Source organism: Hylobates moloch, unplaced genomic scaffold (assembly GCF_009828535.3).
Source record: "Hylobates moloch isolate HMO894 unplaced genomic scaffold, HMol_V3 SCAFFOLD_18, whole genome shotgun sequence".
NCBI lineage: Eukaryota > Metazoa > Chordata > Mammalia > Primates > Hylobatidae > Hylobates > Hylobates moloch.
The window spans coordinates 6,484,775-6,628,953 of NW_026652293.1; the positions used below are offsets into that span (position 1 = coordinate 6,484,775).

General features: G+C 38.4%; 1 protein-coding gene and 1 long non-coding RNA gene across 9 annotated transcripts; one reads left to right on the forward strand and one right to left on the reverse strand.

Moving 5' to 3' along the window:
* The first annotated feature begins 20,092 nt into the window (after positions 1–20,092).
* On the forward strand, positions 20,093–63,036 carry LOC131381836 (uncharacterized). The gene is made up of 3 exons (XR_009210805.1): positions 20,093–20,269; positions 59,065–59,187; positions 62,643–63,036. It is a non-coding gene; the product is annotated as an uncharacterized LOC131381836 (long non-coding RNA).
* Positions 57,360–115,002, reverse strand: CD55 (CD55 molecule (Cromer blood group)). 8 transcript variants are annotated; one of them, XR_009210802.1, is made up of 13 exons: positions 114,921–115,002; positions 105,790–105,975; positions 103,693–103,884; positions 102,728–102,827; positions 101,363–101,448; positions 96,926–97,114; positions 91,081–91,194; positions 90,490–90,570; positions 88,448–88,468; positions 87,357–87,474; positions 67,959–68,055; positions 64,833–64,960; positions 57,360–58,638 (listed from the first exon to the last, which is right to left on the reverse strand). XR_009210802.1 is itself a non-coding variant. In XM_032137083.2 (12 exons), the coding sequence occupies exons 1-12, from the start codon at positions 106,584–106,586 to the stop codon at positions 64,919–64,921; spliced, it is 1,326 nt and encodes a 441-aa protein (XP_031992974.2). In that variant the 5' UTR covers positions 106,587–106,971; the 3' UTR covers positions 63,351–64,918. The 8 variants fall into 8 exon arrangements, 4 of the variants coding, with proteins under 4 accessions (XP_031992974.2, XP_058286698.1, XP_058286697.1 ...); XR_009210801.1 differs by lacking the exon at positions 114,921–115,002 and adding an exon at positions 106,487–106,971; XR_009210803.1 differs by lacking the exon at positions 114,921–115,002 and adding an exon at positions 106,068–106,192.
* Positions 115,003–144,179: the final 29,177 nt, after the last annotated feature.

Genomic DNA, 144,179 nt, shown 5'->3' on the forward strand with positions numbered 1-144,179 from the left:
CACTTTTTAATGGGATTTTTTTCTTCTTGTAAATTTGCTTAAGTTCCTTATAAATTCTGGATATTATACCTTTATCAGATGCACGGTTTGCAAAAATTTTCTCCCATTCCGTCTGTTCACTTTGTTGATAGTTTATTTTGCTGTGCAGCAGCTCTTTAGTTTGATTAAATCCCATTTGTCAGGTTTTGCTTTTGTTGCAATTGTTTTGGCATCTTCATCTTGACATCTTTGCTCATTCCTGTGTCCAGAACGGTATTGCCTAGATTGTCTTCCAGGGTTTTTATAGTTTTGTGTTTTACACTTAAGTCTTTAATCCATCTTGAGTTGATTTTTGTATAAGGTGTAAGGAAGGGGTCCAGTTTCAATCTTCTTCTGTATATGGGTAGCCAGTTATCCCAGCACCAAGCAACCCTAAGCAAAAATGATAAAGCTGAAGGCATCATACTACCTGACTTAAAACTATACTACAGGAACACAGTAACCAAAAACAGCATGGTACTGGCACAAAAATAGACATACAGACCAATGGAACAGAATAGAGAACCCAGAAATAAGCCCACACACTTACAACTGTCTGATCTTTAACAAAGCTGACAAAAACAAGCAATGGGTAAAGGACTTCCTATTCAAAAACTTCTATCTGAGCATTTACTGTGATAGGATTCTGAGAAGACAAGGAAAGAAGACTTCTCTCAGCAAAACTGAACATGTACATGTGTGAATTTCTTTCCTTGTGATTTCGATCACCTGACTTTGGAAGTTGCCATTTATCTCATACAAAACCAATATTCTACATCTTGTCACTTTTCTCAGCCTTTCCAAACTAATTTGGAGTTCGGGAGTCTACTTTTGTTTTCCCAGTCAAGTGCTCTCTGATCTTTTTTCTATACTTTAAAGAAGTTTCACTAAAAAATTTCCACAGTTCCTTCACTTTTAATAAGCCCCTTACACAATTACAGTGTATATTTTTCTTATGTGTTTCCTATTGATAAACCATCATTCTTTGTAAATATTTTATGGTATAGTAAAATCATATTTTATTCATTAAGTTCCTTCTACCAAGCCTTTGAAGTTTACCTTATATATGGGTTCTCAATTTTAGCCAAGAATCTGATTTAACCATATTTTTAATGCTCATTATTTGAACTACTTTATAAAAATTTAGGCCCATAAGCCACTCTTCGTAAAACAACAGCTACATGTATTCTGTGACCTTAATCTTGATTATTTGATTCTTAATCTTTATCCCAATGAAAAAATAAATTTTCTGTATATTGTGTCGTATAAATACACTTTATCATTTAAAATTACTTCCATATCAATTATCAAAATAACCCTATGATACATGTTTTTTTCACTTATCTTAGGTCATAAATGTTCTTTAATGTATTTCCAGAATCTTCATATGTATCACTTTAATAATCACATAATATTCTACTGAACAAAATTCACTTAATCATTTACCCAGCTTAACTATGATTCCAGACTCCTATTAGAAAAAATTGAATCACAACTAGTCAAATTTTAGCTTTATATCCCTTCCATAAAGTCCTATTTTTCAAGACTTTGTTCTTTTCCAATTTGATCGGGAGACCAAAGTCCCGATTCCCTTCTTATGTGTGCCATAATATTTCCTCCCAGACACGAGTTCATTTGAGGACTCTTCTAACATTTATCCTAACTTAAAATTTTTTTCTGACTTTACATTATTTTAGTGCCAATAATGTGAGGGGAAGCCATTGCTTTCTATCTAGGTGTTATCTTTCCCTCTGCAGCTTCCCCTAAATCCACAGCATGTTCTATGCATCTAAATCTCTTTCTTTGCAATATTGCCTTCTTTATATGCTGTTTCTGGTTCTTTTCCTAGTTCTTATGTTCTATTTATAATATAAATGGCACCTCAGGAAATACTAATCTAGAGATCCCAGGTTTAATTTTTATCCCAATAACCTGAATTTAGCCTTTAGTTCTTTTCTTACATTTTCTTTCTCCAGTGCTTTGCTCATGAATTACCACAATCATTGATTCCCTACCACTGTCATCCTATGCACATGTTTTCTACATGCAGAGCAAATTGCTATCCGGTTCTCACTGTCAGCACAGGCGAAATGAACTGTTAATTACATCTCCCATCACCACTGCCTCCCTTCACTTTGATGGGGCTACTTTTCCTGAGTGGTGTCTGAGGTCGATACTCTTGGAATTTCTTCTACTACTTGCCTGAGAATGGAGGCTCACATTCTCATGCCAATTCCATCACTAAGGGAAGGACTTTGGTCAATTCACATTCTTTCTCTGGACTTTGTTTCCTCATTTATAAAAGGAGGGGTTGAACTCTAAAATCCTTAAGGGCTGTTTCAGCTCTTGTGTCTTATGATTTTTTAAAGTGTCTTCCTTAGCGCTTTCGAGACTGATGTATTGAAAATGGGCCTACAGCCTCATCTATAGAAACTCTGCCTTTGTCCTGCTTTTTCAGTTCAGCAATCCCTGCTCTAAGGAAACAAATTGCTCTCCAAAATCCATGCCACATGTTTGAGTATACACAGTGAAAGAAGAATCCAGAACTAGATAACGAATATCACAGAAACAATTCTTGAGTGTTACTGGCTAATGTTCATGCTGACTGAAGGACTTTTGTGCTTTGTAAAACTTTTAATCATAAGCAATGTTCTTTCTAATATGTTTTTTAAATGAGTGGTCATCAGACAGTACAGCTGGATATTTGGACAAAAGACCCTTTTCTCCTTTTTGGAAAATCCCTCTAATCAAACCAAGAAAGACCGGTGCTTTCTGCAGGATGGTAAAGGGGTATTAGATTTGACCCTGGGACTTCCATGACATCTGACAAACATCAGTCTTCTTAGTCAATCTAGTGGAATAACTAGACAATAAACAAACTAGTGTTTGTTCTTGTTTCTTCATGCTTCCAAATTCTCTTTCAGGTGATATTTTTAGGATATTCTTATAAATTAAGCATGACAAAATAAATATAAATCAGGTATTAACCTCATTGAATATTTTCTTAGGCCATTTGGCCAATAGCATAATCTTTCATAAGCATTTGGAATTACAGGGTTTAGATTGGAATAGAATTTTAGATACAATATGATTCAGTGATTTCTAAACATGGCTGGTCATCACAATCACCCGGGAACATGTTAAAGATAGATTCTGTGTCTGAACCTAGGCTAAAGAACCTAGAATCTCCCAGATAAAGGAATTAGAACCTGTGTTTTTGATGATTTTCCAGGTGGTCATTTTGATATAGTCAGCTTGGCACACATATTTGAAAATGTTTGGGGCTTTTGAACATTTCTTTCCTGTGCTTTATGCAATACACTCTCTTTTATTTTATTTTATTTTTTTGAAACCAATACACTCTGTTTTAACATTATCTGCAAAGAGCTTTATTAGTACCCTCTTGACTTGAAATTTGTTAAGGCATTCTCTCCTTACTTTTTTTTTTTTTTTTAAGACAGAGTCTTGCTCTGTCACCCAGGGTGGAGTGCAGTGGCAGAGACGGGGTTTCACCATGTTAGCCAGGATGGTCTCGATCTCTTGACCTCGTGGTCCACCCGCCTCGGCCTTCCAAAGTGCTAGGATTACAGACGTGAGCCACCGCACCCGGCCTCTCTCCTTACTTGTTTTGGCATGGAGACAAAATTTGCCCACCTGCTGTTTTCAACCATTGGCCTTACTGAATCCTGTCATTTGCTAATTCCCATATCTGACACCAGCTATCATGTCCTTCTATAGGCCAAGCATTTTACTTCTTTCATTAATTATATTATGGATTCAAGTTCTTGTACCAGTTTCTTCACTTGCTGTTGAATACAATGTATTTCGATTACTCTCTTTCTGAAATGTGGAGGGCAAAGCTGACCTCAACATTGTACAGTGTAATCAGCAAAGAAAAGCATGAGATTATCGTCTCTTTTTTCCTAAGCACTAAACTTGTACTAATGTGGTACAACATGACAGAAGTGATTTAGACAGTTCTATCACATTATTGACTCATTGAGTTAATTACATCATGAAGTTGTTTTCACATGTGCTGTTCATAAGCCATCTTGGTATCCATATTGAATTTACACATTTGAACATTTGAAGATTTTTATAAAATTAATAATGCAACAGTACTTACATTAACAAATAGTTATATTTGTAGTATTTCTATATGGCAGATTTGACCTAAAGCTTTCCTAGGTCAATATTATTTTAGATGCTTATCCTTTTAACCAGCTCTGGCTATTCATCCCTACCTCACCTCAATCACACATTTAACACACACGTCATCAAAAATTCTTCCAGGTCAGTGAGAGAGCCAAAGTCAGGCTTCTTTTTGGAATAAACCATCAATTGCTAGGAATGATTATTTTGTGAGATTAAAAGTAAAATGAAAGCACACACTTACAGATCGCTCACAGGCTCCAGTAGTGTTTTTGTAGTTGAGCTATATTTCTAAACATATGGACTTTAAAAGGGTTTAATTTCCTTCACCTAGAGTTGGTGAATTTTACACCTATTTTAATCTGCTATTCTCTGGTTTGCCTGTGTTACATAATTGAATTCACTTCCTCCCTTCCCCCATGGGTTTTGTCTTACATTCTCACAAGAGTTCCCATAGGAAATAGGAACCAAGGTACATTGCACTTGCCTTTCAATTCTTCTTTTAGGTTAAAGTATGTTTGTTACAACTGCAAATTTGAAAGTTGGTTTTAAGTCTCTGATTATTTTTTGGTTAAAATATAAGCTAATATTAGGAATAATCATAATTTGAAATAAGGCTAAATATATTGTCTTTAAACCAAAATTAAAAAGACTTCTACTTTGTGGCACTTAAAGATATGATTAATAGAAAGTTCGTTTTCAAACTCCTACAGAAATGTGAAGATATTATTCCTAATCCCAACTTTTTCTATCCTATCCTATAAACCTCTTTCAACTTTTATCTCTTTTTTGGGTCCATTCTGCTATTTTTGTAGTTTTCACCATCGTCACCTCTAACCTAGGCTTCTACAATAGCTTCCCAAGTTGTCTCTCTTTTTTTCAATTTCCAAACTCAGATATGGGAGCATAGATAAGCAAATTCGGCAATTGACATCACAAATAATTATACTATTTTTACAGTAAAGTATACCACACAATTATAACATAATAGTCTTGCAACAAAATTATCATCTAAGTGTTACTCTTATAAAAGAGAAATCATGAAATAGGTAGCCCTTTTAAAAAAAAAAACCAGGTGGTAACATAATAGAATTGTCTTAATATTTTAAAAGTATTCAAAACCCATAAATAAGCCCTAAAGAGGTAAATTTTAGCTCCATTAGTTTATAGTTTGTGGTTCCTACTTCCGGCATTCAAGCTGGTTCCTTTGGGATGTGTAGCCCCAGAAATTTATATTGAGGAATTGAGAAGTCAGGGGCAGATCAACTGAGGAATACTTACTCATCTCTGAGGGCAATGGTTGTCATCCCTGACTGATTGTCAGAATCACCTGGGAAGCTTTTTTTTTAAATGTACAGATTTTCATGCCCCACCTGGGAACTACTGAATCAGGTTCACTGTTCACTGAATCAGAAAAGGCTGAGAATTTATGAATTTAAAAGTTCCCCAGGTGATTCTGATAACCAACCAAGGTTGTGAACCACAGTTTTAGGAAATTCTGATAAATGGGTAAAAAATTTGAATGTCATCAAGAGGAAGTATGCAACCCTAAATATAAATTGTTACAGTTGCTGTCAGTTGAAGACATGTAAATGCAATTTGTGGGAATGGATATAGAGACTGAATATGCAAACTTATCCCTATTGGATTTATTTATTTTCGACAGTATAAACGCCAATGCCAGGGTTAAAAATTATAAGTGTAATTACACTGACTTTGGAGAGTGAGGTTCAAATTTAACATGATTTCAAGCAGATACTTCCAACAAAATATTCCCTTGGTAACACCCTAGACTTTGTCATGTCCTAATATGGCACCACTTCCAAAATCACTAATTCAGACATCCTGCTGTCTACATACAATCTCCTCTGCATTCAGCTTTCCTATTTCAGTGTCAAACTACTTGACCTTCGTTTGACTTCATGAGAACTTTCTGTGGCCTTTCGCCTTATTCTAATCTACTTGCCTACTCTTTCTTCAGTTCCTTCCTTAATCAGTCTAGAGTCTATACCACAAGTTCAATAGCACTCCTGCCAATAACAAACTCCTTTGCCTGTTTCCTTATCACAACTGTTTAGAAAATCCCAAACCTCAATCATTGTTACTTTCTGCTTTCCTTACCTAAGCACCGAGATAGAGCCACATGGCAGGTTGCACTGGTGGATAAATTCAGGATAACCAATTTCAAATAGACTCTCAACCTTGTGTGGCAACCTTACCATTGTTTCCCTCTTTTTAATTAACTTTATCAATGATTACTTTGTATCTTCTTTATACTCCTCACCCTTCCAACCATAACTGACTCTTTTCTGCCTATCTTCTCACCTCCTTCTTCACTGAGAAGCCGTCGGAGATCTAGTCTCCCAATTTCCTGCTAGCAACTCTAGGAACCTCCATCTCCATTCATCTTTTCTTTTTTCCATTTCATCTCTTCTCTTATTGAAGGTCAATTCTTACACATGAGGTCTTGGATTTGACTCTTTCCTGATTTTTCAGAAACATTTAACTATCAAACAATTCCACTCTTGCGTGTATTTTCAACTGTGTTCTAACATTGGATCATTCCCCCGACACTTAAAAGAGCTAAAAAATATCTCAAAAGACTTTCTTCTCCCAACTTCTTCTCCTCAGACTCTGTTCTAGCTAACCCTTTCTCCTCACTTTCAGAGCTAAATTTCTTTCTTTTTTTTTTTTTTTTTTTTTTTTTTTACTTTTTGAGACGGAGTCTTGCTCTGTCACCCAGGCTGGAGTGCAGTGGCTTGATCTCAGCTCACTGAAACCTCCGCCTCCTGGATTCAAGCGATTCCCCTGCCTCAGCCTCCCAAGTAGCTGAGATTACAGGCACGCACCACCACACCTGGCTAATTTTTTTGTATTTTAGTAGAGATGGGGTTTCACTGTGTTAGCCAAGATGGTCTCAATCTCCTGACCTGGTGATCTGCCCACCTTGGCCTCCCAAAGTGCTGGGATTACAGGTGTAAGCAACTGTGCCCAGCCTGAGCCAAATTCCTTAATGTCTTGAAAGAGTTACAGGTGGCCTGTCCTTTTCAACACCTTTTACTAATGTTCAACCTACTTTGATTTAGCCTGTGTCTCTCTCATTATGACTAACGATCACCTTCATATTGCCAAAGCTAATGAACATTTTTCAGTTCTTGGTGGAATTTGACATTAACCGCTGTTTTCTTCTTGAAACAATTTGTTCTGCTGTCTTCCCCAGATATCATTATCTGCTGGTTATCTGCTTAGCTCTCTGGTCATTCTTACTCTCTCTATACCTATATATCTTTTTTTCCAGTTTATCCTCCTCTCTCTGGTGATTAAATGTTGGAGTTTCTTGAGGCTGAATCCTGGGCTCTTTTCACATTCTATTACATCTCCACAGGCAAATGTATCTATTACGTATATGACTTGAAAAATTCTAAATTGAGCTCACACCTGTCTTCTAAACCTAAGACCCTGTATACCTTATTTTGCCTCTCCACGTGGATACTTCAATATCAGTATGTCAAACACCGAACTCAGTCCTCCCTGACAGAGCAGGAGCACCATCATCTTGGACAAACACTGCCACTTTAAGTTCCAGCTCTTTTTCTAGCCTCATGCATTTCAAGGAAATCACTTCTCTTCTAACAACAAGTGCCCAGAAAGAGCAGACAGTAAAATACAGATAAGACAGCTGAGGCACAGAGGGAGATGGTGGGGAAGTCTCTTGGGTAACTGCCAAACTTCACCCTCATACAATGGGCCCCAGTAAAACAGTGGGCCTTAATAAGCACATTCCTTTCCCTTTAAGTGCACTAAGGGAAGCTAAAAGCAGACTTGGGAGCAGGGTGGGTATGCCTGCAGCTGCAGGAAGATGTATGGGAACAGACACAAAGCTCTCCCTCCCAGATAAGTGCAACAAAGAAACACAGAAGCAGTACAAGCCTCTGATAAACTCTTCCACCCTGAATCCTTAAAAACTCTTAAGTCTGTAAGCAAGTAGGCGCTAACTTAACTCAGCCAGAAGCCCCTCTCATGTTTGTTTTCTCTAAAATTAACCTGTCTTTAACTGTCAAGCCACCTTTCATGTTTCTTTCCTCTTTCTTTAATTCTTACACTCCCTCCAAAGTTATTGGTTCCTGCCAATGTTTCTAATCTCATTGAATAGTAACGTCATGCATCCAGTCACCTAATTTACAAATCTCAGGTTCATCCATGATATCTCATGCTTTTCATTCTCCAATATCTAGTCCATCTTTGAGATCCATCTTTTTTTTATTCAAAATACCTCTTTATCCACTCATATTTCCCATATCTTTTGCCAGCATATTCCAAGCTACCATCTCTAGCTTAAAATAATGCACTTTTAATTGATGTCCCTTCAATTTTTGTGCCTCCCGTTCATATTCATTTTTGACATCACACAGAGAGTGATATCTTCAAAATGCAAATCGCATTTTGTTCTATTTGATAGGATACATTCCTCCTTGTTACTGAAATCACAAAAAAAGTCACCACCCCTCCCCGTGCACACACAATTTTATCTATCCCTGAAGCTTTCAAAATTGTTAAAGGCTTTCCATTGTTTTTAAGCTACGGACCAATATCCTTAATATCCTCAAAGTTCTTGGTTCCAAGAAGCTGCACTGTCTGGCTCTTGGTGATCTTCATAGCTCTCCTTATACTATCCTCCTGAGTTTCTCTCTTCCCTAGTCATGCCCTAGGGCTATAATATTCTTTGGAATGAAGAGGTGAACAAGGTCCCTACAGATACATTAAGACAGACAGAGAATTGATATAACCCTAAGTAGAACAGAAAAGATGTGTTAATCATGCCAGGTGAAAAGAAACTGTTTCTGGTGTATTTTATTAACAGGTCAAGAGAAAAATACTTTGAATCAACAGCTGCATTGCAGGTAGAAGGGTACGTGCTTATTGGCCCTATCAATTGGATTCAGGCTTTCATTAAGTTAATGTTAAGCCAATATCATTTTCTGCATTGGCCAAGCAGGTGAGATGAATGAAGATGTTGTAGAAATCATAAGTGATGGTTACATTAATCTGTGCAATTTATCCAGGAAAGTAGTATTGCTTTTGGTTTACTATTTTGGTAAGTAGAGGAAGTTCTAAGGGTTTCCATTGTCCTTCCCTACCAGGAAAATAAACTGAGTGGGAAAACAATATTTGTCGTCTGCAAGTTATTGAGCATATGTATTCCAACTATGCATTCCTGAATTGGAAAATAGCCATAAAATGTGTTCAGGGACCACATGTGCCCACTCATCATTTACCTGTATCAGTCAAAGGGACAACTTACTCAATTAGCCAATGCCAAGTATATCTGTGGATCAACCACTCTGAGTACTGCCCTTTTGCCTGGGTGTTAATTACAATTACCTCCTCCATCTGGTCTGCTGAGTAAGTGCTACCACTTGGCCTTTACCCCTTCAGGGTCAAATTATCTTTTCCTTTCCTTCCTCCCCCCTCCCTCCCTCCCTCCCTCCCTCCCTCCCTTCCCTTCCTTCCCTTTTCTCCCATTCAAAATAAAAAGCCAGTCATAGTGGCACTGTCTTGTGCTTTCACTCAGGCTGGAGTGCAGAGGCATGATCATGGCTCACTGTAGCCTAGACCTCCTGGGCTCAGGTGATTCTCCTGCCTTAGACTCCTGAGTAGCTGGGACCACAGGTGAGTGCCACTATGACTGGCTTTTTATTTTTTTTGTATTTTTTGTAGAGACAGGTTTTGGCATGTTGCCCAGGCCAGTCTGGAACTCCTGGGCTCAAGCAATCAGCTCACCTCGGCCTCCCAAAATGCTGAGATTACAGGTGTGAACCACCTCATGCAGTCAAAGAGGCCTTTCGATGACAGAATTTCCCACTGTAATTTCTGGCCTGCAAAGGAAATCTAGTACAGGGGACTTAAAGAATGCTGGAATTCCTCTCAATGTATTCCTCAAACTCTTGGGAAGGTTATAGCCTTTGGATTCCATGGGGCAAAATTAGGTGGCAGGTGCATAGCTTGAACATATTTCATTTCAGAATTCCAATATCCCTTAGTGTTTGAATAATAAGAAAAAAAGCCTCATATATTTATCTATGTAGTTACCATTTCTGGTGCTCTTCATTCCTTTGGATAGATCAGTAATTCCATCTGGTATTTTCCTTTTTCCTAAAAAAACTTTAACTACTATTATCTTGTGAGGTAAATCTGCTGGTGATTAATTCAGTTTTTGAATATGTGATATGGTTTGGTTGTATCCCCACCCAAAATCTCATCTTGCATTGTAATCCCCATAATCCCCATGTGTTAAGGGTGGGACCAGGTGGAAGTAATAGGATCATGGGGGCAGTTTCTCCCATGCTGTTCTCATGATAGTGAGTCTCACGAGATCTGATGGTTTTACAAGCAGCTGACATTTCCCCTGCTTGCACTCACTCTGTCCTGCTACCCTGTGAAGAAGGTTGTAGGTACATAAATATGCTTTGGTCAATGAATAGGCCGAGGTGGATATCCAAGCCTGCATGACTCAGTGAGTTTGGTGCTCAGGTGCACACCTCCACTTGTTATATAACCTGTTTGTGTAAGTTCCTACTTGGCTCTGAGCCACTATTGTCTGTAAAAGGTATAATTGCCCTGCTAATGCTGTACAGGGGCTCTTGGGGCTTGGCTCAGTGCAACATGGCTCGACATGACAGGCACACTTGCACCCAGACAAAGAGAGAGAGAGTCAGAGTTGTCTGTCTTGAGATGGACAGGAGGGAGCCAGGACACAGCTTGGCCCACTAGTGCCCAGAGACAGAAAGAGTTAAGCTGCTGACCCTAAAGGCAGGAGAGAGCCAGAAGCACAGCTGTATGTGGGAGCCGCCAGCTCAAGCAGCCAAGGCAGGTTGGACAGTGTAAAGAGCTAGTGTGAGAAACCTGTTAATGAGAGCTATTGCTGAATAAAACCATATTCACCTGCCTACAGTCCCCCGAGTGTGACATTTGGCGTAGTCGTGGACCTGACATTTGGCGACTTCAGCAGGATGAGGTGAGTGGGTGTTTAGCCCCTGAGGACTCCTGGGTCAGCTATGAGGCACTAGCGTGGGCTGTGGTACCCGGTGGAGGAGGTGCTGCTTGGATGAGCCCCAGTAGAAATGAAGGAGGCAGTGGATAGGTCTTCCCTGAGTGTGGAGAAAGCACTAAAGCAGCTGGAAGCATACAGCACCAAGAAGGAGTGCACCTTTGATGGCAGAGTCGGATGGGCGTTTCTGACTGCACTGAGGGAAGTACATGCCCAGTCCCACAGATAAGGGACCTCCCAGCACAAGCCCATGCCTGGGGCCCCAAGTGCACAGCTTGGAGCAAGACCTGGGGGTGGGGGACCTTCAGGTGCAAACAGGGCACTTGGAGGCTCAGATAAACAGCCTGAAGCAGGAGTTGGAAACAGCTGTCAGCTTGACCTGGAGCCTGTCCTGGCCGGAGACTCCTGTTCCATCTGATGCTGAGAGGGAGAAGGCTCCTCCACCACTGCGGGCTTACCCTGTAATCTGTCAGAAGGTAGAATATAAGCAGCCGATGGGACCCCAGTGGAGAACCCAGGGACAACTCCCTGCCCACCCCAGCAAAGTGGTGGAACACACCTTTTTTTTTTGAGGCAGTTTTGCTCTTGTCACCCAGGCTGGAGTGCAGTGGCACAATCTCGGCTCACTGCACCCTCCACCTCCCAGGTTCAAGCAATTCTCCTGCATCAGCCTCCCCAGTAGCTGGGATTACAGGCACCTGCCACCACACCCGGCTAATTTTTGTATTTTAACTAGAGACAGGGTTACACCACGTTGGCCAGGCTGGTCTCGAACTCCTTACTTCAGGTGATCTGCCCGCCTTGGCCACCCAAAGTTTTGGGATTACAGGCGTGAGCCACCGCGCCCCATCTGAACACACCTCTTATTGTGCTTATACCCCTGCTGAGTTGTGGGAGTTAGGTAAACAGTGCCAGCAGTGTCCGAAAGAGCTGATAGCATTTCTTGCGCCTCCTCCAGGAAGGAGAATCTGGCTTCTATCACAGCTCACCCCTCCCTTCATCAGCGACTACAGCTGTGCCAAGGGTTGTCACAAGGGCAAGGTGACCACACGTTAACTGAGTGGCTAATGGCAGCCATACGGACTGTTTAGAATAATGCCGGAGAGATACCAAAAACTGTGAGTAAATGGCAATCATGTACTGATTTGGTGCAGATACTCTGGGAGATGCGGCAGGCTGTGTTTGATCTGAATACCCAGGGGCCAAATAATGAACGCTTTACCTCCCACATGAGGGTTCTTGTGCTGGGCTCAGCGCGCCCCAGTGCTTTTGGCTCTCTAGCTGCTGTTCTCACTCCATATGTGGGGCGCTGCATACATGAAATGACTACTGCTATGGCAGCCTTGGGGAGGGAGAAGGCCGTCGGTGGAACCGGAAAGTCCGCGCCATAAAGAAGGGGAAGGTGCCCCGCCCCCACAGGTAGCCATCCCAGGAGACAAAAAGGGGCCCCAGTGGGTGGCTTGCATGCAGATGTGGATTGATTTAATTGCAGCTGGGGTTGCCTGGGAGAAAACTGACAGGCGACCCAATGGAATGCTGTTGGCTCTGTGGAGGCAATTGTCCCCAGAGCAACAATTTAAGAGAACGCCCAAGAGCGGACAAAACAATGTTGTTCAACCTACTCCCGCCTAGATGCTGCAACTCAAGGACTATTCGCAGACAGGTGGAGATACAGGGCCTTTCCTGTTTGATTAGGGAACTGGCCCAGGTGCCCTGCCCGAGCGGGGGCCTGACGACACGAGTCTATATGTGGAGCTGGTAATCCAATGGTCCCCCACAAATGTACGGTGGGTCCTAGCACTGGTAGATACTGGTGCACACTGCAGTCTTGTTTATGGGAACCCGGATAAGTTTCCGGGCAAAGCTGCTTTCACTCATGGTTATGGGGGCCAGTCGGTGAAGGTGAAACCTGCGTTCCTGCATCTTGGCATTGGCCACTTGGCCCCCCGCCTGTACACTGTGTATGTCTCTCCCATACCTGAATATATTCTGGGGGTGAACATTTTGCATGGTCTGGACTTATACACCATGGCTGGAGAATTCAGACTCCCAGCTCATGTAGTAAAGATGGTACTGCGGGGACATACACATCATCAGCCCCAAGTTCTGCCACAACCCCAATGGGTTACCTCCACTCGTCAATACCTTTTGCCAGGGAGGCATACCGATATAACTGAGACTATTTAGAAGTTAGAAGAGGTGCAAATAGTGTGTGGCACCCATAGACCCTACAGTTCCTTGGTATGGCCGGTCAGAAAGCCTGATGGGACTTGGCGGATGACAGTGGATTATTGGAAACTGAATAAAGTAACACCCCCACTGCATGCAACTGTACCCTCCATCACAGATTTGATGAACTGCTTGACAACAGAACTGGGACAGTACCACTGTGTGGTGGACTTGACCAATGCATTCCTCTCAATAAACATTGCTCCAGACAGCCAGGAATAGTTTGTCTTCATAGGAGGGCAATGATGGACTTTCACCATGTTGCTGCAGGGCTATATGCATAGCCCCACCATAGATCACGGTCTTATTAATGATGTTATGCTAACCTCTGATTCCCTTGCAGATTTAGAAGTGGCAACACCACTCTTGCTTGGGATTGGATGATGTGGCTGAGAGTGTCTTTCTGGCACATAGGTTATTTAGCAGGCACAAGCCCAATGGGTAGTCGACTAGAGGTGCCCATTTAAGCTAGATGTGCATGTCACCACAGATGAGTTTCAGTTAGGGCTTATAGCAGCACATGGAGTGACTGAGCATGCCAATAGGCTTTTGGTCCCAACTATGGAAGGGAGCTGAGCTCCAGTATTTCTTGGTAGAGAAGCAGTTAGTAATAGCAGGATGGGTGTGTTCATGGCTAACCACCCCCTCAACTGGGAAAACAGTAACTGCATATGCTGCCCTTTAGGCTCATAAAGTGCAAATAGCGTGTGGCACCCATAGCCCCTACAGTTCCCCATCCACAGCAGGATGGGTTACAGTCATTGTGTGGATCACTTACCTAGTAGCGGGAGGGGTGTGTTCATGGGGAACAACCCCCCAGACAGGGAATGCACAGACATCCACTTTAGCGAAGTGGAGTGCCTACTTGGAGCAGCAAAGTATGCCAAGTCCCTTAGCAGCAAAGTTGCAAAAAGTCTTGGGACCTGTAGTCCTAATGCAAAATAAGACTGTGGGGCCTAAGGCATCCCTAGACCCTATGCTTTCACCATTAGGAAGAGCATCCCCCCATTCCTAATAGGGCATGGTATACAGATGGGTCTAGCCAAGGTGCTACTGCTGCCTGGACTGTTGTTGCAGTCCAGCCTAATACTGACACCATATGGTTTAAAACCAGTGTAGGCAAAGTAGCTAATGAGCTAGACTCACGGCAATGTAAATGGTAATCACCAAGAAGGTAACGCTTATGGTAATCTGTGCCAATAGCTGGGCAGTTTATCAAAGCTTATGTATGTGTCAAACCTGTGTATATACATTGGGCCTGCGTGCCCAATGCTTATGGGTCAGGCTTATGTGTCAAGCCTATGTGTATGTATTGGGTTTGCATGCCCAAGGTTTATATATCAGGCCTGTATGCCAAACCTGTGTATCAAACCTGTGTGTCCAAGGCCTATGTCTCCCTCGACCTAGGGGATGGAATGTAAGGTACACGGATGTGCTTTGGTCAAAGAATAGACCAAGGTGGATATCCAGGCCTGCAGGAATCAGCAAGTTTGGTGCACAGGCGCAAACCTCCACTTGTTATATAACCTGTTTGTGTAAGTTCATACTTTGCTCTGAGCCACTATTGCCTGTAGAAGGTATAATTGCCCTGCTAATGCTATACAGGGGCTCGTGGGCTCGGCTTGGCTCAACATAGCAGGTGCACTTGTGCCCAGAGAAAGAGTCAGAGCTATCCGTCTTGCAGACGAACAGGAGGGAGCCAGGACATAGCTCGACTGGCTTGTGCCTAGAGACAGAAAGAGGTAAGCTGCTGACCCGAAAGGCAGGGGAGAGCCGGCTGTGCAGCCATATGTGGGAGCCACTAGCTCAAGCAGCTAAGACAGGGAAGACAGCGTAAAGAGCTAGTGTGAGAAAGTTGTTAATGAGAGCTGCTGCTGAATAAAACCATATTCACCTGCCTAAGGCCCCCTGAGTGTTCTTTCTGCCCATCCACCCACTTCCCTCGTACTTCAGCATGGGCTAGGCCCAGACCCCGGGATCTGACAAAGGTGCCTGCTTCTCCTTTGCCTTTTGCCATGATTGTAAGTTTCCTGAGGTCTCCTCAGCTATGTGGAACAGTGAATCAATTAAGCCTCTTTTCTTTATAAATTACCCAGTCTCAGATATTTCTTCATAGCAGTGTGAGAACAGATGAATACATATTGTCTCTGACAATAAATGTGCTCTCACTCATATCATTCTTTGTCTGTACATAAGTATTTATTTCTGATTACTTTTATAATTTTTTAAATTGATTTTGAATAACTTGATTAAAATGTGACTTGTTGAATTTTTTTTTTCATATTTCTTGTGCCTGTAATTTGTTGAGCTTCTTTGGTCTGTGTGTTATGGTTTACAACAAATTAGTAAAATATTTGGCCATTATTTCTTTAAATAGTTATTTTTTTCTGTCTTCCCTTCTCTCTCCTTATCTTTGAGGACTCCAATTCCATATATATATTAGACTACTTGAAATTATCCCACAGTTCACTGATGCTCTGTCCTTTTTTCTCTTCTTTCTACGTTTCACTTTGGATACTTTCTATTACTATGTCTTCATGTTTGCTCATCTTTTTTCCTGAAATGTCTAATCCACTGTTAATCCTATCTAGTATATTTTTCATTTTGGATGTTGTAGTTTTCACTTCCAAAGGTTCAACTTAGGTCTTTTTTTTTTTTTTTGTACTTTCCATGCCTTTACTTATCTTTTAGAACATACAACCTAAGGTCATAACTGTGTAATGTCCTTATCTGCTCACTCCAACATCTGTGCTAGTCTGAGTAGGTTTCAAGTGATGGATTTATCCCCTCATTGTGGACTGTACTTTCTTGCTTCTGCACATGACTGCTAATTTTTTTATTGGATAGTAGACTTTGTGAATTTTACCTTATTGGGTGCTGAATATTTTTGTACTTCTGTAAACATTCTTGCACTTCATGCTTTTGTGCAGTTTACCTAAAAAATGTGATCTTTTGGGGTCTTGATTTTAATATTTTTTTAGGTGAGGCCAGAGCAGTGCTCAATCTGGAGATAATTGTTCCAATTCCAGAGCCAAAATCTTCTGGCATGCTACATAAACCCCCATGAATTGTTAATTTTCAGTCAAGCTGGTGAAAACAGGCACAGTTTCTGCCTGCGTTAGGGGCTGTTCTTGCATTGCCATAAAGAAATATCTGAGAGTGGATCACTTATAAAGAAAAGAGGTTTAGGCTGGGTGCAGTGGCTCAGCCTATAATCCCAGCCCTTTGGGAGGGAGAGGTGGGTGAATTGTTCGAGTGTGGGAGTTCAAAACTAGCCTGGGCAACATGGTGAAACCCTGTATCTATAAAAAATACAAAAGAAATTAGCTGGGCATGATGGCATGCACCTGTAGTCCCAGCTACTCAGGAGGCTGAGATGGGAGAATCACCTGAGCCTGGGAAATTGAGGCTGCAATGAGCCGTGATCACACCACTGCATTGCAGCCTGAGTGACAGGAGTGAGACCCTGTCTGAAAAGAAAGGAAAAAAAAAGGGGTTTAAGTGGCTCATGCAGGGTTTACAGAAACATAGTGATGGGCATTTGCTTGGCTTCTGGTGAAGCCTCAGGGAGCTTTCAATTATGGTGAAAGGCAAAGGGAGAAGTTGATGTCTCACATGGCCAGAGCAGGAGCGAGAGAGTGGGGGACAGGGGACTGCCACAAACTCTTACAAAACCAGATCTCACAAGAACTCATTCACCACCAAGGCAATGGGATAAGCGATTCATGAGGGATACACCTCCATGACCCAAATACCTCCCACCAGGCCCCATCTCCAACACTAGAGACTACATTTCAACATGAGATTTGGAAGGGACACATATTCAAACCATACCACTGCCCTTTTGTGAATGGCAAGCACTGTCACAGGTAATCCTTTTCTCTAACCGTGAATATTTTTCTCACATGAATGCATTGAATGGTATTCAGCTAAATACTCAAGAGCACCTTTTGCAGATCTCCAAAGTTCTCTTTTTCTGCAGTTCTCCTCTATGTCTCTGTCCTGTGAACTTTACCTTCCTAGCTTCCTTGATCTCCCCATACTCTCAGTATTATCTCAGCTTAGGTAGTTCGCTGACCTCCACTTTGATTCCCCTTCCCTGTGCAGCAGTCTGAAGATTCTTTCAAGACAGTAAAGTAGGGCAATCATAAGTCTTACATCATTTGTTTCCCATCTCACAGGGATCCCGGTCCTTCATTATCTGATGTCCAATGTCTTTCAAATAATTGTTTCCTATATGTTACCTATTTTTTTGTTATGTAGGTGGGAGGGTAAAGCCCAGTTCCTCTTTTCCACATTTGCTGGAAGCAGAAATTTCCTTTATGGTTAGATACCTTCCTCTACAATATACTTACAAAGCTCTGACATCTCCATTCTATTCAGCATAGGTCACTTTTGCGTTTAGGTTTTAGTCAACCAGTGGAGCAGACTTTTAGAGCCACTCCCAGTTGTCTAAGCTAATGCATCAAACTCAGAATCTGTTAATGCTCTCATGCTAAAAATGCACTAATGCTAGCACTCACCTGGTAAAAATATGACATATTTCTTTCACTCTGATCTAACATGTTTAAGATCCACTCCCATTTATATTCCCTGGATTTCTACGGACATAAATAAGAGAAATCTGGAAATTCTTTCCATGTATATGTATATAATACTTCCTCCCAGGTCACACATACAATCAAGCCTGGGGAGCTGAGAGAACTTAAAAATAATTATAGATCTAGAAGCAGTGAGAACTGCTGGAGGTGGGTCTTGATGAGGATCAGCATTCCCCTCCAAGGTAACTTCTTTGGGAAGTTCATTAAACCTCTTCAAAATAAACATTTCTCATTGTAAGTCTGTTACCCACAGGATATAACTTTAGTTCTTTTTCTTTGTTTTGTTTTTCTTTTAAGAAATGTTTACTCATTGGCTACATGAGATAATTTTGGGGGGCCTTCAAAAAATTTCTTGTTCTTTATTCAAGCTTGAATTGAGAATTTAAAGTCTTGATCATATAATTTTATTTCTCCAAGTTCTCTGATTCAGAATTGGTCAGTAAACCATATAGTCCTTATATTATCTTCATTTCCATTAAAATAAGCTTTATAGGCAGATGCAAAGATGAGAAAAACATTTATTTTACTCACAGTTGTAGGAGGTGCAGTGTTGCGCTTGTTCATACAACTTCTAAATATGGGATTAATCAGCTTTGCCCACTGTATGCTAAGTAGGTAGGGTTTGTAGCAAAGTTATTTAGGTATCTTCCTGTGGATCATTACTACCATGTTTCAACAGTAAAGCCATTCAATAGGATTTGCTCTGTTGCTCATGCTGGAGTGTGATGGTGTGATCATAGCTCACTGCAAACATACCCAACCATAAGAGATAGTTAAGTAAAGTAGGGTATATCTACGGAATATTATTACATACCTTTACAAAAATAATAAAATATTTATGAAATATTGAGAAGTAAAAAAAAAAAAGCAGCATGAAACAAAGTCATTTATAAAACCAAATTTTCTAGTGGCTACTTCAGCATTTTAGAAGAATGACAGAACAGCAAAATTCTTCTTGGGGAAAAACTGCTCTGTTGTTTAGGGAAGCTTGATGAAGGAAGTTCTTTTGCTCTGGGAGGCAAGGCCACAGGCCAGTCTAGATAGGGAGAGGTTTCAAAAAATCAGGAGCCAAATTGTTCAGCATGACAGAATAACAAGAGTTTTTAGTTTTTGCATTGATGGCCTAAAAGATAGAATGCTGGAGCACATGATCAGGAAAAAGAGGCAGCAAAAAGGTCAACAAGATTTTAGTAGGCCACAGACCAGTGAAAGGTTGTTTCTGTAATGACAATAAACATCTCCTAATTGCATGCGAATAACTGCTCTGGATTTTTTTTTTTTTTTTTTTTTTTTTTTTTTTTTTTTTGAGTCGGAGTCTCACTTGGTCGCCCAGGTTGGAGTGCAATGGCACAATCTCTGGCTCAATACAACCTCCACCTCCCGGGTTCAAGCAATTCTCCTGCCTCAGCCTCCCGAGTAGCTGGGATTACAGGCACCTGCCACCACACCCGGCTATTTTTGTGTTTTTAGTAGAGACAGGCTTTCACCATATTGGCCAGGCTGGTCTCAAACTCCTGACCTCGTGATCCGCCCGCCTCACTGCTCTGGATTTTTACCTTTATATTCTACATATTATATGATGTTTTTAATTAGAAGAAAAGAGCATGATAGATATTCCAAGTTAGGTAATGCTTGGATAAAAAATAATGATTATCTTACCTATCAGTTGCTGAACTGAGGCACAACTGGTTAACTAGTTGGTTGGATGTATACACTGGGTCAGTGCAGGTTAGCAAATTTGTGCAACATTGACACCTACTATTTGTTTTTAACTTGTTTTTCTGTTTTCTTTTGGCAATAATCTCCTGCTATTGCTAAACCTTTATAAAATGCTTTTTAAAAAACATGTCCAGCAGCAATGTGTTTTTGGTGTTTGGGAAAATACAGGAATGGGAGCTAGATGATAAAAGGAAATGATAGCAGGTGCAGAGGAGGAGTCAGATTGAGTCAAGTTCAGCTAGAATACACTGTTTAATAGAACTTTCTGCAACAATGAAGTGTTCTAGATCTGCACTACCTAATACAATAGCCACTAGCCATATGTGCCTACTGAATATTTAAAATGTGGCTAGTGTGACTGGGAGCTGAAGTTTCCATTTTATTTAGACTTAACTAGCTCAAATTTAAATAGCCACATGTAACTTATGGCTTGGTATTGGAATGCATAGAACATCTATAGAAAATCAAAAGCAGTGGGTAAAAAATGAGGAATCAGAAGAAGGTAAGCATGTTCTCTTTCATTCAGAAAACTCAAAACTAGTAGAAAGGGCACTGGGCTTCTGGAAATCACATAAAATAGAAGCTTAAAATATTTTCTTTAATTACTTAAGAAAGGGTGACTCTGAAAGACAAGCAATATATATTGTATGAACTTTTTTTTTTTTTTTGAGATAGGGTCTCGTTCTGTTGCCCAGGCTGCAGTGTGGTGGCATGATCATAGTGTAGCAAGACGAGCCACGGACAAAACCTCTCAGACACGGCCAAATAAAGCCAAATCCTTCCTTAACCCACTGTCTGAGAGCTCGGTTCTTGAGACGTGAGTCTGATGAAGCTCCTGGTCAAATAAAGTCTTCAGAGAGCTGGGTTCTTGAGATGCTAGTCTGCTGAAGCTCCCGGCCGGTGAGACGTGAGTCTGCCGAAGCTCCCGGCCAAATAAAGCCAAATCCTTCCTTAACCCAGTGTCTGAGAGGTTTTGTCCATGGCTCGTCCTGCTACAATAGCTCACTGCAAATTCAAACTTCTGTGCTCAAGCAATCCTCCTGCCTCATCCTCCTGAGTAGCTGAGACTACAAGCATGTGCCAAGTACACCTAGCTAATTTTTAAATTTTCTTTGGAGAGAGGGCCTTGCTATGTTGCCTAGGCTGGTCTCAAACTCCTGGCCTTAAGCCATCCTCCTTAAGCCACCTTGGTCACTCAGAGTGCTAGGATTACAGATGTGCGTCACCACACCTGTCCTGAACTTAAAGTTTTAAGGCACATCTCTGTTCTTAGAGAAAAGATTGAAAGACTATATATCAAAATGTTAACTTCAAGTGGTGTGATTATGAATAATTTCTGTTTCTTTATATTTGCTACATTTCTCAAATTTTCTCCCAGAGCATGTCTAAGTGTTTATATTTGTATTTGCTTAAAATCTTATTGTTTGTCTAGATATTTTGAGTGTAATGACCTCCTTACCCCTGCCCTACCAATTTCCCCTATTTCCTTCCTCATTCGATTGATCACTGTGACTGCACCTCATAACTTCTGGGAAGGTATAAGGTTGGTAAGAAAGCAGAAGTTATCTGCAAGATTTCCGGTCTTTTATTTGTGAGTATAAATGTTTTCAAACTTTTTAAGAGAAATTGGGAGTTTGGAAGAAACATAAGGGGATCAGTGAAACTCCCTCCAGAGAACGAAATGATTCCCAGGGGTTGAGAGACAGGCTTGTGCATTTCAGAGTAGAGGGGACCTGAGATTGACTTTGGTGGTGGTGGGTCTTGCATGACCTTGGAAGGAAATGGCTGCATGCTACAGCTAGAGAGTAGAACTGACAGGTGCTGGGTGCCTCTGCCTTATGAGAATGTCTCATGTCTCACGTGTGGTGTAGAAGCCACAGAAACCTGCCAACTCTGAAAGTGTCAGACAGCAGAAAATAACATTTCAGTGATAACTTTTGTGGACCCAAGGGCCCAAGCCACAACACTTTGTATAAGTCCCTTGGACTTTGACACACAGCCTTCGGTTGGGTGTGTAGGGCAGAAGAAGGAATGAAATGGAATCTTTCACTATCTGAACAGGAAAAATTTAAACACTTAACTTGCATTTTTTAAAAGGAGAAACTGGAATCCTTATGTATTGCTGAGAGTAATTAAACATGGTGCACCTGCTGTGGAAAGTTTGGCAGTTCCTCAAAAAGTTAAAGTTAGACACAGAACTAACATATAATTCAGCAATTCCACTTCTAGGTATATACTCAAAAGGATTGAAAGAGGAACTCTAACAGATACTTGGACACCAGTGTCCATAGCAACATTTTTCACAATAGCCAAAAAGTAGAAACAACTCAAATTTCCATTAACAGATAGTGGATTAAAATATGATATATAAGTACCATGGAATATTATTCAGCCTTAAAAAGAACGATATTCTAATAAACGCAACAACATGGATGGACGTTGAAAACATGCTGAGTGAAATAAGCCAGAAACGAAAAGACAAATACTGTATGATTCCACTTATATGAGGTAGCTGGAATAGGAAACTTCATAGAGACAGAACCTAGAGTAGAGGTTACCAGGGGATGGAGGCAGTGGGAACAGGGACTTATTGTTTAATGGGTAGTATTTCTGTTTGGGATAATGGAAAAGTTCTGGAAATGGATAGCAGTGGTGGTTTCACAACATGGTGAATGTTCTTAATGCCATAGAATTGTACACTTAAAGATGGTTAAAATGTTAAATTTTATGTGATATATATTCTACCACAATTTAAAAATGTTAAATGTTGGCTTTTTTTCCCCCTATTCTGAAGTTTGTTAAAGAGATTCAAAACAGCCTTTAGTCTAGAGCAAGCTTGTCCAACCCACGGCCTGTGGACCACACGTGGCCCAGGATGGCTTTGAATGTAACTCAACATAAGTCATAACTTTTTTTGGCCTTTTTTTTTTTTATAGATCATCAGCTATCGTTAGTGTTAGTGTATTTTATGTGTGGCTCAAGAAAATTCTTCTTCCAATGTGGCCCAGGGAAGCTAAAAGATTGGACACCCCTGGTGTAGAGTGAACATAGCCTCAGTACTAAGACAATACCCCTTTAGTTTTCTACCTGATACCCCCACGCCCATGGAAAGGCCTTATAAGGCCTTTCCACTCTAGCTAATGAGAACACCAATTATTCCCAGCCTAGTTGAGCTTCAAGAGTTTTCTGCCTATGTCTTCCTGGTGACTATGTCTCTGGCCTCGGGTACCTTCCTCTACATATGTAGATATACTCATCCAAAGACTTGAGAGTACCCCTCTGTAGGTCTCTGTGTAGCACCTCCTCTGATCTTCTGCCCTTGTCCACCAAACCCCAGCCTCTGACCACTCAACTCCAGACTGCTGGCTCTCTGGGCTGTAACCTGGTAACTGTCTCCAGGTAACGAGTTGTTCCTGTGATGCATGCAGCTCACCTTGTTTATTTTCCTTCTCCTAAGGTCACAGTCCTGTGCTCCCTCTTACACAATGAGTTGAGGTGGCCCTTAGACAGATTTCTGGAACTCTTTCTGTCTTTGGCTCTATTATGTACTTTCCCCAGGAAAGTCCTGCCACCTCAGACTCCCTGGACCTTGATCTCTATCTCTTAAAGTCTAGGAACCCACTGTACTCTGCTTGGGCCTCCCCTGTTTCGGTTGTAGTCCAAAACGCATCTCTATGCAGAAAGCAGCACAATTGTTGGGGCAATTAATGTATAAAAACAATCACTTTATATTTTATCCAGTTTACTTGTTTATGATAGCAGGGAAATTCTGATTCTAATTATGCTGTCTGGATGTGGAAGTGTGAATTACTTTATTTTTCACTTTTAGAATTTCTGTTGTGTTCTTTCTTAAATATGCCTGATCCTTTGCAATATGTCTGTCTATTATAATTTCTCCTTCTTTCTTCTCTTTGAATATTGTAGATATCCTTAATTTAAAGCATTTTTGTATTTTTCTATTCTCTGTATTTCTTTAGATGTGGTGTCTCTAATTCATTGCATCCCAGAGCTGTCTCTTCCCTAATACTTTGTCTCCTCTTGAGGATTGTACATTTTTTCTAGGAACTCGTCTTCAGTGGGAGTTTTTTCCACAGGCATCAAGTGCACTGGTTTGTGGTGGTTTCCTGTGACAAGGGGCACATTTGATTCTACCAAGGGCCCAGTAGTTTCAATTTACATAAGAATTTCTCAGTTGGGGTTTTCCACGTAGACAGGATAATGTAAATTCATACAATAGCATTAGCAAGGTTCAGAGATGTGCTTCCTATGTCTTTTTTTTCTCCCATAGCACAGAGTAGTTGACTTGCTTCTTTGCTGCTTCATTGGCTTAGTGGTAAGGGTATTCTAATTTTCATTTTATGGACTGGCTGTCAGATTTATTAAAGAGCCCGTTTCTAGGTGCCAGTGTTGCATGGGACTTTAGACTCAAATCCAGAACCCTGGTATGTGCTAAAATCATGGCCCCCCCTAGGGATTTACCCCATTCTGTCTCCTCCATAAGTCACTGGGTTTAGCTCTTACTCACTACATTGATTTTGAATATTCTATTTATTTCCTCTCCCTGAGAATTTCTCTCCCTCTCTCTCTCTCTCTCTCCCTCCCCGCACCTTCTCTCTCTCTCTCTCTGTGTGTGTGTGTGTGTGTGTGTGTGTGTGTGTATGTTTGAGACAGGGTCTCACCCTGTCTCTCAGGCAGGATGGAGTGCAGTGGCCTGATCTCAGCTCACCGCAGCCTTAACCTCTCAGGCTCAAACAATCCTCCTACCTCAGCCTCCCAAGTAGCTGAGACTATAGGCATGTGCCACCATGCCCTGCTAATTTTTTGTATTTTTTTGTAAAGTTGGGGTTTCACCATGTTGCTCAGGTTGGTCTTGAACTCTGCCCGCCTCAGCCTCCCAAAGTGCTGGGATTACAGGCGTGAGCCACCAAAACTGGCCCAGGATTTCTCTTTCTTAATTTCAATCTCAGTTATGTATTTTTAAATTAATTTTTAAATTTATAATTGACACATAATTCTACATATTTCCGTGATACATTTAAAAATTAATTTGGATTCATTGTATCCATTTTTCTAATTATTTTGTGTGGGATGAGATGGCTTCAAAAGTCAGTCTTGTCATGATGTTGCCTTGAAGTGTACATATATGTAGTGTTAAGTACAATATACTACCTCTCAAGTCACACATTTTCATGAACTATATATAGTCTTTAACTTCTTTTTTTATTATTAATGGTTACATTCTTTTTTCTTTTTTACAAATAATTTTAACTTTTATTTTAGATTCAAGGGATGTGCAGTTTTATTGCATGGGTATATTATGGAATGCTTAGATTTGAATGATCCCGTTACCCAGATAGTGAGCATAATACTCAACAGTTAGTTTTTCAACCCTTGCCTCCTTCCCCCTTCTATTAGTCCCTAGTGTCTATGTCCATGAGTACTCAATGTTTAGCTCCCACTTATATGTGAGAACATGCAGTATTTGGTTTTCTGTTCCTGCATTAATTTGCTTAGTATAATGGCTTCCAGCTGCATCTGTGTTGTTGCAAAGAACATGGTTTCATTCTTTTTAATGGCTGTGTAGTATTCCATGGTGTATATGCACCACATTTTCTTTATCCAATCCACCGTTGATGGACACTTAGGTTGATTCCATGTCTTCGCTATTGTGAATAGCATGGTGATAAATATACAAGTTCACATGTCTTTTGGTAGAATGATTTATTTTCTTTTGGATATGCATACCTAAGTAATGGGGTTGCTGGATCAGATTATGCATTTTCTTTTGGATATATACCTAGTAATGGGATTGCTGGGTCAGATGGTAGTTCTGTTTTAAGTTTTTTGAGAACTCTTCAAACTGCTTTCCACAGTGGGTGAAACAATTTACATTCCCACCAACAGTGTATAAGATTTCCCTTTTCTCCACAGCCTTGCAAGCATCTGTTGTTTTTTGAGTTTTTCATAATAGCCATTCTGACAGGTATGGGATGGTATCTCATCGTGGTTTTGATTTTCATTTTTCTGTTGATTAGTGACGTTGAGCAGTGTTTCATACGTTTCTTGGCCACTTATATGTCTTTTTTTTTTTTTGAAATGGAGTCTCGCTCTGTCACCCAGGCTAGAGTGCAATGGCGCGATCTCAGCTCACTGCAAGCTCCGCCTCCTGGGTTCCCGCCATTCTCCTGCCTCAGCCTCCCGAGTAGCTGGGACTACAGAATCCTTATAGATTCTGGATATTAGAACTTTGTTGGATGCATAGTTTGTAAGTACTTTCACCCATTAGTCTTTAAGTTTTCATGAATATATTATTTATTCTATGCTTTATTTCCCAAATAAACTTAAAGTGCTAGTATAGGAATTTATTATCTCCTTATTTGATTGTAAAGTACTGGCATGGAGCATGCTATTTTAATTTGTACGCTCCAGGGCTCCTAATGGAACCCCAGCCTAATACAGTTCTGAATGAATATCTGTTGAAAAGAACACAAGAAGCTTTCTAAAATTTTATTAAGAAATGATATTAAGTTTAATTTCTTTTTCTTTTCTTTTTTTTTTTTTGAGATGGAGTTTCACTCTTGTTGCCCAGGCTGGAGTGCAATGGTGTGATCTTGGCTCACTGCAACCTTCGCCACCCAGGTTCAAGCAATTCTCCTGCCTCAGCCTCCTGAGTAGCTGGGATTGCAGGCATGTGCCACCACTCCCAGCTAATTTTGCATTTTTAGTAGAGACAGAGTTTCTTCATGTTGGTCAGGCTGGTCTTGAACTCCCGACCTCAGGTGATCTGCCCGCCTTGGCCTCCCAAAGTGCTGGGATTACAGGCGTGAGCCACCGCACTTGGCCAGTTTAATTTCTTTAAAATGAAACTTAAGACAAAATTTTACCTTTTTTTCTTTTTTTTTTTTTTTGAGACGGAGTCTTGCTCTGTCACCCAGGCTGGAGTGCAGTGGCCTGATCTCGGCTCACTGCAAGCTCTGCCTCCCAGGTTCACGCCATTCTCCTGCCTCAGCCTCTCCGAGTAGCTGGGACTACAGGCGCCCACCACCATGCCCGGCTAATTTTTTTTTGTATTTTTAGTAGAGACGGGGTTTCACCGTGTTAGGATGGTCTCGATCTCCTGACCTCGTGATCCACCCACCTCGGACTCCCAAAGTGCTGGGATTACAAGTGTGAGCCACCGCGCCTGGCCAAAATTTTACCTTTTTGCCTCAAGATAATTGTTAGATATTCAAGTGTGTAAATGATCTCTCAACTAACAGCTATTTTTTTTTTCTCTGTTAATCCGATTGGAAATACAGCATTAGAAAAACTCAGTAAGAAGTTATATCTCCTCAAAGAAGCAATGCTTTCATTAGCTAGTGTGGAAAATGATAAAATATTTCCAATCCTATTCCACTTTATTTGTTATAATTAATTCAGATATACAAAGATGTATAGAGACTGATACAATAAACATCTAACAACCAGCCAAATAAACAAAACCTTATAAATGGGAGTAGGAATGGAGGAGAAATGAATGGTGGTACTCTCAGGTGGCTGTCATGGGACCACCCAGGGACAGTATCAGAATCTGGAGCCACAGTAGAGTGGGATGCAGGGGCAGGAAGACCCTTCTGTGAGAAGGAGGTGGGGGCTAGTGAGTGCCCTAAAACCTCTTCCTGCTTGCTTATGGCTCTAGAAGGAGTGGGTATCTCCCAGAGGGCTTGTGTAGTGTGGGACTGAAAGAGTCTCTGGTTGGCCTCATAGTTGGAAACTTCAGGAGTAGTTGGAAGTACTTCATAACTCCTTGCTTTAAGAAAATCCCTAGATACCCCTAGCTGGAAATTTATGCAATTGGATTGTCCCAGATTTCCCTGAAGAAGACGGGACTTCTTGGGGTCTTCTGCAAAGGAATAAATCATTTGGAAACCATGGCACTTTGGATATTGTTTTTGAGAATTTTTGTAAAAGTGTGGGGGGACAAAAATGTGGGTGTAGGAGAGCATGACATTAACTTAGGGAACACAGCAGGGAAACAGCTGATCCGGGTGCCTGATTCCTCTATTGGGCTCTTAGGACAGCCTCTGTCCAAAAGGATCCAGGATCACTGAAGGGGCAAGTAGCACGGCGTGAGGGCAGGTTTTGGGAGCGAGATGGCCTTAGCACTGAGCAGGGCAGCCTTGATGGGCCTTGTTGGCTAATTGAGGACAGAGAGCAACGTTCTATTCATAGGCAACTCCTCTTTCAGAGAGGGAGCTCAGAAGAGTACCTCAAAGGAAAAAACTCGAATTGTATATCAGAAAAAAACCTGAAAGAACCCAAATATCTATTTCCATGAAACTGTAAAATCTAGATTAAAGTTTACTACGAAAAAGAAACAGAAAGACCAGCAATGACAATTGTGATTCTCAAGAGGCAGAAAAAAACACCTCTGAAGTCGAGTGTTTATCCATTTGGCTCTTGAGAAAACAAAGATTAACTATGTTAAATGACATGTTAAATGTAAGGGAAAGGGGGCATCCACTCTTGGAAGAGCTTTTAACAAGCTTGTGTCAGTTATCTTCACAGCAGTTTCTTCTGCAAGGATTGCTCAATAGAATCAATTCATTTCACTACCAGGGACTATGAAGGAAAGGTCAGCAATTCATTTCCAGCTCTTGCTTAAAGTATAGTCATGTTAGGAGACAGCTTTGAGATTCTCTACTTTAACTCCTTAAATTCTCAAGAGAGGGAATTAAGGTCCTGAGCGGTAAATGACCCACCCAGGATAGTATCTGCCAATGACAGCTGGGGCTGGAATCTGATTTCCTGACACTCAACCTAATGTCTTTTCTGAGTACAACTCAAAATTTCTTGTGATTTGGAGAATATGCTAAGCATTGGCCTATCTGTGAAATATGATTAAGATAATATTGACCTCAGGTTAGGAAATCACTTGTCCAGAGGTAATAAAACCTTTTCAGGGGCAGGAAAAAATGTGCACCAGCCCACATTTGTTGATTGCTTGTGATGGGAAGGAAAGATACTCAGTGTTTCCAAAGTCAATTTTAGGCCTTGTATACATCCTAAAAGAAACATTTATGATTAGTTTTGAGTATGCCTGGTTAGATTATTAGGACCACAAGTAATTCTAGTCCTCTTCTGTTTTCTGTAGTGGCAGAAAAGATAGAGAGCAAGTATGAGATTAGTTCTTTGGGTTTTGCTTCTTCTTCTCCTCTTCCTCTTCCTCTTCTTCTTCCTCTTCCTCTTCCTCCTCCTCCTCCTCCTCCTTCTTCTTTTTTTCTCCCTCCTCTCCCTCTCCCTCTCCTCCTCCTCCTCCTTCATCTTCTTCTTCTTCTTTCTTCTTCTTCTTCTTCCTCTTCTTTCTTCTTCTTCTTTCTTTCTTCTCTTCTTGACAGGGTCTCACTCTGTTGCCCAGGCTGCAGTACAGTGGCACAACTCACTTTAACCTCAAACTCCTGGGCTCAAGCAATCCTCCTACCTAAGCCTCCCCAGTAGCTGGGACCTCATATATGCACTACCATGCCTGGCTACTTTAAAAAAAAAAAAAGAAGGAAAGAAAGAAAAAGAAAAAGAAAAAACTTCTTGTGGTGGGGCAGCGGGTGGGGGCAGCAGGTGTTTCTATGTTGTCCAGGCTGGTCTTGAATTCCCCGCCTCAAGGAATTCTCCCGCCTTGGTCTCCCAAAGTGCTGGGATTACAGGCATGAGCCACTATGCCTGGCCTGCTTCTGTTACTTGTAAAGATGTTCATGGAGCAGGTGGGGAGGGGGTGGTCAGGAGGCAGAAGTTAGGAGAAATTGAGGTTGCAATTCAGCTTTCCTTCTACATAGAGCATATGCTCAAAATCTGCTTCTCTACAAAGACATATAACAAGTACTTAAAGGTACCACTGAACTTAAAGACTGGAAGGCAACTTGTGCAGATATCATGAAACAGGAGCAAAAAATGGTGACTCCGTTTTTATTTCCCTTTCCCATTCCTGTGGTTCTGTCATTTTATGCAAGTCAGAATCCTTTTGATGGGAACAGAGTGAAATGGGAAAGGGAAGTGGCAGAGAAGGGGAAACAAAAACTTCAAGGGAAAGAATCTGACATTATTACTGTTCTTTATAGCAGACTTCAGCCCCAACATACACACTTCTTACATACAGCACCTTATACACACAACCAACACATACAGGCATTCAGTTAGTTTGGGTTTGTTGTTGTTTGCTATTAAGACATACGTTTGTTAAGTTATGTAGCTTTTTTCTTGTTATTCATCTAATTTATGTAAGAAAACTTAGCAATAATTCACCTAGTAATGTTTTAAGAAGATGGCCACAGAGAGAGAGTGGGAAGATAGAAAAATATATATTTGAATAGATTATATAGGCTTCAAATTTCTGGAGAATTTTCATTTTGAGGGTCAGCTAAATTCAGCCTGATATATATGCTTTTATGAAGGATTCTCTGATCTCCCCATAAGTGTCTCACATTCAGGGACCTCCTTATCTTTATCATGTAATTTTACAATAAATTATGGTTCTATTGGACTTAAGCATTTATACAAACATTAACTCCCTTAATCATCATAGTTGTAAATGGGGCAAATCTTACAAAGAACATTGAACTTGGAATCAAGGAATCTAATATAAATTTCTAGCTCTGCCATTTGCCAGTTTATTGAGTTTGGATGAGTTATAAGATCTCTTTGAACTACATCTTCCTCATCATAAGATAGACACAGTAAACACCTTCTCTATCCCCCTCAGAGGGTGGTGGGAAGGATTACATGAGACAATGTATATAAATGCAGAAAGTAGTATAGGTTTGCGAAGTGTTTATTGACATTGTTACAGATGACAGAATGAAGGCTCAAAAGGTTCAGTTAGTAAATGGAGAGTCATCACAAAGGTATATAAAGGTTATATCTGGGACTCTTCATATTTAAAAAGGTCTGAAGGCTATAAATAAGTGTGGATAAAAAGTCTTGGCTCTGAAGTTCAGGAAGAACTGATAAGAGGCCTATATAGCTAACTAATCCATAAATAAGGGCCACTAGTCTTTTTAATATATATTTAAAATTTTGAATTTTAGTTAATATTTGAAAAGACTTTGTGAATACCTCAAAAACTTGATGTTACTAAATTTGCAAGTAGGAATTTAAATGAAAGTCATCATCAGCAGAAAATATTATTTCATCCTGTATTAAAAGCAAGGCCAGGTGTGGTGGCTTGCACTTGGAATCCCAGCATTTTGGGAGCCCGAGGCTCCCAGGCAGATCATTTGAAGTCAGGAGTTCGAGACCAGCCTGGCCAACATGGTGAAACCCTCGTCTCTACTAAAAAAAGAAAAAGAAAAAAAAAAAAAAGAAAACAGCAAAAATTAGCTGGACATGGTGGCAGGTGCCTGTAATCCCAGCTGCTCAGGAGGCTGAAGCAAGAGAATTGTTTGAACCCGGGAGGTGGAGGTTGCAGTGAGCCAAGATTGCACCATTGCACTACTACAGCCTGGGTGACAAGAGCAAAACTCTGTCTCAAAAAAAAAAAAAAAAAAAGACAAATTGTGGTGACCCTGATGATGTGTACCCAATAAAAACCACAGAATTCCTATGTTTTCAGCACCTCAGCTGTTTCAGTGTGACAATGGCCTCACTTATTGTGCAAATCCTTAGAGTACTTACCTACCACTAGATGGAGACATAGCCATAACTGATCAAAGTCCACTTAGCTGTTTAAAAGAAAAAAAATACCTTACCCTCCAATAACCATACATGAAAAAGTACATATTCATTAGCAATACAATGTGATAACTTTCTTTGATATTTTGATACACTTGCTTGAATTTTTAGTATTTCAGAAATATGAACTATTGTCAGCTGTGAAGGTTCCAAGTGCTTTCTAGATGGTGTATTTAAACCTCAAATCTCTGGAATTGGGTAGCAGAAGACAGTCAGTTATAAAAGCAAAATAATGTAAAAAAGTAGATATATAGTTTTTAGAATAGTGTGAAGAATGTATTTTCTATTAAGGAACATGAAAAGATCTAATAAACCTAATAACTGAAAACTTCAATAAAGTACAACTTTCTGCCTCTGAATTCAGAGATTTTTTTTTCCAGAATAATCCTAGGTGGATGTATTTGCTTTATCAACTCTGCCTGAAGGTCCGTGACCCTATTCACTCTATAGATTCAAGGTTATCTTCAAACTAGGGACAATTTCCTTTATTACTTATATATTTATTGTCTACAATGAAAATGTTTTATGTATGTGATGATGGACTTAATATGTACTATGTTAGGTCGTTCTTTCATTGCTATAAAGAAATACCTGAGACTGGGTAATTTATAAGAAAAGAGGTTTAATTGGTTTACGGTTCTGCAAGCTGTACAAGAAGCATAGCGTATCTGCTTCTGGAGAGGCCTCAGGAAGTTTCCAATCATGGCGGAAGGCAAAGGGGGAAAAGACATGTCACATGGCAAAAGCAGGAGCAAGAGGGAGAGTGGTGGTGGGGGGGTGCCATGCACTTTTAAACAGACAGATCTAATGAAAACTCACTATCATGAGAACACTACCAAGTGGATGGTGCTAAACCATGCATGAGAAATCTGGCCCCATGATTCAGTCACCTCCCTCCAGGTCCCATCTCCAACATCAGAGATTATAATTCAATATGTGATTTGTGTGGGGACAAATATCCAAACTATATCATGCATATATGTATGTGTACATTTATATGTATCTATATTTTTATAGAATGTGTATCATAAATTGAGATTTATAGATTAGGTATTATATATACTTAAATGTTATCAGAAACTGCCAGATTACTTTCCAATTACTTTCCATTGTAGAAATTCATACCTCTACCACTGATGTATACCTTTGTTTTACGAAAATCTTTTCAACAATGAATGCTTAAAATCTTGCCAATCTGATAAATAAAGACTAATTTATAATTTTCTATTTTCATATCTCTAAATGCTGTGAAGTTAAACTTCTTTCCATATATTTGTTAGCTATAGGCAATTTTCCCTCTGTAATTGTCTATTGCTTCATTTTTGTCCAATTTTTTATTTGACTGTCTTTTTCTTTTCAGTTTGTAGAATTCATTTTATATTGACTATTAATCAGTTGCAAATATTTTCTCTCTGGCTTACATTTACTTTTGCCACATAATTTTTAATATTACATTATTATTTTTCTTTATATTTTCTGAAATTTTTTATGTTGAAGTTTATCCAATTGTTTTTCTCAATTTTGACTGTGAAACACACACACAAAAGGGAATAAAATCATATATGTGTATTTTAGTATGTAGTCCACCTGAATTTTCCTTATACAAATGATGTGTGCAACAATCTTTCTTCCAAAACTGTATACATTTATGCTGGCCTCATTTTAAAAATACAACATTAATTTCTAATAAATTGAGACGTTAAGTTCATCCTAAATTAAGTTTTCATATAGCACTGTATCTGTTTTTGTATTGTATTATTTCACTCTTGGCTTATCTATTATGAAATATATATTAGTACCATTTATGCTTAATTTTACAGTTTGAGACATCTTGTTTTAAGGAATTAAGATAAAGATATAAAACAATAAGTAGTCTTAAAAATTAATGACAAAACTCTCAAATTTAGTAAAATTCCTGTACTTCCCACAGTAAAGATGAACAATTATTACTTGTTCCTCTTTCTGAGGCATCAGAATGTATAAATCGAGAAGATTACTATTTTTCCTGAAACCTAAACATAACACAGAGGTTTTTGTTTTAATAATTTTTCCACAATGAATAGTTCTATTGTTTTGATTTGAATTTTTTCCCTATAATAAATCATTGTTTCCTTGGTAGCAGTGTGACATATTGTCTCATTGCAAATTACCTAAACTTAGCTCAAAGGCCTTTTTCTCTAAGTGGGACTTCCAGTAAGGGAAAGCCTGCAGTGGTTGCTTAACTGTATGCTAGCCTGGTTAAAATGTGTTTCTCCCTGTTCCTCCTACAAACACTCAGAACCACTATTGTGTAAAAGTCATCCCATCGTTGGTAACCTGTCTCCTGAAAATATGGGTTTCTGATTGGTAGTTTTAATACTTCTAGCCCTGGATAAAATATTTAAATTCACGTATCTGTTTCATCAAAGATATAATTCTTGTGCGTCTTAGATTTAAGGAAAAGCTTTAGATTTTTCTTTCTCATTTTCAAAGGATAAAATAAGGCCCAGTGCGATGGCTCATGCCTGTAATCCCAGCACTTTAAGAGGCCAAGGCGGGAGCATTGCTTGGGATCAGGAGTTTGAGACCAGCCTGGCCAACATGGTGAAACCCCGTCTCTACTAAAAATACAAAAATTAGCTGGGCATGGTGGCAGGCGTCTCTAGTCCCAGCTGCTCGGGAAGCTGAGGCGAGAAAATCACTCGAACCCGGGAGGTGAAGGTTGCAGTGAGCCGAAATCGTAACATCGCACTCCAGCCTGGGTTACAGAGTGAGAATCTGTCTCAAAACAAAAACAAAAAAAAGGATAAGATAAAATCCATAGCTTTGTTGGATTCTTTTTTTTTTTTTTTTAATCCAAGATGGAGTTTTGCTCTTGTTGCCCAGGTTGGAGTGCAGTGGTGCAATCTTGGCTCACTGCAACCTCCGCCTTCTGGTTTCAAGCGATTCTCCTGCCTCAGCCTCCCAAGTAGCTGGGATTACAGGTGCCCACCATCATGCCCAGCTATTTTTTTGTATTTTTAGTAGAGACGGGGTTTCACCATGTTGGTCAAGCTGGTCTCAAACTGCTGACCTCGTGATCCACCCGCCTCAGCCTCCCAAAGTGCTGGGATTACAGGCATGAGCCACCGCACCCGGCCCTGGTTTGTTGGATTCTTATTCGGAGAATTAAAGATTCCTTGTCTCTTTTAAATTAATAGTTGCCTAGGGACTATATAATTCAGCTCTGATGGGGATATATAATGACAAATAGAGGTAAAGTTAACTTCTACCTGTGGTTCAGGAGGAGGAGCGCCCCCTGCCTTCTGTCCCTAACCTGCTCAGAACATCATTGACAATGAGCTGTCCATGCTTGAGAAGATCTGCAGAGCCATGAGAATAAAGAGAACTTCATGTATGTGTGGCTGTTGCTGGTTGTTACCAAGGTTGGATCCTTAGGACACAGGTTTTCTCTTTTAATGACAAGAGGAAGACTGCACACCTTCAAACTTAAGGAAGAGTGGTCTATGTTTCTGTTCTGATAGTTCACTAGGTTAGAGCCCTAGTCTGATTAAAGGAAGGCAATGGGTTTCCTTCTGTACGCAAACTGAGGGCCCAGTAGAGGGAGGTTTGGGTTTTGCAGTGTGGATGACCAGCAGCAGAGCCCTGCAGCTCTGTAGGCAAATCTCTGACCTCCCCAGATTCTTTCATCAGTAACAGGGCATGGCCACCCTCTGGTGGATAAATACAAAGCCATGTTCTGGTTCCCCAAAGCTCACTCAGGGAAGTGAGGGAGCTCTGGATGGGACAGTTCCCAAGACCAGCCTCTATCTGCTGTGGTTCAGGTTCCTATCTGATATGGTTAGACTTTGTGTCCCTGCCTAAATTTCATCTTGAATTGTAATCCCCAGGTGTTAAGGGAGAGACCTGTTGGGAGGTGATTGGATCATGGTGGCAGTTTCCCCCTTGCAGTTCTTGTGATAGTGATGGAGTTATCATGAGATCTGATGGTTTTATAAATGGCAGTTTCACCTGAACTTTTCTTTCTTCTCTCTCCTGCTGCCATGTGAGATGTGCTTGCTTCCCCTTCCACCATGATTGTAAGTTTCCTGAGGCCTCCCCAGCCATGTGGAACTGTGAGTCAATTAAACCTCTTTCATTTATAAATTACCTAGTCTTGGGTATTTCTTTATAGCAGTGTGAGAACAGGCTAATACACTATCTCTTTTCTTTCTTTTCCTTGTACAAAAAAAGATAGCTATAACGTCCACTTTGACCAAGCATTTGATGCTTCACTTTTAATGAAATTCTTTCACTAAAGGCAATCAGTTCTTCCCTGCCAAATAAAAGCCCATGAATTAAAAGATGGGGAATGGGGAGTCCAAGTGAAATCCAGGCATCCTAAACAGGGGCTGCAGCTTTTTAGACATAGAGGCGGTTTGGCATCTCCATATTTCCTGAGACGGAAAACGAGTATATTGAAAATAACCCTGATATATTTTGAATAGAACCCAGTTTCCATAGAGAAAAAGTTGATGAAGATCAGTTTGTATATTTAATTCTTAAATACAAAGGCAATAATATCTCTCAAGTGCAATGCAATTTCCATAGTATTAGTATAGTATAAAAAGACCACTAATTGCATATATCTATCTGGGAGGACCTTCAAAGATTTGGACAAAATCGAGATAACATTCCTAATATTCTAAATGTGCTATCTCTGAAACAAAACAAAACCAATGAAATAACAACAACAAAACTTCTCTAGGTTAAGAGAAAGCAGAAGTACATGTCTTGCAATCACTGTGTTTGCAAAGATAACCATTATTTATTTAAGATAAAGAAATGAGTATTCAGAGGATAAAGTTTTCTCTACTTGAAAAATGTCTTCTAAATAAAAATGCTGGTTTATTCAATTGTGTGATAACATCATTGGTTAAAGATAAAATTGCACTCTGACAAAAGGAAAAATAAAATACACACACACAGGTGTATAAGAAAATCTAAATTATTAACAAATGTTTTTCTTTCTTATTATAAATGCTTTCTATTCTTCAGTAAGTTTTTGGATGAGGAAAGGGAAACCAACCATGACATAAAGGCTTCAGTATCACTGATGAATTACGAGGCAGAGAAAAATAATATATAAATTAATAACAACTGAGTAACAGTATAGAAAAGGAAAAGGAGAAAAACTAACACCTGAGGCATTAGACCTAAACTGTTTTCTGTCATCAAAAAATAATATTTAAACTGATAATATACACATAAAAGATAGTTCAAAGGTGCTTTACTTTTATTTGTGTATATTTAATTTAATAAACACATAGCTTACTACATGCCAGGAACTGTTCTAAGCATCCTACAGCTATTGACAGACAGACTGGCTTGCAGACGGCCACCTTCTGGTTGTGTGCTCACATGGAGGGGGGAGAGAGAGAGAGAAAGCTCTTAGGTCTCTTCTTATAAGGGCATTAATCCCATCAGGAGGACCCAACCCTCATGAACTCAGCTAAGCCTCATCACCTCACAAAGTCCCCACCTCCAAATACTATCACACTGAGGATTCAGGATTCAGCATATGAATTTTGGGGGGGCAGGATTCAGTCTATCCTAGCCATCTTACAAGTGATACTTTGACATATAATGAAATGACCCTACTCCATTTGGCAGCTCCTCCTGAATCCACCAAGGTCCAATTATTTGGGGTATGGTTTTTATGAAATGATATTTCTTTTTATTATACTGTATTAAAGCAACTCAGATTCTTTTATTTTTTTGTTAGATTTACTAGAGATTATTACATATTTCCAGTTCAGGGCTCTAGGCTACCAACTGTTCATTCCCAACTCTGGGGCTTGCAAATATGTGTGGGCCTTTGTGACAGCCCTTGCCTGGTGTTCCAACTGTGATGCCACATCTGGCACCTGTGGACTATGACACATGAGGATGGGGAGGGTGGTAACAGATGTCCTTTATACTGTGTGCTCCTACTATGGCACCCAGGCCAGTCACCTCCTCTTCCAGCCTCCTAGCCCGCATCCCCACCCCCACCCCCACCACTGGCTCCAGCCCATTTATCAGGCTGTTCTCTCCCCAGAGATTTCTAAAACACCAGTGGGCCCCTCCTTTCAATGCCCTGCCTCCAATGAATGTAGAAATGAGGCATTCTCCTGGGCTCATCTTAAGCCATGCCAGCAGATGGGTGGACATTTCTTGTGGGGATGGAGCTGCTCAATCACTCCTTATAAGATCTGACCTCCCACTGGGTACAAGGGGTAGAAAGCAGGGATGCAGGCCCCATGGAAAGAAATCCCATTTTAGCCATGTGTTGATTATGGCCTAAAGAGTTCAGATGAAGACATACTACAGAGTCCAAATGGTAAATTTAACAAGACTAGAAGAGGAAATATTTAGATTTTTCCCGCTTGGATAATATTTGTAATTGTTGTTATCATCAATGAAGCACAGAAGCAACCTTCAAGGGTCATTGGAAGGAAGCCATTGTTCATGGGTGGTACAATAGATGATCAACACCATGGGAAATGATATAATTAACAATGAATACATGGTATTAGGAAAACAGAAGGGCAAGAAAATCTCTATCCTTTCAACTTGTATAAACAGGTTCTAAAGGGCCATGCATTGTAATAGCAGTGTTGTCATCTTTGTCTGGTCGGAGAAGATGTAAAATTAACCAAGAACAGCACATTGTTCACATTTGACAATAAAAAACATGGAGGATCTAGACTCCAAAAAGGAAGAGATGGTGCCTGGACACGAAGAATCTTCATGTGGCATGATTAGGCAATGAACAATTTAGTGTCTTTTGATACTCATTAAAAATTTTTTATTCATAAATGACTATACCTCACATGGGACTATGAGTTTTGTAATGCATTTTTAAATCAAATTGTTTTCATAGACAAAGAATACACACACATGCACACGCACACACGCACCCGCACACACACACACACACACACACACACACACACAGACACTTTGCTGGGGCCTTGCATGCCCTAAGGACGGCCCTGTCTACAGAAAAGTCAATGCTGCATCTCTACCCTACTAATGTTTGGTGGGGTACAGAAGGGGGACCACAGATCAAGCCTCTGTGGAGAGTCCTTTCATTGATCAGCCTGATTTCTGCTCCATTTCCCAGTCCCCTAATTCCTGCCTGCTATCTCTAGTATGGGAATCTCTGTAGTTTCCTTCAGGAAGAGTGGCCCCTCACCGCTGTCTCTGTGCACGTTTGAGCTACAGCTCCCCCTACTCTGCATCATTCCTACTAGTCTTCCACAGGCATCCTCTCTTCCAAAACGTCAACAAAAGCTGGCAGCTGCTGGCACCTCATTCAGGGTATAGAGTAGGCTACAGTGTTTGTGGCAATTACCAAGCCATGGATAAAAACTGTGACACATTCCAGGGAAGGGTGCTCCTCCACGTCAGGGAGTTGAGCCTGTTCTTCTGTGTCACTTAGCAATTGGGCTCAGAGCAGCTGCCCCAAACAGTGGTTCTGTAGTGAAACTGAAGGTTATTCTAACCTTCATTAACTGAGGAATGTTGAAGGTTGTGACTAGTCATATGGGCTAGCTACACTGTCAGGGATAAATATAGGAGATTTTGGTAAAGAATTGTGAAGAACAGAATGTCAGAGCAAGCCTGATAAAGAATTACAAAAGAATGGAGTGGCAGAGTAAGCCTCAGATATCTACTGATGCGAAGTAAGTATCTGCAGACCATTTACTAAAACTAGGATGATGTGCAAGCACTGTAGCCTTAATTGTATTTGATATAATAATATATGCACTCCTTTAATACCTTAAATAATATGATTTAGCAGTGGTTTAATAACTGTGATTTCAACCAGTACTCTAACAATCAACTATAGCAATCTCAAGTGACCCAATCCTCTAACACTGAAATCACCATCTGAGGACTACATGATGAAGGAGAACAACATCTGTTTTTAATCTAAAAGTCACATGTTCTCCTGTAACCCCCTGGAACTATCCCTTTTAAGATAATAGGTGGGAATCTACTCTGGAGGTGGGGACTCATACACTGGACCAGATTGAGGACTAGCTAAAACAGGACCCAGGTGGAAGCAGCTTTCCATAAGAACCCCACCAGTGCATCAAGTTACCATTGCCATGGCAACACCCAGCGGTTACCAACCTTTTCCATGGCAGTGACCTGACAACCCAGAAGCTACTGCCCTTATCCTAGAAATTTTGCATAAACTACCCTTTAATTTGCATATAATTAAAAATAGGTATAAATATGACTGCAGCCCTGCCTCTGAGCTGCTATTCGGGGCACACTGCCTGTGGAGTAGACCTGCTCTGCAAGGAGCAGTACCTCTGCTGCTGCTGTACACTGCCACTTCAGTAAAAGTTGCTGTCTAACACCACCAGCTCACCCTTGAATTCTTTCCTGGGCAAAGCCAAGAACCCTTCTAAGCTAAGCCCCAATTTTGAGGGCTCATCCGCCTGCATGACTTTGAAGACCTTCTCATCACTTTCAGAATTCTTAAGGTGACATTCAAGATCCCTTATTTCCGGCCCCCACCACCTCCCTGGGCTCATTCCACTCCCCACTAATTCCTGAGACAATCAGCCACCTGCCTTCTGACAGGCTGCTGAACACACCCATCTTCCTTCCGCCTCTGGCTTTTGCATGTGCTATTTGACCTGCTGTGATTCCGATGCCCTAAGGATTTCTGCAAGATGTCAGAGGAATGTATCTTTCTTGCATTTGAATTAGCAAGGAAAAGGATAGCGTAAAAACCCAGGAGTTTCGAATCCTGAGAAAGGCATTTTATGTATGAGTGAGTTCAGTTCATTAAAATAATTCGAATTTTATATTAAAAAAACAAACAATACTCTGTAGATCTGTAGCCATTTGCTGGCTACCTAACATGCACGTCTACCTGAATCATGTTTGCTTTATTCAGTAACAAAATCAGTTAATTCTATATTTACAAAATGGTATGTTCCTTTGGGTCTGGATTTCTTTCTTCCCCCAAATACTTCAACTGTTTTCAATCTGAGCACAAATAGAAAACAGTGATATGTCTATGTCATCTTGGGATAAATTGGAAGTATTTTGGTGCCCCTATTTGGGGCTTGATGAAAAAAATCTTTACGTTAAAAATATCATATAGCCGTTATTTTTAAAAAACATGAATTAGGAAAGGCCTCATATATTGAATTATATGAAATTTCCAAATATTTTTAAAATTTTAAATGAGAAGCATCAGCTTTCTCACTTATGTAGTTTTATGTAACTTTTTCTTTGCTTTGCATAGCAAAAGGAAAATAAGCTTTACTTTTTAGAGTAGTTTTAGGTACACAGCAAAATTGAGCAGAAGTTACAGAGAGTTTCCATGTATTCCCTGCGCCTATACATCCATAGCCTTCCTTATTATCATCATTCTCCACCAGAGTGGTACATTAGTTCCAATCAATGAACCTACATGGACATATCATTATTACTCAAAGTCCACAGTTTATATTAGGGTTGATTCTTGGTGTTGTACAGTCTATGGATTTGGACAAACGTGTAATGACATGTGAGCCTCTATCTACATGACAACAGCTAATGATCCAACAAAACCATGCAAACCAGATAGTAAACCCAAGCCCTTCGTTATAGTATTATCACATAGAGTAGTTTCACTGCCCTAAAAATCCTCTGTGCTCTGCCTATTCATTGTACCTCCTGATTCTGAATAACATCTGACCCTTTTGCTGTCTCCATAGTTTTGCCTTTTCCAAAATGTCATATACTTGGAATCATAAGCATGTAGCCTTTTTGAATTGGCATCTTTAAATTAATGAAGTTTCCTCAATGTCTCTTCGTGGCTTGGTAACTCATTTCTCCCTTCCTTTTTTTCTTTTTCTTTCTTCTTTTTTTTTTTTTTTTTTTTTTTAACCATTCTTGAATTAATGCATAAGGAACATGTGAAGTTTGTGAAAATCAGAAATGGTTGAAAAGCAACATTTTTGCTTATTAGTTGATAGAAAAAAAAACCCTTCATTTCAAAGATTTGGATCCATTTACTGTCTATCTCATGCTGTGCATTTCTTAAGCACTGAATAATATTTCATTGTCTGGATGTCCCAAAGTTTATCCATTCACCTACTGAAAAACATTTTGGTTGCTTCCAAGTTTTGATGATTATGAATAAAGCTGCTTGTGGCTGACTGCCACAATTACTACTTGAAACTGTCACTACGACAGTTACTACTGTTACTACTTGAGACCGTCAAGACTGAATGAAGACAGACGAACGTAGAAATGAAAACTTAAGACAAAAGAAACTGTTTTAGGCCGGGCGCGGTGGCTCACACCTTTAATCCCAGCACCTTGGGAGGCCCAGGCGGGCGGATCAGGAGGTCAGGAGATCGAGACCATTCTGGCTAACATGGTGAAACCCCATCTCCACTAAAAATACAAAAAATTAGCTGGGCGTGGTGGTGGGCGCCTGTAGTCCCAGCTACTCAGGAGGCTGAGGCAGGAGAATGGCGTGAATCCAGGAGGCGGAGCTTGCAGTGAGCCAAGTTCGTGCCACTGCCCTCCAGCCTGGGCCACAGAGCAAGACTCCATCTCAAAAAAAAAAAAAAAAAAAACCAACAACAAAAAAAAACAGAAAGAAAAAAAACTGTTTTAAAGGCAGGGGCCAGGGGAAGAAGAAGAGAGCTCCCCGCTTCTAGTGAGCAAAGGCAGCAACCCTGAGCTTTCTATAGCCCTTCGTATTTATTGGGTAGCAAGAGCAGGGAGGAGAAGGTAATGATTGGTCAGCTGCTTAATTGATCACAGGTTCATATTATTACTAACAGACTTCAGATGTACCTAATCACAAGATTAGGGGCGTGACTGCCTTCAGCATTCCTTCTGGGTGGCATATGCAGTTTGTCAGCTTGCCAACATTCTGCATTTATGAGAAACAGTTTGCTGCTTACTCATACAGCCTCCAGTGGCATACTGAGTTGATCACAACCCTCATTCTTTCAGCCTCCAACAGCTGCTGCTATAAACATCTGTGTGCAAGTTTTTGTGTGGATATAACTTTTCACTCCCTTGGGTAAATACCAATGAACACAATTGCTGGATTGTCTGGTTTTGCAAGAGATTGCCAAACTATATTCCAAAGTGGCTGGACCACTTTGCATTCCCACCAACAATAAATGAGAGTTTCTGTTGCTCCACATTGTCGTCAGCATTTGGTGTTATCAGTGTTTGGGATTTCAGCCATTCTCATAGGTGTGCAATGACAACTCCTTGTGTAATTTTGCATTTTCCTAAGGACATATGATGTGGAGCATCTTTTCACATGCTTATTTGCCATCTGTATATATTCTCTGGTAAAGCATTTGGTAAGGACTTTGGCTTGTTTTTGGTAAGTCATGCTCTCATTTTCATTTAGTTCAAAATATTTTAAAATTTCCCTTGTGATGTCTTTTTTTTTTTTCTTTTTTTTTTTTTTTGTCCTTTGCTGTGTTACTTAGAGGTGTGTTGTTTAATCTCCCGGGCTTTTGGGATTTTCTAGCTATCTTTCTATTACTGACTGGCAGTTTAATTCCACTGCAGTCTGAGAGCAGATATTATATGATTTATATTCTTTCAGATTTTAAAGATATGTTTTACTTGTTATTAGGCCAAAGTGTTAACTTCCAGTCTCCTTATGTGTAGAACTAGAAATTGGAAGTTCCACATGACTTTTCATATAGAGTTTTGTGCTTAAAACGCTCCATATAATTCCTGATCAAGAGCCTTCAATGAAGATCTTAAATTCTTGATGGTCACTGTCAATGAAACATTCTTTTTGCAAAATTTAGACTGTTTTAAACTATTGACAAGTCATAGCACTTGAAATCACATTTAATCTACCAGCTCTCCTTTTTCTTGCAATGATAAATATGGTTATTGTGATAATGCATAAGTATTTTTTCATATTAAGTATTTTAAAGTGATGATCAAGCTATAATTTGCAGAATATGCATGATTGTTAGAGTAGTTTGTGTAGATAGCTTGGAAACCATTGCAAGGGCACATTTTACTTTCCTGCATCAAAGTCTTCTATGATTGATTATACCATTGTCTTCATGACAAAGTAGAGGCTAACTAAAATGACTTATGTATTGATAGTTTCTGCTTACATCTCTGACCTACTCTGTAGCCTGGTTCATACATTTTGAGTTACCTCGCTACGCTTGCTTCTTCTGACCCCCAGGGCTTTGCATGTGCTGCTCCTTTTCTTGAACCCATACTCATAGGGCTAACACTTGCCTTTTGAAGAAAGGAGCATATCATCTTCAGTACTGTTTCCTTAGTGCAGACATGAAGGTACGCAGTAGGAAAGTTACTGTCTGTTTAATGATAGAATAATGCCACCTTTTGGTGTGAGGAGTTGGTCATTGCAGGGGCTAACATTTCAACTGTGAAAAATGTATAAGATTTGGGCATATTAGTATATGAGTGGGAAGACCCTTTGAGTGAACTAAACAGATAGCTAAAGCATGGAGAGTGGGTTGTGATTAAGGAGAAGTTCTCCAGTTTGGCTGAAGAATCAAGGAGGAATGCAAAATAGCACTTGATTGGAAGGCTAGAGCCAGATTTTAGTAATTCTTAAATAAGCACACAGTTCTGAAATTTATTCTCTAGATAGTTCAAGAGATTTAAGTAGAGAAATCTTCAATTTATTAAAAGTTCCAAAAATAACGTTGTTGTTCTACCCCTAAATATTAATCCAGCATCAATGTGTACATTAAATAATGAAGTATACCCAAAACATTAAGAAAAGGTACCCTTTAGCCACATGCGTTCAGTTAGGCTTGGAAGTGGTGATATAATTTGGCTGTGTCCCCACCCAAATCTCATGTTGAATTGTAATTCCCAATGTTGGAGGAGGGACCTGGTGGGAGATGTTTAGATCACTGGGGCGGATTTCCCTCATGCTGTTCTCATGATAGAGCGTGAGTTCTCATGAGATCTGGTGGTTTTAAAAGTGTGTGGCACTTCCCCCCTTGCTCCTGCTCTCTTTCTCATGCTCCGTCATGTGAGAATGTGCTTGCTTCCCCTTCACCCTCCACCATGATTGTAAGCTTCCTGAGGCCTCCCAGTCATGCTTCCTGTTAAGCCTGCAGAACTATGAGTCAATTAAACTTCTTTTCTTCATAAATTATACAGTCTCAGGTAGTTCTTTATAGCAGTGTGAGAACAGACTAATACAAGTGGACATCTACTAAACTTTCTGCCTAGTAATCTTCTTCCTTGGAAACTGACTTAGGCAATTTACAAGGTTACCAGATTGGATTCTGGCTGAAATTTTTTTTCATGATGACCTTATGACTCTAGCCATTGAAACTGACTTCAGGGTTGCTTGGCCCTTCACTGACCAGTACCAAGAATTAAATTCCTGGAATTTGGCTATGTCTAAGAGATTCTAGCTTCTGTCTGGATGTATCTCCTGAATAGAAATGCAAAACCTGGAAACAATTGGTTATCATGTCTCCTGCTGTATACAGACAATGTAGCAGAACAGTCCAAAGAAAGATAAAAAAACAAAACAAAACAACAAAAATGTAAGCAGGCACCCAGAGAGAAAAAAGAAGAAAGATGGAGAGAAGACCCTGACTGCCTTCCAGGGCCTGGCTCCACTGCCCATCTGAAGGCAGCTATAGTACTGTCAGTGGGGTCTCTGAGACTCCTATATCCTTATAAAACACCCTTCACATACATATACATTGAATTTTCCTAAAGCTAAAATGGGCTGATTTATTTTACCTACCAGAAAGGAGTTTTAACAAATCCACAACTACAACAATGAAGATCACTACTACTAAGCTTCTTTTATTATAATCATGCCAAGAAAAATAAAATCCAATAATTATAAAGCATTGGTGTCAACATATAAAAATTTCTTATATTGCTTCCAAGATTTTTTAAATACTAAAAATTTTAAGATGTAAAATACATTTGATTTATTATTTCATTAAGATTCTAAGCAAACTAATAAAGGTTAAAATTTTAGTGAATAACCTACTTTGATAAAAGTGACAATGTATTTATTAAAATTATAATTAGGTTTTACTGAATGATTTAAGATGCTATTTTTCTCCATATCACTGAGCCAGGAGCATTTAATGTTAAAAATAGACTTGGCAATATTTGGCAAAATGTAAAAATGTAAAGTCAATTAGATTTCAAACTCAATTACAGTGACATAATAAATACTGATTTATTGTAATTCAGCATCTTGTATCCAGAAATTAGAGTAGGTAGACCTCTGGTAAATCTACCAGAATATTTCAGACTTTAACAGAAGACATTAAAACATTCTACTCATTTAAACAGATATTCATTATATACTCATTACATGTAAACAGCTACTCATTCTGTGCATATACTCATGTCTAAAACAGTGGCTCTCATACTTGGCTATATGTGAGTCACCTGTGACAAATCATGGGTTTTTTATTTTTCACTGCTGGAAAATCTAACTCAGGTGATCTGGATCTATGACTAGTGTCAAAGTCAAATAAAACTAGAGATGAATCTCTAAATTTAAAATGTTTTATTTGGGAAGCAAGACTTATAATTTGGGGCATACACACAGACTGGGTGGTCCATGGTATGTCTGTAAAACAAAGAGGTTAGAGGTTTTATATAAAAAAAAAAACAAGAAATGTTGCATATTATTTTGTAGGAAAGTTTATTGGCACTAGTAAAGTTTGGGGGAGCTGGCAACTTCTGATTGGTGAGTGACAGCCTTGGGTAAAACTAGTCTTAGAGTCACAGCAGGTTGTTTCACTAATTAGATAAAACCAATTTTAGGTTACAGAAGGCAGTTTCAGCAACCAGGCTTGCATAGAATTGCATTCTTTGATCAATGTTATGTGTTCTGAATGCTTTTTCCCCCGGGCCAATTGACTGTTTTAGTTGGATATGATAAAAATGACCCAATTCACGTGACCAACTTTTATACCAGGCATCTGTATGTCTGAAGAAGTGACACTGATACACAGCCCAACTTAGGGAATCACTCCCTACCTTATAGAACCCTTTGCCTTGATCCAATAATTTTGTATATATAAAAGCATTAGCTGCAAAAGGAAATGATTAGCATTGATTCTATTTAGACTTATTAAATATAAAGCAAAATGGGTATATGACCTCTGTCTTTTTTATCCCAGGACACCTAAAGGAAATATGTTTTAAAGCTAGAAAAGTATGATAAAATAAATGAGAGAGGGTTAGAGAAAAAACCTCCACAGAAGTTGCAAATGAGTTTTGAATGTTCTTATTGTGTTGAGTTCTTTGAAACATAATTTATAATGGAAAAATAATCTCAGTGATATTTTTAATGAGAACTATTTCTTACCTTTTAAAAATGTTTTAATTTTTATGGATACATAATAGTTGTACATATTTATAGTGTACATGTCATGTTTTGATACAAGAACACAATGTATAATTATCAAAGCAGGGTAATTGGTGTATCCATCACCTCAAACATTTATCATTTCTTTGTGTTGGGAATATTCCAAATCCACTCCTCTAGTTATTTTAAAATATACGATATTTTCACTATTGTGCTACTGAACTCAACATCTTATTCCTTCTATCTAACAGTATTTTTGTATCCATGAACCAATCTCTCTTTATCATCCCTCTCCAATACCCTTCCCAGCCTCTGGTGACTACTCTCTATCTCCACTAGATCACTTTTTTAGCTTCCATATATGAGCAACAACATGAAATATTTTTCTTCCTGCCCCTGGTTTATTTAACAATGACCTCCATTACCATCCATATTGTTGCAAGTGACAGGACGTCGTTCATTTTTATAGATGAATAATATTCTATTGTGTATGTGTGCCACATTTTCTTTATCCACTCATCTGTTGATGGGCACTTATGTTGATTCTTTATCCTGGCTATTGTGAATAGTGCTGCAATAAAGATAGGAGTGCAGATATCTCTTTGATATACTGATTTTCTTTCTTTTGAATATATACCCAGCAGTCGGATTGCTGGATCATATGGTAGTTCTGTTTTTTATTTTTTTCCATGCTGAACCTCCATACTGATTTCCGTAGTGGCTGTACTAAACTTACATTCTCGCCAACAGTGTATCAGCATTCCTTTCTCTGCATCCTCGCCAGCATTCATTGTTTTTTGTCTTTTCAATGAAAGCCATTTTAACTGGGGTAACTCATTGTGGTTTTGATTTGCATTTCCAGGATAATTAGTGATGTTGAGCATTTTTTCAGATATCTGTTGACCATTTATATGTCTTCCCTTGAGAAGTGACTATTCAGATCTCTTGCCCATTTTTAAATCCAGTTATTTGGTTTTTGCTATTGAGTTATTAGAGATCCTTATATATTCTGGCTATTAATCTTTTGTCACTGGAATAGTTTACAAATATTTTCTCCCATTCCGTGGGTTTTCTCTTCATTTTGTTGATTGTTTCCTTTGCTGTGTAGTTTTTTAGCTGTATATGATCCCATTTGTCCACTTCTGCTTTCATTGCCTGTGCTTTTGAGCTCTTACTCAAGAAATCTTTGCCTCAATTAATTTCCTCAATGCTTTCTTCTAGTAGTTTTACGGCTTCAGGTCTTAATCTATTTTGATTTGATTTTTGTATATGTGGAGAGATAGGGATCTAGTTTCATTCTTTTGCATATGGATATCCAGTTTTTCTAGCATCATTTGCTGAAAAGACTGTCTTTTCCATGATGTATGTTCTTCACACCTTTTTTTGAAAATCAATTGACCGTAAATGCATGGATTTATTTCTGGGTTCTCTATTCTGTTCCATTGGTCTACATGTCTGATTTTATGCCAATACTATGCTGTTTTGGTTACTATAGCTCTGAAATATAATTTGAAGCCAACTAATGGGATGCCTCCAGCTTTGTTCTTTCTGCTCAGGATAGCTTTGTCTATTCTGGGCCTTTTGTGATTTCATATAAATTGTAGGATTGTATTTCCTATTTCTGTGAAGAATATCATTGATATTTTGATAGGAATGGCACTGAATCTGTAGATTGCTTTGGGTAGTATGGATATTTTAACAATATTGATTCTTCTAATGCATGAACATGGAATATGTTTCCATATGTTTATGTCTTTTTCAATTTCTTGAATCAGAGTTTTATAGTTTTCATTGTAAAGATCTTTCACTTCTTTGATTAAGTAGATTTCTATGGTTTTTTTGTAGCTATGGTAAATAGAATTGCTTTCTCTTTTTTTTTTTTTAGCTTGTTTGCTGTTGGCATATAGAAATGCTACTGATTTTTGTGAATTGGTTTTGTATCCTGTAACTTTACTGCATTTGTTTATTAGTTCAAATAGTTTTTTAGTGAAGGTTTTAGGCTTTTTTAACTATAAGATAATATCCAAGCAAGAATAAGTCAATTTCTTTCTTTCTATTTAAATGCCATTTCTTTCTTTTTCTTGCCTAATTGCTCTAAGACTTACAGTACAATGTTGAATAAAAGTGGTAAAAGTGGAAATCTTTGTCTTGTTCCACACCTTAGTGGAAAGGTTTTCAGTGTTTCCCCATTCAGTATAATACTAGTTACAGGTTTGTCACATACAGCCTTTTTTGTGTTGAGGTATTTGCCTTCTATACCTACTTTGTTGAGAGTTTTATTTTTTTTATCAGGAAAGAATGTTAAATTTTATTGAATACTTTTTTGGTGTCTACTGAAATCATTTTTTCCTTCATTCTGTTGATGTGATGTATTACATTTACTGATTTGCATATATTGAACCATCCTTGCTTTTCTGGAATGAATCTCACTTGATTATGATGAATAATCTTTATAATGTGTTGTTGAATTCAGTTTGCGAGTATTTTATTGATGGTTTTCCCATCTATGTTCATCAGAGATACTGGCATTTGGTTTTTTCATTGTTGTGTATCTTTGTCTGTTTTTGATATCTGGGTAATGCTGGCCTTATAAAATGAATTTGGATGTATTTTCTTCTCCATAATTTTTTGAAATAGTTTGAGTAGGATTGATATTAGTTCTTCTTGAAATGTTTAGTGGAATTTAGCAGGAAAGCCATAAGGTCCTGGGATTTTCTTTGATGGAACACTTTTTATTACTGTGTCTATCTTATTACTTGTTATTGGCCTATTTAGGTGGTCTATCTCTTCATTATTCAATCTCAGTAGGTATATATGTCTAGGAACCTATCTATTTCTTCCAGGTTTTCCAATTAATTTGCATACAGTTGCTCATAATACTGTCTAATGATCTTTTGAATTTTTGTGGTATTGGTTTTAATGTCTCCTTTTTCATCTCTTCTTTTATTTATCTTACCTTTTAAAGTAGAATATTTCTAAATGCTAGGAAGAAATAAAAAAAAATTCTCAATAGCTCTATGAGCACCTGTTTGAATCCTTATAAATACTTTTGACTTTGTCCTTGAGATTAATACTACCAGCAGAAGAAGAGGCTAAGTCTGATAAATTAATGTAAAGGAAGATATGATAATCTGAAAAATAAAAAATATTTATCAGGAAACCAACAAAACAATTCAGCATCTCATATAAAAATAAAGTAACAGTTAAACATCTACTCATAACTCATGAAGCTAGCTTATAAAATAATGAGATAATTCTTACCACCATAAGAATTTCACTGATCCTTTAATAATTTCAGCTGTAAAACTAGCATACGCAGTCAACAACAAAATAGGATAAATATCACAAATATCTATATGAAGCAAAATATATAACAGTAAGAAGTGATATGTAATTGAATAGAAAATATTGAATAGAAAATAGTGTGTGTGAGGTGCGAGAGTTTGCTTTTGATACAGCATAAATTAAGAAACAGAGAGAAGAGATGTGACAGGTAAGATGTGGGGAAGAGAGGCAGGTCATAAAGGGCCTCTAAGATAGAAACCTGTACAATAAAACTAGCATCTTGTGAGAAGGCGCTTAGGAGGGAAATAACTGAGAATAGACTGATGTGGCTAAAGCTTATGGAGCAAGAATGAGGCAGCTTAAGGTAAATCTTGAGTGAGAGATGGGGCCAGAACATGCAAGATTTGACAGGTTGTATACAGACAAAGAAATATCTTTATGCTATCACCATTCACTTAATAATCCATTGAATATTCTGACCTTAAATTTCTTGACTCTTTACCTCTTGTGATATGAAACATCCTACATCTACTACCTCTTAAACTTCCAGTTCATTTATTAAAACACTTTCCACCTCAGAATTTTTTTAATCTAAATAAGACCTTTAGATTGATTCCAGCACTTTACTCACCATCCATTAGTCCCTTTTACACACTCTTCTTTCTCAGTTTTGATGGTGTAGTACATCATAATCACTCTTGCAAATTTGTTGTATTTGTTGTCTTAATTTCTCTCTAGCATACATATGCTCCAACCCTGGATGAATTCAGTCATCTGCTCTTTCTACATATGTGGGCTCTAGCAGCTGAAAATTGCTGGAAAAAGAATCCACACATCTGGGTTGATTGTTTTCACTACATGTTAATGTTTAGAAACCTTAAACTAGTATTCAGCATTGCCAATGTGTCCTAAGGTTTTCATTATATTACTGTATCATGTCATTGTTCTTCTAAAATACGTCATATTCTTTTCCACGATGTTCCACATCCAGGTGATAATTTACTTTTTAATTCACTAAGAAAATGGCAGGCAAAAGTAAAGAACACTCTCATTTTCACACTATGAAATACACAAACATACCTGTATCTTTGCCTTCTTCTTCCCCCCATTAAGAAATATACGGCCGGGCGCGGTGGCTCACGCTTGTAATCCCAGCACTTTGGGAGGCCGAGGCGGGCGGATCACGAGGTCAGGAGATCAAGACCACGGTGAAACCCCGTCTCTACTAAAAATACAAAAAAATTAGCCGGGCGTAGTGGCGGGCGCCTGTAGTCCCAGCTACTCGGAGAGGCTGAGGCAGGAGAATAGCGTGAACCCGGGAGGCGGAGCTTGCAGTGAGCCGAGACTGCGCCACTGCACTCCAGCCTGGGCGACAGAGCAAGACTCCGTCTCAAAAAAAAAAAAAAAAAAAAAAAAGAAATATACATTGTTCCTCTTATTAAACTCCAACCTATTTACACCTTTTAAATCTAGAAACAAAAGAAAACATTATTTTGAAAACAAAACAATGGGTAACAAATTATGTTAAAAATCACCCATGTTCCCCCCAAGGTGGAATCATAACAAATCTCATAGATAATAAAGAAGGTAGAAAGGCTAACTGAAGCTTTCCTTTCAATGAACAGTATTGAATAGAATGCATGTGTAACAAACCCCAATAAACCTATGGATGCCAAGATGGAATTTTTGCTGAGAGAAAGTAATTTTGGATGGATCGCACCTGTGGCCTTTTCCTATCCCTTACTGAGGCACATGTAATACCTGATTTTCAAGTAGATTCATACATTCATTTACTGAGCCAGTAACATGCCTGGCACTTTTCTAGCCACAAAGAATTCAGCAATGAACAAAATAAACAGAGCTCCTCATGATGCTTGTGTTCTAGTTGGGGGATACATAAAATAGCAAGTAAACAAAAAATGTAATATTTCAGGTAAATACATAGAATAGATTGGGAGTAGGGAGTATCGATAGCCCATTTGAGACTTTGGAGTGTCAAGGGAAGAAGGACTTAGCAGTAACAAAAGTAACAAAAAGCAACGTCATGCCTTCTTTGCAAAAATCAGGCTTGAGTACATTAGAGTGAAGGAGAAAAAGTGAAGAGCAGACAGCTTTGAAATACCTGTTATACAAATTTCCATGAGGAAACATACTGTACAATACTTTATGACTTAGAAAGACTTCCTGTTAGCCTAGAGTCCAATTACTGAGATGATTAGGCTGGGCACAGTGGCTCATGCGTGTAATCCCAGCACTTTGGGAGGGTGAGGTGGGCGGAATGCTTGAGTCCAGGAGTTCGAGACCAGCCTAGCCAAAAAGGTGAAACCCCATCTCTACTAAAAATACAAAAATTAGCTGGGGATGGTGGTCCACATCTATAATGCCAGCTACTTGGGAGGTGGAGGCAAGAGAATCACTTGAACCAGGAGGCAGGGGTTGCAGTGAGCAGAGATAGCACCACTGCACTCCAGCCTGGGTGACAGAGTCAGACTCTGTCTCAAACAAATGAAAAATTACTGAGATGATTAGAGTCAACAAACAATACTGAAGCACTCTCCCTGACTCACCCCACTCAGTATATGCCCTAAAGGTCATATCTTTTTAAGAATATTAGTAACTAGGAAAAAAAACTCACGTGACCTATGAAATGATATTGACATGCCTCCCCTTCCCAGTGGAGAAAGGGAACATAAAATATTATAGAGAAGATTATACACTAGAAAACTACACATGAAGGAGATTCAGTTAACATTCATTCAGCAAATAGTTAACTTGCCCTTACTATGTGCTACAAACGATGATAGATTTTAGGAATATAGCAGTGAACAAAACAAAGACCTTATATTCTATGGGTTGTAACAACTAACAAATAAAGAAATTTATATGTAATAAAAGCTTCTGACAGTTGAATCTCAAGAATTGGCCATCCAGTCTGGTAACATGGAAGTCATCGGTAATTTTGACAAGAGCCATTTTGGTGGGGTGATGGGAAATGGGGCCTAATTAGATTGGATTCAAGAGAGAAAGGCAGATGAGAAATCAGAGATAATGAGAATAGAGAACATCTTTGGAAAGTTTGGGGCTGCAAGTGGAGGAGAATATAGAAACAAGAAACTGATTCCAGAGGAGAAAGAGGAGGAATGATTGCAAGAACACATCCCGGAGTAGGCAAGAGCGGATGGCATTGGTCACACCAAGTGGAGGGACTGCTTAGGAAAAGAGCACAAAGGGTATCTTCATAGTAACAGAAGATGATGATTTCATGGGGGTATAAATAGGCAAAAAATGTATCCGATATTACATTTTAAACAAGTGCAATTTGTCAATTATATTTTAATAACGCCTTAAAATAAAAAAAAGAAAAAGAAAACAAGTAGTAGAATGAAGAAACAAATTCAATGCTAATTCTCTGACTTAGGAATAAAAATTAAAACACAAGCAATGAGAAAAAAGAGGCAAACCACAAATACAGTGAATTAGCAAAGAAAATATGGAAATAAATATGATTTAATCTCATTTTCTTTTTAGAGCTTTTGGTATTTTCTTTCTTCCGGAGATATTATTTTCCTAGATCTTCCCACATCTGTGTTGCTGGTTCCTCCTCATCTTTCAGGTCTCAGCTTAAATGTCAATTTTTCAAAATATCCTTTTCTGACCACTCTAAAAAAATTCCTTCTACCATTTATTCTCTCTCCTATCACACTGCTATATTAACTTTATGGCACTTACTCTACCTGAAATCACTTTGCTGCTTTTTCCCATGTCTTTCCTCACTAACATTGAAGACCCATAATAGAAGAAACTTCATCCATTTTATTCACCAATATATACTAAATATTGGAACAGTACCTAGAAACTTGCTATGCCCTCAGTAGATTTTCACTGAAAAAACAAATGAGCAAAAAAATGGAGGAAATTGAAATAATTATAAAATAACAAATTATTCTTTTTTGTTTTTTTCTTTTTTGAGGTGGAGCCTCTCTCTGTCACCCAAGCTGGAATGCAGTGGTGTGATCTCGGCTCACGGCAACCTCCGCCTCCCAAGTTCAAGCGATTCTCCTGCCTCAGCCTCCCAAGTAGCAGGGATTACAGGCATGCACCGTCATGCCTGGCTAGTTTTTGTATTTTTAGAAGAGACGAGGTTTCGCATATTGGCTGGGCTGGTCTTGAACTCCTGACCTCAAGTGATCTGCCTGCCTCAGCCTCCCAAAGTACTGCGATTACAGGCACAAATTATTCTTATAAATGAAAAAACGTATTCAAAAGCAATTTTTCTAAGAAAAATAAATTAACAAAACTTATGTAAGAAGTGAAAAAAATGTGTAACTAGACCAATTATTTTTATTTATTTATTTTTTTAGAGATTGAGTCTCACTCTGTCACCCAGAGCTGCAGTGCAGTGGCATGATCTTGGCTCACTGCAAGCTCCATCTCCCCGGTTCAAGCAATTCTCCTGCCTCAGCCTCCTGAGTAGCTGGGACTACAGGCACACGCCGCCATGCCTGGCTAACTTTTTGTATTTTAGTAGAGACAGGGTTTCACTGTGTTGCCCAGGTTGGTCTCGAACTCCTGAGCTCAGGCAATCCACCTGCCTCAGCCTTCCAAAGTATTTATTTGTTTTTTAAACTTTTATTTTAGGTTCAGGGTACATGTGCAGTTTTGTCATATAGGTAAATTCATGTTATGGGGGTTTGTTGTACAGGTTATTTTGTCAGCCACGTAGTAAGCATAGTACCCAAGTTATTTTTAACAGATCAGTTATTGGTAAAGAAGATCAAAGTGTCAAGTTGTCCTTATTCCTGTTCTTGGAAAAGAAGAATCCTTAGTGGAAATATGTCAATTCTCTTCAAATAAGATATATTTAATTTCAATTTGTCATTATTTTGAATGAGTGAAAACATTTAAGCAAATTAAATCAATAGAATAACCTGTGTTGAACACAGAGCCATATAATAATGCCAATGACCTGGAATTTGTTAACTATGAATAATATTTTGAGATGTCCTCCTTTAAATTCATGATATAATTGAAGTAATGTCACATGAACTTAAGGAAGAAAGGTTCTGAATGAGCTAATTGAGTTTCCTTTCTCCTTGGTGCAGGAATAAGTTTCCTGTGTAATAAAATAATGGCTTGTAAAAATTTTAAAACTCGATTTGCCTCACTCTTAAAATTGTTTTAATGTGATATTTATCCAATATGCATATTAACTATCTTTTTAATGATAATTTCAATCATAACACTTCTTTTGCTCATACCTGCTTCAGTTTCTAACTAGTTTGATTTGATATTATGGTTCTTAGAGTGAGATTTTTATGTGACTAGTAAATATGTAGTACTTTGATACTTAGTGAATAATGTGTATTAATATTGAAAACATCCAACAAATTCTGAATGTTTCTTAATGTTCCTCTTTTTACTATTATTAATATGAATCTTCTGAATCTCTAAGAAAATAAGATTATATTAATGTGCTACAGCCTGGAACATCACCTGATATAGTAGAAAAGGTCGCTGGGTGCGGTGGCTCATGCCTGTAATCCCAGCACTTTGGGAGGTTGAGGCAGGCAGATCACGAGGTCAGGAGTTTAAGACTAGCCTGACCAATATGGTGAAACCACGTCTCTACTAAAAATACAAAAAAAAAAAAAAAAAAAAAATTAGCCAGGCTTGGTGGCATGAGCCTGTAGTCCCAGCTGCCCGGGAGGCTGAGGCAGGAGAATCGCTTGAACCCAGGAGGCAGAGGTTGCAGTAAGCTGAGATCACGCCACTGCACTTCAGCCTGGGAGACAGAGCGAGACTCCATCTCAAAAAAATAAAAAAATTTAAAAAGTGCGGTAAAAGTCTTAAATGAGAAACATCAGGAAATGCCAGAAAACTCTTAAGTATCCTTTCATATTGAGGAAAAAAATACTAAAAAAGAAAATGGATGCAAATGGCACTTAAATGTTGTATCTTTAAAAGCGGAAACATTCATAGATTCACCAAAACAGGACTAAAATTTTGTAAAACTCATGCTGAAATAAAGAATAGTTATAATCATCAAGAGACATAATTAAAAGCACATATTAAATAAGTTCTACCTTAAAATATTTTAAAGTTTCTGAAACAATCTTTTATTAATGTATTGATGAAATGAATTTTAAAACTGAGAATAAACCATAATTTAAATACTATGATTAGTTAAAAATACTAAAGCAATTTCAGAGTAAAATACTTAATATCACTTCAAAAAATAATAGTGATATAGGTTTTTCATTGTTATCTAGGGTTGTGGACCACTTGTCACAACATATATTCTATTAAAATGAGCAAATAACTTTTATGAAAACTTACAAAGCAAGGGGTTATTGTTTTAATCAATTATCAATTATGTCAGCACTATTAATTTAACAAACCATACCATAATCTATTATTTCATCATCATATATTAAAATCTCTTACAGAACTGAATCTGTTCCCAAATTTTATTTGACATAAATATATATTTTATTTACTTACTTTAAATGTAAAATTCCTTGTAATTTTATGATTTGGTAGTGCTGGAATTAATATAATTAATGTAACATCTGAATTAAAGCAAAATTTATACTTATTTATTGATAAAAAGTTTTGAGCTGTGCTTGGTGGCTTATGCCTGTAATCGAGCACTTTGGGAGGACGAGGTGGGAGGATCACTTGAGGCTAGGAGTTCAAGACCAGCCTGGACAACACAGCAAGATCCTGTCTCTATAAAAATAAAAATAAAAAAATTAGTGGGGCATGGTGGCTCATACCTATAGTCCTTGCTACTCAGGAGGCTGAGGTGTGAGGATTGCTTGAGTCAAGGTGTTCAAGGCTGCAGTGAGCATGATTGCACCACTGCACTCCAACAGCAGAGTGATACCCTGTCTCTTAAAACACACACACGCACACACACATGCACACACACACAAATATTCCTAAAACAAAAAGTGATGTCAATTAGAAATATTTATTTGAAAATATCACTGAATTCTATACAGAGAGAACTGGTGTCATCAGTGTCATGCTAGGAGAAATGTCTGGAACTTTGGCCAAAATGCTAGAAAAATTTCAGATATTTTACTTTGGCACTAAAAGCCAATATATTTAATTGTTTCTGAATGATTCAATAGGAAACTGAAATCAAACAAAGCACCACAAATCATTTCTCAACAATTATTTATTCATTTTCACAAAGCATTATATAAAATAATGACAAAAGAAAGAGGCAGACATCGAAATAATGAAAATTGAAAGATTATTTAGATGTTGGTGAGCAGGCTGAGGAGCGAGAGCTGAAAATGCAGCTTGGAAGTCTTTCAAGCTCTGTGAATTCACGTCAGTACTAATTTGCAATGGGAGCAGTAAACATCTAAAAAATGAATTCTAACACCACATGTTCTCACTCATAGGTGGGAATTGAACAATGAGAACACTTGGACACGGGGTGGGGAACATCACACACAGGGGCCTGTTGTGGGGTGGGGGGAGGGGGGAGGGATAGCATTAGGAGAAATACCTAATGTAAATGATAAGTTAATGGGTGCAGCACACCAACGTGGCACGTGTATACATATGTAACAAACCTGCACTTTGTGCACATGTACCCTAGAACTTAAAGCATAATAAAATAAATAAATAAGAAATTTAGCTTTAACACATGATACACTAAAAGTAATGTCCAAAAGTCCTTTATTGTTAAGAATACAGTTATAAAAATGAAAGATTAATTCAATAAAAATGCACATATAAAACAAAATTATGAGAAGTAAAAGCTATTATTGACAGAAGTACATGTGATATACTCTAGAACAGAATTAAATAATCAATTTTAAGAGAAAAACATCAAATGAATTTTGTGAAAATACGTTTGTTAACAAAAATTAAAAATGGAATTAACTTCAAAAATTTGCCAAATTGGTCAATCTTAAAATGTAGTCAAATAAAATTCATGGATTGAAGGTGAGCAACACTTAACATAAGTAAGCCAGCTAACAAAATATTGTTACTGGATGGAAAGCCTTGACTGCAAGTTGGGTTCTTGGCGTGTTGAACAAATTTATTGAAAAGAAAGTACACTTCACAGAGCGGGAGCAGGCTCAAACAAGCAGCTCAAGAGCCCCAATTGCAATGTTCTTTAGGGTTTTTATAAGCTAAAAGAATTTGGTAACACCACTAGGTACCCTTTAGAGGTCTCCAATTGGTTACCCTATGCAAATGAAGGATTGGCCCCTGACTAATCAGAGGCTGAAGTGAAGGTTCAGCCTGGGACTAATTAGAGGCATTTGTTGTTTGTGACAAAGGGGAAAGGGGGTTTTGTAGAGGAAGAGGGCCTCTGGCCCCTTATCACTTGGGCATGAAGAGGTGGGGTTTTCCTTTTGATCCAATTCCAAGAAGTCAGCAGTGGGTTGGCCTTAGGCTCCCTGTCTCCAGACTCTATTCTCCTGCCTCAATATGACATTTCAATAAAAAGCAGAGCCCTCTCCTTAGTAGATCGATGGCCGTTCCTCATTGCAAGGAACTGCCACCACCTGGAAAATAGGGCAGATGAAGGTCTGATTGAGCAGAAGTGGAAGCTCAGGGTAGCTGAATGGAAGGATTTTTTTTTTCCCTACTGAGTATGTGCTTCCCTCTTGAACCTTGTGCCAAGCACGCAGGCAGAAAGACAACCTTCTATCAGCTTACCTAAACTTGTTCAGAATATGTACAGTTCTTTATTTTCCGTGGAAGAAAAGTATTGTAGACATTAAGAGAAATTACCCCCTCCCCTTTATGAATACCAACCTGAATTGAGAGGTGGGATGTGGCCAGAGGAAGGTTTACCCTTGACGCTAATGCTTCAGGGGGCTTTCCTTGTATGCTTCCTTCCAAGGCAGTAGAAACTAAATTTGAATTCATGGTTTTGTATTTTTTTTCTTAAAAAGTATCCCTCCCCCCAACATTTGTCTAATTTTTAGTTCCAACAAAATTGGAATCCTCCCTGAGGAATGGGGAATTCCCAGAACGCCAAAAAGTGATTTCGCATTTGATGATGAGGCACCTATGACTGCAGACTTCTCCAGAAATGAAATAATTTCAGGGTAGGTACAGGTTGTGATTGGAGGATTTTTAAAATCTAGACTAGTTTGTGTGTTTTTAGATAATTCTGATAAGTCCCTTAAATAATGGAATCCCTGTTTTAATTGGCATTAAAAATCACTTAATAGTTGTCTAAATATAGAATGACTAAAAATTTGCAAAAAATTAAGAAACGAAGCAAAACTTTCTAATTCTTCATATTTGGTCATGGTATAAGAAAACACGTCTGCTGGGGAAAAAGTAAAGGCTCTACAGTCACCAGGTCAATGTAGTTTTTATAAATAGACTAATTAATTTATCAGAGAACTGTATCTCAAAAGTCTTTTCTCCTTGGAAACAGCTCCTGCCAAATTCATTTTAAAAGGACATTATTCAACTGAGTTTTAAGCCCTTTAGTTAATGATATTGAGTTAAAAACAGATGTTACATTTTTGGCAAGAAAAAAGAAAAATACTCATAAGTCTATGCATAAAAACATCTAAATGATTAATTGAAAATTTATTTTCCCAAATTTAAACTCTTTCTGTCCTTGAGAAAGTAAACAAGAAAAATGGAAATTTAAGTTCTCATCCATTTTTTCTGTAAAAAGGTAAATTTTAAACCTAATTTTCTATCTTTAAAGACTGAAAACTTCTGATATAAGTATTTTAAACCAGGAATTACAAAGCTTTACTCTTACATGCTAAATAATTACATTTATAATCCAAGTTCATCATATCCTTAATCGAGGTAAACCCTTGGATAAATTATATCATTTTGTGTATTTCAGGTATGACAAAAAGCTCTGTCTTCTCTCAGATGTTTCAGTGTAAAAATAAATGCATGCATGGTATGTTAGTCAGGGCTGGCTTCACAGACATGCAACTCATATAGTCACACTGGGACTCAGGCTCACAAGGGCCCTTGGTTTAGTGCCCCGTGGTCACCATCTTGAAACTCTTAATGATTTTGGAACAAGGGATTCTGAATTTTCATTTTGAACTGGGCTCTACAAATTATGTAGCTGGTCTTGATTTTAGTATGTGCCAAAACTTTTTGTTCATTAAAAAAGCCTAAATTAAATGAAACATAAATATTTGATAAGTTATCTATAATACAAGTTGAATTTATGTAAATTTAATATATATGCTTAACTAAAATGATTAACAATTTACATAAGCAGTGTCATTCTAAATTACTTCTCATCAATCTTGGACTATATTACAAATTATGTAGCACTAACAAATTACTACAATTAGAATATCTGGGTACCATATCATATGCCAATGGTTGATTGAAAACTAATGTTTGTTTTATAAATTAGAACACTGCATGAACTTCATTCTAAGTTACTTTTTTCTGAGAACTAACAAAATTCAATGTCATTTCTTGGACTTATGAATAACAACCTCACCTGTTTTTGTTCATATAGTAGTAACACTTATGATTAAAAAGCTAATGATTAAAGTCAATTATAATTTTCCAGAAATAATGAATTTTCCTTATATAACCAATAATATAATTGAACTATTTCTTTCACACATACAAACCTTCATTATCTTTTGTCCAGCTCACTTCAACAAAAACTTCATTGGAATTTGTTTGGAATTGCATTGATTTTATTTTTAAATTTGTGATGACTAGTTATTTTCACATTTTTCAACAAGGAAATGACTTACCTTAAATTTTCAGAGCTGTTTTTATAATTTTTAAAGAAATGTGAACAGTTGCTTCACATATTTGAAGAATCTTTCTGGGTACCTACATTCTTCGATATTTTAAGATGATTATCACTCATAAGCGGGATTATTTTTGCATTGTCATATCCAATTTATTATTGTCACTATTTACCTAATATGAGGTCCATTGTTAAATCCAATACATTTTGTTAGAGTTTAATTGAATTGTCTAGGTAGGTATTCATGTAATTTGTAATTTTTTTTTTCTCATCTCGGCTGGAAGCAAACCATATTGTAAGACCCGGGGCACCGTGCCATCCTCAAGCGTTTTGTGATCCTGAGGCCTCCTCTCCTCCAGTGGCCTTTGGTCAGCCCAGTACCAACCTGCACCCATGCACCTCCTTGGTTTGTGGATAGATTCCTTCTCCAATACATGGTTAAGACCAGGTTTATTCAGTTCCCACGGCAACATAGAAGGGCCATTTCCAGCTTTAGCCCTGAAATGCCATCATTCTGTGTTCATTCTAATACCTCATACCTCAGAAAATTATTTTGATTTTCTTTACTCTGACTCCTAGTGAATGTCAACATCTTTTCATATGTTCTTGATCAAACTGATTTACCTTGCTAAAAATTTCCTATTGGTATACCTGTCCATGTTGTATTGGGTTTTATGTCATTTACCTATCAATGTAAGAGCTTTTTGTCTATTATAGACACAAATCATTAATCTCTCTTTTGTGTTTTAGCAATTTATTGCTAAATTATCCACTTTTTCTGTTCATTATTTACATTTTTTGCATTGTCAAAAATGTCTATATTTCATTAAGTCTTACGATTCTAATCTTTGTTTTAAAGTTTTTTACAGACCTTAGATTGAGGTCTTAGGTTTTATCTGATATTCTATGTTTATATATGTATCTTGACTAATATGTTAAAACCTTTTCGTTTCTCTTTAGTTTCCACAGATGAGTTCCAATTCCTTTATTTTTAATATTTTCCTTAATAATGAAGGCATTTAAAGCTTGCAAGTTCCACTGAAAAGTTGTCTGTGTTCCAAATAACTTAGTGTGAATTGTTCTTCTTTTCACTCTTTCCTACTTTTTAATTTTTTAAATTTAACTTTGATATAAGGGTGATCTAGAAGCATCTTAATTTTCAAGTGTTTAAGATTTTGTTGATCACCTTCTTTTTCATATTTATCAACACGGCCTTCTAAAAAGTGAATATACTTTTATGGCCAAGTATATGATGTTTTTGAGCAAATGTTTCATTGATATATGGAAAAACCTATATACCTATACCGTGTATATAACCATCTCATTGTTTCTAGTTTATCCTTCCTATGTTTCTTTTTGTACAAACGAGGATGTGTATTTTTTATTTCTTTTTTCACGAGAAGTAGCATGTCTTTTGTACTTTTTTCACTTAATAATATATCCTAGAAATACTTCATAATAGTTCATAGAGATATTCCTCATTCTTTTTTCAGAGCTGCATAGTGCTCCACTGTTTGGATATAACACAGCTTATTCAGCAAGTCCTACATATGAGCATTTAAGTGGTTTCCAGTCTTTTGCAATGACAAACAATGTTTTGGTGAATATCCTTGTACTGTATATTTTCATATTATTGGAGGTATATCTTCAGAGTTCATTTCTAGATGTGAGATTGGTGGATCAAAGAGTAAATGCATATGTGTGGTTTTTTTTTTTAGATATTGGAAAATTCCCCTATAAAATGGCCGTATCAGTTTGCATTCCCACCAATAATATATAAAAACATCTGATTTTCCACAGCCATGCCAATAGGAAGTGTGGTCACATGAAAACCACATTCTCAACATAACTAAAAGACAAAGCACCAACTTCAAATTGTCTATAAGAAAACAAACAAACAAAAACAACCCAGGAGTCCTTCACACTGCTCCTAGAAGCCTCTGTGGTGAGCAAGGGCAGTCTGTGGAAAGACATCATGAAAGAGAAAAAAGCTGAGCCAGCAGAGTCCTCAAATTGCTCCAAAACCATTGCCAGAAAGTAAGAGTCTGCCGTAAAAATGAAAATGCTGAAAAGGTGTCCTTGTAGACCAGAGCACTAACTACAAGCACTACCTTCAAGAAAGGGCCATAAACATAATGTGATCTGAGTTGATAGCCTTTGAAAGGTGTAGTTTCTAAAAGAGGAAAAGGGCAAAAGGAAGGGGAGCCATCCTTTGGTGATAGGATGGTAGAAAAAAAATGACATAAAATAAGAAGTCGTGGAGTGTTTTGAGACAAAACAAAAATTAGAAGGAATGCAGCTCTCCCCTCCACAGCTTCCATTATAGGTCAGCCTCTGAGGTCACAGCAAGTTGGAGTGTGCTAGAAAGTGATTCTGGATGAACAAACAGAAAATATCCATCACAGCAGACTTAGGAAGAAAGCAGAGAGTTGATGAACATACTGGGGTAACTAAACTAGAAAGCTGAAAAGATTATATTGAACAAGAAAATATGCCTGAATTTGTGATTTAAGAAGGTTCCATGGAGATGAGTGACTCAGATAGAGTGAAGGAGGTCATTAGAAATCAAAAGGTCAATAAAACCAGAGGCACAGATGTTATAAGGAGTCATCCTTGTCAATGTGAAATAATTATGGATAATACCAGATTACAGGATGGTTGGGAGACAGTGAGCCAGTTCCAAATCCCTCAACAGACAGGGGTGGGTTATCACAAAGTAGGGGGATTGCAATAACAAGGAGTGGAAGAGGATCATACAGTGGGTTTGAATGTGCAAACAAATCTCTGGTAGGCAAAAATATCTCATTGCACTTTCATTCCACATAGTACCAGGCATAGAGGTGAAGTTGGTGCCCTGTTTTATTCATCATTGCTATTTGCAGACCAGTCCTCCTTCCTTTCCACAAAACCCTTTCCTTCGAGTCGCGTATCATCAGAATATAGCACCTGCTATCTTCTTGTTTGCAATCATCTTCAGATGTACAAGCCACTCCTCCTCATTTCATGAAGATTTTCACCCCTCTAACATGAATCCCCATGCTTGGTGATTTCAGTGTCAATTAAGATGTTCCATGGCCTCCTCTTCACCAGTACTTTTGTCCACTATTTTATTTCAACTTCTCACAACCATAGTTCTGTCTAAACCCTTGCATCACCAAAATCTAGAAGGCTTTAGTGTTAGTTTAGATAATGTCAACCACAATAACGTAACACACCAATCCCCAAAATGTTAGAACTCAAACATGACAGTTTATTTCTTCTTCACATGAAATCTAATGTGGGTGTTCCTGATCAGCAGACAGCTCTCCTCAAAGCAATGACTCAAGCTCCTTCCTTTCTGTGGTTCTGTTATCTTTAGCATGTGACTTAGTAGGTTACTACAGTCACTTTCATCAACTCAGTGTAGGGAAAGAGGCAAGGAGGATCGCATATGGGAATGTTTTAGGACTAGACTTAGAAATGCTATACAACTCTGATCATGTTCCTTTGGCCAGAACTCAGTCCTATGTCTACACTTAACTGCAAGGGTGCCAGGAAATGTGTCTAACTTTGTGCCCAAAATGAAGGGGAAGTGTATTTGTAGACTGCTTTGTCCTCTGGTCGCCAATTCTGTTTTACCCTCAATTGAGGCATTCTTATTTCTCACTACTGCATATTACCACTCTAGTTCATCCTAAATAGCACCCCAAGTCTAACAATGTCATGACCCCATTAAGGCTTACAAAATATTGATCCTGTTACTCATTGTTTCTTACCACTCATATATCTTCACTTCCCTTCTCACATAGCTTAAATTCTATGGTCCATCATTTTAATCACTCCCTTGTGCACATGCTCAACTCACATCATCAAATTCACCTGGGAACACCCAATCATGATTAAATCCAAGCAACTGGTTTTTTCTGAGACTGTATCTAGAAAGCTAAATATGACTGCAGAAAAACTCAGAACCAAGCTTGATGATTGCACTCTAAATTCATGAGCACTCACCTCAACTGGGTCTTTAGCATTGCCTGCTAATTGATTAAATGTCTCTAGTCCTTTCCTTCTCTGCTGTCTTCAAACATAACACCTCCTCATGTGTCATCATTTTCATGATGACCTTGATGTATATGTCCCTAAGAAAACAGAAGAAATGTGAAATCAATTTCTAAAAGCTGCCACAATGGGCATCTCCAACCCACCTGCAACAGTTCCCTCCTGGTATCTACCGAAGCCCTGCATGCTTCCACCTAAGGCAATCTCTCCACCTGTGCACTAAAAAGAGTTAAAACTTACTGAGCACTTACTACATGGCTGGCACTATTTTAAGCTCTATGTGTATTAACTTAATTCTCATTGAAAATCCTATGAGGCTGGTACTGATTTTAGGCCCACTTTACACATAGATAACTAAGGTACACTGAAAAGGAATATCCCTTGAGTCCTGTAGCTGATAAATGCCAGGGCTCCGATTTGTCTCCAGAATCCATGCTTTTCACCAAGGAGAATTATAGGGAAAACATTTGACATTTTAGTAAATTACCCTACCAGAGTAAATGGACAGTTACTCTTTTTAAAGAGATGTGTGTGGGGGTTGAGATGGAAGACATGACAATGAGGAACAAGGAAAACACCTCCACCACCTCTTAACAATGAGTCATATGCATGAAAATAAACCAGCCACCACTGGAATAGACTGCAAAGGAAGCAGTACCTTCAGGGAAGGGGCTGTTTTTAGTTTCGGTAAGGAGGAAGAAAACACTCAGGATGAGTGGGAGGAAAATGAAGCATTCGCACATTGGACATTAACCAAAGCAAACAGGGCTAGGGTGTGACAAGACAAAAACTATTCATGTTCAAGTGTTCCCAGAAAAGTGACAGTGATAGTGGGCTAAATATTATAAAACTCACAAATTTCTACAGTGAGCAGGTATAACTTTCTGTAACAAATACATCAGTCTCAAGAGGAAAAGCAATACAACCTTTGCAATCAAAGTAAAATCTCACAGGAGAGGTTATCTTGAGCAAAAATAAAACCACTCAACCTCATAACTATGGGACACACAGTAAATATAAATCCTACAAGAAAATATCTTTACCCTCAGCAAGCCTACTGGTTCATATTTTCTTCAAGGTAAATGACTGTTTAATAGTATTTCCGCTTTTACCCTTATCTAAAGATAGCAAGTTCTTGCTATTATAAACCTATTTTATGCTAATTCTAATTTGATCGAGCAGAATAAAAAGTCTAGAGCTGACAATTTTCACTTCTACACAGAACACATGACATAGTCTAGCCCTTGCTCTAAGCCTTTCCTACTTCCACCATCCTGCCATTATAATCTCATCTATTACTGCTTTCTTAATCAGCTTCCTGCCTTGAATGTCTCCCTCCCTGCCACTCAACTGCTTAACAAATAGCTTAAGCACCTACCATATTCGGGGCTGTAACACTTGTAACTTTATCTTCTTTCTCTCAATAAGTATATATTTTGGTCTTCCTGTGGCAAATTATAAGCAACTTGAGGGCAGACACTTGCAGTTATCTTGGTAAGCTCACATTTAGCATATGGCAACTTGCACATAGAAGGCACTCAGCTTTTTTTCTGATAGCCAAGCCAGTGTTATTGCTATCCCTGGAAGCACTGGGTTATTACAGAATAGGCAGAGCGGGCCCTCATATTTAACAAATGAATGAATGAATAGGTGGATATGTGCCTACTCTTAGAACTTCTAGGGAAGTTCAAAGAATTTCCTAATATTAGAAACTATTAGGAAATTATTGATAGTACTGCTAGTTGTGATAATTGTGGTTAAGGAGGAAAAAAAAGTTTTATTTTAAGAAATACACATTAAAGTCTTTACAGTGAAATGCCATGAACATATGAAATTTAAAGTACTTCAACAACAAAACAGATGAAGCAAAATGACAAAATAAACATTGCCATAATAAATCTAGTTATATTCTATACAACTAGCACATCTTAGTCTAGTCTAACACTTAAAAGGTAATTGGCAAGATGACAAGAATATGGTAAAAACCTAGAAATTAATCAGATTGCCTTCAGGTAAATCAGTAACAAGCAATATAGGTACTCTAATAGGAAAGGATATGACATGCTTGGGAAAGTACAATATAATTTTAAAGTAACTGAAAATTATTCACACTAGGACAACCAAGGCACAGCATTCTGAACTGCTTGTAGGAAGCAGGTAGGGAATTTCTTATTAAGAAATAAAGTAGTCACGTTTAAGAATAAATTTCAAATACTACATGATACCAAAAAATGGGATCATTTATTTCTATTTAGGGAAAATACATTTTTCTTCACATATCTTCTTCAACTTTTCTTGTTTTACATGTAAAATCAGAATGTTCACTGTCATAAATAAATATAAATATTACAAAAGAATAAGATTTACAAATTTGACTATGGACATCTCGCTTCAGAAATAATATATAATCTTTTCTTATGTTAATATTGTAGTATCTCTGGATACTTTTAAAGACATTAAGTCAAAGAAGACAACTTTCCCAGGCTTTTTCCAAACTGTATTTGTGCGACAAAGGAAGACTCAGTCTCTCATTCTATATTCCTCCCTTGTCACCATCAACACCCCTGGTTCACCAGCATGTTTTACCTTTAAAATATTTTGCCAACCCAAAGGAAAGATGAAAATGCCTTACAGCGAAAGATTACTTTATAATGTGGTTTATCTCTCTTTAGCAATTTTGCTTAGAAGAGACTGAATTGGGTTTTTATTTGCTTTTGATATCCAAATAATGTTTCTCATTTTTTATTTCCTTTATAAGTGGAAATAACATTACAGATCTTGTGGAAAAAAATCACTTTTCTTCTCTTTTCCTCGTGATCCCATTCTAAATACGAACAAATCTCTATGTTTTCTTACACTTTTAGGAAAGGAATCACTCTCAATTCTGCAAGTTGTTCTATTTTCAAGAGGTGTAGGTGTGCTAAGAATGTGATTCCGGGACTGCCTTTTTTCTCCTTGCTTTGTTGACATTCCTAACACACCTTAAAGACAATGAAAGCATCCTAAATGAAGAGCACAACTGCATTTATTTTATCTAATATGCAGATAAGTCTAAGAAACTAGAAACAGTCTGTATACTTGTGTGTATTTTCTTCTTAACTCTTCTTTGGCTAAGTCAGCAAGCCCATGGTTACTATCGTCCCAAGCAAACCTGTCAATGTGAAACACGTGTGCCCTGAAAATTAAAAAAAAAAAAAAAAAAGTTAAAATCAAAATGATTTTATTTACTAGTGATAAATACTAATTTTTAGTTACTATGTGATAAATCACCAAAAAGAATCAGTTAATTTGGGGCGCAAAACAAAAAAAAATAATGAGTAATAGAATATGGACGAGATTCTACAGGTGGGGTTTATCAGCTACAGCTACAACTAAAATGTGACATGGACTTTTTAGTTTCTTGAGATGAATAGTGGCTAAGCTAGAATGAATTAAGGTACCCTCAGATTAAAAGTCAATGAATTCCTAAGTGTGGGAGATGTTAAAAAAATATAAAAATAAATAAAAACTCCTGAATACTACTACATGTGGAAGAGAAAATTAAGAGATGAAGACACTCAAAGTTTTACAGATACATTTACACCAAGTTATTTTTGTGTGATAATTTTGTATAAAGATATGAGATGTCTTTTGAGATCTATAAACATGACCTATAAAAGGATATCTTAGCACATATTATAATTTTTCTTAAACATTGAAAACTCTAAAAGCCACCAAGCAAAAGGAGAAAGACAAGGTAGGTCAACCATCTCATGATGCAAATTATCATAATGAAGGCATTCTCTTTAAGTCCTAATATATCATCCCTTTCCCCCCGAATATTTGTGGCACTATAGCATCTAATCGTTACAATAAACTGAGTTCAAAACGTAGGATGAGATGATAAGCATTACTGCTACCAAGTCCAGAACTGATGATGTGTCATAGTAACGAGAGATTCAATGTATTAGTCTTTCATTCAACAAAGAAAAAAACAACTCTAGTGACAGTAGAGACTTAAGCCTCTATTATCCTTTAAAAGTCATGAAGAACCCCCTAGCCAAGGGTATTAATGGATATTTTGCAAGATACAGAAATGTGATTTTATTAAACCATATATACCTTTTATAATTTACCAGAAAGTCTTATTTCTGAGGTACCATCAGTCACACTTAAATGGTCAAACACGACATTGAGTACTTTGTTGCTCTCATGTGCATTATAAGAGCTGAATAGTAGAGAAGAAAAAAAACTATTGAATTATATAACTGTCATTTCAATCAAAAAACAAAATCACGCATCTGCTTACACTTCCATCCCTAAACTAAAATTTATCATACAGACCTAACTCTTCTAAAAGAAATCAATCCTCTGATAGGCAAACATGAAGAATCATTAAATGAAACCACATTATCACTTGCACATTAACTATATCCTGTCTTAATTAAGATCAAATATTTAATTAAATCAGTATGAAATCAGGAGGCTAGCCAAACATATATAAAGCTAGCTCAACAGCTTATGTTTCCAAAATAAGGCAAGTGGAGTGTTTTTTATGTGCACATAAAAAAGACAAATTCTTTCTTAGGAGTTTGCATGAGTTTCCCTCTAATTCAGGAAATAAGAAATTAAGTTCACTGTAAAACCCCAAAATACAATTCAAAACAAATACACTAGTCTGCTTATCTGTGGTTTCAGTTACCCACAATCAACTGCAATCTGAAAATAGGTGAGTACAATAAGATATTTTGAGAGAGAGAGAGAGACCCCATTCACATAACTTTTGCTACAATAAATTGTTCTAATTGATTATTCGTTGGTGTTAATCTCTTACTGTGCCTCATTTATAAATTAAACTTTATCTCATAGGGATGTGCATACGGGAAAAACCACAGCATATATAGGGTTAGGAACTATCTGTTGTTTCAGGCATTCACCGGGGGGTCTTGAAACACCCCGCCCCCCAACCGAGGATAGGCAGAAATTACTGTATTCCCTCCTTCTATGTTCCAGTACTTTATGTCCTTAATAGGACACACAAGTATCACAGCCAGTCACCTTACCAAAGTATGTAAAGAAACTGATGAAAGCCAAGAGACAGCGCCTGGTAAACTTACCACATCTTGCTGCCCTGCCCCCGCCCCCGCCCGCCCAGTCTCCATTCCCACCGATCCAGGGAGCCTCAAAGCAGTAGCTTTGGTAAATTGATAATACTCTGTACATTGATACTTTATAACTTGATAAATTGATAACAGTATTTCAAAAGGAGAGTTGGAATAAATACAAGAACGTACATAAGATTGGTGGTTTAATTTTTTTTCAGAGTAGCTTTGCTGATGCTTCCATACCAACTCACTTTAGATGACTTAGAACTAACTGAGTTTTTGCTAAGCTCTAAATCACATTCCTAAAACGTTTCTGATATATCTGGAGAGAAAGTTATGTCTTACTATATTTGCTATCATGACAGCTAGAATATTTTGTTGATATTAAACAAATGCCTGTAAAAATTATTAATCACTCCCCTAGACCTAATGGTCAAGTCTTTCTAAAAGACTGACTCATTTAGTGAGATAAAGAATATTTACATACTTTAACTTATAATAGGCTTAAGTAATATTGTTAATTTAAGTAGAAAAATTGTAGAGGGTAAAAAGGAGATAGGTCACATCATCCAAAGAATTAAAACAGACAATTTAATAACAGCATTAAATTATAGTTTTCTTATTAATGAGGAAAATGGACAGGCATTAGGGCAGCTTAGAAATAACTCAAGTTTGTATAAATTCCACAACTAGTTTTCTGAACAGTTAAAACTACAAAACAGAAGAGGGTCGATTTAAATCAACCTCTGTCTACAGGACACATCAGAGCCAATCGTGACATTTATACTTCACATTATGTATATTCAATGCAGATTAGATATTTTAAATAATACTGATGTGTGTGTGCTGTTGTTGTTTTAATATCTGAGTGCTTACTATGTGCCAAGTAATGTTCTAAGCACTTGACAGGTGGCAACTCATTTGATCCTTATTATAATCATATGAGGTAGGTATTATATTTCCCCCATTTGTCTGCTGTCTTAACCACTGCACTGTTTTGAGCTGGACTGGCATCTATTAATATAACTGAGAAAAAGCCCTAACCACAGGCAATTTCACAGTATGTTAGAGGTTGATTTTTCCTAGATTTCTCTGCTTCTGTGCAACACTAGATACCATCATAAATTATACTGAGTGGAAAAAAATCAGTGGATCAATAGATCACAAAATGAGACTTCAAGTCACTTTGCTTTGAAATGCGCCTTTGAATATATTGAGAAAAAACAGACATGAAGTCTGTTAATCCAGGATAGTAATTACAGACAAAAATGAATACAGAGACACGCCAAAATTTAAACAAAGTTAAGAGAGTCATCTACTAATACAGTACCAAATTTTACTGGAAGTAAACTAGGAATAAATTTTTAAAAATCATCAGGATTTCTGCTCACCCTGATTTTCCATAGTCCAATGACTAGAATTAGGGTACCAATTAACATAGTACCAGCAAGAAATCCTTGAAGGGGAAAAGATATGGTAACACAGTTAATAGAAACATGAGCAATTAGAATTACATTATAGTTTCACAATGACATACATACTGGTTATGAAGTGAGTTAAAAAATAGGAGATATTAATTGCATTTTGTATATGGCTTCCTTATGTCACAAATTTTTGACAAATGTGTGTTTTATCTGTCCTGTTTTCTTTGAAAGAAAAAGGAAGAAATATATTTAGAGTATCACAATGCTCAAATAAAATTTTTTGACAGGTTTGAGAGGCTTCTAAAGTGTTTCAACCCAATCATGCTCGATTTTAAATGTTTTGATCATTGAGCATTCAAATATGGTGACAGAATTATGTTATTTTAGAGCTAGAAAGTATCTTAGAGTTCACTTTCATTTTTTAGATGAGTAAATTGAGTCTCAGAAAGAGGGAAGTTGAACATTAACATATATGGTTAATGGGAAGGACATTTACCTAGTTTATAGTAGATATAACAGATATGTAGAAATTTCTCCGTCACAGGAAATATGCCTATACTATTATCATCTGAGATTGGAGGACAAACTATATTTACTTTGCCTACAGAATATGCTTTTTAGTGTTCAGTCTATGGTAGATTAAATTTCATTTCAAAAAGTTATATTCACTTTTAAGATTCAAAGCACTATTTTGAGCTGAACAACAGCAAATAATTGGTCAAATAAATTGGTCAACATCAAATCATTTTTATAGCTTACACAATCTTTCTTCTCAAATGCACCCATTTGCCCTTTTCTCTCACCATCCTCATTCTCCCTTTCCTCACCAACAGCCCCCCCTCCCACCCCTACCCCCACCAACCCTGCCCAGTGTCCTTGGACTCAACTCTGTTGGTCTGTACTACAAAGGAAACGACAGAAGACGCTAGAATAGTAACTGAATCTAACGTGACTAATGAGTGTATTTGGCTCCAAATCAGCAAAATAGAGACACTGTACAACTGCACTGCCATGTGGAAATTGTGATTTAAAAAACAGCTATTTCTACCACAGATAAGTTTTTACAGTATTTTACTTTAGAAGTTTATTTAACTGATCCCCTAGAATTGTATCATTAACTTAGACTATCCATGAAATAAATCACAGCTCCTAAAAAATTTTGGGTTTCCCCCTTTCTGTCACCAGTTCACTAATTCCACCATTTTCAATATCTCATTTTTTATTTGAATGCTAAATCAAGACAGAAAATTCAGAGTGATCTAGAACATCCGGATGACAGAAGTAAAAGGCTATTCCCAGAACAATGATCAACACATATACATAGTTCTAGAAGAAAGTGTAGAGGCTGATGGTTTAACAGAAAACCAGGGCAAAACACAGAAATATGAAAAACAAAATTCTATATATCTTCTCAGTAAATTAATAAGAGCATATTATCTTCCAAATTAGAAACAAAACTTTCAGGTTCAAAGGCAACTGTTTATGATCTCAAAATTCACTTGGTATCTACAGAAAACCAAAGGTGAATCAACATTAAGATTCATGCAACTTGGGAAAAATGGAAGTATGAAATAATGAATGAAATAATAATTATGAGTCCAACGTTCCTAAGATTAAACTGAAGAGCTCTTAGGTAGGAAAATAACATGTTAGAAAAAGGTTTTCTCCCCCACAAAAGGAGTATTTTAGTAAGGTTCCCCATCATGTAGAACTGTATTTCCATAGCACTGAAAACATTGCAAAGCAGTTTGCCACCTATTCTCTCATTCGATCACCTCTCATTATTAACACAGTGCATGGCAAACAGTAGAACAGTAGAAAGTGTTTAACAAATATTTATTAAATTGCACTGAATATCTTGTTTGCAGATAAGAAAACAGAACAAGAAAGGGTAAGTCAAACAGTTTATTGCAATAGAAAAACTTACTTCTAGCTCCAGATTCAGGCCATAATTTTAACTGTTTGAAATATTTTCAATAAAATACCTGATATTCATCAAACAAAATTTACATTAGACAGCTACTACATTAATATATACGGTATCATCTTCATTGCCAAAGAACCCAACTTAGAATTCTACCTACCTACTACCTACAAGAACTGGAGTGACCTAGAGGATGCACATCATCTTTTTTGAAGAAATGTGGGATGACCCAGACACTTCAGAAGGTCTAACTTGCAGAGCTAACAAAGTGGAAATGCGATGCATGTGCTATGAAAACAAAAAGTTGTGGAAAGGTTTTGTTCTTGCTTATACCATACTTAATGTAACAGAATAAAGGGTCTGTGGACAAGTGAAGTCACCCTGGGAAGAGATTTTCGTAGATGATTTGAAAAACAGTATGCTTGAGTAACCCTTAAATTTTCCATTTTGTAAATGCAGATTCAACTCTGCTTCCTCAGAGAGACATCCATAGGACCCTTTAAGTGTCTTGCCATCATTGTTGGATTTTCTGTACCTCTGTATTTCTTCAATTTTTTTAATAAGGGAAATTCACATACTTCCTTTTCCAGACTAAACATATCACAGAAAGATTATATGATTATATAATCTGACTTAAACCTGAATAACAGGCAGATAACTGATGTCACTTTATAATGGGACTTAAGTTCGTCATGTATAGGGGCATGTAATAAGACATAAAGACCCCTGTAACCACATCTTATTAACTTCAAATAGCTACTTAAGAGTCAAGACTCTTAAAAGTACATTTAGATTTGGGATAGTCTGTAATATATGCCATATTCAAATTTAAAGGATAAATAAGTACACAATTGTTAGGGGATACAGAAAAAATATTTTCTATATTTCATTATTTCCTGACTTATTTATTATTCTTTAAACTGATCTATTAGTCCCCATGAGGGACTTATGAATGTCTCAGTATAGGACTTTGGCAACAGAGGGGAATAAAGCAATACTTGTAGGGAATCAGGGCACCTTAATTGTCCAATTTGGGTTGTATAGTCTCTTGGTCTGTCACTAGGATGAACATCTTTCTATCTTTTAAAGTACCTGGGAAGATCACTTCAGCCTGGGAAACAGGGGTTGCAGTGAGCCGAGATTGCACCACTGTACACCAGCCTGGGTGACAGAGTGAGACCCTGTCCCCCCTCCAAAAAAAAAAAAAAAAAAATAGTTTCTCTATTTCTGGTAATAGAGAAACTAGTCATCGGCCTCTATTTACTGCCTACTAGCTCTGTGAAGGGCAAGTTACAAATCTTGCAAAACCACAGTTCTCTTAGCTGAAAATGGGGTATAAAGGCTACATTATGATTGTTGTGAGAAGAATATGAAATAATACATTAAAAAAAATCAGTACAGTACTTGCCACAGAGAAAACATGTAAATATTACACCTGAATAAAAGACTGTTCTTATTATTTGGTGTGGCCAGAGGGAGTGATAAAATTATCAGAAATCTAGCTTAGGAAAATAATAGTGATTGCATGCAGTGACTTCCTTAAGCTAATATTTATTCAACTTTTAGGACTGTGCTTGGAGTTTTCATACCCACTAATCACATTAAGCTTCAAATACTTCACATAGGAATCACAATCTCTATCTCTTAAATGAGAAAACTGAGTCTCAGAGAGATTAAGTTAATCACTTGGGTTGAATAATTACTAAGTGAAAGAAACAGGATTCAAACCAACATCCGACTGGTTTGACTCCAGGGGTTATTTCTTCTATATGATTTTGTCTTTAAAAAAAATAAAAACAAAACCAACAGAAAGCAAGCATTTCAATGGGGGTGATACCTGATGAAAGTTAAAAAATTTTTTCTTTTTTAAGTACAGAGTGCAGATATATATGTGATACACAAACTGATTTACAGTACATGTGTGGTGGATGATGATCAAGAAAAAATGTCTAAAAAGGTCTTTGGTGAGAAGAGAGCAAGAATTAACGCACTGCCCACCCGCACACAAAAAACTGGGAAACACTTATACAAAGCCAACGGAAGAATAGATTTAAAATTCACAACACATGCTTCATTTACAAGGCAAATTAGAAAGTTCTGTAACATTATGTCAGTCTTTCTTCCTTAGCAGAATAGGAAAAAAAAATCAAATACTTCCAAAATTCAAAGATCATCTGTATCATTTTACTTACATTGCAGTGTAATTGATGAAACAATTTTCTTGCAGTAGAGTTAATTTATCTTTAAAGAAGAGTAACCTCTTTCACAGAATAAATTTAATGAATATAATTTTCAGGTTTATGTCCTACAAATACGAAATCACACACAAAAAATGTTGCCATATGTCCAGTTTAAGAAGGAAGGACTTCCTCTTTATTTTTTAACACAAGCTGGAATTCCAACTAAGACTAAGGAAAGTTTTCTAGAAAATCAAAGGGTATAATACTTAAAGAATTTCAGGAAAAAAAAGGCATTTCAAACCTTCATTGAGTGCCATTGAGCAGGTGAGAAAAAACTCATTTATAAAACTCATCACTTTTGTGATCATTAAATCATCAGACTTTCATTTGAAACACATTTATTTCTATTTAAAACAAAGTGAATTCCAACAGTTGGACTCTTTCAAGATAAATCTTTCAGCTTAGAAGTTCATTCAAAATATAAAATAACCACAATAAATAATAATGATAGTAATGATGTTTTTATTACTCTTTTCAGATCCAACACTGGATCATCCACATTCATAAGACAAGTTCTTAAAGACCTATGAAGAGATGGAAATAACCACACAATATAGTGGGAGACTTCAACACCCCACTGACAATGTTAGACACATAATCAAGGCAGAAAACTAACAAAGATATTCATGACCTAAACTTGACACTTGACCAAATGGACTTAACAGACATCTACAAAACATTACACCCAACAACAATAGGATATACATTCTTCTCATCTGCATATAGCACATACTCAGCCATAAAGCAATTTTAAACAAATTCAAAAAACCAAAATCATACTAATCATACTCTTAGGCCACAGCATGATAAAAATATAAATCAATACCAGCAAGATCTCTTTAAACTATACAATTACATGGAAATTAAACAACCTAATCCTGAATGACTTTCGGCATTCTGAAAATTAAGGTAGAAATCAAGAAATTCTTTGCAACTAGTGAAAACAAAGATACAACATACCAGAGTCTCTGGGACACAGCCAGAACAATGTTAAGAGGAAAGTCTGTAGCATTAAACACCTACATCAAAAGGTTAGAAAAATCTCAAATTAACAAAGTAACATCACCTCTAGAGGATCTAGAAAAAACAAGAGCAAACTAACCCAAAAGCTAGCAGAAGAAAAAAAATAACCAAAATCAGAGCTGAACTGAATAAAATTGAGATGCAAAAATCCATACAAAAGATCAACAAAACCAAAAGCTGTTTTTTTGAAAGAATAAATAAGATTGATAGACAATTAGCTAGACTAATAAAGAGAAAGAAAATCCAAATAAACACAATCTCAAATGACAAAGGGGACATTACCACCAACCCCACAGAAATACAAAACACCCTCAGAGACTATTTTGAACACCTCTATGTACATAAACTAGAAAATGTAAAAGAAATGGTAAATTCTTGGAAAAATACAACCTCCTAAGATTGAACCAGGAAGAAATTAAATACCTGAACAGACCAATAACAAGTTCTTAAATTGAATCGCTAATTTAAAAAACCTACCAACCAGAAAGAGCCCTGTACCAGATGAATTCACAGCCAAATTCCACCAAACATACAAACAAGAGCCGGTACCAATCATACTGAAACTATGCCAAAAATCAAGGAGGAGGGACTCCTCATTCTATAAGGCCAGCATCACTCTGATACCAAGATCTGGCAAAGAGACAGGACGAAAAAAGAAATCTTCAGGCCAATATCCCTGATGAAAGTAAATGCAAAAATCCTCAACAAAATACTAGCAGATTGAATCCAGCAGCACATCAAATACCTAACTTACCACAATCAAGTAGGCTTTATTCCTGGGATGCAAGGTTGGCTCAACATATGCAAATCAATAAATGTGATTCATCATATAAACAGAACCACAAACAAAAAAACCACATGATCATCTGAATTGTTGTAGAAAAGGCTTTTGACAACATTCAACATCCCTTCATGTTAAAAGTCATCAACAAACTAGGTATCAAAGGAACATACCACAAAATAATAAGAGCCAGCAGGAAAAACCCACAGCCAACATCATACTGAATGAGCAAAAGCTGGACGCATTCACCTTGAAAACCAGAACAAGACAAGGATGTCCATTATTATCATTCCTATTCAACATGGTACTGGAAATCCTAGCCACAGCAATCAGGCAAGGGAAAGAAATAAAAGGCATCCATATAGGAAGAGAGGAAGCAAACTATCTCTCTTCACAGATGATATGAGTCTAAACCTAGAATACTCCATAGTCTCTGCCCAAAAGCTTTTAGAACTGTTAAACAACATCAGTAAAGCTTCACGGTACAAAAATCAGAAGCATTTCTATACACCAACAATGTCAAGCTGACAGCCAAATCAAGAATGCAATCCTATTCACAATAGCCACAAAAGGATAAAATACCTATGAATATAGCTAACCAGGGAGGTGAATGATCTCTATAGAGAAATACAAAACAAAGAAGACAGAGACAATATAAACAAATGGAAAAATATTCCATGCTCATACATAGGAAGAATAAATATTTTTAAAAGGGCCATACTGCTGGGCATGGTGGCTCATGCCTGTAATCCCAGCATTTTGCGAGGCTGAGGCAGGTGGATCACTTGAGGTCAGGAGTTTGAGACCAGCTTGGCCAACATGGTGAAACCTCATCTCTACTAAAAATACAAAAATTAGCTGGGTGTGGTGGTGTGCACCTGTAATCATAGCTACTTGGGAGGCTGAGGCAAGAGAATCGCTTGAACCCAGGAGATGGAGGTTGCAGTGAACCAAGATCATGCCACTGCACTCCAGCCTGAGTGACAGAGTGAAACTCTGTCTCAAAAAAAAATTAATAAAAAATTTTTAAAAAGGGCCATACTGCCCAAAGCAATTTATAGATCCAATGCTATTCCTATCAATCTACCAATGATATCTTTCAGCGAATTAAAAAAATATACATTCTAAAATTCATATGGAATCAAAAAAGAACCCAAATAGCTAAAACAACCCTAAGTAAAAAGAACAAAGCTGGAAGCATCATATTACCTGATTTCAAACTATATTACAAGGCCACAGTAACCAAAACAGCATGGTACTGGTACAAAAATAGACACATAGACAAATGGAAGAGGTTAGAAAACCCAGATATAAAGCCACACTCCTACAACCATCTTATCTTCAACAAAGTCGACAATAACAAGCAATGGAGAATGGATTCTCTATTCAATAAATGCTATAACTGGCTAGCCATATGCAGAAGATTGAAAATGGACCCCTACCTTTCACCATATACAAAAATTCAATATGGATTAAAGACTTAAACCTAAAACCTAAAAGTATAGAAACTCTAGAAGAAAACCTAGGAAATACCATTCTGACATAGGTGTTGGTAAATATTTCATGATGAGGTCTCCAAAAGCAACTGCAACAAAAACAAAAATTGACAAGTGGGACATAATTAAACTAAAGTGCTTCTGCATGGCAAAAAATATATATATCAACAGAGAAAACAGACAACCTACAAAAAAGGAGAAAATATTTGCAAACTATGCATCTAACAAAGTTCTAATATTCAAAATTTCTAAGGAACTTAAATCAACAAACAAAAATCAAACCAACCCTTAAAAAATGGGCAAAGGACATAAACAGACACTTCTCAAAAGAAGACATACATGAGGCCAACAAGCATATTAAAAAATGCTCAACATCACTAATCATTAGAGAAATGCAATCAAAACCACAATGAGATACCATCTCATAGCAGACAGAATGGCTATTATTAAAAACTGAAAAAACAACAAATATTGGTAAGGTTGTGGAAAAAAGAGAACACTTATACATTGCTGGTGGGAATGTAATTAGTTCATCCTCTGTGGAAAGCAGTTTGGAGATTTCTCAAAGAACTTAGAACTACCATGTGACCTAGCAATCTCATTATTGGGTATATACCCAAACTAACAAAAATCATTCTACCATGAAGACGTATGCACACATATGTTCATCAGCACTTTTCACAATAATATGGAATCAACCTAGATGCACATCAGTGGTGGACTGGATAAAGAAAATGCGATATATATACACCACGGAATATTACACAAACATAGAAAGGAATGAAATCATGTCCTTTGCAGTAATATGGATGCAGCTGGAAACCATTATCCTAAGTGAATTAATGCAGGAACCGAAAACCAAATACTGCATCTTCTCGCCTATAAGTGGGAACTAAACAATGAGTACACATGGATGCAAAGAAGGGAACAATAGCCACCGGGGCTTATTTGAGAATGGAAGGTGGAAGGAGGGTGAGAATCAATAAACTATCTATTGGGTACTAAGCTCATTACCTGGGGGATGAAATATTAGGTACACTCAACCCTAATGACACACAATTTACCCATGTAACAAACCTTCACCTGTACCTCCCAAACCTAAAATAAAAGGTGGAAGAAAAAAATGTGTTTACCTGGCCAGGTGTGGTGGCTCACGCTACAGGCGTGAGATTACAGATCCCAGCACTTTGGGAGGCCGAGGCGGGCAGATCTCAAGGTCAGGAGATCAAGACCATCCTGGATAACACGGGGAAACACCGTCTCTACTAAAAAATACAAAAAATTAGCCGGGTGTGTTGGTGGGCGCCTGTAGTCCCAGCTACTCTGGAGGCTGAGGCAGGAGAATGGCGTGAACCTGGGAGGCAGAGCTTGCAGTGAGCCAAGATCGCGCCACTGCACTCCAGCCTGGACGACAGAGCAAGACTCCCATGTAAAAAAATATATATATATGTTTACCCATTTTCCCTTTGGTATCCATGAACGCTACATGTTGATTGTTTTCCTAAGACAGTATCATGGGGAGTGGCTTCAAGATGTCTGACTAGATGCCTCTAGTCTTCTCCTCTTCCATGGAGAGAAACCTAAGCAGGAATTACATAATCACATTTTGAAGAGATCATCAAAGAGAGAACACTAGAATTTAACAAACAAGTGACAGGATGCACCAAAGCAAGGAAGGAGACAGAAGCAAGGCAGCCTGTTTGGCTGAGATTGCCTGGGAGCCTGGAGAGACTCCCTAATGCAGGAAAAGAGTAAGTGAGAGAACCCCAGCAGTCCACATTCCCTCTGAAGACTCCCACAATCCTAGCTACAGGAGTCCCTTGATTCTCGTAGGCCCTAGATCTAACATAGGAAGCTGCCTGGAGACAGTGTGATGGCATTACTCCAGAGAGTAAGTTCACACTGAGTACTACAAATCCCTGAGTCCTAAGCAGCCACAGCACAAGACTATTTTGAGAGCCCAGCCCCTCCCAGACTGCATCTTGCTCTGGGGCCACTGTTGCCTGAGCCAAAGCAGGAGCCGCTGGCAGCGACCTGGCGCCCCCAGTAGAGGAGCAGCCAGGCATTTTCTGGTTCCCTGAGGACAAATTCTAATGCATGCAGCTATGGCTGCTGCTGGCTGCTTTGGGCTGAGGCATGAGCAAACTGCATGTGCCCCCAGTCACCTCTCTGTGGCTGCTCCCAACTGAAAACAACACTGCTCTCCCAAGTAGCTGGTCCACAGCACAGCCACGCTGTCCTCACCTAAGCATTCCACCAGTAACCTAGGAATACTCTACCCCTTCCTACCACAGCCAGCACTCACATGTACCACAGGGAGGCCTGAGGACAAATTCATCTGGCCCAGCCTCATCCTCTGAGTACACAAGCCTGCCATCTAGGTACCTGGATGCTCAGCCAGTCCACCACCATTGGCAGCTGAGCACTCTTCCTGGGGTCTGAAGTCAGGCCCACTCAACCTGCCACTAACATCACAGCTAGTAAGTCACCTGCAGACCTGGAAACTGACCCGCCCAATCACCGCAGCCACAGCCAACACTGGCACAGACTGCTTGTGTCCCACAGGGTTGTCCCACCACTACTACTGCCATCACCCATGCCCCCACTTGCTGCCAAGTAGCCTGAGAACCAGGTCACTTGCCATTTCTGGCACCCAAGTGAGCCACCTGGAGACCCAATAACTGGCCTGATTGGGCTTGCTAACACTGGTGCCAGCAACATCACCCCGGGCCCAAGGACAGGCAAACTCAGCCCACAACTGCCAACACTTGGGTCCGAAGATTGGCCCACATGGCATCCTATTCCCTAGCAAATCTCCACTAGTAACTGCATCCTAAGGCACTGAGGAAATGACAGATACCACTGATGCTATTTACAGCTGAAAGTCATACAGAAACTACACTACTGCATGCACCCAGAATCAAAGCCAAAGTGCCCCATCTAACTGACACCATAAATACATCTTCAGGAAAAGTCCTCCCCTACAAAAGCAAATTCAAAAAATTAGAAACAGCAAATATCACATCAGATGCACAGATATCAACTTCAGGATGCAGGAAACGTGAAAAACCAAGAAAATATGATACCACCAAAGGAACACAATAATTCCCCAGCAACAGATCCCAATCAAAAGTAAATTTACAAAATTCTGGGAAAAGAATTCAAAGTTGTGATATTAAAAAAGCTCAGGGAGGTGAGATACAAACTTTAAAATTTGTTTTAAAAAAAATACAAAGAAATCAGAAAAACAATTCAGGATATTAATGAGATGTTTACCGAAAAAAATACAATAAAAGAACAAAACAACTTCTGGAAATAATTTATTGATGAAATACATAATATACTTGATGAAATATTAAATACATAATATACTTGAAAGCATCAATAATAGGCTAGATCAAGCAGAAGAAAGAATCTCAGAACTTGAAGACAGGTCTTTTGAGATAACACAGTCAGATAAGAATAAGGAAAAAAGAATAAAAAAATGTGCAAAGTTTACATGACATATGGGACACCCTAAAGTGGCCAACTATCCAAATTTTAGGAGTCTCAGAAGGTGAAGAGAAAGTGAAAGGATTAGAAAATCTATTACTAAAACAACAGAGGAAAATTTCTCAAGTCTAACAAGAAATTTAGACATCCTGACACAGGAGGCTCAGAGATCATCAAGTAGATACAATTTAAAAAGGTCTTCTCTGGCCCAGTGCAGTGGCTCATGCCTGTAATCCCAGCACTTTGGGAGGCCGAGGCGCGTGGATCACCTGAGGTCAGGAGTTCGAGACCAGACTGGCCAACATGGTGAAACCCTGTCTCTATTAAAAATACAAAAATTAGCCGGGTGTGGTAACACACACCTGTAATCCCAGCTACTACTCGGGAGGCTGAGGTGGGAGAATCACTTGAACTTGGGAGGCAGAGGTTGCAGTGAGCTGAGATCGCGCCACTGTACTCCAGGCTGAGTGACAGAATGAGACTGTCTTGAAACCAAAAAAAAGAAAAAAAAGGTTTTCTCCACGGCAAACTATAGTCAAACTGTCAAAAGTCAAAGACAGAGAGAGTTCTAAAAACAGCAAGGGAAAAGCATCTAGTCACTTATAAAGGAAACCCATCAGACTAACAATGGATTTCTCGGCAGAAACCTTACAGGCCAGGAGAGAACGGGATGATATACTCAAAGCGCTGAAAGAAAAAGACTACCAGCCAAGGATTAGGAAAGTTATCCCTCATAAATAAAGGAGAAACATTGTCTTTCCCAGACAAAAGAAAGCTGATGGAATTCATCACCATGAGATGGCTTACAAGAAATGCTTAAGGGAGTGCTATACCCAGAAGAGAAAGAATGATATCTACAATCATGAAAACACACAGAAATTTTAAAAACCACTGGTAGAGCAAACACACAAAGAAGAGAAAAGACTAAAATGTTATGAAAGAAAAACTCTACATCACAATAGTAAGAGAGAACAAAAGGAACAAAACAACCAGAAATCAATTAATAAGATGACAGGAATAATCCCTCACGTATCAATAACCCTGAATGTAAACAGATTAAACTTTCCTCTTAAAAAACGTATACCGGCTGAATGGATGCAAAAACACAACCCAACTATATGTTCCTTTCAAGAAATTCATCTCATCTGTGAAAACACATTGTGACTGAAAGTAAAGAGATGGAAAAAGATACTCCATGCTAACACAAACCAAAAACAAACAGGAGTAGCTGCACTTGTATCAGATGAAACAGACTTTAGGTAAAAAACAGTAAAAAGAGACAAAGAAGGTCATTATATAATTGACAAAGAGATCAATTCAGCAAGAGGATATAACAATTCTAAGTATGTATGCACCCAATCCTGGAGCACCCAAACATATAAAGCAAATATCGTCCAATCTAAAGGGATAGACTCCAATATAATAATTGTTATGAACTTCAACATCCCACTGTCAGCATTAGCTCATCTGGACAAAAAATTAACAAAGAAACATTGGATTTAAATTGCACATTAGACCAAATGGACCTAACAGACACTAACAGAAGAGTTCACCCAATAGCTACAGAATTTTCTCAATGGCACATGAAACAATCTCCAGAATAGAACATATGTTAGGATACCAAACAAGTCTTAATAAATTTGAAAAAGTCAAAATCGTATCAAGTATCTTCTCAAACCATAATGTAATTAAACTAGAAATTAATAACAGGAACTTTGGAAACCATACAAATAAATGAAAATTAAACAACATGCTTCTGAATGACCATTAGGTCAAGGGAGAAATTCAGGATTAGATAAAAAAATTTCTTGAAAAAATAGAAACGGCAACAGTGTAGCAAAACCTATCAGACACAGCAAAAGCAGTGCTAACAGGGAAGTTTACAGCAATAAATGATTACATCAAAAAAGTAGAAAGATTTCAAATAATCTAACAATGCATCTTAAGGAACTAGAGAAGGAAGAACAAACCAACCCCAAAATTAGCAGAAGGAAAGAAATAAGAAAAATCAGAGCAGAGCTAAACAAAATAGAGACTAAAAAACAATAAAGTGAAAACTTGTTTTTTTGAAAAGATAAACAAAATTGATAACGTACTTGCTAGGCTAACCAAGAAAAAAAGAGAGAAGCCCCAAATAAAATCAGAAATGAAAAAAGAGACATTACCACTGATACCACAGAAATACAAAATATCAGAGACTATTATAAAAAACTATACATTGACAAACTGGAAAACCTAGAGGAAATGAATAAATTCTTGGAGACATGCTCCCTATCAAGACTGAGTCAGGAAGAAACAGAAAATCTAAACAGACCAATAATGAGTAGTAAGACTGAATTGTAATAAAAAGTCTCCTGACAAAGAAAAGCCCAGGACCGGATGGATTCAAAGCCAAATGCTACCAAACATATAAAGGAGAACTAATACCAATTCTCCTGAAACAATTCCAAAAAATTGAAGAGGAGGAAACTTTCCCTAACTCATTCTACAAAGCCAGCATTACCCTGATACCAAAACCAGACAAGAACACAACAAGAACAACAAAATCACAGGCCAATATTCTTGATGAATATAGACACAAAAATTCTCAACAAAGTATTAGCAAACCAAATCCAACACCACATCAAAAAATTAGTATGCCAGGCCGGGCGCGGTGGCTCACGCTTGTAATCCCAGCACTTTGGGAGGCCGAGACGGGCGGATCACGAGGTCAGGAGATCGAGACCACGGTGAAACCCCGTCTCTACTAAAAATACAAAAAAATTAGCCAGGCGTGGTGGCGGGCGCCTTAGTCCCAGCTACTCGGAGAGGCTGAGGCAGGAGAATGGCGTGAACCCGGGAGGCAGAGCTTGCAGTGAGCCGAGATCGCGCCACTGCACTCCAGCCTGGGCAACAGAGCGAGACTCTGTCTCAAAAAAAAAAAAAAAAAATTAGTATGCCAAGACCAAGTGGGATTTCGACCAGGGATGCAAGGATGATTCAACACACACAAATCAATAAAACTCTCAACTAGGCATAGAAGAAGCATATTAACATCATAAAGGTCATACATGACAAACCCACAGCTAATATTCTATTGAATGAGGAAAGGCTGAAAGCCTTTCTTCTAAGAACTGGATCAAGAGAAGGATGCCTACTTTCACCACTTCTATTCAACATAGTGCTGTAAGCCCTAGTTTCCATTTCATTGAAGAACCAAGTTTTCATTTGGCTCATAGAGAACCAAGTTTTCATTTCATTAACTTGCAGCCAGGCAAAAGAAAGAAATAAAAGGCATCCAAACTGGAAAAGAGGAAGTCAAATTGTCCCTCTTTGTTAATGATATGATTTTATATGTAAAAAAAAAAATCCTCAAAGACTTCGCCAAAAACTCTTAGATCTGATAAATTCAGTACACTTGCAGGATACAAGATCAACATACAAAAATCAATAACATTTCTATACAATAATGAACAAACTGAGAAAGAAATCAAGAAGGCAATTCCATTTACAATGACTAAAAATATAAATAAAATACCTAGGAACAGATTTAACCAAGGAGGTGAAAGATCCCTATAAGGAAAACTACAAAACATAGATAAAAGAAATTGAAGAGGGCACAAAAGGAAAGACATCCCAATGCTCACGGACTGGAAGAGCTATTATTGTTAAAATGACTATACTGCCAAAGCAATCTAAAGATTCAGTACAACCCCTGTCAAGATATCAATGTCACTTTTCACAGAAATAGAACAACAAAAAAAAAGTCCTAAAATGATTGTGGAACCAAAAAAGAGTCCAAAGAGCTAACACAACCTGAGCAAAAATAAAGCTGGCAGCATCACACTACCTGACTTCAAAATATAAGGTTATAGTAACCAAAAACAGCATGGTATTGGTATAAAAACAGGCACACAGAATAATGGAACAGAATAGAGAACCCAGAAATAAATCCACATATTTATAGCTAACTGATTTTTTACAAAGGTGCCAAGAACATACATTGGAAAATGGATACCTTCTTCAATAAATAGTGCTGGGAAAATACAGAAGAATGAAACTGGACCTCTGCCCCTCACCACGTACAAAAATCAAATCGAGATGATTAAAAACTTAAACATAAGATCCACAACTATAAAATTACTAGAAGAAAACATCAGGAATACTCTACAGGACATTAGTCTAGGCAAAGGTTTAATGGCTAAGACCTCAAAAGCATAGACAATAAAAACAAAAACAGAAAAATAGGACTATATTAAACTAAAAAGCTTGTGTACAGCAAAGGAAACAATCAACAGAGTGAAAAGACAACCTGTTAAATGGAAGAAAATATAAACTATTCATCTGTAAAGGTACTAATATCCAGAATATACAAGGAACTCAACTTACTAGCGAAAAACAAATAATCACACTAAAAAGTGGGCAAAAGACATGAACAGACATTTCTCAAAAGACAACATACAAATGGCCAGCAGGTACATGAAAAACTGCTCATCACTAACCATCATGGAAATGCAAATCAAGCTCCAAAATGAGGTATCAGTTCTTACCCTCAGTTAGAATGGCCATTTTTAGACAAAAAATAACAGACGCTGGTGAGGATGTGAAGAAAAGGGAAATCTTATATACTGTTGGTGAGAATGTAAATTAGTACAGCCACTGTGGAAAACAATATGGAGGTTCCTGAAAACATAAAAAAAAAACTATCTTATGATCCAACAATCCCACTACTGGATATTTATCCAAATGAAAATAAAACCAATATATCAAAAAGATATGTGCATTCATATATTTATTGAAGCACTATTCACAATAGCAAAGATATGGAATCATCTTAAGTGTCCATCAATGTACAAATGGATAAAGAAAACGTGGGGCCAGGTGCAGTGGCTCACACTTATAATCGCAATGTTTTGGGAGGCCGGAAGAATCGCTTACGGCCAGGAGTCCGAAACCAGCCTGGGCAACATAGGAAAATCCTGTGTCTACAAAAAATAAATTTCAAAAACTTAGCCGGGTGTCGTGGCACACACCTGTAGTACCAGCTACTTGGGAGGCTGAAGTGGAAGGATCGCTTGAGCCCAGGAGTTCGAGACTGCAGTGAGCTACGATCACACCACCGCATACCAGCCTGGGTGACAGGACGAGAACCTGTCTCAAAATAAAAAATAAAAATAAAAAAAAGAAAAGAAAGAAAACAAATCTAGCATATATAGAATGAAATACGTTCAGCCATAAAAAGAATAAAAGCATGTCATCTGCAGCAACATGAATGGAACTAGAGGCCATTATATTAAATGAAATAAGCCAAGCAAAAAAGACAAATATCACATGCTCTTACTCACATGTGAGACCTAAAAAAGTTCTCATGGAGGTAGAGAGAAGAATGTTAGATACCAGAGGCTGAGAAAAGTGTGTGAGTAGGAGGGAGGATGAAGAGACTTTAGCCGATGGGTATAAGCATACAATTAGATAGAAGGTTTACATTCTAATATTCGATAGCAGAGTAGGGTGAGTATAGTTAGCAATAATGTGTGATATATTTTTCATAGTCACTAGAAGAAAGGACCTAAAATGTTTCCAACACACAAAAATAATACTCGAGGTGATGAATACCCCAAATACCAACTTGAGAATCACACAGTCCATGCATGTAACAAAATATCACACGTACCTCGTAAATATATAAAACATTATGTATCAATTAAAAAAATATAAGATAATCAGGGAAGTTTGGATATTGACTAAATATTTGCTGATATTAAGGAATTACTGGATTTTTTTAGGTATGCTACGTGGTTATGTTTTTATAAAGGTTACTTAGTGAAATGTTTATGAAGGAAATGATACGATGTCTGGTATTATCTTCCAAATAATCCAGGGAGTGTGAGGGAAGTGGGTATCCATGAGTTGAAAATCGCGGAATCTGAGTGAGTATATGAGGATTCACTGTACTATTTTCCCTATTTGAGTGATGTTTAAAGTTTTCCATACTAAAAAGTTTAAAAACAAATTGCAGGATAAATTTTTTTAAAAACAAGAAGACAATATTATCTCCCAGGAATATGGATTGTATATCCCACAGTGAAAACAATTTCTTTTATGGCCTGAGAGCCAAACTTACCAGATAGAAGACTGGTAGTACCTACAGACGAAGGGAAAAAAAAGGATTAACAACAAGAATTTGTCAAAGTCATTGATTTGCTAGCAATTTCATATACTATCAATAAACTACACTAGAAAATTCAAAAGCAACTCAAATTTCCATAAATGAAATTATAAATGTATAAAAACAATTACACATTATTAACTTAATCAAGTAGAATGTAAACATTACTGTCTATATCTGTTCAACAGAATCAACACTGTAAATATAAATTATGATAAAGAGTTATTGACTACCAAAACAAATGCCATTTAAATTTGGTTATAAGACTTTAGGGCAAGAAACATGTTTGAAAACTTAAACAGTAAATAATTGTTGATCCAATCTTACTATCAAGAAACTATAAGATGACTAAGTCCCTTTTAACAGACTATATCAAAACTCAAAACTGCCATATCACCTTATTATTTATATCTTTCAATGACCATGGATGAGGCATTGCAAGAGTAAATTTACTTTCAGATAAGCATATTTATAACAATAAATAAGCTGCTCTCCTAAGCGAGGTGAACACATTGACTCAAGAGTGCCATTTAGAACAAGCAATATTACTCAGCAGAAAAAGTGCAGGATTAAACTGCACTGGCTATGAACTGGATGAATTAATCTCTAAGCCTCTAATTCCTCATCTATAAAATCAATCTGAAGATACTTTGCAAGGTTGTGGTACAGACGAGTGGCATCAAATAGAAGGTGAATGGAACATATCGCTATAGTATATACTCAGTAAGTGGTGGCTACAATTTTTTTTCAATTAAATAAAAAAAAGAGTTAAATATGGCATTTTATACTGTGCCCTGAAAGAGTAAATTAATTGTACCTAAGAGTAAAATTTGATCTCAAATATTGATATATTATAATTGACTCATTAGGTTCAGTTTAAATGTGTTAAATTATCTTATACTTTTTACAGAAGGAAATATGTCAATAAAGTTAGTTCTATAACGAATTTATAAGTGACGCTTATTTCTCTTTGCCTTGCTCTATTAAAAACTGGACGTATTCAACCTAGAAATTTTAGACCAAGAGATGTCACAAAATTGTAAAGAAGTAAAAAACCACATAAAGAATTAAAATTAGTGAAGTAAATCAAAATTAATCAATGTAAGCCACAAAACCAATGCTGAGTGCTAAAAGGTAATGAAACATATACAGTTTCTGTAAATTATTTTAAAAATATGAAACATTATTATGTACTACTTATGGAAACATACATGGAGTATAAGAATGAAAACAGACAGGAAGTAAGCACATCAGTTTCAGGGCAGTAATTGCCTTGGAGGGAGAAAAATGGGCTGGGGAAATGTATTAAGGGAACTTTAACAATAACATCCGTAATGTTTAAATTCTTAAAAATATCCAGGTGCTGGCAAAATAGGCTTCAAGGTAACAATTATGAAATATATAAAATCATTTTGAAAATACGGTCATAATGGGTAAAACTATAGATAAAACACAATTACTTGGTGCCACTGAGAACCTACCGTTTATAGAGCCTTGTAATAATATGAACTATTTGAAAGGATCTCTGTATTTTCAATTACTTAGACGACACTATTGAGATGCTTTACCAGATCTGCAACTCTAGGGAATCCGGAAAGATTCCTTAGCATGCTTTGAGGGATGGGTCTCTATCAATGAACCAGACCCAGGACTCAACCTTAAAGACAGTACATATTTGGTTCTTTGAAGGGGTCTTGAATAATTCGTTGACTCCCTAAAACTACTACAGAAAACAGAATTTTTTTATCAATCTTAATTTAGCATTTTTTTTAAATGGGGCCACAGTCTTTTTCTCTATTATTGTAAATGTTTCTTTTTTTAAAGATTTGCCCTAGTACAATCCAAGTCCGTTTCCAAATAAAGTAAAAAGTATTAGTATGAAAAACCCTGGCTACAACATATCAGAGACCATTTAATCCTGCAATCTTGGTCAAGTTCATATTTCCACCATAGCACATTAGATCCATACTCAGTAAACCTGAACAGTGTCAACTGACCTGAAGTGGTTCCACTTCCTTTATTTGGGGTTGTTTCACGAAAATGCTTGGTTGTCCTGGAAACAGGTGTACTCCGTGTTGCTGTAATATGAGCAGAAGGGAATCTTTGTGTACTCTTGAGACCATTAGTCACTGGGGAATGTACATTAGTGGACTTACGTGTTTCTGGAGGACTCTGCGTAAATGCAACTTTTGCTGTGGTGAATCTTTGGGCTGTCAGTGTGGCCTGTGTAGCAGAAGCATTTGTCATCGTGGGATTCTGAGTTGCAGGAGGGGTCTTTGTAGATAGGGTTTTTGATATGAAAGATGTCTGAGCTGCTGCTGGGGCTTTGGTGGCTGAATCATTTGCTCTGGTGGGTTTCTGAAGAGTTGGTAGGGTTCCTGTAGCTGAAACATTTACTGTGGTGTGTCTTTGAAGTGTTGATGAGACTCCTGTAGCTGGAACACTTATTGTGGTGGGTTTCTGAGGTGTTGGTGTGACTACTGTAGCTGCGACATTTACTGTGGTGGGTTTCTGAGGAGTTGGTGGGGTTCTTGTACCTGAAACATTTTCTGTGGTGTGTTTTTGAAGAACTGATAGAGTATCTGTACCTTGAGCATTTGGTGTGGTGGTTTTCTGAGAAGTTGGTGAGACTTCTGTAGTTGGAACATTTACTGTGGTAGGTTTCTGAACTGTTGGTGGGACCTTGGAAGTTAGAGATTTTCCTTTGAAAGAAAAGGTTGAGAAACAAGTTAGCTGAATATTGCTGGCCATATTAAGATTCTTAGCCATTGCTTGCTCTGTGGCTATCCTTTCTCTCTCCCCACAAACACCTAGGTATGACTTTCAGGAAACCAACTCTTATTATCTATTTCTCAAGGAGCTGAAGTTCTAAGTTGCGTTTGCTTTGATATAAATTATACCTACGGGTAACTAAAGAAGACTTATACCAAAGTATACTGAGGTGCTTAAGCTGCTTCTTGTGAAATAAACAAATCAAAGAGTCACTAGTGATCTTATTCTGTGGCACATCTCTATTTTCTCTCCCAAATTATCTTTTGTGCTGATACGAAAGAACAACAGGATGTTGTTCTAGAACAACTAAGCCAACAGAGACAATCACAGCCTTTTCTATCACTTAACCTTAATGAGCCTGAGAACTTGTTTTGTTTCACTTCTTGTTTAAAGTGATACTTGAGTCTGAGTAAAAATAACTTTTAATTCTCTTGTGCTAGTTACCAACTTTCCATACACTAGTTTCTCTAGGAAACCAAGGCTTATTGTGTATTTCTCAAGGAGCTGAAGTTCTAAGTTGCTTTTGCTTTGATATAAATTATACCTACGGGTGACTAAAGACTTATACCAAAGTATACTGAGGTGCTTAAGCTGCTTCTTGTGAAATAAGCAAATCAAAGTTAGTCACTAGTGATCTTATTATGTGGCACATCTCTATTTTCTCTCCCAAATTATCTTTTGTGCTAATACTAAAGAACAACAGGATGTTGTTCTAGAACAACTAAGCCAACAGAGACAGTCACAGCCTTTTCTATCACTTAACCTTAATGAGCCTGAGAACTTCTTTTGTTTCATTTCTTGTTTACAAGTGATACTTGAGTCTGAGTAAAAATAACTCCTTTTAATTCTCTTGTGCCGGTTACCAACTTTCCATACACTAGTTCCTCTTTAGATTTCAGACTAGATAACAAGTCAGGTGAAACTTTCATAAGAACATACTCTGAGAAGCATAAATCTAACAGCAGAGCAACTTTTTCGGTCTTCAGAGCCCATCTGCCATTGGGTCGCTTATATAAAGTCCCTGTTGAGGCAGTATTGGGTAGTGCCGAAGCCTGATTTCACCATGTACTAGTGAGCTCTAGCAAGTCCCTAACCCTTCTAAGCTATAATTTCCTCATCTGTAAAATGAGGATAAAAGCAGAACAGATTGAGTAATTATTATTGAGTGAGGATTAAGGGAAATAATTGAGTAAGCTATTTCACAGTGTCTGTCCCAGAAGCAAGAGATTACATCATCCAGGATGACTGTTGCCAGCCCCATCACACACTGGATGCTCTAGGAACTCAGATGGTATTGGTCGTTTTTTTCTGACTCCTAACCCTATCTCACAGGCTGCTATAAGGGATAAATCGAGTAAAACGCCTAGCAGGTAACACAGGACTTAGCAGGCACTCAAACAATGATAATCATTATTAAGATAAGTAAAGTTTTTTTATGAACTTTTCATTCTAAGACCCTCCTATATGAAAACTATTCTAAATTATTCTTTGTTCTATCAAGTTAGTTCTCAGTTTTGATCCAGAGAATGTATATACTACCTCAGAGTTTAAATTTCCTAGAAGTTAATTTTTTAGTTATCTTTTCGTTACTGATATCTAGTTTAATTCCACTGTGGCTAGAAGGTATGGTCTGAATAACTTCAATCTTTTGCAATGTATTGTAGCTTAGAGCCCAGCATAGGGTCAATTTTGGTAAATATCCCATGTGCACTTGAAAAAACATACTTGTCATCGGTCCTAATAGGTTCAATGGTCTCATATGTATATATGTTTAATTGTTGCTCAGATCTTTAGTCTCACTGATTTTTGGTTGCTTGTCCTATTAGGTATTGAGATAGGTGTGGAATTTTCTAACTATGAGTGTGTATTTGTCTATTTTTTCTGTCCATTTTTGCTACATAGAGATTGAAGCTATTTTATCAAGTACATAGATTCCAGATTGTGCTATATTACTGTTGAGTTGGCCTCCTTATCATTATGAACTGTTTCATCTTAAAATACACATTGATATTAATGTAACTGTGTCAGCTTATTTTGAAGGGTTAATGTTTGCATGGTATATTTTTCCATCCTTTAAACTATTCTGTGTTCTTGTAATTAAACTGTGTCTCTTGTAAATAGTAAAGAACTAGGTTCTTTTTAAAATCTTTTTAAGTCTGACAATCTTGGTCAAATTGCACTTAATATAATTACTGACATACTTGGGTTTATATCAACGACCTTATTAGTTTTCTATTTCTCCCATCTATTCTTTGTTCCTTTCTGCTTCTCTCTCTTGTTCTCTTTTGGATTAAATATCCATTATTATTCTTTTATTAGCTTGTGATTTATGTATTATTCTGTCATTCATTTGTAGCAACCCTAGAGATCACAATATTAGACTATAAGTCAATTACGCAAACTATCACTTTTACCACCTTTTCAGTACTGCTAGAACTGTGTAACCTTTAAATAAATTTACCTCTTTCTGCCTTTTGCATTGTTATTGTGCATTTGTATTCTATGTATAATTCAGACCCCACAGGACATTACATTCACTGTTTGTAAACTCAGTATCCATTTATCCTTGTCAGTGTTCATTTCCTTTTGTATTTTCATGTTTTACCTGGGATTATTTTCATTCTATTTGAAGAATTTTCTTTAGTTTCTCATTCTGTGCATGTTTGGTCTGCTGGTGCAAAGTTTTATTGGTTTTTGTCTGAATACATCTCTATTTTGCATTCAGTTTTGAATGATATATTAATTGGGTATAGAATTCTAGGTGAACAGTAATTTTCTTACAGTATTTTAAAGATTTCTTCTTATTGTCTTTTGGCTTGCATCATTTTTTGCTGAGCGGTGATCAGTTTTATTGTTGCTTCTTTGAAGTTTTTGTTGTTTGTTTTTGCTATGAGTGGTTTTATTTTTATTCAGCTTAGATTCAGAGAGTTTCTTGAATCTGTTGGCTAATGTACTTTTATCAGTTTTGGAAAATTCTGAGTAAGTATCATTTTAAATATTTCTTCTGCTCCTATTTCTCTTCTTCTCCTCCTCCTTCCCCTCTTCCTTTTTGTCTCACTTTCTCTTTTTCCTAACGTGTTAGCACAGTTTAACACGTCTCAAATGTCTCAAACTTTTATCTATATTTCACATTCCTTTTTCTCTTTGTGCATCAGTTTGGGTATTTTTAACTGATCTTTCAGTTCCTAATACTGTTTCTTTCTCTGTCTGAATAGCTAAACCTATCTATTGTGTTCTTAATTTCAGATATTTTCCAGTTGTAGAATATTCATTTTACTCCATTTTTACAGATTCCAACTGAAGTTCTCTTTTCTTTTATCATCTTAAACTTGTTAATCAGTTATTTTAAGGTCCTCATTTGCTAACTCAATTATCTGGATATTCTTGATTTGGTCATATTTTCTTGCTTCCTTCCATATCTAACAGTCTTTGTTGTATGCCAAACATTGTATATAAAACATCTGGATGATATGATATGCCTTTCTGATAAGCAGACTGCATTGAGGTAATCATATCTTCAACCTATTAGGAATTGAGCTGGGTTTCAGTTTCAGTAAGACTCCATCTACTTCTGCTCTTGCCTCTGTTTCTTGGGAGTGGCCCTTCCGGGCTTCTGACTAAAAGCCTGGCGGATTTTTGTTGTTTCACCTTTGGAAGATGGCAGGAGATCCAGGTCTGTCCTTCAGAGTTCTCCCAGCCATCTAATGTCCTTCCCTATACAGTTTCAAAATGAGCACAGATGTGCTAAAGGGGAGACCTGTGTTATGCTAGCTAAAAGCCTGTTCCTCTGGTGGGTATATGCTATCCAAATACCATCAAGTTCTGAGAGATTTCATTTTGTACTTTAGAAGCTCTGGGTCAAGCTTCCCAGCCTCACATGCAGCCCCAAAATTAGCGAATGGCCTTTAGGAAAAATTGGTTCCGCATTTGAGGGCCTCAGTTCCCAGTGTATTACCCTATCCCTCCATAACCATTAAAGCGTTGCTGGTTTCTCTTTCCTGGAAGTGGTCTTTTGTCTGGGTCAAGGTGAATACTTAGTCCAGCTTCAGAATCAGCAAAGGTCCCTAAGGAAAACTGGCTTATATCAGGATGGGTTGCCTTCACCACCTGCCCCCAGGAATTTTAGTTCATTCAGACCTTGTTGCTTCCACAGCTGTATCTTATGCCTTAAAATATATAATTTTTTGGTAATCTATTCAGATTTTATAGTTGTTTTAATGGAAGCATCAGCCTGCCATGACCTACTTGGGTACTTCCATATGGTTTTTTAAGCTCTAAATAACTGATCATTTAATAAAACTTGGAAAAATAAATATGAACTGGATCAAACAGCCAAATTAAAAAAGCACACACACTAAACTTCATAATTAAATGAATTCAAATACAAAATTTTTTACCATTTACATTGTAAAATCTCCCTAATAATCATTATCATTAAAGGTGCAAACACCACAATGATGTAATATTAGTGGGAGACCAAATTGGTACAGTATTTTAAAAAGCAGTGTTACTAACGGGTATGAAAAATGTAATTCACATACCTTTGTTACAAATAATTATACTGCAAGGAATTTATTGTACAAAGGTACTTGCATACATGTGCAGTGACAGATGTACAAGAATATTATAGCATCATTTGTAATAATAGTTCATAAAAAAAACCAAACTAGAACAAAAAACCTAAATTGCCATCAATAGAGGACTGGTTAGATAGATGAATACCCACACCATTGATATAATAAATAAAAAATATTTGTATGTTTATTTATATTCTAGAATGAAACAAAAGAATTGGTAAAAAATGGTTACCTCTCCGAGTAGGACTAGTGATAGAGAAGAGGCTTTCACTTCCTATTTTGTACTCATCTCCATGGCTTTAATATTATGTCATTATGTCTATGTATAATACTTATAATAAAAATCTATTTTAATAAGGAATTTTTAAAATTCATACTAATAAAATTTCAATTATAATTACAAAAGTAAATACTCAAATGTTTGAGTCACGCTGGCATTCACCACTACTTAAACGCCACCTATTGATACTAGGCAATGTTTAGTCCAGCTTCACTGATCTTCTAAATATTTCTTTTAAAATATATTTTAAGAGCAGTTCAAAGGATTCTGAGAGTACCTTCTGGGTATAAAAAGACATTGAAAGAAAAAAGTCTAGAAGGATGAAGGAGAATGGATAATAATAGAAATTCTGGAGGCAGAAAAGAATTGAATGTTAATTCAGTGAAGTCAACAGATGGCAAGAGTTTCTCCATCGTTGCAACATGTATGATCACTATCTAGAGCCTTCAATCTAAGATTCTCCCTCCAATAAACCACTTTATATACTCTTTGTATGAACAAAGTACCTATATTAACTGACTGAAAGCAACATGGTATAAAACAGCAAATTTAAGCAAATTCACCAAAAATATGAGGCCTATTTTATATATACACATCATAATATGTGTGTGTGTGTGTGTGTGTGTGTACAAGCCACAGACCCTTCTGAGAAGCTTTAGAAAAATTGTGTCCCACAGAAAAATACAAATATGTATATGTAAACATTTTACATTTTTTTCTTAGGGGGTTCATAGAATGTCTGCAACCCACACATAGACCTAAGGGTAAGAATAAAGCAAAAATATAACTATCCAAAGTGATTACCTCTGCATTCAGGTGGTGGGCCACTCCATTCTCCTTCATTGTCATTCACAGTACAATAAATAGAGTGCTCTCCAATCATGGTGAATCCTTTATTACATGCATACGTTATAGACTGTCTATATCCATAATTGTCACGTTCCCCTTGAATTATTCCATTGGCAATTTGTGGTGGTGCTGGACAATAAATGTCTTAAAAAACAATTCCAACATCTTTTAAATAAATAAAACTAGTAAAGTATTTTTACAAATAAGACCCAAAACATGTTAAAGCTTATATTTTAAACAAATCAAAATATCATTTTTCTAAATTCAGCATTACCAACAAGAGATGCTTATAAATGCCTATTAAGTAATTGGTAGTATATTGGAGCTTTGAATGCAAGTCGTGTAGAAGACAAATGCTAACCTTGAGGCCAATTCATAGAAATAATAAGATTCAGAACATGTATGTAAAAGAAAAATTATAATAAGATGTGTGCATATCAAAATGGTGCTAGGAAAAGTGAATACTGCAGGATTTTAGAGATGAAAGCAGTGTAGTCAGAGAAGACTTGGGCAGGGAAATAGAACTTGAGTTTAAACCTAATATGTACCATGCTTTTGAGACAGAACAGCGGAGAAAGCGTTGCTCTTCACTCTAAGAGGGAAACAATAGCAAATGCAAGGAGTGGAAAATTCAAGCGGTATGTTTAAGAACTAAGTACAGATCATTTTGGATACAGCAGAAATCTTAAATGTCAGGATTACATTTTGACTTCTAGAGTAAACATTTTAGCACATATGGACTCACAGAGACTTCATTCAAAACAATCTTACTGAGCAGCTGAACTTACAAAATAAATACAAGCAGAGGTTTAGTTATACTGTAAAAAGGGATCACTCCCTGGCAGTTACCCTGAGAAAAAATTCAATGGTTCCACATAATCTAAAGGCATGATGTTGTTGTCCTTTTTTTTTTTAAAAAAAAAAATGAAGGCAATTTAGTATGTGTGTATGCCAAATTATGTTACACCAAACGTACTTAAGAACACAGAAAATACTTAGCACATTTATCAATCACTCTTCGGTCTTGGATCAAAACAAGTAGCAAGAACAAGCTGTTCTGATTTACACTAACAGAGTGTGCAGAGACACACATACCATTGGTTCAGTTCAAACATTTTCTGAGTGCCTAACACATGCCAGGCATTTTTTTATAATTGGAAGTGCAAAGGTGAACAAGATATAGTTCCTATGTCTTAAAAGCTAGTGGGAAAAAAGATTCAGAGATGATTTCAATAAAAAATGTAAGGGTCATCATAGAAGTAGCCAGCCTGGGAATCTTTCTGATGGGCTAGGGAACTAACTCTTGGTAAGGAAAATATAGCTAAGTAAAGAAGGGGCAGCGGGGCATGGTGGTTCACACCTGTAATCCCAGCACTTTGGGAGGCTGAGGTGGGCAGACTGCTTGAGCCCAGGAGTTCGAGACCAGCCTGGGCAACATAAGGAAGCCCTGTCTATGCAAAAAATACTCAAATTAGCTGGGCATGGTGGCGTGCACCTATAGTCCCAGCTACAAGGAAGGCTGAGGTGGGAGGATCACTTGGGCTGAGGAGGTTGAGGCTGCAGTGAGCTGTGATCGCACCACTGCACTTCAGCCTGGGCAACAGAGTGAGACCCTGTCTCAATTTAAAAAAAAGAAAAAAAAAAAGATACATGGAAACCACAGCAGTTTGCATGTGTAAGGCACAAAACATGAGGGCAAGACCTGAGTGTCAAGCAGTAGGTAGACCACAGCTGCCTTGTACGCTATACTAAGGAATTTGGGCTTTTTAAGTGATAGGAGATATGAATAAGCTCTAAGGAGGAAACAGATGTCTAAGTCACATCTGTGTTTCAGATCGCTCTGGGTAAAATATGGATGAAACATTAATAGAGTGAAAGAATGGAGGCAGGAGGCCATTACTATCAGTGTCACTCTTGAACTCAGGCAACTAAGACTGCTGCCTCAGACCCCACATTTTAAAACGCTGTGCTCTGGCCCTCCTCTGGATGCATCTCTCCCCTGTTGGTGGGATGTCTGTAGGCTGAGAGCATATACTCAATGACAGCCTGTCCTACGACTTCTCCTCCATTCCAGAACACGCTCCAGGAACTAGCACCCAGAATTCCCTGTGCCAACACCCCTTCCAGGGCCTGAGAGGGTCCCTCCCACTGGTCCATGTTCTTGAAGGTGGTCTATCCTGCTGATATACTCACCTCTAACCCAACAGACAATGGAGGGTGGATACAAGTTATGGTGGATGTGGTGGACATGACTTGGGTATGTAGGCTGAGTTGTCCACTTATGTGCACCAGAGAACCCATACAGTGTGGGAAGAGGAAGGGCTATGTGAAACAAGGTGGGTCTTAGGCCAGCAACCTCCATTTATATTCTTCCCTGGGCCCTGAAAATGTTAGGGGTGGCCCTAATTGCAATAGTCCACGGGAGGAATAATAAACTATGCTATAAGTATACAGATGGAGAGCAAAACACAAGTTTGAAAAACAGATTGAGGAAGTAAAGCACAATGATTTAGGGATGAGATGTGGGGAGTTAAGATAAAGAGAAGGGTCTGGGATGATAGTCATTACATAGCAGGGATTGATTCTAGGTTAGCAGACACCATCAGTCAACTAAAATTTTGAAAAAGAAAACATTGGCAGAGAGACAAACAGGTCCTCTGACAGTGAGGCTCCATTCAGGGGTAAACTAGCAGCACCTCTGTTTTCTGTATAACTATAGACAATTAGTGAATGTGTCCACTGTTCTTTCCTTCTTCATATCCATATTCATGCATGGACATTGAAGCAACCTCATGTGTTTATAGGCTAGGGCTATATACTTGAGGTGAAGGAGTACATTATTTAAGAATTTACTTTCCATTCAATCTTTTTGGTATGGTCAGAACAAGTTATGTGGAAAATCAAAATGATCCTAAAAGAAGTAAGGCCTTATAGGAATATTTGAAGCCACTGGGATTGCTTAAGAACAGGGGCTCTTTCCTACAGGATGCAGATGTCAGTGGTTGCTGAGTCACACAGAGGATAGAAGAGTCAAGGAGGAAAACATGAACATCAGAATATTCAGCATGGAGTTCAAGACACCAGATAGGGAAGCAACGCTGTGGCCTAGATGCGCAAGCAGGAAGATAAAGTGGGTTTGCATTTCTGTCAAATTCATGACACAGCAGGTGCTCGTGAAAATACTGGCTTCAGATGGGAGACTGTCTGAACTTTGTGACGTGTTGCCTCAGTCAAACAAAAGATATGGCCCAGCTTTTCCTTGTTTTCTATCTTTAATTTACTATCATTTACAATGTCTCTTACTGGACAACGAAAATGGGAAAGGTGCTACTGGGTAGCAATGATGAAAAATTTAAAAACAACGAGAAAAAAATGGTAGTAGTATGACATCTCAAAAAGAAGGGCACATGGTGGGTGTGGCAGGGACAGGCTCCTTGATGGCACGGCTTTGTTTTGTCTTCGTATCAGCTGACCCTACACATTGCCTACCAGAGTGTCAATCGATAAATGCTTGATAAATTACACTAAATCTACTCTAGTTTTCTTCCCCTAGTAACACACAAAAACTTTAACTTATCAATAATTTTGACAATAGGGACCTTCAGAAGTCATTTGCAGGAGGGCACATTGTGTGTAGAGAGAGAGAAGGATGGAAAGAAAGCAAGCCTACATTTTAAAATGTTGCATGTATTTTATTCCTTTCAATTTCCAAGAGACATATGTCTCTAACTGACATAAATTTGACTGGATATATATCCATTTATAATATTATTTCTGCACCATATATTTGAGAAGATTCTCAAATACAGACACAGCATTTCTTCTTGATGGTATAAGCTTCTCTCTCTAATGATAAGAATACATCACACCTTAAAACCCTTCTAGATAATTATCTGTTAATTATTTTAATCCTAAGAAGCAGCATGTAGGCAACACTGGATTTTAGAAAAATGCTGGGTTTGAAATAAGAGACCTGGGTTAAAGGCCTTCCATTGCCACTTGTTTTAGCATATGGGGTCAAGTCTTATAGACCCTCTGATTGACAGTATTTTCTTACATAAAATTATGGGGCGGAAATCTTTTACCTATCATACTTGACTTTAGAAGTAATGGTTAAACAATAAATGACCAAGTGCAATACAAACCTAAGTTTGTTTTTAATCCTCATTCTATAGTTTGGGAATTGGGACTCAGAAAACTTGATGGTTTATCTTCACAGCTGCTAAATGAAGGAACATCACTAGAAAAGGTCTTAAAATTAGCAAAGCACTCATATATTGAAAGGTGGGTTTGCTACAAATACACACTGTGCTAATTCTTAAGGGGCAGAAATTAATTTATCATTGAGTACTCAGCCTCACAACCTGAGTGCTTAGATTTTTTAACTCTTACCTCTGCACTCTGGAAACGGTTCACTCCACTGGACAGAGCTGCCTGAAATAAGACAGAAACTAGAAGTTGGGCCAAGTAATTTGTACCTAAAGCAATAGGGGAAGAAAAAAGAGTTTGTTACATTCACACATATTTGACTTTCCTCAATTCTCCAGGTTATTATCTTAAAATATTTACTACAGAATTAGGTGAAGATAAAACAGTAGTTGATAAAAGTCCACACAGTAGTTTAAAGGAAAACAAAAATTAAGTTTAAAAAGATGACATCCAAAGAGTAAAAACGGATAAGATAGGTACATTTTTTATTTGCATGGGGAATATGTTAGAAAGCAGAAAAGGGTTTTAAACATTTTTAAATGACATAGATAATTGAACATTTCATACTTCTGATTTCTAAATATGGGCTTCACAGAATAATAGAATGTACTTATATTTAAAGGGTTAAAATCCCAGCACCTTGGGAGGCCGAGGCGGGCGGATCACGAGGTCAGGAGGTCGAGACCATGGTGAAACCCCGTCTCTACTAAAAATACAAAAAAAAAAATTAGCCGGGCGTGGTGGCGGGCGCCTGTAGTCCCAGCTACTCGGAGAGGCTGAGGCAGGAGAATGGCGTGACCCCGGGAGGCGGAGCTTGTAGTGAGCCGAGATTGCGCCACTGCACTCCAGCCTGGGCGACAGAGCAAGACTCCGTCTCAAAAAAAAAAAAAAAAAAAAGGGTTCAAAGTACCAATATCTGTGTTTCATATAGGAGACAAGCGATACAGATATTTTTACTTTATAAAGAATAGGGACACACACAGAGTAAAATAGAATTATTTAATTTACAGATATGAAATGAGAAAATAAATGTAAAGTTTTCAACAGTGTCTGAGACACTGATGGTACGCAATGAATGAGTTCCTTTTCCCTATATAGAGAACTGGTCAAAGAACTTAGAATACTTTCACACTAGGAATGTCTTTAACTCATGCTGCTTTGTAACAGCTTGTTTGCATATAGAAAAACTCATGCAAATTCATTATTTAGGTCAACTAAAGATTGGTTTAGTATTTAACATTTGAAGAATTATTTCTGCAAGTATCATCATCTCAATTTTTTTATTAATCACATTTAAAATTTTATATTGAATCACATATTTACTGAAATCAGAATTTAGAGAATTTTCGTGGTATAAGAAATCTTCCTTTCTTGCCCCATTTTACTAAATTTAACTGTGATGAGCTCATGATGAAGGGTCTTTGAGGAGAGGGATTTTTTTAGTTGCTACTAGCTGTGAATACCAGTCATGAAACTAACAATCTCACCTTAAGTCCTAATTTGTTTTCTCATTTCCTAAATACAGGGTTTTAGTATGCCCAAACTTACCCTGTATTACATGAGAAGAAGATGGTTGCGCCAAATAATATGTCATTTGGTACACTGATCTGACCATTTGGTATTTCTCCAGGATTAGGGCATGATTTCTCTAGAATAGAATACAAATTGATTTTTTTAAATTATCAGGCATACACACAAAGGTAACTATGTAAGGTGGTGGATATGTTAATTAGCTTGACTGTGTTAATCATTTCACAATGTGCACATATATCAAAACGTCATGTTATACACCTAAAATAATATTTGTTGATTATACCTCAATAAAGCTCGGGAAAAAATTTTGAAAAAATTATCAAGCATATATATGTAAATTCATCATCTGAACCATTGATATTTCTTATCCTTAGACTTTTTTTTTTTTTTTTTTTTGAGATGGAGTTTCGCTCTGTTGCCCAGGCTGGAGTGCGGTGACATAATCTCAGCTCACCGCAACCTCTGCCTCCCAGGTTCAAAGGATTCTCCTGCCTCAGCCTTCCAAGAAGCTGGGATTACAGGCATGCGCCACCACGCCCACCTAGTTTTTATATTTTTAGTAGAGTCGGGGTTTCATCATGTTGGCCAGGCTAGTCTCAATCTCCTGACCTCAAGTGGTCCACCTGCCTCTATCTCCCAAAGTGCTGGGATTACAGGCATGAGCCACCATGCCTGACCCTTAGACTTCTTTAATTCTAATTTCTCTTTATAATAAGTTTTGAAAAAGCAATGAATTTAGAATATATACTTGTTTCATTTTAGGTAACCTCAAACTAATTAAATGTGAAATTTTTGAGTGAATAAGTATTCCTACCACATATTTAGTTTGTCTAATCCAAAATAAATTGACACTCATGGTCCTATGAAGAAACATCCTAAATAATAATATATACAAATAGAGTTCTAGCATGAATGAAGGAAGGGATACTATTTCCCCCAAACACCAGATGGTTGAAAATACTTTAAAAAATTTTACTCACTTTCACAAAATTTATCTGCTGTGGACCATTTTAAATCCTCAAGGCAAGTTAGTTTTGTTGATAGAGAAGGTTCTCTTCTGTAACCTGGACGGCACTCATATTCCACAACAGTACCGACTGGAAAATAATTCTGAGTGACATAAGGCTGTTTGAGGGATGCAAAATTTAGCCTGGTTGGCACCTCGCAGCTACCTAAAAGTATTAACAAAAGCAGCAACAAAAAAAAGTAGTATCAATTTCTGTTTTATCATCTATACTTAATTATCTGGACCCTAATAACCCCCTTTCTTTACTGCTTTGCACATATTTGGTACTTAACTATATTAATATCACCAGGGCACTTGCAATGTAGCAAATGTATTCACATGTATACTTTATTTCCTAGTTACTAGAGGCTTAGGAAGTAGAGTTGGTACACAGATATCACTATCCCCACTTAAAAAACAAAAACCATTTAAGTTGCCTGGCACAGTTCTGGCATTCAATAAATGTTGGTTTCCTTACCCTGCCCTAAAGAACTACACAGCACCATATAGTACAGGAATAAGGTATTTCCAGACACCTGGACTAATGTCCTGCACAACGATAATAGCAGCTAATATTTATTTACATATAAACTCATTTAATTCCCACAAGCCCTGGGGGCAAGGATGAGTCAATTGTATACATAAAGTATTTACACCTGTAAACAGATTGCCCACAAATTGTATATATAAAGCATTTACATCTGTAAACAGATTGCCCACAAATGTGAATCTAGAGAGGCATGGTCAAGTGGAAGGGTCATCATTGGATTTGTAGTCAGAAGACCCAAGTTTACACCTTGGTTTTGGCATAAAAGCTGCTGCTCTTGAGGAAGTTATTAAACTACTGGGGTCTGTCTCCTCCACCATAAAAAGAGGGTAAGAGCCCCAACTTACCTCATGAGGTTGTTTGGAGGATTGGATAAAGTAATAACATGGGGAAGAGTTAAAACATGATACATGTGCAAAGACTATGTACTTCATCCTACTGCCTCTATTGTGGATAAAAATAAAAAGTTAAAGACTATTTCACGCATGGCTTCGAAAGGTATTTGTAGCAATTTCTGTATTTACTGTAGCTATTGATTTAAGTTGTTCAAAGTCAGGTTATCGGGTCTCTTTATCTTTACTCATATATCTCAAAGCTAATACAGGGCTATGTAAGTAACAGATTTTTTTCCTCCAAGATAATGCCAATACATATTTTATGAAACCAAAGGGCACATGAGGTGTGGATGACTGTATGTATATTCACCTAAAACAGGAAATCTTCATTTCTTTTAATTCTACTAGATATCAGTATCAAACACAGTTACTGTGTTGGCCCCAAAACAACTCTTCACTGGGCCTCTTATTCATTTTTAACAATCAATCTATCTACCTGTCTATCTATATCCCAGTTTATACATCTCTCTCTCCCTATATATATCTCTCTCCATATATATATATGTATATCTATCCCTATATATATATATAAATCCCAATTTATATATATATACACATATATTTTTTCAAAGTATCAAGAAGAGAAGATTTGGAATATTCTCCACACAAACACCAAGTGTTTGAGGTACTGGCTATCCAATTACCCTGATTAATCATGACATATTGTATGCATGTGCCAAAATATCACATGTACCCTATAAATATGTACAAGTATAACAGATTTTGAAGTAAATATTGAGAGCTTTTAAAAATGCCACCACAGAGTTGTATTTGGTAAGTCCTACTTTATAAAATGCTTAAGAAAACAGTTCATTTATGCTATGTGTCTCAAGGCAATTGCCAAATATATTTTATATGTTTACTCCCTAAACAATAACTATTGTTTATTTTCTCTACTAGTTCGTTCAAGAGGTACAGTGTTAGGAAGAAAAACTCTTAATGAAGCAGCAGGACCTACTCAGGGTGGTAAATGTCTTCAATTAGCTGGAGTGTGAAGTGCCAACAGGGTATACCCTGGGGTTTAGTAACGCTAGAGAACTATCAATTACTAGTCACTCCAAAGATATATAAAAATAAATTTAAGATACATTCCATTCCCAGAACTTTTCTAAAAAGATGAAGAACTTACGATTGCAGAACTCTTCAATATCTGACCATTGACTGCCCTTAAGGCAGATCACTGAGTCCTTCTTGCCAGGAATTTTCATAAAGCTTTCTTCACATTTGTACGTTACTACGGTACCCTCGGGAAAACTTGTACCGCCTTCCAAAGCTGGCTGGGCATTAGGTACACCTGGGGGAAGGCCACAGTCACCTAGGGAGACAAAAGCAGAACTGAAGGAAATGACTATCAGGTGTCCTCACAGTTGCTGTTTTCAAGACACAAGCCCCCTTGAAATGCCACACCTGAAAGGGATGGCATGCAAGTTTGCAACATCGTGTGCTCCACACGGCTGGACTCTGTCTAGAGTGGGGAGCGGTCAGCGGTCTGGCCTCCCATCCTTTTAGAGCAGCTTTTTGCGGGTTAAGGATACACTCTGAGCCCTCCCTTTCGATTTTCCCAGGCTTGGCTGCTCCGCAAACCCAGCCGGGCCTCTTTAAGCCTCCACGCCGACCCCTAAAGCCAAGTCAGCTGAGGGACGACACAGCAGGAGCCCCAACTGCTGGTGAGCGGCAAGAGCCTTAAAGGTACAGGACGGCGGGAACCACAACCGCGGGCCACGCTCCCCACCTGCCAAGTCCCCGGCCCCTGTGCGTGTCTCAGAGACCGACTTGGACCTCCCACCCAGCCCAGGGGCTTCCCCGGCCGCCGGGCCTCTACTCACCCCACACGGCCGGCAGGCACAACAGCACCAGCAGCAGCAGCCGGGGCAGCTCCCCGAGGAGGGGCAGCGCTGCGGGCACGCTCGGCCGCGCGACGGTCATGGCGCGCCGGGTCAGAACAAGGACGCGCCGCCGGGACTCCGCCGAGTCGCAGCTACGCCCAGCGGCCTGAGCGAGTTACGGTAAGCATAAGCCTCGTGGCTCCGCAATACCAGTTAAATGAGTGCTTTGGGCGGGGCGTGGGCTGGGGCTCTGGGTCACCAAGGGTGGGACAAACAAGACGGGTGGAGTAGGGGTCTGTTGTGGTCAGAGGGCTCCGGCGTCATACGCCCCTGAGGGCCCTCGACTCGGGGACCGTGGGGAGTGGAAGGAAGAGGAGCTCGCTGGCAACCCCCTCTGGGACTCACTCTCTCCACTGCTGGGTGGGGCCTGCGATGACCTGCCTTCTAGAAACCTAAATATCTACTCGCTACGTAAACACAAACGGGGTGGAAACGAGAGAGGGGGAGGGGTGCTCAAGTATCGCAGGCCTTGCCGCCCGAACGTGGGTTCGTCTAAGCGGAGCATCCCCGTGCTTGAGTGCTGCCAAGCGGAGCTGCAGGTGCGGTGGAGTTCGCGGGCTGAGACTCGGGGGCTGAGACGCGGTGCCCTCCCCGCGTCGTGGGCCCTCTACTGGGAGGTCTGTCAAAGGCCAGCACGAGAGTGGGGAAATAACTAGGGAGGGAGGAGAAGTAACTAAGGAGGAAGGGCATTATCTCCTAGAACACTCTCTAATGTGAAAACGGAGACCTAGGGAAACAGGTTGAGTAACACAGTAGGGAGTGAACATTGTTCATGCCTTGTTCGGGTGGGAGTCACTTTCTTCACCCGGGTTCTCCTTATTTACCAAAGACACCACTTTGGGATTACTCCAGCCTGACTGTAGAGGGAAATTCACCAGTGTGTGTGTGTGTGTGTGTGTGCGCGCGCGCGCACACCTCGGGGCGGTGTGGGGTGGGGGAAAGGGGTGGGATAACAACAAAAACAGACCCCAAAAAGCTGAATGGTGGTGGGGTGGATTTTAAGAGGAAGGCTTGTTACAAACCCTTTGGAATAAATAGCCTGAGGTTTGCAAGACTGGCCACACATTAGAATCACGTGGGGAGCTTATATATATATATATTTATATATTCATATATATGTATACATATAGAAATATATATACTTTAAGTTCTGGGATACATGTGCAGAACATGCAGGTTTGTTACATAGGTATACACGTGCCATGGTGGTTTGCTGCACCCATCAACCCATCATCTACATTAGGTATTTCTCCTAATGCTATCCCTCCCCTAACTCCCACCCCCTGACAGGCCCCCGTGTGTGATGTTCCCCTCCCGGTGTCGGTGTATTCTCATTGTTCAACTCCCACTTATGAGTAAGAACATGCAGTGTTTGGTTTTCTGGTCTTGTGTTAGTTTGCTGAGATTGATGGTTTCCAGCTTCATCCATGTCCCTGCATAGGACATGAACTCATCCTTTTTTTATGGCTGCATAGTATTCTATGATGTATACGTGCCACATTTTCTTTATCCAGTCTATCATTGATGGGCATATGGGTTGGTTCCAATCCAGAGGCCTAAACTGCACCTTAGACAAATCAGCATCTTTGGGGATGGGACTGGGTATCAGGATTACTTAAACTGCCACACTGTGCAGCCAAGTTTGAGAACCACAGACCTATATGGTACTGGTCAGAGTAAAGATCTATCCAGCTTAGGACCACCCCTGTCAAAAACAGAAAGGATATAGATGGCAAGGTGGGTTGCCCTTCTTCATAGAGAATAGCCTCAAGAACATGCTTCCCTTTAATAATTTATTTGGGTCTGGCTAGCAGAGTCCTAGCCTAGATTCCTTTTCCCTTAAATGTCTTACCTCGTTAAGTGAAATTCCCTACTTGGAATTATACTTTGGCCTATGGACCAGCTGTGGGGGTATTTGTTATATCCTATCATGATATTCTTTCCTGAAGGTTTTCTGATAGCTCTTTACTGGTTGGTATAAGCTTTATAAGGAGGAAAACAACAATTTTTCAATCATAGCATTTTCTCTGACCCATACCTACTGTATAGAACCAAACCCTGTGTTGCCTATTGCTGGAGCCACTCCTACAGTGATTCCAAGCAAGGGACTACTGTAGGATTTCATTGAAACCTAACAATATTCGAACATTGTGGAGTTTAGAAGTTATGATGGGGGGCTTTTAAAACCATCTAGTGTCATCCACATATTTGATGTTAAAATATCTAACTTTTACTCCCATATTGGATATAAAAACACAAGGTATGTCAGGTCCTGGCAGTGTTTAGAAGTGGCACAAGGTCTTCATTTATTCCCCCTAATAACCTCCAATAACCTTAACCACCACTCCCTTCTGTCGTGCCATTAGAGATAGGTAATCTTCATTCCTGCTTGGGCTCACAGAATTGGTGTGAAAGGCAAGGTAGCATTATGAGAAAGACAGGTTCAAGCAAGACCAGTTATGCAGCTGTTAGAAGACTTAACACTGAAGTCTGTGAAAGCTCTCTACGTGTTTATTATATGAATGTCATAGCTTTATATGCAGAGAAAACAATGAGCTCTGCAAAGTGTCAAAAATATTATCTCTATCACACAGCTCAGTGACATTAAATGTCCTAAGCATTCACCTTCTAGAATACTTAGTTACTGGCAATAACTTTTTTTTTTTTGAGACGGAGTCTCGCTCTGTCGCCCAGGCTGGAGTGCAGTGGCGCAGTCTCGGCTCACTGCAAGCTCCGCCTCCCAGGTTCACGCCATTCTCCTGCCTCAGCCTCTCCGAGTAGCTGGGACTACAGGCGCCCGCCACCACGCCCGGCTAATTTTTTGTATTTTTAGTAGAGACGGGGTTTCACTGTGGTCTCGATCTCCTGACCTCGTGATCCGCCCGCCTCGGCCTCCCAAAGTGCTGGGATTACAAGCGTGAGCCACCGCGCCCGGCCTAATAACTTTTTTTAAAAGGAAATTTTGGCCAGGCGTGGTGGTTCATGCCTGTAATCTCAGCACTTTGGGAGGCCAAGGCGGGAGGATCACCTGAGGTCAGGAGTTCCAGACTAGCCTGGCCAACATGGTGAAACCCCGTCTCTACTAAAAATACAAAAATTGGCTGGGCGTGGTGGCAGGTGCCTGTAATCCCAGCTACTTGGGAGACCGAGGCGGGAGAATCACTTGAACCTGGGAGGCGGAGGTTGCGGTGAGCCAAGATTGCGCCATTGCACTCCAGCCTGGGGGACGAGAGCCAAACTCCATCTCAAAAAAAAAAAAAAAAAAAAAGAAATTTTACGAACAATTACTGGATAGACCCTTAAGTAATAGTTACAGTCACCCAAATTGCAACATTCTGAGGGGAAGGAAACAAAGAAATCCACTATGTATTTACTCAATTTAGAAAAGAGATCTATGATAAAATCTAAGCATTCCTCAGAAAAAGCAAATATGTGAATTTATAACTTATTGAAGATTATTTTAAATAAATGGCCTCATTTGTTGTGTTCCAGTTGCTTTATACACATTATACCATTTCACCAACACAACTTCATGAAGTAAAAACCATATTTTGCAGACAAGGAAACAGGCTGAGAGGCTGTTTACCAAAGTCCATGCACTAACTAGCGACCAGGTCAGAATCTAAACCTAGTTTGATTCCAAAACCTATACTTCTCCTGTCCTACCATACTACATTCTTTTTATTGGAATGAGCAAAAATTTCTTTTATGCAGAGGATGATGAATTAGATACTTGGGGAGGTCATTTGGGAACCCAGGGGCTTATGATATGAACAGTAGTTCCAAGGCTTCATACTTACCTACCAGAAACTATCTGTGTGTCCTCAGCTGAGTCACTGCACCTCTCAAGGACTTATTTCCCCATTGATTAAAAAACATTTGGCACTAAAATAGTCTCTATCGAGCTTCCAATCCAAAACAAGCTTATGTAATTAGGTCAAAATACAAGGAAAATAGGTTTATGATTTTGACAGAGCAAGGGACCACGATTCTTACTCTTATCCCAGGAACCATACAATGACTAAATCAAAGACTGTTTAATAAACTTCCCTAGTACACAGAAACCCACTAAGTGTCAATACTTGTGTTTGAGAATCTATAATCTAGTAGGGAGGTTTTCCATGATAAATGCTATACAAATATCACAACCAAAGTGGTATGGGGCTTCAGAAAGGAAAGAAGGGAGTGTGGTAATTGGGGTGGGGGTGGCTAAAGGCCCAGTGATTCAACTAAATATGACAAGTGTCAATGCAATAGGGCAAAAATAGGAAAAGAGATGAGATACGAACAAAGGTTTGGGGTCAGGAAAAGGCCTGTTGATTCCAAGAGTAGTAACGAGTTTAGTTTAGGGAGAGTATGGAGAACTGAATTGAGGCAATGGAACAAGAGGGTGAGAGAGGCTGGAAAGAGATTTGAGAGAGCCTTAAGGCAAGGCCTGTGCCTTTTACACCATTCAGAAGCATTAAAGGACTGTTGACACTTGTAAGGAGGAAGCACCTGGGTAATTTGGAATTTGCATCTAAGATACTGGAATGGGAATGGCTGTGTAAGCAAAGATCCAATTTAGCTAATTACAACAGTCCAGATGTTTAAGATTAGAGAACAAAAATGTCTTTTAGTTTTAAAATTAATAAATCTATATTAAGGAGTTCCAGTCCTGTTGCTCTATAAAACTCCTGACACAATTATTATAGACTTTTGAATTTCCATTCCTGCTCTGACCAAACAAGTTTCAAAGTAATAACCCACAGAATTTGGCAACTGATTAGATAAGGAACAGTGGGGAAAAAGATGTTGAAGAGGACTCGGAAGTTTGGAGTTTGTGAGATTAGCGGCCTTATTTAAAAGAACTATCCATATTCAGCTTTACACTTGTTGAATTTTAAATGCCTTGGCAGAGTGTCTACATGGAAATGTCCAGCATGCAATTGAAACGGAGGCAAGATTGAGGTGGAGCAGGTGGAGATGTGACTGCAGGCAAGGTTTGAACCAAGGGAGCATAGCATGTGGAAATAGAGAAGCCCAAGGTGTGAGACTTGAGGAGCCCCACGTTAGAAAGTACAAATGACGGAGAAAGGGAAAGGAGAAGGTAGTGGAAAGGAAAGAGGATCGTGCAAGTTCCTGAAAGCCAAGGGATACAAAACTGTGAGCAAATATTATCACCCTCATTGCAAGTGAACCACCTGGTGTTTAGGGAAGTTAAGAAACTAGCCCCAAACCACATGGCTTGCTGGCAGTAGAACGAGTGCTTAGGATCTTAACGCCTCTGTTAGATTGGCCAGGCATCATTCTTCCAGAAAATCTCCCTTGCCATGACATCATGGATGGTACCTTCCTCTATGCTACCAAAGTATGTAATGTGCCTATCTGTGCCTCACATCTAAGGAACCAGTCTATTTCATATTTACATTCTAACTCAGCCTAAATGTATTCCCAACTTAAAATAGCCAATGGGTGGGGGGGTGGAGGTTGGGGGGAACTTTATATTGAGGCATTTTTGTCATGCAGCTGCAAATACAGGTAATTCTGCTTCACAGAATAAGGGTATTTTTTAATAAATGAAAACAAATGAGTGGACTCTCCCGTTTTGTATACATGAGTTCTTCAGGAATTCACTAATCAAGGTATTAGTGTATTGCAGCAGACATAGTAGTTTTTTTTTTCACTAGGTGCAGGTTCAGCAGGACCTAGAAAAAAGTGGTCTAATTCCATGTGACATGTTCACCTATGAAATGGCATCCTGCCCTGCAGCTGACTTCCTCATGTGTGTGAGAACAGGCTCAGCAGCCAGGGGGAAATGCAATGCTTGACTTATGTGAGCAAATATTTATTTGCCAAGATCTAACTTTCTGAGACAACAGTGAATTTTGGCTACCTCCACTTTGGAGGTAGGGGCAGGAGCAAGAAAATGTGCGTGTGCACACATGTGAGGCCGCGTGTTCATGTGTGAACTTCAAACACAAATTTAGGTTTTGCAATAGTAACGTTATTTATAGGAGCAATTGGGAAGGTTAGGAATCGTGTAGCCTTTGGCTGCATGACTCCTGAGCCATAATTTTTAATCTTGTGGCTAGTTTGTTCATTTTAGTATGTGTGTGCAAGAATGTGAGAATGTGTTTGCATGTGAGAGTGTGTACATGTATGAGTGTGTAAGCATGTGAGTGTGTGTGCATGTATGAATGTGTGTGTGTGCATGTATGAATGTGTGTGAGCATGTGAGAGTGTGTGTGCATGTGAGAGTGTGGTCCAGCACCCAACCGCTCTGAAACACAAATTTCTCACTTATAAAACAGGTGTAATGATATTACCTCATGGGGGTTTTGTGAGGAATAAAGGAAATAATGTATGTAAAGCATTTGGTCCATTGCTTGGTGCACAGTACTCAATAAATATTAGCAATAGTGAATGATCATGGGTGACACGAATGAATGTTTCCTATAACAAGAACTTTTCATGGCCACTTTTCATGAAATCTATAAATATAGCCATGTCATGACATACAGTTTTAAAATTCTGTAAAAGCAATATAAAATTCTCATGTATTAGCAATGTGGAGATCATTTAGTTGTTTTCCTTATTCTTTCCCCACCCAGTAGTATTTTTCCTTTAGCAAAGATTAGGTCATTTACCAAGATTCAGAATTGTGTAAACATTGGATTCTTTACCTCCCCTGTAGTCCCATCTGCAGTTTGTTTCCCTTGATTTATCAGCTTGCAAGTTAAGCAGATTTACAGTTTAAGCTTACTAGAATTGCACAAAGGTAAGGAGGGAAGAAAGAAATTCACATTGAAGGGATCACCTTCCATTGATATTCTCACTTTGAGACTTAACTTTGGTTAAACATCCAGCAATGCCACGAGTAAACTGTTATTACTTACAATTGCACATGTTGGGACAGGTTCAGAGGGGAAAATGATTGCATAAAACAATAAAGATGGCAAAGCCAAGCAAAATTTGAACCCAGGTCTGGGGAGATTTAAAATTATGCTCCGTCCACTCTACATGTTACCTTTTATTTGTTGGTGCATAATGAAGACTAAAGGGTTCCTCAACCTTAAAGTGTTCATCTGTGAGTATTTTCCTAGCACTGTTCTTTCAGATGTCAAATAAAATCCATTTACCTACATGATGATCATTTCTCTAGGATAAATTGTACTTTCTCATATAGCCAAATGTTCTGCTATGAGGAAGGTAATTTACTTCAGACAAACAATAATTGCAGGTTTTGTTGAAAACACTTCTGTTTTCTCAAGTCCCCCATCTGATACCACCTCCTCTACTACTTCTGTGACATACTTTCCCCCTCATGTTTCCAAAGCATGTGGCCTCATTTTGATGTCACTTAGTCCATTCAGCCCAAAGGTCTATAATAATTATGTCAGGGTTTGTTTGTGTGTGTGTCAGGTTTGCATGGAAAAGAACCAATTTGGAAAATACTTCAGTAACTTCTTACATAACAGACACTTACCATATGACCTTATATTTCCAAGTATGGACCCAGGAAAAATAAAAATGTCTACAAAGATTTATACGTAAATGTTTGTAGCAGCTTTATTTATAACAGCTACAAGCTGGAAACAATTCATAAATAGCTGAATGGCTAAACAAATTGTGGCACTTCCATACAATGAACACTACTTCACATTAAAAAGGAACAAATTAGTGATACACACGATAGGGATGAATTTCAAAAAATTGCTGAGCAGAGGAAACTAGGCACATAGAGTGGATATTATATGATTTCATTTATATGAAGTTCCAGAACAAGCAAAATCAACTTATGATGATAGAAATCAAAGTAATGACTGGAGTGGGGAGTGCAAGAGGGTAGGAGAATTTACTGCAAAATGGCAAAAGGGAATTTTGGGGGAAAATGTTCTATATATTTATTGGGGTAGTGGTTACATGGTGTATACATTTGTCAAGACTCATGAAACTGGATAATTTGAATGTTTCCATTGGCTTTATGTAAATTATACCTCAATGAAGTTGATTAAAAATCATAAAATAGACTCAAAGGTCTCAGATGTGGAGTTGCTGGGCTTTGGCAACAGTGAATCAACAGGGTTATGTGTCAAGAATAGCACAACCAAATACACCTTTTCTCATTTTGCCCCCTGATATTGCAAACTGATTTGTCAATCAGTTTGAAGTAGTGTTAACCATGGATGTGAAATAATTTGAGCTGAGCCCATAAAGAACAACATTAATGGGCTTTGCTGACTTGCAAAATACTGAGTTGTTATATATATGAGAAAATTGGCAAAATCACAAAACAATTATAAGCATATTGCATTAACCATTTGATGTGGATAGTATAACCTTGGTTGTTTACTATATTCTGAGAGACACAGTGTTGAATCAGAATGCTCACCAATTACCAAGCCATCCACAGGAACTTCTGATGCAATTTCCCATGAAAGGAGAACCAAGGAGATTCTGTTCTCCATACTGTTTGATCCCAGCCTGTTCTCACTGCTCCATCTGAAGAGCTAGTGATAGGTTCTCAGAGCTAATGAGGTAATTTTATGGACCTTTTCGACATCACCTCTCACCTGCTCAATGAATCCCCACTAAATCTTGTGCCAGGATAATGTGGCAGACAGAAATAATGACAGCAACAATTTAGATGAATGTAGGACTTATCATCTGTGGGGTGTTTTTCACTAATATCTCACTTAATTCTCAGATCCACTCTGTGAGATGGGTGTTAATTATTAACCTCTAAATGAATTTCAGTGATTCTCTAACAAGTCCAGAGTCATACATCTAATAATAATCAGGGTAAAGCATGAACCCACATCATCAACTGTCTGCAGGCTTTGTGCTTGGCCCATCACACCACCCACACTTCACAATAAACTACAAAATAAAAAGCAGATCCCTGCAAGCACCATATTTTAAAGGGTGTTGTGTATTTGGTCTGCTCACCCCAAGCACCAGATTTTTACTTTGTCAGTGGGTAATGTAACTGCCCAACAGATTCTTCTTGTCAGTGGGTAACGTAACTGCCCAACAGATTCTTCTTGTCAGTGGGTAACGTAACTGCCCAACAGATTCTTCTTGTCAGTGGGTAATGTAACTGTCCAACAGATTCTTCTTGCCAACTGTCCAGATGGAGCTGATTTATCCAGATGGGAATTACAGTAGACGAAGTTTAATACATGTAGAGCTGGCTGAATGGGAGACTGGAGTTTTATTGTTACTCAAATCAGCCTCCCCCAAAATTCAGAGGATAGGATTTTTATAAGACAGTTTGGCGGGTAGGGAGCTAGGGAATGGGGAATGGTGGTAAGTTGGGTCAGGGATGGAATCACAGGGAGTCCAAGCTGTCCTCTTGCATTAAGTCAGTTCCTGAGTGGGGGCCACAAAACCAGATGAGCCAATTTACCAGTCTGGTTGGCACCAGCTCGTCTATCAGAATGCAGGGTCTGAAAAATGCTTCCAACACCAATCTTAGGTTTTACAACAGTAATGTTGTCTATCAGAGCAATTGAGGAGGTTAGGAATCTTGTGATCTCTGGTTGCATGACTCCATAATTCCTAATCTTGTGGCTAATTTTGTTAGTTTTACACAGGCAATCTGGTACCCAAACAAGGAGGGGGTTTGTTTTGGGGAAGGCTGTTACCTTTGTTTCAAAGTTAAACCGTGAGCTAAATTCCTTTCAAAGTTAGTTCAGCCTGTACCCAGGAATGAACAAGGACAGCTTGGAGGTTAGAACCAAGATGGAGTTGGTTAGGTCAGATTTCCTTTACTGTCATAATTTTCCTATGTCACATTTTTCTCACTGTCATAATTTTTGCAAAGGTGATTTCAGTAATATAACTGGCTCAGATATATCTTTGTAATAATGTTTACAGATTCCATTAATTCAGAAATTTAAAAGAATAAGGTGCATTAAGAGAATAATTATACCCATGCTTCAGAATTTTACCAGTTAAGTCTATTTTACCAGTGAAGTTAAAATACATGTAAATAAATTTAAATGCAATATAAAATACATTCAAGTGTAGATGTAACTATAATGTCATTCTACGGCCAGGCACGGTGGCTCATGCCTGTAATCCCAGCACTTTGGGAGGCCGAGGAGGGCAGATCACGAGGTCAGGAGTTCGAGACCAGCCTGGCCAATATGGTGAAACCCCGTCTCTACTAAAAATACAAAAATTAGCTGGGCGTGGTAGCAGGCGCCTGTAGTCACAGCTACTCAGGAGGCTGAGGCAGGAGAATCGCTTGAACCTGGGAGGCAGAGGTTTCCGTGAGTCGAGATTGCGCCACTGCACTCCAGCCTGGGTGACAGAGTGAGACTCTGTCTCAAAAATTAATAATAATAATAATAACTATAGTATCATTCTGATGTTAATTACTAAACACTAGTTATGCCTGCTTAGATATTTTCTACACTATAGTTACTTCCCATATATCATTATCAGTTGTCCTTCAGGGACAGTGTGGTTAAAAATAATCACTCTGGTGACTCACTAAGGTTTTGCAATTTAACCATTTCATGCCCTCTTAAATAGAAGTTATGTTTAAACTGTTTACTTCTTTCATTCTCCATTGTTTTTCTTAAGATTTTTAGCTGGAAAGCAGGCCTGAGGAGGTAATCCACAATAGAGAAAATTGATTTTGAGCAAAGAGATATTAGGCTTATGTAAACAGAGAATTTAGAATGTGCTTAAATATCCAACTACACAGGAATGGTTAAAAACCTTTTAGTACATATATACACATTATTAAGTATTATGCAATTATTAGTTATGTATACAAATAAATTTGTCACGGAATATGAAATGTTTTATTAAAATGTTTAAGCAAGGCCAGGCATGGTGGCTCACGCCTGTAATCCCAGCACTTTGGGAGGCCGAGGTGGGCAGATCACGAGGTCAGGAGATCGAGACCATCCTGGATAACATGGTGAAACCCCGTCTCTACTAAAAATACAAAAAAATTAGCCAGGCGTTGTAGTGGGCGCCTGTAGTCCCAGCTACTCGGGAGGCTGAGGCAGGAGAATAGTGTGAACCCGCGAGGCGGAGTTTGCAGTGAGCCGAGATCGGGCCACTGCACTCCACCCTGGGCGATAGAGTGAGACCCCATCTCAAAAAAAAAAAAAAGTTTAAGCAAGAAGAGAATTCAGTTGTAACTGTGTATTAACATGGAAACAAAGTTATTCAAAGAAAAGACTGAAAAATATTTTATTAAAATGTTTAAGCAAGAAGAAAATTATATCTCCTATATATAATATGATGATCAATTGTAAGTTTGTATTAACATAGAAACAAAGTTATTCATAGAAAAGATTGAAAAAAAATAACCAAACTAAGGGTATGTGAATAAGTTTACTGATTTTTTCTTTATATATTTTTTCCATATTGAGCATGCTTTATTGTTACATCTAGAAAGATTTACTTTCATTTTGAAAGAAATCCTGCCAGCCGATTCATAATCATAATAGTTAAGTATTTGATTATGCTGTGTTGTAACTTGTTGAAACCTAGAAACTCACTTTTTCAAAGCAGATACTCTTACTTGAACTTTTTGAAATTTGATTCCCTTTTAATTATATCTAGCCTTTGTAGTTTGAAAAACTTTTCTCCTTGGTAGAAAGATAAAATTGAAGTTGTTTCTCTAAGTCCTTGTGGGACTTCTCACCCAGGATCCAGCCAATTCCACTCTCACTTACCCCAGGCTAGTTTAAGATTTCGATAAATCTTATCCAGACTGCCACAATAAGCCGTTACTTGTTCTCTTCCTGTCAGTTGATTACATATACAATGTCCAAATTAAGTGCACATGCTCAGCAATCACTTCCCGTTTTCACAAAATAAAGTCCAAGCTTCTTAGTCTGCTTTCAAGGCCATTTATAATTTATTAGGCCTTTCCTGCTTTGCTCTCACAGGTTTTATTTGTGGATGAACAAAATGTGCTATGCTCTAGTCAAATTACCTTCCTCGCTGATCCCTGGCATGCTATGGTTACCACCTCTGCATGTTGATTCACTTACAGAGAATGCCCTCCCCACCTAGCTGGTCCAATTAAATGCTTCCTTGGCTATCAGTCTGAAGGGTTTGTACTCTTTTCTGATCTCCTAGTGTACTACAGCGATTTCCCCTAAAGTATGCTTGCATTTGTTTGTGACATCTCTTCCAGTATTATGATGAACTCCTCCTTAAATCATATAAGGTTGTTTAGCTCTGTTTCTTCTTCCCCTCAATTGGATTATAAAGCAATTTGAGACTCCCAAGCCTTCTGCTTAGACTGGAATCCTACCTCCCTCTCTTATGAGCTCCATGACCTGGACAAGTTACTTCATTTTAGTGTGCCTCAGTTTCCTCATTTATATAATAAAATGGAGATAATAATGTCCATCTCATAGAATTAAAAGAGATCATATGTAAAGAACTTGGGACAGTGCCTACTGTACATTTAACACCAATTAAATATTAACTGCCATGACTGTTATTAGAAGATATTTTAATGTAAGGATTATGTTTCGTATTTCTTTATATCTTCCACAACAGTTGAAAAATTTTACTAGGGACTGAGGAGTAAAGATTTATATATTTGTTGACTGTTTTATTAAAAAGATTAACTTGTGTTAATAAGACTATCCCAAGCGGGCAAATCTTGGAGACTGTGTTAATACTCTATGGTGTATCAACATTGTATTATGTGCTGTGCATACATTCTTTTACTAAGCATTCACAATAATTCTTTTCCCACATGGCTTTTACAGGTGGTTTTAAAAATTTAACTTTAGATTATATATGTATATGCATGTGCACAGGCAGTTTAAAAAGCCAAATGGTACTTTAAGGAAATGAAATAGTAGTTCCCCAGCCCAACATCCCTCCAAAAAGTAGAAATATTCAGTAGGTATTAGCTGTTGACTTCCTGTTATGAAGATTATAATTTAACTCTCTTAACACTCCCACTTCCCACATCCTTCCAGCATAATTATTTGCAGTTTGAAATTAACATTGTATTTATCGTATTGGTACTCTGTAAAAATTGTTAACAAGTTAGCATGTAGTGCATTATTAATTTCCTTTTTTGTACCAAATTCGTTATACTTCTTTTAGTTGGTAATTGCCTTATTTTGTTGTTTTCTCATTTTTTTTAATGTACCTTTTGCTAACTTTGCACAGAACCGTATACTTCCTTGAAACATGGTCAAAAACTTTAGACAAACTGTGAGTTCCACTTTTTCCTTCTTCTTTTTGGAGTACAAACCTCTTATAGTTCTTCATTGTCTTTCACCAATCTGGACTTTCTGTTACATCATCCTGAGAATTACCTTGCCTCTTTAGTTATTATTGTTGGATGCCCGGCTTCTTGAATTCTTGTCTTCCTTTTCTTATATTTCTCCTCATTTTGAAGGTGTATATTCTTCAATAGCTTCTTGGGAGAAAAAGGGCATGGGAGGTAATTTTCTTTTTTAGATTTTTTTAAATGTTGAATAGGCTTTATTCTGCCCACAAACTTGATTGATAGTTTGTCTAGGTCTTAAAATCTAAGGTGAAACCATTTTCCTTAGGATTTTGAAGGCATTTATCCATTGACATCTAATTTCAGAATTACTTTCAGAATAATAATGTCATCCTGATCTTAATTCTTTATGTTTGATCCACTTTTATTCTATTGAAAGTTATGGTTTTGCCTCTGTAAACTTGGAACTCCCAAATTTTAATAACAATGTGACTTGTGTTAGTCTGTTTCCATTCACTGTGCTGGACCATTCAGTCTAGAAACTTGTGTCTTCCAACTTTGGAAACTATTCTTATATTATTCTTTTGATAATTTTTTTCAGTATACTCTTTTTAGAACTCTTATTAGTCAGACTGTTAATCCTAGAACTCCTATTAGTTCTCTAAACCTTGTATCCTTTCTATTTTTGTTTCTCATCTTGTTATATTTTCTTAAAATTTCTCAACTTTTATCCAGTGCTTCTGTTGAACTTTTATGGTTGCTATAATATTTGTAATTTCCATGAGCTCTTACTTATTCTCTGAATATTTTTAACCAGCATTATTTACTCATTTAACATATATAGTATCTTCTTTTCTATGTGATGATATTAAATATACAGGATTTTGCTTTGTTTTGATGGTGGTTTGTTTTCTCGTTCTGTTTGCATTGTCTGTCTTCCGAGTTTCTTTTTGTCTGTGTTTGTTAGTTTTGTTCTCTGTATTTCATGTTGGAGGCCTCCTCAAGCATCTTATGATCCATATGTTTCCTTCAATATTTACAAATGAGACTCCAAAAAGCTAGTTGTAAACTGTGTGTGTTTCCTGGTTGGCTTCAGTGTAGGGTTATTGGGTTGGGAACTTGACAGTGTGAGAAACAACCCCATATGTTAGCATCTGAAAGTATTTTCTCTTAGTCTCATTCATTTCCCTAAAAGGAAATCCTTTGAAGTCTCACCTGGAATGGAACAGAGAGGTATAAGCCTGGCTACCAACGTTCTGGGATCTTAGTCTCACCAGGAAGTTACGGGTCTCACCATTCAATGTTTGCCTTTCCTACCCTTCTTCTTTCACTGTCAGTTTTCCTAGAGTTGAGAACTACTCTGGTTTTGATTTTTCCATTTAATGCCCCTTGCCTCCTCTCTGGGTAGGAGAAATGGCAAAAACCTTCTTTGTCAAACAGCACTTCAATTAGAAGCAAAACCATTAGTGCTTTGTGCGCACATTGAGCAACTGTGATCCTTCAGGATTGGCTGCTCTCGAGAAAGAAAGCTCCCTACGGGTCACCACACCCCACCCCACTACTTTATCCATAGGGAAGCAGCTGTGTCAAATGGCCAACGGTCCTAGTTCCTGGCACAAAGTAAAAGCATGATAATAGTCTCCTAAATGCTCTGCATATGAGAAGGGTCCTTCAGGTCTATCGACTTTATATACACTTTCAACTGATCCTCTTATTTTCAGTTTAATTCCTCATCTCCAGAGGTTCTTTGTGCCTCCAATTTCTGAGCCTTTCTGGGGTTCTGCAGCATAAACAGACTGGCTTCAGGCAGGAAGGTTTTAGCTTTCTACTTTCTGCTAAATCAGTAACAATTTAAACACCTTTCTGCATCTCCTCTGCCATTTATTCTTTTGTGTTTTTATGCCTTTAAAAATTATTTTTAATTTTAGTTAAAATGACACTAATTTTAATGGCATTTTGAGAAAGAGTGGAAATAAATACGAATAGTCACTTATCATTTTTTCTTTCTTTTTTTTTTTTTTTTTTTTTTGAGACGGAGTCTTGCTCTGTCTCCCAGGCTGGAGTGCAGTGACTCGATCTTGGCTCACTGCAAGCTCCACTCCCCGGGTTCATGCCATTCTCCTGCCTCAGCCTCCCGAGTAGCTAGGACTACAGGCACCTGCCACCACGTCCGGCTAATTTTTTGTATTTTTAGTAGAGACAGGGTTTCACTATGTTAGCCAGGATGGTCTCGAACTTCTGACCTCGTGATCCGCCCACCTCAGCCTCCCAAAGTGCTGGGTCATTTTTTCAATAGAAGTCACTATATATATACATATACTATGTATATGTGTTACTGCTTAACCATTTCATGAAATGCTCTCTATTATCATCTTAAGAACAGAGACTCCTTTATCAGCCAATATGAATTTAGCATCTGGCTAGGAGCTTTGAAAAAACTGGATATGTCAAAAGAGAGAACAGAGGTATATGTTGAAAAATCTTCTTTGCCCCTGGGATAGAAATACCTAGCAAATAAGGCAAACTGTGAATCAGCTTTTTCCTTTTAAATGGCTTAAAGAGGGGGCTCTTCTTAACCAAAATGCTACCTAAAATGCAACAAAGTACATCAACATTTGTCTTTTGCAAAGCCAATTAACTTGTAATTTATATTTTTAAAAATATTCAGATTTGACTCATGTTTCTTAATAAAATTCCTTGACAAAAAGTGAATTCAAGGCCCAGGGTTTCCTGGAGATAACAATCCACCTGGTAGAACATAGATTTAGACTAATTTTTAATTACTAATTTTATATGTTTTCTATGTTTAATCACTAATGTTTATCATGCTTCTACTTTGTGCCAGGAACTAGGATCACTGGCCATTTGATACCGCTGCTTCCCCATGGATAAAGTAGTGGGAATGGGGTGGCCCATAGGGAGTTTTCTTTCTCGAGAGCAGCCAATCCTGAAGGATCACAGTTGCCCAATGTGCACACAAAGCACTAATGGTTTTGCTTCTAATTGAAGTGCTGTTTGACAAAGAAGGTTTTCGCCATTTCAAATATGTAACTGGAGAATAAGTTTCCAAAAGGTGCTCCTAAGATAAAAAATATCTGTGATGGTATCAGCTTGTACTTAATGGACAAATCAGATTCTTTGAGAAATGTCAGTAGTCTTAATTTAGCAGCTGAAATCTGAATATGTTTCAGTGTTTCTTAGTGAAGCCTTTTCTGCTGCAAAGGATCCACAAAGTCCAGTGTAATTTCAGGATAAGCAGATATGATGTGTGGGGGGTGCAAACTGGCAGTCTGCATGCTGCTTCCAGAACATGATGTGCATTGCTTGTCTAGGCTCCAGCCCTTCCACCTCAACTGCTTTGCCCTTTACCTAAGATGCGATTTATTTACATACCTGCCTAACTCATTTTACTTCAGGATGCAGATGAACTATTATCAGCTTCAGAAAGTCTTCCGTAACCTTCCCACACACCTTGAACAATATTCTATTACAACATTTAACAAAGATCTATAATTATTTCTTTTTGCCACTAGATCATGGCCTCTCAAGGACAAAGATTAGGAATGAGTCATATTACCTCTCAGCTAATACAGTGCATGACATATAAGATAGAGTCAATAAACATATGAATGAATGGACAATGAGTGACGCTGCCAAGAACAGAGATTTAGTTTAGTTCCCTTTCCTTTGATTAGCAATCTTCGTCTAGGGGTTATGTACATAACAGCCATCATCTTATGGGCTTATAATAAAATAAATAAAACAATAAAATAGCACATCACTTAGCTATAAATGAATGATTAATGTCTGTTGATCTTTCCTATTAATTGTGAGTCATAGCATCTGGGCATGGTACATAATATGTGCCATCATAATATTAAATATATTGCAGGGCGGTACAAACAAACCATTCTACCAGGCACAGAGAAGAATGATGTAGAGCCTAAGACTAACATAAACTCAAGGGGCAGATAATAAGACAAAATATGCAAGCAAGGTAACAAACTGCATGCCATTTACCAGATTATAGTTCGTTTTCCATTTAAAATTTAAATTCCATTTAAAATAGAAGAAATGGTTAAAAAATACCAATCCAGCTGTTGCAGGAAGTCAGGAACCCCGAATGGAGGGACCAGCTGAAGCCATGGCAGAAGAACATAAATTGTGAAGATTTCATGGACATTTATTAGTTCCCCAAATTAATACTTTTATAATTTCTTATGCCTGTCTTTACTGCAATCTCTGAACATAAACTGTGAAGATTTCATGGACACTTATCACTTCCCCAATTGATACCCTTGTGATTTCCTATGCCTGTCTTACTTTAATCTCTTAATCCTGTCATCTCGTAAGCTGAGGAGGATGTATGTCGCCTCAGGACCCTGTGATGATTGCGTTAACTGCACGAATTGTAGAGCATGTGTGTTTGAACAATATGAAATCTGGGCACCTTGAAAAAAGAACAGGATAACAGCGATGTTCAGGGAACAATAGAGATAACCTTAAACTCTGACCACTGGTGAGCCAGGTGGAACAGGGCCATATTTCTCTTCTTTCAAAAGCAAATGGGAGAAATATCGCTGAATGCTTTTTCTCAGCAAGGAACATCCCTGAGAAAGAGAATGCATCCCTGAGGGTAGGCCTCTAAAATGGCCGCTTCAGTGGGCGGCCGTCTTCTGTGGTCGAGCTGTAGGGATGAAATAAGCCCCAGTCTCCCATAGTGCTTCCAGGCTTATTAGGACGAGGAAATTCCCGCCTAATAAATTTTGGTCAGACCGGTTGTCTGCTCTCAAACCCTGTCTCCTGATAAGATGTTATCAATGGCAATGGGTGCCCGAAACTTCATTAGCAATTTTAATTTCACCCCAGTAGTGTGGTCCTGTGATCTTGCCCTGCCTCCATTTGCCTTGTGATATTCTATTACCTTGTGAAGCACGTGATCTCTGTGACCCACACCCTATTCGTACACTCCCTCCCCTTTTGAAAATCACTAATAAAAACTTGCTGGTTTCGTGGCTCATGGGGCATCACAGAATCTGCCAACATGTAATGTCTCCCCCAGACACCCAGCTTTAAAATTTCTCTCTTTTGTATTCTGTCCCTTTATTTCTCAGGCCGGCCAACACTTAGGGAATATAGAAAAGAACCTATGTGAAATATCGGGGGTGAATTTAGCCTGATACCTGGCTGAATTCACCCCCAATATCCAGCCTTACCAGTCTGTGGTTTCTATTAGTAAATGAAAACTCTATGCTTTTTCCACTCTGTCAGTTTCAGATTATTTCTTATCTTCCCTCTCGTATAAAGTTTCCCAGCTTCTGTGGAAATTGTTCCATTGAGCAATACTACCATTCAACACCTTCTGCTTGCTGTTAGGTACTGACCTTTCTTCAACCCTCCTTTTGATTTATAAAAACTTCAACACCCTCAAAGTCTTCCTGTCTGTCCAACATCCACCCATTTTCAGGATGACATCATATCCTTATTTGATACTCTGGTCACTTACTGCCTTGACTTACTAACTTCCATGGACCTCTTCCACGTCAGCCAGTCATTCCCATAAACACACCCTGGAACATGTCATTGTCTGGAATTGCTCCAGCTCCAGAAACAGTTTTTCAAAGGTCAGACTCTCTCAGCATAACCTTTAATCAAATGACTCTCAACCTATCATTCTTTGTCCTCACTGAGATCTTCCAATTCATAGATTCTTTACTTTGTATCTTCCTCTCAGTTCCTGTCTGTCTTCATTTCTTCCTCTCCTGATTGACATTCTATGGCCCATCACTTCCTCCTTCTTTCCAAGGCCCTTATCTTTCCTATCTCGCTTTTCTGTTGTACCAGCCTGGCAAAATACCAGAGCTAGATGAACCCTACTGTTGCCCATTTCTAAATCTTCAGATGATCTGCTGGAGAAAATAAGACAACCAAATGGACACTAAACCATCTTAACTGAACTTTGAACACAGTATATGTTTCTTCATCAACCCTCTGTCCCATCCTCCCCCTCACCTATTTCACACTTTTTTCGCTTTTCTCAAGTTTCCACCCTTCCTCTCAATACACCTTTCACTGAGCCTCCATAGATTTCCTCTTCTAATTAGCAGATGTAAGGCGAGCATCAGCCTTCCTACAAACATGCTCTTAAAAGCTTAATTTCTCTAGACTTTTAGGAGAAGGAAGGTTTTGCCTCTCAGGCTTCTGGAAGTCGTTTTTCATGCATTGCCTGCGTCTCCTCTTCTTTCCAAACTCCATCAAGGAAAAGCCTCCCTTACTGCTGGCTGCCTCCCAGAATACCTGGGTACAGCCTCCTCAAAGTCCTGCATGGATTTCAGCAGAAGAGTGAATGTGAGGCAGGCCACACTTTTTTTTTAAACTTCATACGTTTATTCCTTGCAATGGTATCAAGTAAAGCTATCCTGATTTATTAGATTTTTCTAAAGAGTTGGTAGTAGATAACTCTATTGTATGAGGGAAATTGAAAATGAAAATAAAATAAAAACAATAACAAAAACACTTGGCTAAATATACTGGTAACCATAGTGCAAGAGAAAATAAGAAAAAAGCCAACTTATTCTCAAGAGGTACCCTCATGGGCAGATCCCATTTAATAGCATTGGTTCGTTGTCTTACAGAGCTACAGATCAGTCCTACCTTTCGAGAGCTCCTGCTTCTTCAAACCTTTCCGTGTGAATATCTGTCCCAATTTAAGGATGCTCCAGTACCCACCTTTGGGGTTTGGTCTGGCCATGGGATCCAGTCCCCAGTCCCCAGGCAATGTATGTGTGGAAGTGATTTAGAAGAACAATTATCAGGTCCAGGAGGAAGGAGGTCATGTCTATCTTATTGAGTCTTGTAATCTAAAACCCAGCACAAAGCTTGGGAGATAGTAAGATTTCAATAAGCATTTGAGGCAACGAAGAAAGAAGACATGATGAAGACAGTCTCAATGCTGACTTTGCCTAAGTTACGTATTGGGTATGTTTTGTATTTTCTTATGGTAAATGCAGCCAGTCCTTGACTTCATCTCCTTTTCCTTAGCCTCCCATCTAGTTCCTTTGGAGTTCAAGTGAACCTCCTACAAATGCCCATTTATTCTTGGCCCTGAAGTTCTTGGACCACCTATGACCAGCAGAATAATTGTGGACTCTGCCACCTATCAATCATCCTTGCAGAGTGCTATATTCCTGACATTCACCCCCAACCCTACACTTAATAGTAAATTAATATATAGTTGAACAACAGGAAACAAATTAATGTTAACATTCCCCTATAATTTATGAGCACTACTCCCTCCCTGGTAGGATACAAACACATCTTCATTAAAGAAGCTTAACATTTTGAGAGGCAGCAATTCTTTTCCATATCTAACTAATGGATAAACAAAGGGAATGGAGAAAAGGGTGTCAGTAACAGCATTATACATGATAATAGAGCCCATAGCTCTTGACTCCCAAATGTTTGCTCTAAGACCAGAAACTCCCACTGTGACCTACCAGAACCTGTGCAAAATAAACAAACAACCTTTTATCTCAGAGGAACTAGCTGAGCTATGTCTGTATAAGACAGAGACACAGAGAATCATCTGCTTTGAAGAGAGATTTTTTTTTTTTTCAGAATTCTGGGCTTTTCAACATCTCTATTTTCTAATTATTTCACTCTTAGACCACAGTTTGCCTGAAGTTTCCGTTTTTCCTCTGTCTTAAAAACTATTTTTGGTCTCAGTTCCACATGTGGCTCTGTGTGTGTTTGCTATGTGTTATAATAATGATGTGACACCGTTTCCACATTGCTGGTATGGGGGAATTTTTAAATTTCCTATATAAATATGTAAAGTTAACATAGAATTTGTACATGCTGTTATAAAATTGTTGTTGGATTTATTGGGAAGCACACTGACTCTCGTAACTCGATCCAAGGATTTTCCTGGGCCAGCATGACAGGTCTTATACTGGGTTTCATAGTCAGTCCCTCAATTGCTATCAGTCTAAACTAGTGGTTTCCAACCCAGTGTTACAACTCATTTTGAACATCAAAACCTGGATCCTTGTATAAATAGTAGTTTTACTTTTTAGTGGCCTTTGATTAAAAAATATATAATGATAAAAAGCTATCACAGATTCAGAAATACAGTACTTTTAAATGTATTCTGCTTATGAATCAAAATAGTATTCATATACTTTCATAAGTATTAGTCTATTAATTTGTCCTACAGAAAATGGTTCAACCAAGCATGAAAATTCCTAGACTCCTTAAAATTCCTGCAACCTCTCATTGGGACTCAAGATTGCCCTCTTCTTTTTTTTTTTTTTTCAGTCTTCATTTACCTCTGAGATACTGCCAATCTCCTTCATGCAGACTACAAAATCACATTCTCCTTTACTTCTTTCAGTTGTACTTTCATCCTCATGAAACTTCTCATGCCCATTCTTCAGTATGTTCTTTTTAATTCAGTAAGTTCAGATTTAACACATTGAGCACCTATTATGTGTCAAGTACTGTGCTAGGCACATCCATGCATAATTTCATTTAACCTCACAATAATTCTTCACAGTAACACTTTGAGGATGTTATTATATCACAACTTTAGATAGGAGGAAATTAATGACTTGGTCAGGTTGCAAAGTTTGTAAGTAAAGGAACCTGAATCCCAAACACTACCTTGGAGGCCTCTAGTATTTCCACAGTACAGAATCTGCTATTGTATGTCATAGTACTCTCAACACCTATGTGAATCACATATCAATGTAGTAGCTCTTCTGTACCAATTTCTAGGCTAGGTGCCAGATGAGAGCAATAAGATCAAGTTCCACACATCAAGGTACCTATAATCTAATAAATATAATGAAGTTGTAGATTTTTAACCCATTTCCCATTTGCCCTGAGAATACTCTTGTCTCTAATCCTTATAACATCATATACATTTCTGTTGCATTAGGATTAGAGACAAGTTCTATTTGGAAATAATTTCAAGAACAGTTTTTATATTTTATTTTCATATTGAAAATCAGTCAGATTTGCTTCAGCCTCAAAGAGCATGTTTATGTAAAATTAAATGAGCTTGGGCAGCAAGCTGCAGTTTTTTTTTTTCTAAACAGGAAATAAGTTAAAAAGATGACTGGGCATATATAAAAGCGACTTGTTATTGCAAATGTAATTTATCTAGCATTCTAAACAGTCAAGTATAGTTCTCTCTTATTCACATAATAGGGATTTACTATATATAACCAGATTCATAGAATAAAAGCATGCAGAATCAAATTGTAGAGATGCTATAGTTATTTCAAATTCAGCACCTGCTAACATCTTGCCAGGAATATGTGGCCTCTGTGGAAGTCCTTGTAACCAGGCAAACACCACATTGCCATGGCATTGTCTCTTCATACAAAATAAGGCCCTGGTGTCTTCAGGGAGCTGAGGCCACTTTGGACTTCAGATCAAATTGGAGTCTAAAGAAGTCAACCATAAAGCACACCAGAGGCATATATGCACTTATGTGCCCTCAAATAGAAATATGTGGCTTCCACTGTTAGTATTCTACATGCATCATTTGCTGTTCTTCTAAGGTGTCTGTTTTGTCTTTTGAAAGAAGAGTGGAACTCTAAGAGTAAATATTTATCTTGCAAAGCATGATTGGCTTTTTGTGATAATGGAGTAAACAACTCAAAAGAAATGAAGTAAGTCTGAGAGGTGGAAAGCTGTGGTTTTTCTGGCACGACGAAAGGCTTAAGTATGGAAGAGTTTCAACTGATCAAGCAGCAGTAAGTATGCAGGAACTGGGTACAGTTTCAAGAATGAAAGTACTGATGTGTGAAGACAGAAATCATTATTCAGGCATGAGCATGTTTGAGCAAACATTGCCAACGCTGTTCTATTGACATTTTAAGCTTGTATTAAAATGCTGCCAGTAGAAAAGGAAGGAGGGCATTTCTGCCCAGCTGGGATTTTCATTTTTCTTTGAAACGAGGTTCTCTTATGTCCCCAACACTTCCCAGTCTAGCACAAAGTCCTGAGCTGAGAATCAAGAAATGCGAGTTCTGGTATCAGATCTCACATTAACTAGTAGGCTTACTTTAGGAAAGCCAAAGAATAATAGAATTACAGCCTTAAAAGAAACTTTAAAATTTTCTTAATCCTTTGATTTCATTTTATAGCAGCTGTAATAGAGCTGAAACCCATCTGTGCTTTGCTTTTTCCAGTTTGTCGAATGCGTTGATCACTTCCCCTGCCTCTATCACAGAATTGTAGTGAGGTCCAAATGAAACAGGAAGTTTGACTGCATGTTCTCACTTATAAGTGGGAGCTGAACAATAAGAATATATGGACATAGGGAGAGGAATAACACACACTGATGCTTGGGGGCAGGAGCGGCAATGGGGAGAGAGCATCAGGAAAAAGAGCTAATGCATGCTGGGTTTAATACCTAGGGGATGGGTTGATAGGTGCAGCAAACCACCATGGCACACGTTTACCTGTGTAACAAACCTGCACATCCTGCACATGTATCCCCGAACTTAAAAAGAAAGAGGAGGTTTGAGAGTGTCTCACTCTCATAACCTCTTTCTTCACTAAATTGCTTTGCTATTCAATGTTAGTCTTATTATTTCCGGTTTTTTGTTTTGTTTTTTAATTGTCTAGGCTTGTTTGTTACGCTGCATTTGCATACCTTTTGGTCTCACCTTGATTTTGAAGGCAAGGACCTATATTAAGTTGAAAATAAAGAGCCCAAAACATACATCTGTAGAGCATTTGGTAACAACTGGACTTGACTGTGTGGTTACTATATACCAAGTACTAGGCTACTGAGTATAACAATCCTTAGAAGTTGATAGCATTGATCCACCTAAGGAAGCTGAGGGCCAGAGAGGTTGAGGAGCTGCCCAAGAACACACAATTGGGAAGCAGTGGAGTAGGGACCAGACTCAAATTTCTCTGGCACCAAAGCCTTTACTTTTCCATGCAAACATGCTTGATTAAGTTAAAATGATTTTGAAATGTTAGGCATAACTATAATAACCATTGCATTTCCCCAAGGGACCTAGGAGATGAGTGCAGGAAAACTCAGGAGAAAGCAAAGAAAGAGTGAGCCTTTTGATATTATTAAAACCAACTGTGAGAGAACTGGAAAACTATTATATATCTTGTAGTCCCAGGGTACTGCACAGGAAATTTCATTCAACCTTATATTCTACTCCTTTCTTTAGCCTAGTTACTGGCCTAAACTATGTTCTCTAGCTTTTTTCTTCATATCCAAATAAGGCATGAATTTGTAAATCACTAAATCCCTTAAATTTTATCACCATCCACGTATCTTCCATTTTATGTTCTTCAGGTCCTCTTACCTCTTTTGTCCCTCTCTGGCGAGCAGTACCAATGAGCTCAAACAGGAGACTGGCTCTCCAGGCTTGATTCCATAATGAGTGGAAAGCTACAAGCCATGCCCTCAGGGAGCACTTGAATCCTGCTCTCTGTAGTTTCTACACTTTCGCTAGGCACTGGCCACCAAGGATACTTGACATTAAAAACAGTTGTGGTTTTAAATGGCAAATCCTCCAGGAAAAGACTGTGTTTATCCCTTTCTCAGATTTTTGTACAATATTTAGTTCCTTTTTAGTTGTTACTCTTTCAATTGCCCCTTTTTAGAAAAGGTAGAATCCATCTGAACAAAAACTCTAAAGAATATATTCTGAGTAGGTGAACTATGTACCCCTTATGCTTTTGATTCATTTAATACTTATCACTTGTCTACTATGTGCAAAGCTATGCGTAGTGAACTTGGCACTCACACCAATTCTGATTCCCAAATAGACTGTCAGAGAGCTACAACATCACCTACATCTGGACTTTCCCAAACTTCCCTTTCTCCACTCGCTACTTTCTTTTTCTTTTCACCTATGTCCTACACAAATACTGACCACTTTTTAAATCTGCTGGACAGAAAAGCAATCGAAGTTTTGTCATAGAGAGGTATGAAGATATATGACATGGTTCCTGCCTTAGAACAGTCAGTGATCTAACTGGGAAACATATAGATGTACAAAAAACTATAGTATAAGACAAAATATATTTTCTGCTAAAGTTGACAGTGTAACCAGTGTGCTTTTGGAGCCCAAAGGAGGAAGGGCGGAGGGTGGAAACAGACAGGAAGCATCAGTTTTGTCTGGGTTGTCCTTTCCACTAGGGTGGAGAATATTAGAATAAAGCTCTGCAGTTGCAGATTTTAATGAACTTCTTGGAACTTGCCTTTGTTTTTCTTGTTGCTTGGCAACTCTCAGTCTGGCTCCTGAGATGCTCACCACTGGGAACAATTTTTTTAAAAGCTAAACTTTGAATGTCCCATTTACACATAGACCACACTTGTAAAAATTGTCTCCATTCAATTGCCTATTTGGGAAATGACCTTGGCCATGGGAAGAGCATGTCACCCAAATTTTACCTTACCTTTATGTTTGCTGTACTCTCATGGGGGTCATCACTGGACTCTTAACTCCAGTAACTCCCAGGGACATTTTGAGCTGGCTTCCTCCAAAGGGAGCTATGACTGGTTAGAATGTGCTTCAAGTTAAGACCTATTTATTTCCCTTTTCTCTCTTGGACCCTCACTTTGGGAATTATAAGCTGCACTTCTTTGCAGAGTCCCGGTGGTACAAGTGCTAAATGGATTCCCTACCACAGCTGGCTGCCTCAGCCCTTGGGATCCTCAGACGTTGCTCAGCAGCAGCCTGAGGGGAAGATTTAAGGGCAAGAGAAGCGGTTTTTGTCTTTGATTAACCCGAGGCTAATGCGTGGATTCAAACTCTTACCACTGGCTCAAATGCACCATATGTGCGTGTGAGTGTCCGGGGAAGATTGGTGCATCGATTTCAAGTGCAACTTCCCACATCACAAATTTGAGCTTTCTTTGACTCATTAGCATTATCACATTTCATTAATCTCTGATACAGATCACTGAAAGCTATCATGCCAGTATTAACTAGCAGCTTCTAAAAATCTTTAGGATACTTCAAGGCCCACAAACTGTTCAGATTTTTATAGAATATTTCCCCAAAATATTCCTGGAAAAAATGAGAAATTCGTTAGTGAACTTATTTTTTCTTGAGAGAAGAGGGCTTTAAGGAGAAGGAACATTGTTAAATTATATGTTGATCTAGGAATACAGAATGGCATAATATGATGGTATCATCTCTAAATGCCCAAATCCATCTAGTCCATATTAAGGGGATTAATGCAATTTGCAAATGCCAGGCAGCCGCCATTTTTCTTTGCTATCAGCACTAAATGACTTTGGAATCTCTCCCCATTTTACAACAAAGCATCTGCTTTGCAGATAAATTTTGTTACAAAATCTAGAAGCATTAAAAGTTTAGAGCAGAAAGGAAGCTATACACACCAATGGCACCAAAACATTCATTTTCTCATTAATTTAAGCATTGCTGATGCAACATTGAAATATAAATGATTTCAGAACAGAAATAGCATCCTTTCACTTGTAGAATCCTTGAATGTGACCAGCCCACCCAAAGACAATTATGCTGAGCAAGTCTTTTTAAATGTATGAACCAGATGGAAATCTGCAGGAAAAACATCTTTTCCATTAAAAAAGTCTGTGACTTTTTTGGTGAATTCATGGGGAGGATTTGGTTTTCATTTGCAATCCTTTAAAACAGATACACTAAAATCCAAAAGAGGGTAAGTAAGGAGAAATGAGCGCTCTGTAGGAGGGAATCTGAAGAGAGAGACACACACCCATGTTATGTCTATGGAAATACTTTACGGAGCTATGTTTTAGACTTTGCATTCTTACTGCCAGAAATGGAAAGCTGAGAATGTGATGACTGTTGATTCTGAGCCACAAAGAAATTACTGACCAAGTGCCACATCTTTTCATTTCACTGATGCAGTTAATATTTTCTCATAACTGGAAACAACTTACTGCCTGCCTCAGAAATCCCTTACTGCAAATACTAAAAGTGGGAAGCTCTGGAGAGGGCATATTCTGGCCAAAACAGCCATGCCCCTTAAACGAGGCATCTCATAGTGGCTTGCTCAATGCTAAATCCGATGAGTTCCTGACAAACTCCTCTCTCTGGGTCTTGCCAACAATATTGCAGGAAAGAAATAGGATTTGCTAGTGAAGGGGGAAGACGGACACAAGAGCTACCTGCTGCTTCAGGAAAAGTGCTTATAAAGTGTACCAGGCAGGATGTGTATTACACACATCTGAACAACTCAAACCTCTAGAAAGCTTCCTTACTGGAACTAGAGAGAAAGCCACACAGGAAGATGAAAGGCAGGTGCGCAGCTAAGAACTAAGATACCACTGAGACCGTTACCTTCCACACAGCACTCATTGTTCTATGAGTACGAGAGAATTCATGGGCATTCCCTCTGCAGGACAAGTCCTTGTTCTGTTTTGTTTTGTTTTTTTTTTTTCATATTTATTTCATTCTCTACATCCTTAGAATTTCCATTCCCTGTGCCCACCATATTTTGAAATCTCGTGGAGTTGATGTGTTCCTTTTTCTGCAAATTTCTCTTCAACATCCAGAGAGCATGCCTTTTGGCAGGCTCAACTCTGCCCAGTTTCACATGGGAACAGGCTCCTGTGAAGAATGAAAAAAAGTATCTGATCTTAATTCCCTACTATGGAAAGAGACTGCTGGGTATCCTAAAATGCCTTTGGCTGGGCTCTAGGCATAGCTGGATGAAACTGAAATGGAAAAGCTTCAGCTGTATATAATGATACTCCCAGAGTCACAAAGGCAGACTTTTACTTTGTTCTGGATCTCCTACAGAAGACAACAACCTTTTCTCCTGAGGTTTGAGTATCAACAGGGTTCAGCAAATGTAAAATAATCATGTCAGTGATGGCTAATCTTTTTTCAGAAATCTCATTGACCCGCAGGCCTGCCATGTTGATTTTTTTCTGTCCTTAGTTAGACTAATAGGGGTCTTGAAAAATTATTCAAAATTCTTAGGCAAACTCAAGGGAAAGAAGAAATTATTAAGTGTAAAGATGAAGGGTGAAGTCTTACCTCCTCTACAAATCCTTCCAGTCAGGGAAGGAAATTAATGGTCTTTCTTGACCCCAAATTCCTATACATTGCACTGACATTCAACCAAAATACTCTCTGCTTCCACTTAGTTATTCTGATATTGATATCTCATCTCCTCAAGTGGTTTTGAATTGTGAGAGGGTGGAGGCCTTGTTTTACCCTTCCCTTGATGTTCTAGTGACATCTGCTTCAATAAGCCCATATTACACTCTCATTAAATACTTGCTTAATTAATGAACGATTCTTCCTCTCTTCTCTTCTGGTAGTCCCATCAGACGAAATTGATTCCCTCAACATTTTGGACTCTAGAGCCCAACTAGCAAACTGTTTTTGTGATTCTGGCTATTAATCATCACAAGACTGACTTCAGTAAAAATCAAACAGGCATTGTTTGGGGAAGAGTAGGCCGTGGAAAAAAGAAGGCGAAACTTATTTTCCAACTGCAGTGACATTGAAAGCTAAGTAAAACACACAATGTGCTACTTATATAAATTTTGCTAAAAGTTGGGGTTAAAAGCTTGTTATATAGTATTCCTGTGTCACTCTGATTTCAACCTTAAAGGCCATTCCCATTTGCAAAATGGAAAGAAATTTGGTCACAAAAACCAATTATGGCCAATTCTAGGCATATTGGATGTAGGTAATATTTGTCCTAAAGGTACTCACATAGTCACTCTCCTATTCCCACTAACAATTCCATTGCTTTCTCCAACATAAATTGTCCAGTTCTTTATTATTATTCTTGACTCAAAAAAATCTGCTACAAGCAAATGCAGCTTGATAACTTTTCCCTTATTAGGAAAAATTCCTTAAAAATATGCAGAAAATGAGGAATGATGAACACAAATACATTGTTAATGACAAGATTCAAGCATTAGCCCAGTCCAGATGGAACTAACATGTCTGTTTTTCAAGCAAATACTGACTAGCATGAGGCCAGCTCCAAATGTAATAAATGTTTCTTGCAGAAATAAGAGGGTAATTATTGCTGCTCCAATCCCTTAGGGTTGCTTTATTTTAAAAGAGAGGTCATCTCACCCAGCTGTCTGGTGAGCTAATATCCTGCAATGAAAACAGCTAAAGGTCAGCATTGAATCTTAGTCCTGAGACTGTGATGATGCTTTCACTTTAAAGGTCTGGGTTTACCTGGAAAGTGAAAACCAAATTCCTCAGTAAAAGGAAACGTGGCACGACTATGCTTCTATTTTGTAAGAGAATCTTCAAATGGAACCCAACAGCTGGCCTCCCAGATCCACATTCTGCTTAAGGCTCTCACATTTCAATTGTTGCTGTCACTCATACTGATCCCTAGTTGAACACTGTGCCCTTTAATTTTGGCCAAAACGTGAGCACAAACTCATTTATTTGTTTCCCCCTTTAGCACAATTAAGACCTTTCACAAAGGTTTTCTTTTTTTTTAAAATATCAAGTAAAACAAACAAAAGGAACACAAAATATATAAATATATGAAAACTCTCTGGCATATAAACTATCATTTTCTGATTTTGTGTATGGTGGTGTGCACCCAGGGCTTATAGACCTTGTCCTAGTTTATGCTGTATCTGAGTGATTTTTCTTAACCCTAAATGGCTGGGACAAATTTACAGCCTTGTATCTGTGTTCTTACTTCTAAAGTTCTGGCTCAGTTTCCTATGGAGGGGACCATCTGAACATCCTAAAACTCCTTCTGGACATCTTGACTACATTGTGGTGAAGATCAAGAGAGACTGGTTTCCACACAACCATCAGGGCCTTTCTCTTCTCCTCCCCAGTCAGCACAAGCAGGGCTTCCTTCAGTGTTCTGGCCACAGAAATACATATTGTAGCCAAATGATTGATACCCTAAATGGCGCCAATCTTTAGGTGAAATTTCCTCAACCCCACACACCAGAAGATGCCTTCATCCTGTAGAGGTTCAATAATATAAAATACCATAAATGATTAATAAACCTAACAATCCTGTGTCCATATGGTGAGAGTGAGTGAGGAGATGGGGGCTGTTCAAGACCTGTACCTTTGCCCTGTAAAAATCAGGATGAGCCATCCCCTCCCCCAAATTAACACTGAGAACTACATAGTTTTTCCTTTCCCAGTAGCTCATCAGTGTGTTTACGTCATTGGAGTGCTTATTGAAGCAAAGAGGCTTGATGACTTTTTTTTACCACTATACTTTTTATATAAAATGACTATTACTGACTTATTTGTATAAGATTTTAGCCACTAAAGTCTCTATTCTTATGAGATCAACTTGCCCAAGGCTCTACAGAACCCTGGATTTATCTGTTAAGGTTGGATGAGTCGTTGCAAGGAGAAGACCTGTGGAGTCCGGAGAAACCGGGCTTGCAATGCACAAGCTCAAATTACCAAAATAGAGCATTTGATATTTTGGTCATGATTGAGGGCAGGCATATTTGTCATTCTAAGTTCAGTCATTCTAACTGCATGATGAATATTGGAAAGCTAATGAGAAGGAAAAGAACCTGTTGAATTGTGGTAAGAATTTCCTCCTCTTTTAAAAATAGTGACAACTGGCTGAAAAGAAAGGTGTTATTTCTCATGTTTGGTTTCTAAAGCCTGAGAAAAGCAGGATGTGGTCTTATGACCTATTGACTCCACAGACTTCATAAACATGGATTCAAAGTAGTTTCTCTTCATTGGAAAAGGAAACAGTTCTAGAATGCATTTATTGCCTAGCTGTTGAATATCTACTAAAACTTGGGAGTGTCTAATTGCAATAAACCAAGGCTACATGAATCAACTCCTCATTTCCATGCTGCTCAGGGCAAACTCCCTTAAGTTACAGGAATTGCCCTAGCTGCTTCTTCCCTGCCCTCCTGCTGAATTTTTTTTATTATGCTTTAAGTTTTAGGGTACATGTGCACAATGTGCAGGTTTGTTACATATGTATACATGTGCCATGTTGGTGTGCTGCACCCATTAACTCGTCATTTAGCATTAGGTATATCTCCTAATGCTATCCCTCCCCCATCCCCCCACCCCACAACAGTCCCCAGAGTATGATGTTCCCCTTCCTGTGTCCATGTGTTCTCATTGTTCAATTCCCACCTATGAGTGAGAACATGCAGTGTTTGGTTTTTTGTCCTTGTGATAGTTTAGTGAGAGTGATGATTTCCAGTTTCATCCATGTCCCTATAAAGGACATGAACTCATCATTTTTTGTGGCTGCATAGTATTCCATGGTGTATATGTGCCACATTTTCTTAATCCAGTGTATCGTTGTTGGACATTTGGGTTGTTTCCAAGACTTTGCTATTGTGAATAGTGCCGCAATAAACATATGTGTGCGTGTGTCTTTATAGCAGCTTGATTTATAGTCCTTTGGGTATATACCCAGTAATGGGATGGCTGGGTCAAATGGTATTTCTAGTTCTAGATCCCTGAGGAATCGCCACACTGACTTCCACAATAGTTGAACTGGTTTACAGTCCCACCAACCTCCTGCTGAATTTTGTTCCCAGCCCGTTCCTTAAGCCTTCAGTTTCCTTCATGTCTGCTCTCTACTCCTACTACCTGAAAAAACAAAACTGGAAACAGACCAATCAAAACCATCACCTTTGTTTTCTGTTCAAAATAATCTGAGTGACTCCAACCCTGCCCTGTCCACACCTACACTTGGCCTTGTTGGACAGGTTTGCCTTTACTCTTATCTCACAGATAAAACAGAAACCCAGCTATCTTGATGTTTCTTGCCTCACTGCCTTTCCTGCAAAATCTCCACCTTCCACCCCTACATGTTTTATGGTGGAAGAGAAATTTATATTGCTGTACCTTCAGCCCATCAATTTATTTTTATTCAAAATCTTTCCAACCCTTGATCCATACATTTACTTATTTCCAGAATGTAAATCCGTGATCCTCATGACTTTTATTGAGGGCAGGCATATTTGTCATTATAAATTCAGTCATTCTAACTGCATGACGAATGTTAGAAAACTAATGAGTAGGAAAAAGAACCTGTTGAATTACGGTAAGAACTTCCTCCCCTTTTAAAAATAGTGACAACTGGGCTGAAAAGAAAGATGTTGTTTTTAATGTTTGGTCTCTGAAGCCTGAGAAAAGCAGGATATGGTCTTATGACTTACTGACTCCACAGACTTCATAAACATGGATTCAAAGTAGAATCCATGGGATGGAATGGGAGAGCATTCAAAATGCTCTCCCATTTTTCCTCTTTATCTGGATCTCTGCTGTTATTATTCATTTCGTGGATACAGCACCCCACTACATGCCAAGACTATTTGTATCCACTGTATTGACTTCTTTGACAGCTTTTTGTCCCAATTCCTGTTTCTCAGCTCACCAATCTTCATCTGCTCTGTATTTCCCACTAGCATGTGTACCCTCACCCTGCTCATCTCAGAGCCCCAGCACTCCATCCCCACATCTCCCTATTGAACCATCCCCTTGCTTCTTTCTTTCTTTACTGACCTGGTGCCATTTTGCCATAACCACTGAACCAACTTTTGACTGTCAACAGGATCTCTGATGTCTCAATCAATATTTTTTCACTCAATCCATTATAGTTACACAATTTGCAATTTAACAGAGTCCAGGTTTTTTTCAGTCGTTTCCTATAATCCACACATACATTCATTCTTTGAACAGATATGTCTCAGGCACTCGTTTCAAGTACCATGCATTGTGCTAAGTGCTGGGATGTGGCTCAGAAAGAAACCAGACAGGATCTCTGCCTTCATGAAATTCACAATCTAACAGAAGAGCCATATAAACAAGCAAATGTACAAATAAATATGTAATTAGAAAATAAATTACAAATGAAGCTCTATGAAGTATACTAAGAGAGAATAATGAGGAACCAACTTTCGATTGGGGCGTCATGGAAGTGCGCTCTGAGCAAGTGGCATTGAAGCTAAGGTGTGAGGGATGGGTAGGAATTAACTAGGTGAGAGAAGAAAGTGAGTACAAAACAGGAGCAATAGCATGTACATAGTGCCTGAGACAGGAAAGTGCTGGGCAATTTTGAGGACAGGAAAGGCCAGTGTGGCAGGAGCAAGCAAGAAAGTGGTTCTGGGAGGAAGCAGAGCAAGATAGCTGAATAGGACCCTCCCATGATCTTCCCCCTCCACAGGAACACCAAATTGAACAAATATGCACACAAGAAAGCATCTTCATGAAAATCAAAAATCAGATGAGCAATCTCAGCAACAGGTTTTAACATCCTATCAAGGAAAGAGGCATTGAAGAGAGTAGGAAAGACAGTTTTTTTTTTTTTTTTTGACATTTAGTTTCAGGAGTACATGTACAGGTTGTTATATAGGTAAATTGCATGTCACAGGGGTTTAGTGTACAGATTATTTCACCATCCAGGTAGTAAGGATAGTATCTGATAGACAGTTTGTCAGTCCTTGCTCTCTTCCCACCCTCCACCCTCAAGTAGGCCCCAGGATTTATTGTTCCCTTCTTTGTTTCCATGTGTAGTCAATGTTTAGCTCACAGAAAGTGATCAACATGTGGTATTTGGCTTTCTGTTCCTGCATTAGTTTGTTTAAGACAATGCCCTCCAGTGCTATCCATGTTGCTGCAAAGGACATGATCTTGTTCTTCTTTGTGGCTACATAGTATTCAATGGTATATAACATTTTCTTTATCCAGTCTACCATTGATGGGCATTGAGATTGATTCCACGTCTTTGCTATTGTGAATAGTGCTGCGATGAACATATGTGTGCATATGTCTTTATGGTAGAATGATTTATATTCCTTTGTATATATACCCAATAATGGGATTCCTGGGTTGAATGGTTTAAGTTCTCTGAGAAGTCGCCAAGCTGCTTTCCACAGTGGCTGAACTAATTTACATTCCCACTATCAGTGTATAAGTATTCCCTTTTCTCCACAATCTCACCAGCATCTATTATTTTTTGACTTTTTAATGATAGCCATTCTGACTTGTGTGAGATGACATCTCATTGTGGTTTTGATTTTCATTTCTCTAATAATTAGTGATGTTGAACATTTTTTTCATATGCTTGCTGGCCACCTGTATGGGACAGACACTCAAATTGTCTACACCACCCCTCCTTCATCCCCTGCTTCAGGCAGCAGCCACATGGTGTGTGGAGGAGGGAGAGCACAGTAACTGTGGGATTTTGCATTAAAACTCAGAGCTGCCCTATTACAGCAGAAGGCAACACAGGGTGAAATTCAGCTGGCCCTCATGGAGGGAGCATTTAGACAAGCCCTAGCCAGAGGAGACTCTTCCATCCCAGTGGCCAGACCTTGAGTTCTGGCAAGTCTCATCACTGTGAGTTAAAGGGCTCTGGGCTCCAAATAAATTTGAAAGGCAGTCTAGGCCAAAATGACTGCAATTCCTGGGTAGTCCTGGTGTTGTGATGGGCTTGGAGCCAATGGACACAGGGTATATGTAACCTAGTGAGACACCAGTTGGGGTGGCCAAGGGAATGCTGTGTCACCTTCCTCCAACCCCAGGCAGTGCAGCTCACAGCTCCAGAAAAGTAAAGAGGACTTTGTCTTATACCTGGGATACCAGCTCAGCCACAGTAAAATAAAGCACCAGGCAGAGTCCTGAAGTCCCCATTCCAGGATCTAGTTCCTGGATGACATTTCTAGACACACTCTGGGGCAGAAGGGAACCTGCTTCCTTGAAGGGAAGGACCCAGTCCTTGCAGAATTCATCACTTGGGGACAAGAGCCCTAGGCCTTGAATTAACATCAGGGATAGCCAAGCAGTATTTACCAAGAGCCTTGGGCAAGACCCAGTACCATGTGACCCAGTGCATTCTCAGCTGTGGTGGCCTTGGGGAGAGACTCTTTCTGCTTGAGGGAAGGAGAGAGAAGAGTAAAAAGGATTTTGCCTTGTAACTTGGGTAACAGCTCAGCCACAGCAAAAATAAAGCACCAAGTAAATTCCTAAAGCTCCTAACTCCAGGTCCTATAGCTGCTAGACATTCTGTGCCAGAAGGGAACCTGCCACTCTGAAGGGAATGATACAAGCCTGGCTGGATTCACCACCTGCTTACTAAAGAGCCTTGGACCTTGAATAAACATCAATGGTAGTCAGGCAATAGTCACCACAGGCCTTGAGGAAGACCCAGTACTGTGCTGAATTCAGGTCTGACCTAGTATAGTCCCAGTGCTGGTGGCTACAGGGGTGCTTGCATCGTCCCTCCCCTAACTCCAGGCAGCTCAGCACAAAGAGAAAGAAACTCTTGTTTGTTTGGGGGAAAGTGAGGGAAGAGACTCTGCCTGGTAATTCAAGTAATTATCCTGGATCTTACCCAAGATGATTGAGGCAGTACTCTAAAAGTCTGCAAGAGTTGCAGCATTACTGGGTTTGGGGTGCCCCATAATGCAGATATGGCTGCAATGACTAAAGACTTACATCACAACACTCAATTCTCTTTGAATACTTGGAAAGCCTTGTCAAGAGGGATGGATGGGTACAAACCTGCCAACACTGCAAAGATTAGATTAAATACCTAACTATTGGAGGCCCAAACATCAACAGCCATCCACAAGCATCAGTACCATGCAGAAAAACATACCCTCACCAAAGGAACTAAATAAGTCACCTGGGGTCAATTTCAGAGTCAAAGAGATATGTGACTTTTCAGACAGAGAATTCTACATAGCTGTTTTTTTCCTTTTTTTTTTTTTTTTTTTGAGACTGAATCTCGCTCTTTTGCCCAGGCCGGAGTGCAGTGGCACTATCTCGGCTCACTGCAAGCTCTGCCTCCCAGGTTCTCGCCATTTTCCTGCCTCAGTCTCCCGAGTAGCTGGGACTGCAGGTGCCCACCACCGCACCCGGCTAATTTTTTGTATTTTTTTTAGTAGAGACAGGATTTCACCGTGTTAGCCAGGATGGTCTCGATCTCCTGACCTTGTGATCCGCCCACCTCGGCCTCCCAAAGTGCTGGGATTACAGGCGTGAGCCACCATGCCCAGCCTACATAGCTGTTTTAAGGGTGCCCAATAAAATTCAAGACAACAGAGAAGGAATTCTGAATCTTAATAGATACATTTAACGAAAAGAATAAAGTTGTTTGTTTGTTTATTTGTTTTGAGATGGAGTTTAGCTCTTGTTGCCCAGGCTGGAGTGCAATGGCGTGATCACGGCTCACTGCAATCTCTGCCTCCTGGGTTCAGGTGATTCTCCTGCTTCAGCCTCCTGAGTAGCTGGGATTACAGGTGCACACCACCACACCCAGCTAATTTTGTATTTTTAGTAGAGATGGGGTTTCACCATGTTGGTCAGGCTGGTCTCCAACTCCCAACCTCAAGTGATCCACCGCCTTGTTCTCCCAAAGTGCTGGGATTACAGGCGTTAGCCACCATGCCCAGCCTGAAATAGTTTTTTAATAAGTAGAAATTCTGGAGCTGAAAAACTGAATTGCAATATTGAAGAATCCATCAGTCTCTTAACAGCAGAATTCATCAAGCAGAAAAAAGAATTACTGAGCTTGAAGACAAGCTATTTGAAAATACACTATCAGAGGAGATTAAAGAAAAAAGAGTGGCCAGGCCAGGCGCGGTGGCTCAAGCCTGTAACCCTAGCACTTTGGGAGGCCGAGGTGGGCGGATCACGATGTCAGGAGTTCAAGACCATCCTGGCCAACATAGTGAAACCCTGTCTCTACTAAAAATAAAAAAAAAAAAAATTAGCAGGGCGTGGTGGCGGGCACCTGTAGTCCCAGCTACTTGGGAGGCTGAGGCAGGAGAATGGTGTGAACCCGGGAGGCGGAGCTTGCAGTGAGCCGAGATGGTGCCACTGCACTCCAGCCTGGGCGACAGAGCGAGACTCCGTCTCAAAAAAAAAAAAAAATCTCATGTAACCCATAAATATATACACCTACTATGTACCCACAAAAATTAAAAATAAAAAAAAATTTTAAATGAAATAATGCAGGTGGCATCCAGCTATTTGACTTTCTACATGATGAAGCTGAATAGCAAATTAGGTCAACTGAGGCTATTAGTACATTTTTGGTGTCTATACCTTTAAAATGGTATTACTAGGCTGGAAGGAGAGTTGATGTGTTACAAAACCTAGAGTGACTTTATAACAATGATTTGTTTACCTGGGACACATGAGCAAGGCTGGTGCATGCATCCTGGTCTAGGTACATGTGTCACAAGTGAATTGAAGGATGTCAGTTATAGACACGTCACCAGAGACTCATAGGCCTTGTTCAACATCTTAGAAGTATACCCTAACTGCTTGGATTATCTCTAGACAAGTTCTGGGTAAGCAGTCAGATCCCAGGCTACCAAAATTCTCTCCACTTCAGTAGAAATAAAAAAGGATAGATTTAGCCAAGATGTCTAAGTTAGACATGCCCCAAGTAGTGTTCAGAACCATTCTGTGT

Coding starts and splice junctions, on each gene's coding strand:
- CD55 (XM_032137083.2), bottom strand. CDS start 106,586: ATGACCGTCGCGCGGCCGAGCGTGCCCGCAGCGCTGCCCCTCCTCGGG. Junction 102,828..103,692: donor AGCAGATAAATTTTGTGAAA/GTGAGTAAAATT, acceptor ATTCTATTCTAG/AGAAATCATGCCCTAATCCT. Junction 91,195..96,925: donor CCCACCACCTGAATGCAGAG/GTAATCACTTTG, acceptor TTTCTTTCAAAG/GAAAATCTCTAACTTCCAAG.